At 43.8% G+C, this 144,179-nt stretch overlaps 1 protein-coding gene across 1 annotated transcript; it reads right to left on the bottom strand.

Annotated features, from left to right (window-relative positions):
* Positions 1 to 64,540: 64,540 nt before the first annotated feature.
* On the bottom strand, positions 64,541 to 123,921 carry HECA (hdc homolog, cell cycle regulator). Its single transcript, XM_044290208.1, has 4 exons — positions 123,472 to 123,921; positions 79,516 to 80,553; positions 73,981 to 74,135; positions 64,541 to 68,436 (listed from the first exon to the last, which is right to left on the bottom strand). Exons 1-4 carry the CDS (start codon positions 123,692 to 123,694, stop codon positions 68,272 to 68,274), a joined length of 1,581 nt encoding a protein of 526 aa, XP_044146143.1. The 5' UTR covers positions 123,695 to 123,921; the 3' UTR covers positions 64,541 to 68,271.
* Positions 123,922 to 144,179: the final 20,258 nt, after the last annotated feature.

The following is a 144,179-nucleotide window of genomic DNA, read 5'->3' as shown; positions in this document are numbered from 1 at the left end:
AGACCTGCGGCAACGCTGCAAGAGGAGTATGAGGAGTCAGAGGAGGAATGTGGCTTTGAGGAGGAGGAAGACCAACCACAGCAGGCATCCCAGGGTGCTTGTTGTTGTCACCTATCTGGGACCCGTGGTCTTGTACGTGGCTGGGGGGAAGAACAGACCGTCAATGACATCAGTGAGGAGGAGGAACGGGAAATGAGTAGCTCCAACCTTGTGCAAATGAGGTCTTTCATGCTGTCATGTCTGTTGAGGGACCCTCGTATAAAAAGGATGAAGGAGAACGACCTGTACTGGGTGGCCACGCTACTAGCCCCCAGGTATAAGCAGAAAGTGGCGGAAATGTTACCAAATTACCGGAAGTCAGAAAGGATACAGCAGTTCAAAACCAAACTAAAAAATATGCTTTACACAGCTTATAAGGGGGATGTCACAGCACAACGGGAATCTAACTGGGGAAGAGGTGAAAGTAATCCTTCTCCTACCACGGCGGCAAGGACAGGACGCTTTACAGATGTATTGTTGATGGAGGACATGCAGCCAGCGTTTTTTTAACCATCTCCCCGTTCGAAAAATCAATTTAATAAATGGACCCCAGATTGGGGATGTCACGTAACAGGGATTAAATTGATGAGAATAGTACTACAGAAAATAGCACTCATATTGGGTGTGACAGTAAATTGCACGGCACAGACGCAGTGACCGTTGCGTGGATTCAAACAAAGGGGAGGGAGCCAGCGTTTTTTTAACCACCTTCCCATTCGAAAAATCAATTTAATAAATGGACCCCAGATTGGGGACGTAACAGGGATTAAACTGATGAGAAGAGAGGACTATAGAAAATAGCACTCATATCGGGTGGGATAGTAAATTGCACGGCACAGACGCAGTGACCGTGGATTCCAACAAAGGGGAGGGAGCCAGCGTTTTTTTTAACCATCTCCCCATTCGAAAAATCTATTCAAATCACCTTTCCGGGACCCTTGGTGTTGTACGTGGCTGGGTGGAGGAAGAAACCTTCAATGACATCAACGGGACATGGCTAGCTTGGTATCCAACCTTGTGCAAATGGGAAGTTTGTGGTTGGGCAAATGGACTGTTTGCGGTGCATTAAAAGGGGAGTTTGGTCTGTCAATGCCTGGGAAGCGGGCGTAACCCTTACACTACCTGATCGATACAACATCATACCTGATCGTATACACACACTGGATGTTTTAAACCACGTTGTTCAAAAAAAAATTGGATTGTTAGGTGATTTATGCCCTTTATGGATTAAAATCCAACTCTGCGTCAACTATGTAATTTTACATGGGAGTTTTGCCATGGATCCCCCTCCGGCATGCCACAGTCCAAGTGTTAGTCCCCTTGAAACAATTTTTCCATCACTATTGTGGCCAGAAAGAGTCCCTGTGGGTTTTAAAATTTGCCTGCCTATATTTGCCTGCCTATAGAAGTCAATGGCGGTTTGCACGTTCGCGAACATTTGTAGAAATTCGCGTTCGCCGTTCGTGAACAGAAAATTTTATGTTCGCGACATCTCTATCGACCGGCTCTATAAACATATCACATGACCTGACAGTCACCTCATCCTGCAAAAATGAGCCCCTACCTGAGACAATCGCCCAAAAACTGAAAAAACTATGGCTCTCAGAATATGGAGACACTAAAACATGATTTTTTCTTGTTAAAAAATGATATTATTGTGTAAAACTTACATAAATAAAAAAAATTACATATTAGGTATCGCCCGATCCATAATAACCTGCTCTTTAAAAATATCACATGACCTAACCCCTCAGGTGAGTACCGTAAAAAAAAAAAAAATGTGTAAAAAAAAAGCAATTTTTTGTCACCTTACGTCACAAAAAGTGTAATAGCTAGCGATGAAAAAGTCATACGCACCCCAAAATAGTGCCAATTAAACCATCATCTCATCCCGCAAAAATCATGCCCTACCCAAGATAAACTACCAAAAACTGAAAAAACTATGGCTCTCAGACTATGGAGACACTAAAACATGATTTTTTTTTGTTTCAAAAATGAAATCATTGTATAAAACTTACATAAATAAAAAAATAGTATACATATTAGGTATCGCCGCATCCGTGACAACCTGGTCTATAAAAATACCACATTATCTAACCTGTCAGATGAATGCTGTAAATAACAAAAAATAAAAATGGTGCCAAAACCATTTTCTTGTTCACAAAAAGTGTAATTCTATATGTACCCTAAACTAGTACCAACAAAACTGCCACCCTATCCTGTAGTTTCTAAAATGGGGTCACTTTTTTGGAGTTTCTACTCTAGGGGTTCATCAGGGGGGCTTCAAATGGGACATGGTGTCAAAAAAACAGTCCAGCAAAATCTGCCTTCCAAAAACCGTATGGCATTCCATTCCTTCTGCGCCCTGCCGTGTGCCCGTACAGCGGTTTACGACCACATATGGGGTGTTTCTGTAAACGACAGAATCAGAGCCATAAATATTGAGTTTTGTTTGGCTGTTAACCCTTGCTTTGTAACTGGAAAAAATATATAAAAAAGAAAATCTGCCCAAAAAGTTTAATTTTGAAATTGTATCTCTATTTTCCATTAATTCTTGTGGAACACCTAAAGGGTTAACAAAGTTAGTAAAATCTGTTTTGAATACCTTGAGGGGTGTAGTTTCTAGAATGGGGTCACTTTTTGGGTGTTTCTACTCTAGGGGCCTTAGCCAACTTTCCCGATCCCGATTCTGTCTTCCCATTTAGTCCTATTTCATAGCCGCATCTATCACAGATATTCAACATATCTATCGAACTCAGATATGTAGCATTTATATATTAACAATAGCTAATTGCGGCACCCAACTTTCCTGGGTGCCGATAACACGTATCTCCTGTATCTTCTAATACGTGATCTGTCCATCAATTTGTACGAACACCTACCAAATTTAGAAGTCCACAATGTTTATACATGTGTTATGAGACATAGTCAGCCTAATGTACGAGCAGCTGTGACAATAGCAAAACATACCCGGACACGTCCTAATATCTTATTAATCTCTTATTAAATGATATTAAGGTTCTAGCTTAACTATCTATCTTTCAGCCGTAGTTAATTGGCGGTAAATTGGCGGTATGTAAAAGAGCGCTACACGGTCAACAAAAACACAAACATTTTTATAGCCTGTTTTACATCTGCCTAAGACAGACTCGAATTATACACACTTCTAGACCGATTGCAAGATAGTTGTCTTTATCACGACAAAGACTCTGTCATATTCGTAAGTAGAGACTGCAACTGCAACCCACCATCGGGCGATTTTCTCGGTGAACTAACTAGTGAAATACCCGCTGACACGTACATTACAGAGTTTGTATCTGCGGGTCCAAAGACCTAGGGCTACAAACTCAACAATGGGAAAACGGTATCAAAGGTTAAGGGTATAACTCTCAATGTCGCTAAGGCTACTTTCACATTAGCGTTCGGGGCTCCGCTTGTGAGTTCCGTTTGAAGGCTCTTACAAGCGGCCCCGAACGCATCCGTCCAGCCCTAATGCATTCTGAGTGAATGCGGATCTGCTCAGAATGCATCAGTCTGGCAGCGTTCAGCCTGTGCGATGCAGAAAAGGTGAACAGATGGACTCTACATGCCTGGTTCCCACCGTGAAGCATGGAGGAGGAGGTGTGATGGTGTGGGGGTGCTTTGCTGGGGACACTGTTGGGGATTTATTCAAAATTGAAGGCATACTGAACCAGCGGAGGCAAACGGATCCGTCCAGACTTACAATGTAAGTCAATGGGGACGGATCCGTTTGAGGTTGACACAATATGGCTCAATTTTCAAACGGATCCGTCCCCCATTGACTTTCAATGTAAGTCAAAACGGATCCGTTTTTTTTTTTTCATGGGAATGCAAACGGATCCGTTCTGAACGGATCTAAGCGTTTGCATTATAGGTGCGGATCCATCTGTGCAGATACCAGACGGATCCGCACCTAACGCAGATGTGAAAGTAGCCTTACACTCGACTGGTTGATTGTGACAGTTTAAAAGACCTTGTATTGGATTACTCAAAAGTGCGTCTACACAAAGAGACAACTGACGACGGTACAACGTTACCTTTTTGGCTATAACATGGCCGCGCAATTTCAACACCTGTTTTCTTGTATTTTAGCAGGACCTTCAAATTCAGTTTTTTGTAAAACGGTTGTTAATACAATCGGATACGCTAATGTCGCACAAACCTGACAACGTCATTTGGTTTTACGCATATTGGCAGAAATTGTACAACAAGCTAACCCGTTTGTTTACAAATATCAGGTTTATCGAGGGAATATCACAAAATGTTACAGACACTGACCTATTCCCGCAGGACAAGGTAAATTTGGCAGTTGTTGATGATCTTATGAAGGCGGCTTGCGAAAATCTTGAAATACAAAACGCTTTCACCAAATACGTGCACCACAGAAATTTGAGCATCATGTATCTCGTTCAAAACGTTTTTTGTCAGGGTAAGAAAAGCGGGACCATAAATTTAAACACTAAATACATGGTCCTTTTTAAGAACTCGTGTGATAAATTACAAGTTATTACGTTGGTTCGGCAAATGTACCCCAGCAAAACACGTTTCTTTTTAGAAGCTTTTGAAGATGCTACACACGCGCCTTACGGCTATTTACTCATAGAGTTAAGATCTAATATGCCCAAGGAACTACGGCTAAGAACCGGTTCGTTCCCGCCAGATCTTCTGGTGCCTTATGCATTCAAAAAGCACTACAATGTGATATTTTGCATCTCGGCGTCTCAGCGTCGCCGCTCCTGTAAAGATGTCGAACAGGATCCGACGTAATTGGGATCTTTTAAAACAGACGGTCCAAAAATCAATATTACGCAGTGCCAGTAATGATTTGATATTCACTATTGGCAAGATCGCTCTTAACATCCTTAAAAGGAAAGATAACTCTTATAGAGCAACAAAAATATATGCTGAAAAGATGGCGCAAGGCTATAAAGAAATGAAACGATTAAAGCCACCCCATTAAAGACAAGAAGCGCCTTGTGAACCAGAGCGGCGGTTTTATAGGTTCACTGTTCGACTTTGCAATTACTTTAATCACTAGCTTGATAGTAAATAGAGTTGGCGGCTCATAATGGAGTGTGCAAAAAAATGTTCCTGGTTTCCAAACACGAGCTGGACCGCCTAAAAACATCTGTAGAAACACCAGACATACGCCAAACCGCTATGTGGTGTTTAGACACGGAAATTAGCGAAATACTATACAGAAATTACCTTTCAGATGCTGAAAAAATTAAAAGATACACTAATGTTTTACAGAGATACTTGATGGTCAACAAACAGGCCAGTAAAGAAATGTCAACTGTGGGGATCCGCTCTGGTAGGCAGTGGTAGCGAGTGCAGTATAGAGGCAACACAGACTGGTCTTGGTGTAAAACACGATGCTTTGTTTATTCACACGGTGCATACAAGTGAAAGACGGTGCAGTTCATAGGGAGGGTGGTCACCAACAACAGCATGACGGGGTATTGATTATTCCCCGCTCGCCCCTCTTGATCAGTCACTTATTCACCCTTGACTCCCCTACAACCAGCCCTATCCCTCTAAACTGGCCTTGTCAGAACCCCAATAAGACACAGACACCAAGTTGGATTATATCGGCCACAGCAGCCGTTTATTGAAAACATATACATGAATAAATAACCTTTTCCCACAAAACATAACCATAAGATATAACCAACTTATTCTTATCCCTGAGTAACACGGGGGAGGTCCTGGAAGCCCCAAACCTCAGAATTTTTTGTCAGTATCTTTTGAGCCGACTTGCCCCCAGCCATTATGCACCAGCTCGGAGGCACCACTGACGGCTCGCCCAAATTCTGCCACAACCGACCACCAGCCATAGGAGTCCAGCCCCAACCGTGGAGCCCTCCCATCCTCGTCACCTGAATCTCTCCTAATTCAAGGACCTCCCACCGCCACAAACGCACATGCTTGACACCTTAAGCCTGTGCGTCCCTCCACATCTGCAAAGCTGTCTCAACGCCCTCCTGTATCGCCAGACACCACATGTCAATCCCCACTGCATTCAGGTGAACACCGTCAGACCGCCAAAAAGCCCCGAACCCTTTCTCCAGTTCAGTATGCCTCACAACCACTGCCCCATTCCTTGCCATGAACCGCCTATTGGCCCGGTTAGCTTTTATCCTAGCCTTATTTATCCCTTGCCACCGACCGCACTCCCCTCCACACTTTGCGGGGAACAATGTCCGACTAAACTGAATTTAGACCCGGGAACAGCGCCCACAACTGGAGTAGGTCGAACTTAATATCCTTCACTAGTTCCCGCAACGGCCGCGCCCCCAAATCGTTGCTCCCCACGCGCAACACCAACACATTCGGCGCCCTATCCAACCTAACAAACTTGTGGACCTCAGGTAACACGCCCCCCCCCACACCATTCCCCTACGCCCCAACCATCTTACCACCGCTACCGACCGGTCAATCCCCAACTGTTGTCCATCCGGCCGAACCGCTGCCCGGATGGCTCCCCAGAAAACATACGAGTGACCCATTATCCATATTAGTGCTGGGTCCGAATCTGTAATGAAATAATAAGATCAAAAGCATACCGTACGGGATGAGACAAAATACAATGCAATATCACAAACGATCTAGGCGTATATACGATCTAAAACGAATCGATTCCCACCTCCCTATCCGCATTATCACGTCCTGCCCCAGCCCACGTCTAGCCGCCTCTGTCGCTGCCCCGATTCTAAAAGAGTGGCTAGAGTAACCTTCAAGCGCTATGCCCAGCTGCCCTAGACACCGCCCAAAGACCACTGTGAATTGGAAGCGGGAAAGGAAAGACCCGTCCACATGCACTAAGAGAGGGGAATTCGTCCCCGACACCGCAACCCCGTACTCCATCAAACAATCCACCGGACACATTGCGCAACCTGGGACCGCGAACAGAACAACCTTCCGACCTCTCCCTTCCCCATCAGTTTTTGATCGCCTAATACGAAATTCCACCCTGTCCTGAAAAAGGTCCACGTCATCCCTGAACAAGCCACCCTGTCTCTTAACCAACAGAGAAACCAACTCGCCCAAATGCAATGCCCCGAAAAACGCTAGCGAAAAAGCCAACCGAAACAAACGCAACTCCCACAACGAGGCACAGACGTCAACCAATTGTTCCCCCAACCTCAGCAGCAAAGCAAAAGACATCGGCCTACGGTCATCCTTCCCCGACTGAGAACGCCGCCAACCCTTTAAAGCCCTCACCACCAGAAAAGACTTGGTGACGTCCGGCAGATTCCTAAGACGAAAACCGAAAGCCAGACCCAAAATACAACTATTAATCCTAGAGATAGACCACCCCTCCTCTCTACAATGCCCAATGAACAATAGCAAGGGAATCTCGCAGTCATCTGTCACAACGGCCAACCTGGTCTTCCAGTCCTCCCAGCATCGCCATGCCCTATCGTATGTCTCCCACGTACCAGGTGCAAGCGAAGCCCGTATGAGACCCACTACGGTGTCTCCAGGAGTTCCCACAGACAACTCGGGCAGTCCAGCCCACGTTCCTCTGCCCCCGGGGCCAGCTGGCGGAGACGCTCCCACTGTGAACGAGAGAGAGCATCAGCAATACAGTTATCAACCCCTGGTACGTGCACTGCTACCACCCAAGCATTGAGTGACAAACACTCCAACACTAGCCTCTGCAATAGACGCACCACTAACGGTGAAGAAGCCGACAGCCCGTTAATTGCTTGCACCACCCCCAAGTTGTCACAGTGGAAATGGACCTTCTTGTTCCTAAACTCCTCCCCCCACAACATTACTGCCACTACAATGGGGAACAGCTCCAGTAACGCTAAATTCTTGACCCAGCCTCTCTCCACCCATGCATCCGGCCAACCCCCGCGCACCACTGCCCCCCACAATAGATCCCGAAACCGCCTCCCCCCGCAGCGTCAGAGAAAAGGTCAAAATCAAAGGAGTCAACAGCTTCACCCATAAACAGACCCCTGCCATTATAACACTCCAGAAACGATGCCCAAACTTGCAAATCCGCCCTAAGCTCTCTCCTCAGTCTAATAAAATGGTGTGGCGCCACCACCCTCGCCGTTGCCGCCGCCAAACACCTATTAAACACTCTACCCATGAGGATAATCCTACAAGCAAAATTCAGCTTCCCCAGGAGTGACTGTAGGCTCCGCAATTGAATTTTCTGCAGTCGCCGCGCCCTGTCGACTTCCTTTTTTAAATCCTCAACCTTGTCTAAGGGCAGCCTACATTCCATCTTCACTGAATCAATCACTATGCCCAGGAAGCTCAATTCCGTGGTCGGCCCCACCGTCTTCCCTGCCGCTAAGGGAACCCCGAATGAATTAAACAACGCCTCCATCGTGAGCAACAGTAAAGAGCACACCCTGGATCCCGGGGGCCAATACATAAAAAATCATCCAGATAGTGAATAATTGATTCACAACCGGAGGAATCCACTACCGCCCATTCTAGAAAAGTGTGGTCCCAAGTTTGGGCATCGTTTCTGGAGCGTTATAATGGCAGGGGTCTGTTTATGGGTGAAGCTGTTGACTCCTTTGATTTTGACCTTTTCTCTGACGCTGCGGGGGGAGGCGGTCTATTGTGGGGGGCTTCTCAAAATACGCGCACGACAACGAACACCCCATTGGCAAACAACGATCAACAAAAAACGTACCCTCCCAAAAACATCCCAACAAATGCAGGCTCTCTGGAATCACCGGCAACAGTCTAAATGCTGACTCGATATCCATTTTCGCCATCAATGCCCCCCTCCCGAACTTCCTAACCCACTTCACTGCCGCATCAAACCAGGTATAGACTGTTGTTGACCGACGATCCCTTCGGAAAGGATAGGTGTTGAATCAGGCGAAACAAATTCGCCTCCTTCTTTGGGACCACCCCCAGAGGCGACACCCACAAGTTCTGCAAAGGTGGTTCCAAAACCGGGCCAGCCATCCTTCCTAGTCCAACCTCCTTCTCTAACTTTTTAGTCACCACATCCGGGTGTTCCCTTGCCGACTGCAAATACTTCTTAATCAACACAGGCCCCGATGGAATAAACTGAATTTTAAACCCCCCTAAAAACCTTCCCGCAACAATTGCGCAGCCCCCCTATCCGGATATCTAGCGAGAAACCGGTCCATCTCTTGCAGACGCACCGGTGTCTCCCCCTTTTCCAGAACCCTCGCCCCCCTTCTGTTTGGCCCCTCTAAAACAGTGCTCGGCTCCATGGCACCCGCCACAGGTGCACTTGGCTCCAAATTTACACCCCCCTTCATTAAATAAGAAACACAACCCCTTTGCAGATGCTGCCGCGAACCCGGATTGCCCCCCGCACCTGATTCGCTCCGAAAGGGCTGACCAGACCAAACCGGCGCCGTCACTTTCAGCCACAAAGCGATATCCTTGTGGTCACATTTTATACTAGGGCGTACCTCCTTCCGCTGCCTAAACTGCTCGTCGTAACGCAGCCAGGCCATACCCCCATACACACGGTAAGCTTCTCCAATGGCATCCAGGTAACAAAAAAGCGCGGAGCAGCAACCAGTTAGGGAACATCTGCGGTATCAGTCGGTGCCTACGCTTCTCCTCGTCCTCCCTCTTACCCTCATCCTTTTGCGCCCTATCCAAATTAAACCTATCCAAAGGGAGTAGGGAAAATATATCCACATACTCCCCTTTCCAAATGCTCTCCCTAACCTCCTGCCTCAAATGTGCCCCCAACGGGCCCTCAAAACAAACATAGACTTCACCCTTCGTCCTATCGTCCAACCTCATCACGTCCTCCTGTTCGGACCCGCCTACCTGCGCCTGTACTGACGCCGAAGTACCACATGAAACCACCGTGGGTGTACCCGAAGCTGGCGGCCACCCTCACGCCCCACGCCGGCAATGGCCCTGACGCTACCGACCCGCCGATGGCACCACCCAGGCCCCCCAACAGCAACGCCGAATTCCCAGCCGCCCCCAAATTTGCTAACAACCCCACCAACCCCCCCAAGAACTGGCCCAGCCCCTTACTCAAATCTGACTGAGACCCCCCAGACACTAACTGACATAAAGGTCCCCATGGAGCCTCACCTGGCTGCCTGGGTGCTGTGACCCCATCAGCCGATGGTCCTGAATCCCGACGCTCGGTCCTCTGAGACGGTCCTGGCACAGCAAGCTCCCAAGGATGTCCCCTGGCCGGGCTGGGGCCAGGGACATAAACTCCCGGATCCTCCCTGGATACAACTTCCACGGTGACACCTTCTTTCTCGACTTGCCTGACCGACGAGGGCCTGCTGCCGTGGTCCGCAGCAGCTCCGTGCCCTCTGGAAACCTGCTCAAGCTGAGGGGCCTCATCCACATCCGGATCCTGGTGAGTGCCCGCCGTTCCTGGTCCCGACCACAAGGTGGCGCTGCTGAAGAGGCCTGCTGAGGCCTGCACGAGGGCTCCGCCTACTGGCCGAATTCCTCCCACGCCTGGGCGCCCGGAAAGGAGTGGCACCCGGCGCCTGCAGGCGTGAAGGGTCCTGGGAAGCAGGGCTCCGTCTACGGCACTGATCCCGAGGGGCGGCCATGTCTGGGCTGAGGCGCGCCGGCGGACGGGACCGTCGCGCCCGGGGTGCCGGTGGCTGAGGCGGAGCGGGTGCCTCAGCCGCCCATCTGAGCAGCTGCTGGACCTGTTCTTGGAGCCAGCCGGGTCCCCGAGCAGCTGCCGCCGACCTGAGATCCGCCAAGAGGGAATCCACATCCATAGTAAGTACCAGAGTGCGCCAGTGATTACAGGTTTATGCAGCTCCGATTTTCCATAAAATGGCCTCCTTCTCCCTAGACCCTCGCCCATTTAACCCCTTGCTCCGCGCCACCCAATTACCTGAACTAGGCAATCAGCTACCCAGGGGCTCCCTCAAACCAGCCCCCGTCATGGTCGCCTCCCCCCAAGGCTGCGCCCCCAGTCCGGCTCTATCTAAATAATAATTCAATCGCAGCAAGTCCCTGCTGCAGGCTACTTGAGGCCTGTTTCTGTCACATAAAGCAAAGTCTATTTAAAGCCAGGAGTAATGTCACCTTTTTCTCCTTGGTGAAGTAAGTTCCTTGGTCTGGCTACTAGCCACGGAACACAGATTTCTCCTGGCTTCAGCTGCGGGTTCCCACACACTCCTTTACAGGCCTCAGCACACAGCCCAGCTCACCTCCACTTCTTACTCTCACAGCCAGAGAACAAACAAGCTCCACATTGCGCACCACACCCTTGTTGCTGGTTGGATTTTAACCCTTCCCTGCAAAATCTGGCCTGGACCATGGGGAGACAGGCACCCACCCGCATATCTGCCTGCTCCCAGTAAGAGCCGGCCCGGATCTGCTGTGTTAACAGCATAACCGCTGCAAAATGCACTTTTCCGGCTCTTACTCCACCGGGGCCAAGACCCACGGTGGCACGTACTTCCCGTCTACCACCACCCCAGGTACTCTTCTACACTTTTGTTGAACAAACTGCGACGATCGGGTAACAAGGCATACTGGAATGCTAGGGGTGAATTCATTTACAAAGATCAAGCTATACCAGGATCCAACATCATCGACCTGATTCGCACTGCGAGGCAGAGTCATGGTTTGCTTAAGGCTGAAACACCTCGCGGGTGGGACTTCTTCGTGGAAACCATCGCCAAACTGAATGTGCCATCAACTGTGATCGGTAATACAAGAACGAGAGAACTTTACAATAATTTAAAAAGGGGGTCACGAGGTGAACCTTTTGAAGCGGTTCGTACCCCTTTTAGGCAGCAGCCGTTCATAACAACAACCCCTGTGTTAACGCAATGCTCTTTATTACCTAAAAAGAAAACGCCACCTTTGTTACAGACGTCTTGGTTAACGTTGTAACTTTTACTTTGCATAAAGTGCCTGATAATGTTTTTTTTTCTTTGACATAACTTTGTTACGGTTTGGTTAACGCTGTAAATTTTACTTTGATTGTATATAAAAATGTATTTGTATGTAATATCTAAATGTTTTAAATAAAATTACTTTTGAAATAAAAATGTAGTCCGTTTTTCTTTTTACAATAAATACACTATCTTGATTAGTTAAAATTGCATAAACCGCGTGCCGGTGATAGCAGGTACCTAAAAACATTGCTAAAATGACCGCAAACCCGAAATATTAAGAAAAGGCAAAACTGATTTTACAAACTTTGCTAACCCTTTAGGTGTTCTACAAGAATTAATGGAAAATGGAGATGAAATTTCAGAATTTCACTTTTTTGGCAGATTTTACATTTTAGGGTACTTTCACACTAGCGTTTTTCTTTTCCGGCATAGAGTTCCGTCACAAGGGCTCTATACCAGAAAAGAACTGATCAGGCATATCCCCATGCATTCTGAATGGAGAGTAATCCGTTCAGGCTGCATCAGGATGTCTTCAGTTCAGTCATTTTGACTGAACAGGCAAAAGATAAAAAGGCTATTATGTAAGTAATAACCCGTAAAAAGACGTACATAAGACGTAAAAAGACGTAAAAACCCAAGAGCAGAATATAAAATCAGTGATACAGTCCTAACCTCAGTATCTGAGGAAAGGGATTTAGGGATCATTATTTCAGAAGACTTAAAGGTAGGCAGACAATGTCACAGAGCAGCAGGAAATGCTAGCAGAATGCTTGGGTGTATAGCAAGAGGAATTACCAGTAGAAAGAGGGAGGTGCTCATGCCGCTCTACAGAGCACTAGTGAGACCTCATTTGGAGTATTGTGCTCAGTACTGGAGACCATATCTCCAGAAGGATATTGATACTTTGGAGAGAGTTCAGAGAAGAGCTACTAAACAGGTACATGGATTGCAGGATAAAACTTACCAGGAAAGATTAAAGGACCTTAACATGTATAGCTTGGAAGAAAGACGAGACAGAGGGGATATGATAGAAACTTTTAAATACATAAAGGGAATCAACAAGGTAAAAGAGGAAAGAATATTTAAAAGAAGAAAAACTGCTACAAGAGGACATAGTTTTAAATTAGAGGGGCAAAGGTTTAAAAGTAATATCAGGAAGTATTACTTTACTGAGAGAGTAGTGAATGCATGGAATAGCCTTCCTGCAGAAGTGGTAGCTGCAAATACAGTGGAGGAGTTTAAGCATGCATGGGATAGGCATAAGGCCATCCTTCATATAAGATAGGGCCAGGGGCTATCCATAGTATTTAGTATATTGGGCAGACTAGATGGGCCAAATGGTTCTTATCTGCCGACACATTCTATGTTTCTATGTTTCTAAGTCTCACAAAGTGACTTCAGACCTGAATTGGTCTTTAAAAAGCAAGATTTATATTTTTTGAGAGAATTTCTTATGTAGGGGCATTTTTTTGCCGGATGAGGTGACGGTTTTATTGGTACCATTTTGTGGGACATACGCCTTTTTGATCACTTGGTGTTGCATTTTTTGTAATGTAAGGTGACAAAAATTGCTTGTTTTGACACAGTTATATTTTAGTTTTTTTTACGGTGTTCACCCGAGGGGTTAGGTCATGTGATATTTCTTATGTAGGGGCATTTTTTTTGCCGGATGAGGTGACGATTTTATTGGTACCATTTTGTGGGACATACGCCTTTTTGATCACTTGGTGTTGCATTTTTTGTAATGTAAGGCGACAAAATTGCTTGTTTTGACACAGTTATATTTTAGTTTTTTTTACGGTGTTCACCCGAGGGGTTAGGTCATGTGATATTTTTATAGAGCTGTTTTTTACAGACGCGGCAATACCTAATATGTATACTTAATTTTTTTTATTTCACTTTAAACCAAAAAAATTGTTTTAGTGTCTCCATGTTCTAAGAGCTATCGATTTTTTTTTTTGAGAGAATTATTTATGTAGGGGCGTATTTTTTGCGAGATGAGGTGACGGTTTTATTGTTACTATTTTGTGGGACATACGTCTTTTTGATCACTTGGTGTTGCACTTTTTGTGATGTAAGGTGACAAAAATGGCTTTTTTTGACAGTTTTTTTTAATGGTGTTTATCGGACTGGGTCGATTATGTGATATATTTATAGAGCCGACCGTCACGGACGCGGCAATACCAAATATGTCTATTTTTTATTTTTTTTCTATTAAATTTTTTTTTTTTATTCCTTACTTGGGGAATTTTTTTACATGTGAAACCTTTTTTTTTTTTTTTTTTTTTTTTTTTTTACACTTTTCATCCCCCATAAGGTCATACAAGACCTCTGGGGGACATTTACTTCACTTTTTCTTTTTTTTTCCACTGTTGATTTCTCCTGTAACGGTCTGACATAGTAGCCCCAGTTACAGGAGAAATAGACCCCCCAGAGAGGCTGTACAGCCTCAGTGCAGGGCTGATCGAGGTCTGTGAAAGACCTCACACAGCTCCTGCACTCTCCGGTTCCAGCGGCCACATGACCGCAGGGCCGGAACAGGAAGCGCATAGGAACCTGCAGGAAGCTGTGTATGCAGCGATCCAGAAGGCAGGGACACCTGGGCACTGTCCCTGCCTTCTCTAAGGGTTGCCCTGTTGTCACCGACAGCGGGCATCCCGTCAGCAGCTGCACGATTAGCGTGCAGCTGCAGTTTCTGAACAGACGTTCTAAAACGTCCATTCAGAAATAGAGAACCACCTCCCGGACGTTTAGAGTAAACGTGCGGACGGGAGGTGGTTAAAAAAGATCGTATATAATTAAAGCAAATTTCAGAAATCGCAGGTCCTGCAGGTTCTAACAAAGGGGCTGTGCCAGTTACCTTCCAGGACCTGTGGTGACATCATCAAAGATTCTTTAGCTTTAGGAAGATAGACGGATCAGTTAGCCATTGTTTATATTTATAATGGCTTAGTAAGATGTTAATACAAGCTTAATATTTTATTTTTAAAGATATTAAAACTTAAATGAATTACTGCTGCGTTATCAGCTCTAACAGAATAAAAGGGGCATTGTATGGGTGGTATGACATCATCAAAGGTCCTTGAGCTTTAGGAAGATAGACGGATCAATTAGCCGTTGTCAATATTTATAATGGCTTAGTAAGAGGCTAATACAAGCTTAATATCATTTTATTTTTAAAGATATTAAAACTTAATTAAATTACTGACATAATAAAATATCTAACAGAATAAGGGGCATTGAATGGGCGGTTTTTAGGCATGGTTTGGAACGGTGTGGTTGGGGTTATGGGCAGGGAAGGGGCATGTCGACTAGTCACTTTTAGTTTGACGAAACCTATAGAGGTTATACTACTAACAGACATGTCAGGAGAGGTTACATATCCTCTTTACCTCTACACATGTGTAAAAGATTTGGAAGAGCTCCATCCTCTATAAAGATATATTAGGAAACGAATCAGCAGAGACCTAAAATAACCAGGGCCATGATACATGATTCCCAGTCATGTGTCTCTCATTATTAGGATGCAAATGTCGAGTTGCACAAAGGTTGTAGTCAAGTTGAAAAAGCATTATACTTTTAGTTACAACTTTTATCATAAACCAAATACTTGAAGTAGAAAATATGACAGGGGAACATAGATTAAATCTATACAAGGAACATACTCAAACATTCCTCTGTGGACAGGGTATTCTCATATTCTAAAATATAACTTTTACTAGATATGTCATAAAATAATAGATCAATAAGGTTAAAAACAACACCAAAAACTGTGAGCAGATCAAAAAGACTGAACTGCTATCAACACACCCTACTATTATCTTGTCATACCCTCAGATCGAGTCTAGTTGCCTGAGAACAGATCACAAAATTAGTAAGATACAGTCTTACTGCCTCCAGACGTGTAGATTGCAGATGGGTATCAGGTGTGTGATAAAGGAGTATCCTTAAAACGCAGTGGCCAAGGATATTGAGGACAGGTGCTTTGCTTGCAAGTGTAAAGAGCAGTAATATATAAGATTCCCTCACAGATGATTGCAAGGAGGGGGCTAGTACAGTCGTGGCCAAAAGTTTTGAGAATTACATAAATATTGGAAATTGGAAAAGTTGTTGCTTAAGTTTTTATAATAGCAATTTGCATATACTCCAGAATGTTATGAAGAGTGATCAGATGAATTGCATAGTCCTTCTTTGCCATGAAAATTGACTTAATCCCCAAAAAAAACTTTCCACTGCATTTCATTGCTGTCATTAAAGGACCTGCTGAGATCATTTCAGTAATCGTCTTGTTAACTCAGGTGAGAATGTTGACGAGCACAAGGCTGGAGATCATTATGGCAGGTTGATTGGGTTAAAATGGCAGACTTGACCTATTAAAAGGAGGGTGATGCTTGAAATCATTGTTCTTTCATTGTTAACCATGGTGACCTGCAAAGAAACGCGTGCAGCCATCATTGCGTTGCATAAAAATGGCTTCACAGGCAAGGATATTGTGGCTACTAAGATTGCACCTCAATCAACAATTTATAGGATCATCAAGAACTTCAAGGAAAGAGGTTTAATTCTTGTTAAGAAAGCTTAACGGCGTCCAAGAAAATCCAGCAAGCGCCAGGATCGTTTCCTAAAGAGGATTCAGCTGCGGGATCGGAGTGCCACCAGTGCAGAGCTTGCTCAGGAATGGCAGCAGGCAGGTGTGAGCGCATCTGCACGCACAGTGAGGCAAAGACTTTTGGAAGATGGCCTGGTGTCAAGAAGGCGAGCAAAGAAGCCACTCTCCAAAAAAAACACATCAGGGACAGATTGATCTTCGGCAGAAAATATGGTAAATAGACTGGGGCAAAGTCATATTCTCTGATGAAGCCTCTTTCCGATTGTTTGGGGCATCAGGAAAAAGGCTTGTCCGGAGAAGAAAAGGTAAGCACTACCATCAGTCCCCTGTCATGCCAATAGTAAAGCATCCTGAAACCATTCATGTTTGGGGTTGCTTCTCATCAAAGGGAGTGGGCCCACTCACAATTTTGCCCCAAAACACAGCCATGAATAAAGAATGGCACCAAAACACCCTCCAACAGCAACTTCTTCCAACGATCCAACAACAGTTTGGTGAAGAACAATGCATTTTCCTGCACGATGGAGCACCGTGCCATAAGGCAAAAGTGATAACTAAGTGGCTCGGGGACCAAAACATTGACATTTTGGGTCCATGTCCTGGAAACTCCCCAGATCTTAATCCCGTTGAGAACTTGTGGTCAATCCTCAAGAGGCGGGTGGACAAACAAAAACCCACTAATTCTGAGAAACTCCAAGAAGTGATTATGAAAGAATGGGTTGCTATCAGTCAGGAATTGGCCCAGAAGTTGATTGAGAGCATGCCCAGTCAAATTGCAGAGGTCCTGAAAAAGAAGGGCCAACACTGCAAATACTGACTCTTTGCATAAATGTCATGTAATTGTCCATAAAAGCCTTTGAAACGTATGAAGTGCGTGTAATTATGCAGTACAGACCAAAAGTTTGGACACACCTTCTCATTCGAAGAGTTTTCTTTATTTTCATGACTATGAAAATTGTAGATTCACACTGAAGGCATCAAAACTATGAATTAACACATGTGGAATTATATACATAACAAAAAAGTGTGAAACAACTGAAAATATGTCATATTCTAAGTTCTTCAAAGTAGCCACCTTTTGCTTTGATTACTGCTTTGCACACTCTTGGCATTCTCTTGATGAGCTTCAAGAGGTAGTCACCTGAAATGGTCTTCCAACAGTCTTGCAGGAGTTCCCAGAGATGCTTAGCACTTGTTGGCCCTTTTGCCTTCACTCTGCGGTCCAGCTCACCCCAAACCATCTCGATTGGGTTCAGGTCCGTGACTGTGGAGGCCAGGTCATCTGGCGCAGCACCCCATCACTCTCCTTCATGGTCAAATAGCCCTTACACAGCCTGGAGGTGTGTTTGGGGTCATTGTCCTGTTGAAAAATAAATGATGGTCCAACTAAACGCAAACCGGATGGAATAGCATGCCGCTGCAAGATGCTGTGGTAGCCATGCTGGTTCAGTATGCCTTCAATTTTGAATAAATCCCCAACAGTGTCACCAGCAAAGCACCATCACACCTCCTCCTCCATACTTCACGGTGGGAACCAGGCATGTAGAGTCCATCCATTCACCCTTTTCTGCGTCGCACAAAGACACGGTGGTTGGAACCAAAGATCTCAAATTTGGACTCATCAGACCAAAGCACAGATTTCCACTGGTCTAATGTCCATTCCTTGTGTTCTTTAGCCCAAACAAGTCTCTTCTGCTTGTTGCCTGTCCTTAGCAGTGGTTTCCTAGCAAATATTCTACCATGAAGGCCCGATTCACACAGTCTCCTTAACAGTTGTTCTAGAGATGTGTCTGCTGCTAGAACTCTGTGTGGCATTGACCTGGTCTCTAATCTGAGCTGCTGTTAACCTGCGATTTCTGAGGCTGGTGACTCGGATGAACTCTTGGTCTTCCTTTCCTGGGACGGTCTGCATGTGAGCCAGTTTCTTTCTAGCGCTTGATGGTTTTTGTGACTGCACTTGGGGACACTTTCAAAGTTTTCCCAATTTTTAGGACTGACTGATCTTCATTTCTTAAAGTAATGATGGCCACTCGTTTTTCTTTACTTAGCTGCTTTTTTCTTGCCATAATACAAATTCTAAGTCTATTCAGTAGGACTATCAGCTGTGTATCCACCTGACTTCTCCACAACACAACTGATGGTCCCAACCCCATTTATAAGGCAAGGAATCCCACTTATTAAACCTGACAGGGCACACCTGTGAAGTGAAAACCATTTCAGGTGACTACCTCTTGAAGCTCATCAAGAGAATGCCAAGAGTGTGCAAAGCAGTAATCAAAGCAAAAGGTGGCTACTTTGAAGAACCTAGAATATGACATATTTTCAGTTGTTTCACACTTTTTTGTTATGTATATAATTCCACATGTGTTAATTCATAGTTTTGATGCCTTCAGTGTGAATCTACAATTTTCATAGTCATGAAAATAAAGAAAACTCTTTAAATGAGAAGGTGTGTCCAAACTTTTGGTCTGTACTGTATTTCACTACATCACAGAAACAACGGAAACAAAGATCTAAAAGCAGTTTAGCAGCAAACTTTGTGAATGCCAATATTTGTGTAATTCTCAAAACTTTTGGCCAGTACTGTACATTAGCTGCCTAACAAACACAGAGCACCCGTCCCGATAGGGGCGACCCCATACGGAACCTGTCCCTAGTTAGGGGCCTATTCCCTATGCTTGCCCTCACTAGATCACTACATGCCACGTTTCGTCCTTGCTACCGGAGTCATCAGGGGAATTTATTTAGTGAAGTTCAACTGAAAAACACAAAGGATAGACAAACAAAATAACTACCAGTACTCCATTCTTCACAGGATTCAGTCAAATAAACACCATACAAATAGTGCACATTAAACCACCTCTTACTTACTAGTAGAGTATCACATCAACTCCCAAACAGGGGTGGACACACTCTGACAGTGGTCCCGCTGTGTCTAGATGTCGGGAAGTGTCCCATACATCTTGCCACCTCACCGTTGGTGTAGCCGAGTGGGGAGAGCACAGACCTGCGTCTCATCCCTTTTATTGAATTTGCCTCGCTTTTTTGCCCCTCCCCTACTTCCTGTAATGTGTCTGTGGAACGCTCGGCGTGCATTCCACAGGCCGGAAGTAAGGGATCACATGATGCCGGGGCCGCTCATCACATGCTAAGTGAGCAAAAGGGAGTTGATTCCTGCCTGCCTGCTGCTGCGGATGATGGACAGCAATTCTACTTACACATGGAGTCATAAACAGGACTCCTAAACAGATTTACTTAGGCTAGTTAGTAGCACAGACATAATAAAATAGTAATACATACCCCCCCCCCCCTATTTTTTGGGGGTGGGTTTGTGTTCACAATGGGGTAGTCTAAACCAAATCTGTATCACAGTGGTACTTTAGGGTAATAGTGGTTACATTAGACAATCATATAGAGGTTTAGATCTACTCAGTGTGCAACAAAACCACACTATATGGTTTATATGTATAGTGTGGTTTTGTTGCACACTGATTTATTTGGGAGTGTGACTACATACTTTGGCACGCCTTGCTGTGACAAGTGCAGATGAGCAGCGATGACTGTGTCAGCGAATTAGGCTAGGGCTACACGACGACATATGTTGCGTGACAATAAGTCGTGTGAAACATAGGGCACAACTACACTGCAACATGTGTCGTGCAACATTATGTCGCACCACTGTCGCGCAACAATGTTTATAAAGATAGTCTATGGTGTCGCAGTGCAACATGCGACATGCTGTGACTTAGATAGATTTTTTGCGACTGTCGTGTCGTAGTCCCAGCATGTCGCACTGCGATACCATAGACTATCATTCTAAAATTGTTGCTAGACATTGGTGTGACAAAATGTCACGCGACACATGTCGTCGTGTAGCCCTTGCCTAAAACATCATTATAAACAGTTTTCATTAACAGTCCCTGACCGAGAGGACGGGATGATGTTAACAGAATCAATACTGCTTATAATAACTGTGATAATCAGTACTCCTCAAAGGGGTATTCCAGCTTCAGAAAATAAAGCTTAGTCATTGTACAATCTGATGAAGTGATGCAATTTTCCAATATACTTTTTGAGTCAATTTCTCCTTTTTGAAGATCTCTGTTCTGGGCATGTGACGCAGGTGCAGGACTTGTTACAGTTGTCAGAGCTGTGTCTTAGGCTATTTTCACACTAGCAGCAGGACGGATCCGTCCTACCGCTATTTTGCCGTGCTGACGGACCGCCGCTCCGTCCCCATTGACTATAATTGGGATGTGGATGAGATAAAAACAGATAAACCTCTTCTGCGGGCGTTGCCAAGGATACCAATCAAATGAAGCGTATAGTTTAAATGGCTTTTATTTGTCTACGCATTTCAGGGGCGAATAACCCCCTTCATAAGGACATTAAAAAAGGTTATAATGTCCTGATGAAGGGGGTTATTCACCCGTGAAATGTGTAGACAAATAAAAGCCATTTAAACTATACGCTTTATTTGAATGGTATCCTTGGCAGGGCCCGCAGAAGAAGTTCATCTGTTTTTATCTCATCCACGTTCGACTTCTACTCCGGCACCCGTAAGTTTTTTGGGTGCAGGCAAGAACCCAGGCTGCAGCCAGAACCCCGTTTGCTGGTCGGGATATACACCAGCAGAAACCTATACAGCTGTTGTGACTACCTCACAACAGCATCTGGTAAGCGAATCTTTTAAGCATATATAATAATATTGTCAGCAATACCACACATGAGGCGCTGTCCTCTTGCTCTTCCTTTTTCTCTTTTTCTGCATTGACTATAATTGGGATGGGGGCGGAGCTACGGCGCAGCACAGCAGTGCACGGCGAAAGGCCGCCTGTCACCGCCAGCTCTCTGAGAAGGTCTGGCAGACGTTCCTCTGTACCTCTTGCATGATGTTCTTTGTTTTGGTTTCACTTTGTCATCTCCTTTCCTTCTCCCAGCTGTCACCTATTAACACTAATTGCCTCCCTTTATATTCCCTCCCATACTGCCTCACTTTGCGGTTTATACTACTTCCTGGATTGAAGTGATCACTGCTGGAGACTTCGATTACTGCTTGTTCAGATAAGTCCTTTCTTGTATTGTGTTTCTTTGCTGGCTTGATTCTAGGTGACCCTGACTCCCTCCGTATTAAGTGCAGGGAGCCGGTGGTCATGTCCCCTCACTATTATAGGGTTTTCAGGTGTCACACAGTCTTGGTACGAGGGCATGCAATCGTCTACCTCTGAGACCCTTGTATGTGCTTAGCAGTCAGGGTGAGCTCTTAGGGTTTTACAGGGGTCACCTTTCTGCTCCTTAGTTTGGGATCAAGCCAGTCGGATGTTTATCCATAACTTCCAGCTATCTGCAATATCATCCGTGACATTATAAACCGCCATTACCGTCTTAAGCATGGATCCAGTATCAGCCTTGATTGACCGCATGCAGGGTCTTTCACTGGAGGTAGCAGATGTCCATAAAACTGTGTCTTAGTTTCAGGTGACCGGTTCTGCTTGCGTTCATGGAGTTTTTCAGAGCCTAAGATCTCGCTTCCGGATATGTTCTCCAGGGGTAGTGAGAATTTTGTTCGCTTTAGAGAGGCTTGCAAACTCCATTTTCACCTACTTCCCCATTCCTCTGGTGATAAGGAGCAGAGGGTGGGGATCATCATCTCGCTGCTCAGGGATAACGCTCAGTCTTGGGCCTTTTCGCTGCCGGTGGGGGCACGGCCTCTCTGATCGGTGAATGCATTTTTTGTAGCCCTGGGGCAGATATATGATGACCCGGATCGTATTGCTCTGGCTGAATCTAAACTGCATCTTTTATGCCAGGGTAAACAGTCCACAGAGATATATTGTTCTGAATTTCGGAGATGGGCAGCTGATACTGGTTGGAACGATGCTGCACTCCGAAGTCAATTTTGCCATGGTCTTTTGGAGAGATTGAAAGATGTATTTGCGTTTCATGAGAGACCTGCCTCGTTGGACTCTGCCATGTCTCTAGCTGTCCGTATTGACAGACGTCTTAGAGAAAGAGGAGAGACCACTCCTTCATGTCATATTCAGTCCAAGGACAGTGGAGCAGTCTCATTCAGTGTGCAGGGGTCTCAGTCTCTCTCAGGAGGCCATGCAGCTGGGTTTGCTTGCCTCTGATAGTAGAGGATTCAGCTCTCAGAGGAGAGTTTGTTTCTCTTGTGGGGGAATAAATCATTTGGCTAATGTTTGCCCCTCTAGGAGATTCAGGGAGTTTTCTGAGGGTAATAAAGAAACAAAAAGAAAAAAACCCTCTAAAAACTTTCCATTTGCTACTATTGGCAAGGTTGATGCGGAAATTGAAGGTTTGCCGTTTGCCTGTAGTTCCCGTTTTGTCCTACATGCCAGGGTGGCGCTAGATAGCAAGAACATTGTGAGATTTTTGTAGATAGTGGAGCAGCTGTCAATCTCATTGATAATCAAATTTCTATAACACATGGTTTCCAGGTATGCACTTTGGAAAAGGATATACCTGTTTTTGCTATCGATTCCGCTCCACTTTCTCAAAAATCGTTAAAGGGCATAGTTCACAATATCCGTTTGACTGTGGGTGACGCTCATGTTGAGGATATGTCATGTTTCAGTCTTAAGCGGATTACCTACTCTTCTAGTGTTGGGGCTACCCTAGCTCACTAAACATAACCCCACCATTGTTTGGCAAGCAAGGCAAATAAATGGTTGGAATGACTTTTGCAGAGAGAATTGCCTCACGGCGTCTCTTTCAGAGGTTTCTACCAAGACTGTACCATGTTTTCTCTCTGAATTTTCAGATGTGTTTTCCGAGAGTGGTGTTCAGGAGCTGCCCCCTCACCGGGAGTACGATTGCCCTATTAATCTCATCCCAGGCGCCAAGCTGCTAAAACCTCGTTTATACAATCTCTCCCAACCTAAAAGAGTCTCTTTGCGTACTTATATCTCTGAGAGCCTGAGAAAGGGACACATCCGACCCTCGAAGTCACCTGTTGCCTCAGGTTTTTTTTTTGTTAAGAAAAAAGATGGTTCTTTAAGACCTTGTCTGGATTTCAGGGAGCTGAACTGTATCACAATTCGTGACCCATATCCGCTTCCTCTGATCCCAGACCTGTTTAACCAGATTGTTGGGGCTAAAGTTTTTTCTAAGTTGGATTTAAGAGGGGCATACAACCTAGTCAGGGTCAGGGAAGGGGACGAATGGAAGACGGCCTTCAATACCCCTGAGGGTCATTTCGAGAATTTGGTTATGCCATTTGGTTTGATGAATGCTCCGGCCGTCTTCCAACATTTTGTGAACAGCATTTTTTATCATTTAATAGGGAAATTTGTACTGGTGTATCTAGATGACATTTTGATTTTTTTCTCCTGATTTCAAAACTCATAGGGACCACCTACGTCAGGTCTTGATCATTCTGCGGGAGAATAAATTGTACGCTAAACTGGAAAAATGTTTGGTTTCGGTTCCGGAGATTCAATTTCTTGGTTTTCTTCTCTCCGCTTCTGGTTTTCGCATGGACCCTGAGAAGGTCCACCCTGTGCTTGATTGGGAGCTTCCTGAGAATCAGAAGGCGCTGATGCGGTTTTTGGGTTTTGCCAATTATTACAGAAAGTTCATTTTGAATTATTCCTCTGTTGTTAGGCCACTCACTTATATGACTAAAAAGGGGGTCGATTTTTCCTCCTGGTTGGTAGATGCGCTTAAGGCCTTTTCTAGTATCAAACAGAGTTTTGCTTCCGCTCCCATTTTGGTACAACCTGATGTCTCTCTACCTTTCATTGTTGAGATGGACGCCTCTGAGGTGGGTGTGGGTGCGGTCTTATCTCAGGGTCCCTCTCCTGCCAAATGGCGACCGTGTGCCTTTTTCTCAAGGAAACTCTCCTCCGCAGAGAGAAATTACGATGTGGGAGATAGGGTGTTTTTGGCCATCAAATTAGGTTTTGAGGAATGGCGCCATTGGCTAGAAGGAGCCAGACACCCTATTACCGTGTTTAACGACCATAAGAATCTGGCCTACTTGGAATCAGCCAAGCGTCTGAACCCTAGACAGGCCAGATGGTCTTTATTCTTTTCTAGGTTTAATTTTGTTGTCACGTTCCGCCCTGGGGTTAAAAATGTGAAGGCTGATGCCGTTGTTTTCTGGGAGGGGGGAACTTTGAAGACCCGGGTCCCATTTTGGCTGAAGGGGTGGTCGTCTCTGCTCTTTATCCTGATTTGGAGGCAGAGGTTCAGGCAGCCCAGGCAGAGGCTCCTGATCTTTGTCCTCCTGGGAGGTTGTTTGTGCCTCTCGCTGTACGACACAAAGTTTTTAGGAGCACCACGATACTGTCCTTGCTGGGCACCCGGGGAGTAGAGCCACAGTGGATCTCATTGCTCAGAAATTCTGGTGGCCGGCTCTTCATAAGACGGTTGAGGGTTTTGTGGCAGCCTGCGAAACCTGCGCTCGTGCCAAGGTCCCTCATTCACGGCCATCGGGTTCTCTCCTCCCGTTACCCATTCCTTCCAGTCCTTGGACGCATCTGTTTATGGACGCATCTGTTTATGGACTTCATTATGGACCTGCCTCGTTCCTCGGGGAAGACTGTGATTCTGGTAGTAGTGGACCGCATTTCATTCCCTTTCCTGGGTTACCCAATGCTAAGACGCTGGCGCAAGCATTTGTTGATCACATTGTCAAATTGCATGGCATTTCTTCAGACATCGTTTCTGATAGGGGCACGCAATGTTTTTCCAGATTCTGGAAGGCCTTCTGTTCTCGCTTGGGGTTTCGGTTGTCGTTCTCTTCTGCTTTTCACCCGCAGTCGAATGGTCAGACTGAACACGTCAATCAGAATCTGGAGAATCAGGAGGATTGGTGTTCTTTTTTGTCCCTTGCTGAGTTTGCTTTAAATAACCGTCGCCAGGAGTCCTCTGATAAGTCAGAAGTTACCGCCCGGCAGTGTGTTATTTAAATAAAAGAGCCCTTGCCCTACGCGATCATGCTCTGATGCTAACATTAGGGGGGCTGCCTGGGTGAAATTATGGGTATGTACGGGTTTAGCTCTGAGCCCGGACAACCCCTTTAACTAATGAAGACCACACTGCATAGTCGGTATTCATTGTTAATGGCTACATGGCACCTTCAATACCGTGTGGCCATTAGCAATGAAGACCGACTATACAGTGCAGTCTTTATTAGTTAAATGAAAGGAAGCTGAGGACTATTGGCCATGCGGTTCTTGACCACATTGCGGCTGCAACCCGACCGCAGCACGGCTGCTCCGTGTGGCTATACCCTTATATTGCTAATTTCTAGGTTACCTTCTGTTTAAAGGGGTTGTCTCGCCTCAAACATTGGTGGTATATCGCTAGGACATGCCACCAATGTCAGGTATGAGCGGTTACCTCTGGGACCCACACCTATCTCCAGAACGGAGCACCCAAAGTGAAGAAGAGTGCACTTTGCATGCGCACCGCTCAGCTATTTTTGGCACTCCCACAGAAATTAATTGAGGGTGCTCTTGTTCACTTTGGGAGCTCTCTTCTGGAGATAGGTCCAGGTCCCAGAGGTGACCTAGCTATCCTAGCGATGTGTCACCAATCTTTGAGGTGAGACAATGACTTTGCGCTTATATTAATCACTGCATGTTCCATCATTTCACAAACATGTAGTACATGGCTGAAGTTTTGTACTATACTATATTATTGCCCTAACCTTTAAACATAAAGTTAAAAGGGTTTTCCAGGAGTAAAATACTGATGATGTATCTCAGGATAGCTCTTCAATATCACATGGCTTACTTGCAGCTCAGTACTATTCACATAAATGGGCCTGGACTGCAATACTAAGCACAGCCACCATACAATGTATGGCTCTGTGCTTGGTATGATTTAGCTAGGATATACCCCCATTGTCTGATAGGTGCGGGTCCCAGCGATGGAACCTGCAACTATTTCATAAATCAGCCAGCAAAGTCCCGGAGGGCGCACCGCGCAAGAGCCGCTGCCCTCCATTCATTTCTATGGGGCTGCCGAAAATTCAGGATTACACTTACCGGTAATCGTTTTTTCCATGAGCCCCTGACAGCACCCTTGAGAGACCGCCTCCATCCAGGACAGGAAACAGGAACTTTCGTGGAGAGCTCATAAGGAGGAGCTCTGCCCCTATACCACCAGAATTTGTCCTAAAACATATCTAAACATAACCTTTTTTTTTTCTTTTTTTATTACGTATGTATTATATACAAACTGAAACATAGGGTGGGAACAAATCCCGGGTGCTGTCATGGGCTCATGGAAAAATGATTACCGGTAAGTGTAACCCTAAATTTCCCTTACGCCCACTTGAGAGAAGACTAGAATAATTACTAGCTTAGGGGGGACCACGAATCCAGAAATTTCCTCCCGAAAGATAGATGGTCCTTAGAGTCTAAATTTAACTTGTAGTTTCGAAAAAAAAAAAAAAAAGTACATGGAAACTTCCAGGTAGCAGCCCTACAAATTTGTCCTAAGGATGCGTCAACCCTCTCTGCCCAAGAAGTAGAAATGGATCTGGTTGAGTGAGCACCAAATCCCAAAGGTAAGGTGGAGGTTCACACGCTGAGGAATAGGCTAAAGCGATAGCCCCAACTATCCATCTGGCTAGGGTTCTAGAAGAAACTTTATTACCCTTGCTTCTTCCACCAAACTGTACAAACCACCTAGAGGATTTCCTCCACTGACCAGTGACTTTCAGATATTCAGACAGGCATCTTTTAACGTCTAGACAATAGAGCCTTCTTTCCTTCTCATTCTTTGGGGATTGACACAAGGATGGAAGAACAATATCTTGAGATTTATAAAAAAAGGTGAAACCACCTTGGGAAGGAAGGATCTGGTCTAATTAGAACTCTATCCTTCAGAATATTAGTATAGGGAGGGGATACCGAGAAGGGAGAAATCTCCCCAACTCTCCTTGCCGAAGTAGTAGCAACATCTATGAAACAGGGAGATCACTTTAGGTAGAAAAGATGGATCTGGCCTAATGAGTACTCTATCCTCCAGGATATTAGTATAGGAGGAGAGGCTGAAAAGGCAGAAATCTCACCCACTCTTTTGGTTGAGGTGATGGCCACCAGAAAAGCAGTTTTAAAAGACAACGTTTTAATAGATAAATCCTGCAGAGGTTCAAAAGGAGGCTCCATCATCCTAGATAATACTAGATTAAGATCCCATGGGGGAACAGAAGATCTAATCACAGGCTTAATTCTACTGACTGCTTTAAAGAACCTCCTAATCCAAGGATGATAGGCAATAAGGAAATCAAAGAAAGCACTAAGGCCAGAAACCTGAACTTTAAGGGTGCTAAGACTTAGGTTCTTATCATGACCCTTTTGTAGAAAATCACAGGATCTACACGGACCTTAGAAAAATTTAAAAAGGTATTCCATACTCTGAGGTAAATAGTGGAAGTTACTTCTTTTCTACATGATAAAAGGGTAGCTATAACTTCCTTAGATATACCCCCACACTCTAAGATTTCCCCTTCAAATACCAGGCTATTAGATGAAGGTTTCTCACTTCCGGATGGAAGACAGGACCCTGAAACAACAGATCCTGCCTGTCCGGGAGAATCCAAGGATCTGCAAGTTATAGCTTCCTCAGCCAAGTGAATCAGGTTAGACTGAGCCTCATCTGTTCCTGCCTCAGCTTCTGTAACACCCTCGGAAGACGTTTTAGAGGAGGAAAGGCATACAGAAGCTGATCCGGCCATGGGAGGGAGAAGGCACTCTATCCCTAACGGAAAATCTCTTGGATTCAGATAAAAGAATAGGCTGCATTTCTTGTTCTGTCTGGTTGCAAAAAGGTCTATCTGAGGACGGCCCCACAGCTGGACTATCTGACTGAAGACCTCTTGATTTAAACACCATTCTGAATCCAAATGGTTTCTGCTTAGATAATCTGTCACCTTGTTTTCTGTTCCCCTTAAGTGCACTGCCTTGATAAAAGGAACATAAGGAATGATTAGAGAAAAAAAATTCGGTGGTCGCTTCTTGCCTGTTTAGGTAGGATACCACCGTGGTGTTATCTGAAAAATGTTTTACTTCCCCCGTATTCTGGGTAGAAACTCTCTTAAAGCCAATAGAACTGCTCTCAACTCCCTTATATTATGGGAATCCTGACTCTCTGTTGAACTCCACACCCCCTGCCGAACCCCCACTGACAATACGACCCCCCCCCCCCCCCCACACACACACACACACACACACACCCCCGGTCGGACTGGCATCCGTAGGGATGGTTACTTGCTCCTGTAGAACCCAAGGGAGGCCCCGAGTCAGATTTAAAGGTTCTAGCCACCAGGTTAAGGACTGTATCACCTGGGGAGAGGAAGTGGGCCATCCAACGGTACAATGACCCCTGCCACTCCTTTAGAATCTGCCATTGAAGCATCTTAGAGCGAAACAGGGACCAACTCACAGCAGGTATTGTGGAGGTCATTCTGTCTAATACTGCCAATACTGCCATCCCTTGCCTGATAGATTTTTTGAGGCTACTCTTATCTGAGATGTCTTGTGCTGAGGGAGGATGCAACACAGATTCACGGAATCCAGAATCAGCCCTAGAAACACACATTCTTGGGAAGGGGTCAGGTTTGACTTTTCCCAATTTATTTGGCACCCGAGCTTTACTCGAATTTCTATTACTTCTAGAAGACGAGAGGTTAGATCTACGGATTCTGCCACCAACAGAAGATCATCCAAATAAGGACTAACCAGAATGTCTCTTTCCCTTATGTGGGTTATAACCTCTGCCATCAGTTTCATAAAAAGCATGGGGGCTTGGGATATTCCAAAGGGAAGGGCTCTGTATTGTAAATGATGAACTTGGTCTTCCATAGACACAGTCACTCTGAGATATGTTTTGAAAATCTACATGAATTGGGATGTGATAGTAGGCATCTTTTATGTCTATGGTAGCCATTACACAGTCTTTGAAGAGATGTTTTATTGCAGACTGTACGGATTCCATTATGAACTTTTTGTATTTGAGGTACTAATTTAAGTCTTATAGGTTCATAATAATTCTGAATGATCTGTCATAGCCAGGCTATGAGCTGAGCGCTGCGATTGGCCAGCGCTACAGCATAGGAGAAAGAGACCGCGGCAGGTTCCCCTGGGTGGAGCCTAAGTAGGAACATACCGGAGGCTATAACCGGAGAACGGAGCGGCGCCCGGGGATAACGGTAAGTGCAGGGGGATCCCTGGGCGCCGCTCTACACGTCGGTATAGTCAGTTTACATACTTTTTCCTGGTAAAAGGTCCTCTTTAACGCGTCAGCAGAGGCATCTGAAATAAAGTCCACAGCTTTAGGCCTTATGCACACAACCGTATTTTGTTTCCGTGTCTGATCCGTTTTTTTTGTGGATAGGATGCGGACCCATTAATTTCAATGGGTCCGCAAAAAATGCGGACAGCACACCGTGTGCTGTCCGCATCAGTATGTCCGTTCCGTTGCTCAGCAAAAAAAAATGTGCATGTCCTATTTTTTCTAGTTTGCGGACAAGGATAGGCATTATTACAATGGATCCGCAAAAAAAAGGATCCGCAAAAGAAAACGGATGCCATACGGTACGTCATCCGTTTTTTTTTTTGCGGACCGCAAAACACATACGGTCGTGTGCATGTAGCCTTAAAGATGGTTGGAAACACCCCTAGCAGCTGGTCTCTGGAGGTTTTATTCTGGATATGGGATTCTAACTCTTGTAGCCATAACTTTAAAGACCTGGCAGTAGTGGCAATATTCAATCACTGAGACAATTATATCTTTAGGGTAAGTGTAGTCGAACAAATCACTGAAGAGAAAATACCCTCTAAAACATAACTTTTACTAAATATACATTAAAATACTACCACATTAAAGAAGTTTCACAAAACTATGAAATAAAAAATAAGATGTCTAATATGATTCAGATAGACACCCACTGAAAGGTGAGGTAAGGAGTATGTAGTGTCCCACTACGTAAAGGTGGGCACTACTAAGGGTCAATTGGGTCATGTTGTCTCCCACCTCCTGTGGGAAATTGATATTATATTTTATATTGCATTATAATGTATATTGTCATGTTATCTCCAGTGTACCAGGCCTGTTAGGGGTGTAGTTCCTCCTCCTAAGCTGTAGAGGGAGCTAGGGAACCCCCTAGTATATATAGTTAGGCCCAGACAGGAAAGAGTTAGTCCAGTCTAGTCCAGGAGGCTAAGTAGTTCAGTCTAGCCTACCTGAAGTGCTGAGCAAGTGAAGCTCAGAGGTTATGCCAGGAGAAGAAGTTTCCTCCTGAGGTTATCCTGCAACTTGCAAAGTACAGAGCAGTGCCAATCTTATCCAGCCAAGTAGAAAGCTGAAGGGCAGAAGTTTATTTACAGCAAGAGGATTTATACCAGAGGAAGGTTTCCCTACCCAAGGATAAAACCAGCTATTAGGCATACGGGCCTTGGAGAAAGCCAGACAGGATCTGAAGGAAGTACAGCCTGATCTGTGAGTTTATTCCCTGAGTTATCTTGCTAGGATTCTACCTGCCATTGATGTAAAACCTGCCTGTTATCAAATATTCTTCACATGGAACTGTCTGAAGATTGTACATAGTTGAACTGTTCAGTAAAGAGGAATTCTAGTTCACTACAACCGTGTGTACCTCCATTATTCCTCCTAACAATCGGTGTGTCACCGTTACCGGCACTGGCGTCACTAACTGTAAGGGATCTTGCCACAGGCACGTTAGACCTACAACACCCAGGGCACCTCAACCATCACCCGACCTTGTCCCTATATCCAGAGAGTGTCCCAGAGGATCTACGTGCCAGCCTATCCATCACTGCTGTACGCCTGCCCAGGGTATGCTACAAACTGTGAGTACTAAGAGCAACCCTCGGTCTGTTAACTAACCCCATGTGACCTCACATTCGCTCACCCTAAGGGACTGGCGTACTGCAAGTGCATTCAGGTCAAGCCTCTCAATTGCCACAAATATGGCAACTCACGGTTTCGTAGATCATGGCACAGGAGGATAGTGCTGTCACATCATTCATTGGCTGGATCAAGTTGCTGCAGCATAGATTCACAGATTGTATAGTCTCCCCTGTAGTGGCAATATTCAGTTTAAAAGCCTGAGTAGAGGCCTCCCATACTTTTTTAAGGTATACTTCTGCCCGTCTATCCATTGAATCTTTCAAAGTGCCGAGGTCCTCAAAAGGCAAAGCAGAAATTTTGGCGATTAGGGCATTTCATTTAGGAGGCCTATCCCAGCAGGATGACTCGCCTTCATCAAAAGGATATTTTCTTTTAACGCTTCTAGGATTAAAAAAAAACTTCTTGTCAGGCTTCATCAACTCTTTCTGAACTAAATATTTTATATTTTCGTTTAATGGAAAGGCTCTAGATCTTTTGTGCCCCAGGTCACCAAACATTATATCTTGAATAGATTTCAGTTCCCTAGCGTCATCCACCTTCACAGTGGCTCTAATAGCCTTGAGCAGATAATCCGTATCCTCAGGGGAAAATAAAGGTCTACCCGTGGTCTCTTCGTCTGAAGAAGAGCTTGAATCATCTAGGATTTCTCCTTGCTCATTCTCGTCGGAAGCTGGAAAGGGAGGCACTTTTTAAACATTTTCAATAAATTAGAAACTTCAGAATTGACAATGTCTTTGATACTCTGAAGAAGTGACGGGGATTCCTCCTCTACAACATTGTTCACGCAATGCTGACATAACTTTTTCTTGCATACAGCACACTCTCTTTAGATTTAGCGGTAGCTTTTCTAGGGCCCTCTTTGCTATTCTAAAATAAATAAGAGAATAAGCCCCTATTAGAAATTGAAGGAAGAAATAAAAGGTGGAGATTGACCCCCTTACCCCACCAGGAATACCGGTCTGACATCATGACCCTTCTGGACATCAGCATGCTGACTGCTATCTTCCTCCATGCTTCCAGACAGGGATAGAGAGTTTTTCATAAGTGTATCCACAGATGCTTGCAGGCTGGCTGGGATCCTTCTGACCACACGCTGAAGGGTTTAAATACCCTAGGTCGGGCCCCTTCCGGTTTTCCCATGCGGCCCATGCAGAAAAGGATGTCATTCCCCTTTCGTCCCGCAACATCCGGTTCGCGCACAGAGCACGCTCAGAAGACTCTAAGCCCGCCCCCCGCCAGGAGGATCCAGCGTGCCAGCATCAGGTTATGCTGGGACTGCCCGGGAACACTGGCCCGACAAAACAAAGTCCAGGACCCCAGACTTAGCAAGCGGCTCCTGGTGGAGTCTTGATTCGCACCAGATAACCCCTATAATTGATGCACCTCAGGAGCTCCTGCAGCCTGACCCTAGCTCTCCACATAGAAGTCCTATCCATAGGACAGGAACTGGTGGTATAGGGGCAGAGCCCCTCCTTAAGAGCTCTCCACAAAAGTTCCTGTTTCCTGTCCTAGATAGAGTCAGTCTCTCAAGGGTGATGTCATGGGTGTAAGGGAAATAGCCGAGCGCTAGCCCGGCTATTTCCGTCGGCTTCAAAGAAATGAATGGGAACAGAGGATGCACAAGCGCAGTGCGCTCCCATTCATTTCTATGGGGAAAGCGCTTGGTGGTAGCTGGACCCGGGGTCCTCCAGCCATCACTTTCCCTGCTCTATTCTCGATATAGGTGTGGGACATATTCTAGCAGTATGCCCCCTTTGTCTCAGATTTTTTTTTAGTCACTGAAAATCCATATATATTTTTCCAGTGTAGGCAATCCTTTGACTATACATCCCAATCTACAGCCCAATACATTTTACAGACAGTACAGTGAAATGTTGAGGCAAACATTTGTGCTGCTGATGAACAGACAAACAAAACTTTTCACCATCCAATCATTGCGCTTCAGTGCGGGACAATGAAAAATCCCTTTAAATAGGTCATCCTATCTTAAAGTAGTTGTTCAAGACAATTAACCCCTTAAGGACTCAGCCCTATTTCACCTTAAGGACTTGGCCATTTTTTGCAAATCTGACCAGTGTCACTTTAAGTGCTCATAACTTTAAAACGCTGTGACTTACCCAGGCCGTTCTGAGACTGTTTTTCCGTCACATATTGTACTTCATGACACTACTAAAATTGGGTCAAAAAAGTTAATTTTTTTGCATAAAAAAATACCATATTTACCCAAAAATTTGAAAAATTAGCAAATTTAAAAGTTTCAGTTTCTCTACTTCTGTAATACATAGTAATACCCCCAAAAATTGTGATGACTATACATTCCCCATATGTCTACTTCATGTTTGTAGCATTTTGGGAATGATATTTTATTTTTTGGAGATGTTACAAGGCTTAGAAGTTTAGAAGCAAATTTTGACATTTTTCAGAAATCTTCAAAATCCAGTTCAGGTTTGAAGTCATATTGTGAGGCTTAGATAATAGAAACCTCCCAAAAATGTATTTACCCTCAAGGTATTCAAAACAGTTTTTTTTAAACTTTATTAACCCTTTAGGTCTTCCACAAGAGTTAATGGCAGATTGAGAAACAATTTTGAAGTTTCTATTTTTTGGAAAATTTTCCAATATAATCATTTTTTTTCCAGGAATAAAACAAGGGTTAACTGCCAAACAAAACTCAAAATGGGTTGCCCTGATTCTGTAGTTTGCAGAAACACCCCATATGTGGTCGTAAACTACTGTTTGGCTGAACGGGAGGACATAGAAGGAGGGGAACACCATATAGGTTTTGGAAGGCAGATTTTGCAGGACTGGTTTTGTTTATACCATGTCCCATTTGAAGCCCCCTGTTGCACTCCTAGAATAGAAATTTCAAAAAAGTGACTCCATCTAAGACCGTACACCACTCAAGGTATTCAAAACTGGGTTTACAAACTTTGTTAGCCCTTTAGGTGTTCCACAAGAGTTAATGGCAGATGGAGAAACAATTTCAAAATGTCTATTTTTTGGAAACTTTTCCAATATAATCAATTTTTTCCAGGAGTAAAACAAGGGTTAACTGCCAAACAAAACTCAATATGGGTTGCCCTGATTCTGTAGTTTGCAAAAACACCCCATATGTGGTCGTAAACTACTGTTCGGCCAAACTGGAGCACATAGAAGGAGGGGAACACCATATGGGTTTTGGAAGGCAGATTTTGCAGGACTGGTTTTGTTTATACCATGTCCCATTTGAAGCCCCCTGTTTCACCCCTAGAATTGAAATTTCAAAAAAGTGACTCCATCTAAGAAAGTACACCCCTCAAGGTATTCAAAACTGGGTTTACAAACTTTGTTAACCCTTCAGGTGTTCCACAAGAGTTAATGGCAGATGGAGAAACCATTTCGAAATTTAAATTTTTGGGAAAATTTTCCATTTTAACCCTTACTTTATTACTGGAAAAAAGGGGATAACAGCCAAACAAAATTCAAAATGGGTTGCCCTGATTCTGTAGTTTGCAGAAACACCCCATATGTGGTCGTAAACTACTATTTGGTTAAACGGCAGGACATAGAAGAAGGGGAATGTCATATGGTTTTTGGAAGGCAGATTTTGCTGGACTGGTTTATTTACACCATGTACCCTTTCAAGCCCCCTGATGCACCCCTAGAGTAGAAACTCCATAAATGTGACCCCATCTAGGAAACTACGGGATAAGGTAGTTGTTGTAGCACAAAATTAGGGATGGTAAGATACACCTTATCACCCGCTACAATAACCAGTGGACAGCACTTTACAGAATTTTGGAGAATCATTGGTTCTTGCTCACGTCTGATCGAAAATGTACACCTTATGTGGATAATAAACCGAAGATTATTGCACGCAAGGCACCTTCTCTTAAGGATCAACTTGTACGGAGTCATTTCCAGCGCCCTCTACGGGGGTTGGATAGAGGCGTTAAACTAAAGGGCACACATCCGTGTGGCCAATGTAATGCTTGGCAAGGACAATTTCTCAAATGGTAAGGAGTGTATACGCCTTAAACAATATGTTAACTGCCGTACAAGGAATGTTGTTTATGCACTTATTTGCCCATGCAAGAAATTGTATGTGGGACAGACCTCACAGGAATTACGGAAACGGATCCAACAACATATGTCGAATATTGCTTTGGCTGCTCGGGACAGGGATGAAAAGGAGAAACCACGTACCTCTGTGGCTACACACTTCCTGGACCACCATGGAGGCATGTATAATGGCCTCCAGGTGGTGGGTTGAGAAAAGGTTAACTATAACATTAGGAGTACACATATGACACAATGTTTGCTTAAAGCTGAATCTTGGTGGATTTATAATTTGGAATGTTGGTCTCTGCAGGGTCTTAATGAAGAACTTTTGTTCACTGGTTTTTATACTAGGTAATGTACTGTATGCTTTACAGTTTTTTGTTTATCATATTTTTTGCAGATGATTTTTTCTTGCACGGGAATTGATCGGATAACCTAACTTGGTGTACTTAGAATATTCTTCTCCGTTTCTTCCCTAGAACATCTTCGTATTGACTACCTCCTGGATAGTTTGCTGAACCTCTGCTTGGATACATAGTGAAGGATATTACTTGTTCATCCTACATACATTTCTTGGACTGCACTAATCTGATGAATGATCTGTCTCCTTTATGCCTTATTATGTCAAGCATCCTCCTGTGGTTCTCAGTTGTGAACTCTTACTCTGTGGGCGACAGGACAAAACATTCCCTTCCAATCACTCCTTCCTTTCCCCTCCCCCCCCCTTTTTTCCCCTCCCCCCCCCCCCCCTTTTATTTGTAGGACCTAAAGGATATAGATATAAATATAGATATAATTTAGAACAAATAAAAAAAATAATAAATAAAAACTACAATTAAAAAATATATAAAAAAATATATAAAAAAAACAAAATATATAAAAAATAAGAAATAAATAATAAAAATATGCATAGAAAAAATTAAAAATAAGGAAGTATAATCAATTTAATCAATTTAACACAAAAAATGAAAAGTATAAATTATGTAGATTATTTAATAATGTATAGAATAACCAATATAAATAATATTAAATAATGGGCACAATTCATAGTGAGTTAAAAGTGATGGGTTCAAATAAAAGTTATATTTCTATATATACACTATTCATGGTCATTAATATACACTAATCATGGTCACTGCGTTATATATTATGTGGATTTTGTATGTACTTTGAATGTACAGTCATGGCTAAAAGTTTTGAGAATGACACAAATATTACTTTTAGATCTTTGTTTCAGTTGTTTCTGTGATGTAGTGAAAATATAATTACACGCACTTCATACGTTTCAAAGGCTTTTATCGACAATTACATCACATTTATGCAAAGAGTCAGTATTTGCAGTGTTGGCCCTTCTTTTTCAGGACATCTGCAATTCGACTGGGCATGCTCTCAATCAACTTCTGGGCCAATTCCTGACTGATAGCAACCCATTCTTTCATAATCACTTCTTGGAGTTTGTCAGAATTAGTGGGTTTTTGTTTGTCCACCCGCCTCTTGAGGATTGACCACAAGTTCTCAATGGGATTAAGATCTGGGAAGTTTCCAGGCCATGGACCCAAAATGTCAACATTTTGGTCCCCGAGCCACTTAGTTATCACTTTTGCCTTATAGCACGGTGATCCATCGTGCAGGAAAATGCATTCTTCTTCACCAAACTGTTGTTGGATTGTTGGAAGAAGTTGCTGTTGGAGGGTGTTTTGGTACCATTCTTTATTCATGGCTGTGTTTTTGGGCAAAATTGTGAGTGAGCCCATTCCCTTGGATGAGAAGCAACCCCACACATGAATGGTCTCAGGATGCTTTACTGTTGGCATGACACAGGACTGATGGTAGCGCTCACCTTTTCTTCTCCGGAAAAGGCTTTTTCCTGATGACCCAAACAATCGGAAAGAGGCTTCATCGGAGAATATGACTGTGGCGAAACCAACCTCGCCACTGGGTTTTGGAGAGGCCTGTTTACCAGCCTCTTGCCCCAGGATTACGGCCCTTTGAGATACTTTTGCTAACTTTTAAACCCCTGAACCTATTCGAGTGAATTTTGGATGGGTTTGTCCCCAAGTTATACTGGTTGGCTTAATGTGGGTTATGTGTATGTACAATGTAGGCTCACAAAGTTGTGGCAATTTATGAGAGGTGTAACTTTTCAGCTTAGGAGATAGTTGGGTAGATACAGAGATTGACTCAATTGTCTCCTAGACAGAGGGGAGGAAATGCTGGGTGTGTTTCTATTGTCCAATGTGTGTTTAAATGGTAATTTCTGTCCTGTTGTCTCCACATGTGTATTGGCGATTTCCCTTTGTCCTGAGAAATAATTGAATTGCTCCTCGGGTGTCTCCGGGGCAGAGGGGAGGAAACCATGATGCATTGTGGGGATGTGTTGTGTCTGTATCCTGAATTGCTACATATCTGTCCTGTGTCGCAGTCTCCCTTCTGGTCCCCTAGGGGCGTGAATGATTGGTTGCTGTACTTACATTGTATGTGTTGTAATATATTGATTGGTTGTATTTCAAAACCCTGTGGGCAGTACTATGTTTGTGGTTTGTGAATAAAAGGAGGCTGTACGTGCAAGTACAGCGAGTTCCTGTTTTAACCCTCAAGGTGAAGTGTCGTCTCATTCTTGGGGGAGGATTTATGGTATGCTGTTCCAGTTTGACTGCTAGGAGCGTAAACCTATTCGTATGATTTCCTATTCCACTGTCTACAGCATTCATATGCTTGAGAGGATTTATATGCTTCTTCGGTTCGGTGATGGTGGTGTCTGCCAGAGTGCTTGGAGACCTTAGGAAACGCTAGGAGCAACGCTAGGTACCCGGTCGGGGTGCTAGGCGTTCCGTTACAATGACTTTGCCCCAGTCCTCAGCAGTCCATTCACCATATTTTCTGCAGAAGATCAATCTGTCCCTGATGTGTTTTTTTTGCAGAGAAGTGGCTTTGCTGCCCTTCTTGACACCAGGCCATGTTCCAAAAGTCTTCAGCCTCGCTGTGCGTGCAGATGCGCTCACACCTGCCTGCTGCCATTCCTGAGCAAGCTCTGCACTGGTGGCACTCCGATCCCGCAGAGTAATCCTCTTTAGGAGACGATCCTGGCGCTTGCTGGACTTTCTTGAATGCCGTTAAGCCTTCTTAACAAGAATTGAACCTCTTTCCTTGAAGTTCTTGATGATCCTATAAATTGTTGACTGAGGTGCAATCTTAGTAGCCACAATATCCTTGCCTGTGAAGCCATTTTTATGCAACGCAATAATGGCTGCACGCGTTTCTTTGCAGGTCAACATGGTTAACAATAGAAGAACAATGATTTCAAGCATCACCCTCCTTTTAACAGATAAAGTCTGGCATTTTAACCCAATTAGCCTGACATAATGATCTCAGCAGGTCCTTTAATGACAGCAATGAAATGCAGTGGAAAGTTTTTTGGGGGATTAAGTTAATTTTCATGGCAAAGAAGGACTATGCAATTCATCTGATCACTTTTCATAACATTCTGGAGTATATGCAAATTGCTTTTATAAAAACTTAAGCAGCAACTTTTCCAATATTTATGTAATTCTCAAAACTTTTGGCCACGACTGTATATTATATTCACTGCTTTTTTATTTTTGATGTTTTATGAGCACAGTTCAATATGTGTATATATATATATATATATATATATATATATATAGTACAGACCAAAAGTTTGGACACACCTTCTCATTCAAAGAGTTTTCTTTATTTTCATGACTATGAAAATTGAAGATTCACACTGAAGGCATCAAAAAAGTGTGAAACAACAGAAAATATGTCATAGGTTCTTCAAAGTAGCCACCTTTTGCTTTGATTACTGCTTTGCACACTCTTGGCATTCGCTTGATGTTCCAACGGTCTTGAAGGAGTTCCCAGAGATGCTTGGCACTTGTTGGCCCTTTTGCCTTTACTCTGCGGTCCAGCTCACCCCAAACCATCTCGATTGGGTTCAGGTCCGGTGACTGTGGATGCTAGGTCATCTGGCGCAGCACCCTATCACTCTCCTTCATGGTCAAATAGCCCTTACACAGCCTGGAGGTGTGTTTGGGGTCATTGTCCTGTAGAAAAATAAATGATGGTCCAACTAAACGCAAACCGGATGGAATAGCATGCCGCTGCAAGATGCTGTGGTAGCCATGCTGGTTCAGTATGCCTTCAATTTTGAATAAATCCCCAACAGTGTCACCAGCAAAGCACCATCACACCTCCTCCTCCATGCTTCACGGTGGGAACCAGGCATGTAGAGTCCATCCATTCACCTTTTCTGCGTCGCACAAAGACACGGTGGTTGGAACCAAAGATCTCAAATTTGGACTCATCAGACCAAAGCACAGATTTCCACTGGTCTAATGTCCATTCCTTGTGTTCTTTAGCCCAAACAAGTCTCTTCTGCTTGTTGCCTGTCCCTAGCAGTGGTTTCCTAGCAGATATTCTACCATGAAGGCCTGATTCACACAGTCTCCTCTTAACAGTTGTTCTAGATATGTGTCTGCTGCTCGAACTCTGTGTGGCATTGACCTGGTCTCTAATCTGAGCTGCTGTTAACCTGCGATTTCTGAGGCTGGTGACTCTGATGAACTTATCCTCCGCAGCAGAGGTGACTCTTGGTCTTCTTTTCCTGGGGCGGTCCGCATGTGAGCCAGTTTCTTTGTAGCGTTTGATGGTTTTTGTGACTGCACTTGGGGACACTTTCAAAGTTTTCCCAATTTTTCGGACCGACTGACCTTCATTTCTTAAAGAAATGATGGGCACCCGTTTTTCTTTACTTAGCTGCTTTTTTCTTGCCATAATACAAATTCTAACAGTCTATTCAGTAGGACTATCAGCTGTGTATCCACCTGACTTCTCCACAATGCAACTGATGGTCCCAACCCCATTTATAAGGCAAGAAATCCCACTTATTAAACCTGACAGGGCACACCTGTGAAGTAAAAAACATTTCAGGTGACTACCTCTTGAAGGTCATCAAGAGAATGCCAAGAGTGTGCATAGCAGTAATCAAAGCAAAAGGTGGCTACTTTGAAGAACCTAGAATATGACATATTTTCAGTTGTTTCACACTTTTTTGTTATGTATATAATTCCACATGTGTTAATTCATAGTTTTGATGCCTTCAGTGTGAATCTACAATTTTCAGAGTCATGAAAATAAAGAAAACTCTTTGAATGAGGTGTGTCCAAACTTTTGGTCTGTACTGTATATATATATATATATATATATATATATAAAGCGAAGAAGTAGGACTGCACTCCAAAATGTAGTAAAATAGTAGTGATTTATTCACCCATATATATATATATATATATATATATATATATGGGTCATGCTCATTAGTTGCCCCTTCATAAGATATCGATTTATGTTATTATTCATGTCCTATCCTTTGTTTTTTGTTTCCCTTCCCCTTTTGTCCTCTCTCCCACATGGGTCTTTATGCGTGCAGATCGAGCCTTCATTGCGTGACGCTGCTTCTGGTTTATAGAACGCAGCGCGCACTTTGATCCAGCATGATTCGCTGCTTCCACTATTTGGAACACGGCGCACGCCGGTCCAACTGATCAACGTGCATTCACGCATGCGCAGATGGCAGTTCCGCCCGCCCCTTGCCTCAGCGCGCATTCCTGCCTCTGTGCCGAGCCCACACTCACGACCAGCACCTCCTCCCCCTGTGTGGGGGGGGTCTCCCTAATAGACCACATATACGCCTATATCACAGGTGATGATTATTATTATTTCATTCTTATGCATATATATGAGCCCATATGTGACACAGAAACAGGCACCCCTGAGGAAGCCAGCAGAGCCTGGCAATACGCGTTGGGCTTTTTTCTCCCTGACCACCAAGCATACTCCCACCATGCTACCTCCATGATAAGTATTCCACTTATATCATTCATGTTGATGGATTTTATGCAATTTAATTGAATCTTACTTATTCATGTGGGAGGATGCCTATGGTTTTGTGGTAGAGCCAGGGTGGCGTGCGGTACGTATCTTGTCCACACAGCCATAATTTATTGTATACAATGATTTTAAGTTGTCTCTGTTGTGTCTGTTGTCTTGAATAAATGTTATACTTTTTAGATGTGCGGCTCTTATCTTGGTATTCTTTTTCTCTCTTGGTTTATATTGAACGTACTGTGTAGGTTAGTCTCCTATGGTTGTTGGTTTATGTCTCTCTGCTTTCACAACATTTTGTCTTCAGCTTTCTCCATTGAAGGAGTACATTTGTATACAGCAGATATACAGCAGTGTGCCCACTTTGAACATGAATATAAAGAATGACAGCTTCTCAGTTTTAGGCCTGGGAAAATTTAATAATTCAGTAAGTCAAAATAATGTGTTTATTCCATTCATGCATTTGTACTTGACATTTTAGAAAAAGAATGTGTTAGACATTGTCACTATATCAAACTAAAGTAAAAAGCATTGATGCTGAAAAAAAAAATCAAGCGTCGTACAAGTACAATAGGAGTAAAGGTAAAAATAAAGTCCTGAATTGAGACTGCTATGAGTCACGCTATTCTCTCTACATACCTTCCATTTATTTCTACAATGCAGCATAGTGCAGAAAATTAACTTTTATTAAATACGCAGATGAGGGTTTAAGTGCACTGAAGGGTGGGTGTTAGCACCTCTGTGCACTTTATCGCCTTTGCTCAGGATTATTGTGCTCTCCTCCTACTCTTGATTAACAGGGCCAGGCATCAGCAGTGTCAAGATGCCTTGGTCAGATGCTGTATAGATCAATCCATGTGCAGTAAGTCCGGAGTACTACTGATCATACAATGACTGACCTACACATTACATGCACAGTATTACAGGGCCAGGCATCATGATGCTGCTGGTCTAGTTTTTCTCTCAGGCGCTTGGCCTGCTGAAGGTTTCAGCTTTGGTGTCCGTTAGGCAGTCCACATTATTATTATTATTTGATGGAATCTGCGACGGAGGTCCCAAACAGAGCCTCCAATGCAGATGTGACCAAGATTTAAAAACCGATGTGTAAAAGCTGCCTAATGGAGCTTTTATTCCTAGCAGTAGTATGAATGTGCACTTTTTTTTAATCCCAGATTCTGCATCTGCAGGTGCACTGGAGGTGGAGCTTCTCTGTGAAGTGCTCTCTGCATTCAGATGCTTTACATCTTCTGTTCTGAGTGACAGTTATAGCATCCAATAGGAGACCACTACAACAGTCAGTCAGGGCAGAAAAGAAGGGCTGTGAAGCTTATCAATACAGAGAGCATTTCACAGTGAAGCTCCGCCCCGACGGCACTTAAAGGGTCACCGAGTTCTCAAAAAAAAAATTCTATGTCATAGAAACATATGAAAAGTTTTGATCCATTGGGGGGTAGAGTGCTGAGACCCCAACTGATCGCTAGAACAAGACAAGAGAAGTGTTCACATATCGTGCTCTCCTCACTGCAGAGGAAGCATTGACGTGGGCCTATAAACTTATTTTGAGCCAATCTCCTGCAGCCAGGAGAGAGAGTGACAGGAGAGCGCTTCTCCCATTTCATTCTAGCAACTGGTGGGATCTCAGCACTCGGACTCCCACCAATCTAAACTTGTGATAAGTCAGATCAAAAGTTTTTTGAAAACCCAATGAGCCTTTAAGGAGCAGAATAAAAGCTTATATTCTCAATACTCCAGAAAGGTATGTTTGTACTTCTCTTTCAAACACCTACCAGCTTTGCATGGTAATCACGACGTACAGGTTCCCTTTAAATGTGATGTACACAGACAGAAAAACATGGCTGCTTTCATCTAAAAACAGCACCACACCTGTCAACAGCACTCAGTTGCCTTCACTTCAATGAAGCTGATCTGCAAAACCAAACACAACAGGTGTGGCACTATAGGAAGACAGCATCCTGAAAAGCAGTGGTTGTCCTGCCATTTACACTCACCTAAAGAATTATTAGGAACACCATACTAATACGGTGTTGGACCCCATTTTGCCTTCAGAACTGCCTTAATTCTACGTGGCATTGATTCAACAAGGTGCTGATAGCATTCTTTAGAAATGGTGGCCCATATTGATAGGATAGCATCTTGCAGTTGATGGAGATTTGAGGGATGCACATCCAGGGCACGAAGCTCCCGTTCCGCCACATCCCAAAGATGCTCTATTGGGTTGAGATCTGGTGACTGTGGGGGCCATTTTAGTACAGTGAACTCATTGTCATGTTCAAGAAACTAATTTGAAATGATTCGAGCTTTGTGACATGGTGCATTATCCTGCTGGAAGTAGCCATTAGAGGATGGGTACATGGTGGTCATGAAGGGATGGCCAATTGGCACTAAGGGGCCTAAAGTGTGCCCAGAAAACATCCCCCACACCATTACACCACTACCAGCAGCCTGCACAGTGGTAACAAGGATGATGGATACATGTTCTCATTCTGTTTACGCCAAATTCGGACTCTACCATTTGAATGTCTCAACAGAAATCGAGACTCATCAGACCAGGCAACATTTTTCCAGTCTTCAACAGTCCAATTTTGGTGAGCTCGTGCAAATTGTAGCCTCTTTTTCCTATTTGTAGTGGAGATGAGTGGTACCCGGTGGGGTCTTCTGCTGTTGTAGCCCATCCGCCTCAAGGTTGTGCGTGTTGTGGCTTCACAAATGCTTTGATGCATACCTCTGTTTTAACAAGTGGTTATTTCAGTCAACATTGCTCTTCTATCAGCTTGAATCAGTCGGCCCATTCCCCTCTGACCTCTAGCATCAACCAGGCATTTTCGCCCACAGGACTGCCACATACTGGATGTTTTTCCCTTTTCACACCATTCTTTGTAAACCCTAGAAATGGTTGTGCGTGAAAATCCCAGTAACTGAGCAGATTGTGAAATACTCAGACCGGCCCGTCTGGCACTAACAACCATGCCACGCACAAAATTGCTTAAATCACCTTTCTTTCCCATTCTGACATTCAGTTTGGAGTTCAGGAGATTGTCTTGACCAGGACCACAACCCTACATGCATTGAAGCAACTGCCATGTGATTGGCTGACTAGATAATCGCATTAATGAGAAATAGAACAGGTGTTCCTAATAATTCTTTAGGTGAGTGTATATTGATGTCCTATTCTCAGGACACCCGGCACCCACACCGATTAGCTGTTTGAAGAGGAGGTGGTGCTCCATGTGAGAGCTGCTTTCTGTTCATTACACTGTCCATCATCTCGGAAGTTACAGTGGTGGAGTGTAATGATGAGCACTCTCTCCATTCACTTGAGTGGGGTGAGTACTTGCAATTACACTACACCACTGCTCCTCAGGAGACGATGCGCAGTGTAGTGAATAGGAAGCAGCACTCGCATGGAGTGCCATCGTCCTCCGAAAACAGCTGATCGGCGGGGGTGCTGGGTGTCGCACCCCTGCCAATCAGTTATTGATTACCTATCCTGACGGTAGTTCATCAATTTAAATGGCAGGACAAACCCTTTAAGGCTACCTGCACACATTGCGGATTACTTGCGGTTCTTCAGTGCGGATGTTCATAAGGTAAAACTACATTGTAATACAGTACCAGCAAAGAAAATGAGATCTGACAAATCTCATGTACACTTTGCATATTTTTTCATGTGGAAATTGACCTGCCATGCGGATTTTATAATCCGCAGTATGTCAATTGTTTGCGCGATTCCACACCATAGTCCTTAATCGTATAGACATCAAAGGGCTTGTTAACAGAAACAGAAAGTCAGCAGCGGACCAGCCATATGTAGCCTTATCTTAATTATCTACAGGCTCACGCCCACCGACATACAGTACAGACCAAAAGTTTGGACACACCTTCTCATTCAAAGAGTTTTCTTTACTTTCATGACTATGAAAATTGTAGATTCACACTGAAGGCATCAAAACTATGAATTAACACATGTGGAATTATATACATAACAAAAAAGTGTGAAACAACTAAAAATATGTCATATTCTAGGTTCTTCAAAGTAGCCACCTTTTGCTTTGATTACTGCTTTGCACACTCTTGGCATTCTCTTGATGACCTTCAAGTGGTAGTCACCTGAAATGGTCTTCCAACAGTCTTGAAGGAGTTCCCAGAGATGCTTAGCACTTGTTGGCCCTTTTGCCTTCACTCTGCTCGATTGGGTTCAGGTCCGGTGACTGTGGAGGCCAGGTCATCTGGCGCAGCACCCCATCACTCTCCTTCATGGTCAAATAGCCCTTACACAGCCTGGAGGTGTGTTTGGGGGCATTGTCCTGTTGAAAAATAAATGATGGTCCAACTAAACGCAAACCGGATGGGATAGCATGCCGCTGCAAGATGCTGTGGTAGCCATGCTGGTTCAGTATGCCTTCAATTTTGAATAAATCCCCAACAGTGTCACCAGCAAAGCACCCCCACACCATCACCTCCTCCTCCATGCTTCACGGTGGGAACCAGGCATGTAGAGTCCATCCGTTCACCTTTTCTGCGTCGCACAAAGACACGGTGGTTGGAACCAAAGATCTCAAATTTGGACTCATCAGACCAAAGCACAGATTTCCACTGGTCTAATGTCCATTCCTTGTGTTCTTTAGCCCAAACAAGTCTCTTCTGCTTGTTGCCTGTCCTTAGCAGTGGTTTCCTAGCAGATATTCTACCACGAAGGCCTGATTCACACAGTCTCCTCTTAACAGTTGTTCTAGAGATGTGTCTGCTGCTAGAACTCTGTGTGGCATTGACCTGGTCTCTAATCTGAGCTGCTGTTAACCTGCGATTTCTGAGGCTGGTGATGAACTTATCCTCTGCAGCAGAGGTGACTCTTGGTCTTCCTTTCCTGGGGCGGTCCTCATATGAGCCAGTTTCTTTGTAGCGCTTGCTGGTTTTTGTGACTGCACTTGGGGACACTATCAAAGTTTTATAAATTTTTCGGACTGAATGACCTTCATTTCTTAAAGTAATGATGGCCACTCGTTTTTCTTTACTTTTTTCTTGCCATAATACAAATTCTAACAGTCTATTCAGTAGGACTATCAGCTGTGTATCCACCTGACTTCTCCACAACGCAACTGATGGTCCCAATCCCATTTATAAGGCAAGAAATCCCACTTATTAAACCTTACAGGACACACCTGTGAAGTGAAAACCATTTCAGATGACTACCTCTTGAAGGTCATCAAGAGAATGCCAAGAGTGTGCAAAGCAGTAATCAAAGCAAAAGGTGGCTACTTTGAAGAGCCTCGGATATGACATATTTTCAGTTGTTTCACAATTTTTTGTTATGTATATAATTCCACATGTGTTAATTCATATTTTTGATGCCTTCAGTGTGAATCTACAATTTTCATAGTCATGAAAATAAAGAAAACTCCTTGAATGAGAAGGTGTGTCCAAACTTTTCGTCTGTACTGTATATTTATATGGTTATATTTCTATACTCAAGTCAGTGAATGAAGATGACTACATTTGGCTTCTATGAGTGCTGCATTGGTTTACTGAATGTGCAACGCATTGCAATATGCAAAATTACTCCTTGTTCCTGACAGTGGGTATATTGAAAGCATAAGTAAACCAAACACAGCGAAGCGAAACGCATGTGGAACCAACACGGCAAGCCATATGGAGTTCTGCACATTCATATAGAACCCTGTATTAGGACCATATGTTTCTATGGTCGTCGGTCTGCCTGAAACCTAAAGCCTCTTTCACACTTCCGTGTCCATGATGAAATCTGTGACAAGATGGTCAGGGGTTCATCTGTGAAGATGCCCGTGAAGAATCCATGTTTAGGTCCATGTGTCCAGTTTTGCTCTCTGTGTGTCATCCATATTCCATGTACAATGCTAGGCTGAAAATTCATTTCCAGAGCATCCTAGCAACAACCCAATAAAAACCAGACCAAACATGAATGGCATCCATGTTTTTCACAGACACAGAGTATAATGTGCGTATAATCATGGACAAAAATAGGGCACATTTCTGTGATGTCACCACAGACCCACCGTCCAAGCAAAACCACTGATGTCTGAATAAAGACGTTGAAGTCAATCGATACGTGAGCAGTTTGTGGAGACCACAGACTTGATGTGTGAAAGAGGCCTAACTCACAGAGTTATCACTGTACACAATAAAGACTGTTAAGGGGGCCTTCACACTCTGGCTTCTGTTGCAGAATTTTTTGCGACTGAATATCATATCTATTCATTTGAATGGGGTGGAAAGCACATGGATTGCTGCAAGCCCCATTCAGGAGAATGGAACGGATTTTCAGTAGCGGAAAATTCTGCAACCAAATCTGCAGCGTGTGAAGCCACCCTTAAACGTCAAATTAATCTCCATCACATGTGTGTATTGCCCTATTAAACAGATGATGAAACCATTATAGACTTTTAGTCACAGAGAAAGTCGTGGACATCTGTCAGGCAACCAAGCATCACCGTGCAGCCATAAAAAAAGAATGGGGTAGGAGCAGGACACCCCAGTTGCCAAGACTGCAACCCCAGAATTACAAAAATCCAACTCTGCTCATATTTTTTGTGATTCTGGGGTGTCGGTCTTGACAACTTGCCAGTCACGCTGCTACCCAATTCTATGGCTTCACCGTTACTCTGCAATCCTTGGTCAAGCGTCAGCCAAGCCTTAGGGCTCATGTACACAAAAGCGTGGGGCCCATGTCCGTATTGCCGCCCACAATCCGTATCGCGGAGGTCTGCAATCCACAAAATATGGAGCGGAGGAACAGAGTGGAAGCACTACGGAGTGCTTCAGTGTGGACTGAATCTTGCGGATCACGGGCCGATGCCTGTGCCATTTGCGGTCTGCAGTACAGGCACGGGGAGCACACATTTGTGTGCATGAGCCCTAACTCGCAGCTGGGAACTAGATAATTTCACTACAAATAGTTTCCTCATTAGCAAGCCTGATAGAGATAAGATTTTCATATGTCTTTGCTTACGCCCCGAGTCTCAATGATGATATATATGCCAAATTTCAAGAAGATTGGATAATATTTAGGGGTTGCACACATTGATCACTTTTATTGCTACTCTCACTCCTCTACCTAGGAGGTTGGTCTAAAAACGACTTCAGTTTCAGGATCCCAGGGGCTCTGCATCAGGCAAGGTGGATGGCAAAGGCAATATATGCACTTAAAATTGTCCTCTTCACTAAACAGTTGGATATTCCTCAACAAGGCAATTGCAAGTCGATGGGCTCCAAAGAATGATTTGGATATGCTACAGCTTCTGAGCACTTACCCCGATGCAGACATAAAAAAAGTGCTCTCACAGTCGCTAAGAGACACCTTTGCTATCTGTCAGAAACAAAACGTAGAATTGGCTTTTTTGGACGAACCTATTACTCAGGCTGTTATGGAACATGTGAGTAAAAATATAGAAACCAAACCTGCAAAGAAAAAGGAAATGAAATGATTAGAGGGTAAAAACCTAGTTTTTGAAGGAAGAGACCTGAGCCATTTCGTTACTAATAAAACAAAGACGTTCTTTGAATTGTTTGGGATCAATGACATGACAGAATACTGCAGTGATTCTCTAAGAAGCCATGTGAACGCTCTTAAGATGGTAAATGATACCGCAGAAAGAGGAATAGCTCTGATAAAGTTTAATAAATCGGTCAGGGACGAAGAACAACAAAATCTTGTTGAGGGTAGTCGAACATCACAGAAAAGTCGTCTAAGCTAACAAAAGAAGGGATTGCATTTTTCAAAGTTGGTTAATATAACACGTTTTGCCTATCATACTACCTATTAATCTTCGTGTCTGGTTTTAATATTATTTTAAGTTTGTGATTTCTAGTTTTCCCCAATAAAAGTAATTAACATTGAAAAATCTAATTTTTTGCCTACTTTTACAAAACTGATCAAAGTGTGCAACCTCTAAATATGATCCAACCTTCTTGAAATTTGGCATATAGATCTTTTACATCACTGAGATTTTACATTATATTTTCTTCCACTACAAAATGAAACACCCTAGGGGACCAGGCTCTCACATTAGAGCCGCTGCCCTGCTCTAACAGCCCGGGCCGGCAGGAGTGCTGATCCGAGCTGTTTAACACTTTACATGCCACGGGCATGACAGAGGAAGCGGACTCCCTCTGTCTCCCATCGGCACCCCGCAACTGTCTGTTATAGATATTTTTTTAAAAATATAAAAAAGAGGCTTTTTATTCCATTAAAAAAACGCTTTTTAATAAATAAATAAAAATAAAAAATGCAAAAAAAATAATCTCCCCATATGTTTGGTATTGCCGCGTCTGTAATCACCCAGACTACATCAATATCACATAAAATTATCCCCTATGGTCATAAATTATCCCCTACGCCTTAATAAAAAAAAAAATACAGAATTGCAAATTTATTCTTAGTTGCCACCAAAACATAATAACACGCCATCAAAAAACGCCACTTACTCCAAAATTATACCAATGAAAAATACAAGTCGCCCCACAAAAATCAAACTCTCGCACAACTCCATAGAAGGATAAAAAAAAGTTATTGGTCTTGGGAAGCAGTAATGCAAAAACATTTTTTTCTTAAAAAAAAAAAGGGGGTTTTATTGCAAAAAAGTTGTAAAACCTAAAAGAAAAACATATGTATTTGGTATCACGGTAATCATACTAACCCAGAGAATAAAGATATTATGTTATTTATACCGAAAAATTAACTTTGTAAAATTTATAACGTAAAAACGCAGTGGCAGTTTTGCTATTTTTCCCCATCTCCCTTCCAGAAAGAGTTAATAAAAGTTAATCAGAAAGTTATGTGTACCCTAAAATGGCGAAAAAAGGACAATGCAACAGCACTCTGCAAACTAGATAAAGTACAATAATGCCATAGTCACAAAAAATATACTTTATCTTGTTTGCAGAGTGGTGTTGCATTTTCTTTTTTTCTCTATTTTTCTAGCCATGGCAGCGTGCACCTGCGCACTGGGAGGTGCTGACTAACCCCCCCTTTTTTTTTGCAGATTTACAATGCTGGAGATGTGGCACTCCAGCGAGTCGTGCACTCCTGATTAGCCTGTCTGCCCCATAGGCTGATTTAAATTAGTTTCAGTATAAAGCTGTGGCCAGCTCTGACTACATTCATTTGAAGCCGTATGGCACCCGGAGAGGTATGGAGTGGGCTCGGCATGCATGTTGGTACCTGCATCCCCTGGAAGTAATGAAGGCCTTTATGGCACCAAAAATGGTAAAAGGCAGAGTTGACCCAGCATGCATGTGGAACCAACACTTCCTGAACTTTATGGCGACCATTATGGCGCATAACAGGTAGTATTTAGTGTTAGTTCCCGTCTTACACAGATTGCCTTGATGTACGGCAGACGGGCTCAAATGGTTTTGTACAAAATGCATTTGCCAAGCATCTCACTTTTTAAATTAGCACTTGAATATTTTTTGTGACTATTGCATTATTGTACTTTATCTGGTTTGCAAAGTGCTGTTACATTGTCTTTTTTTCTCTGTTTCTAGCCATGGCAGCGCGCACCTGCGCATTGGGATGTGCTGACTAACCCACTTTTTTTTGCAGATAGCCAAAAATGGCGTCATTAAAAACTACAACTTCACCGATGAATCCATAGAGTCTATTCCCAGATTCAGCAATACAGTTCTGGGGTCATAGTAAGGGTTTTACCTGTGATCATATTCTTTATTGCATACAGAACATTGATAACAAAAAACTGGAAAACAGAAACAATACCAATTACTAAAAATATTATAGAGATGGTGTCAAGAAGCTGTATCAATGAAAAATCGTATGCAATATGTATGGACAGGTATACCATTATGCAACAAAAATGGGAAGCATGGCTAAAGTACTTCCCTAAGTAAGGAGGGAGTCGAATGTGTGAAAGGAGGTGGCTAACCGAAAAGTCAGATAACATAAGAGAAAGCATAAATATAATAGAGATTGTAATGAATAAAACCAATTTAGTATTGCCAGGAAAGATTAGTGATACATGTAATTAAAGATATGTAATAAAGATTCACTTTTCTTTAATTTAATTTTAATTTATTTACGTGTATATGTTTAATTTATTTTACTGCAATTTATTCTGATACATGCATCATTAATTATATTTGAAACGTAGATTATGTGTTCTCACCTCATGTGATATGAAGTAATATTACGTATGAAACATTCAATTTTCTGTATGTTATATTGAAATTTCTTTGAAAATTCAAATAAAAATTATTTTGTTCTAAAAACTACAACTTATCCCGCAAAATATAAGCCCTCATAAAGCTATATAGACAGGGAAAAGTTATAGCTCTTGGAACGCGACGATGAAAAAAGGAAGAAAAACGCTTGGTCAGTAATGCCCAAAACAGGCTGGTCACTAAGAGGTTAAATTATGGCCCCCTTTATTAACACTGTTTATTAAATACACTAGCCTGGTTGCCAATAGCAACCAATTAGCTTTTAGTTTTGCTCACACTGTATACAGTCGTGGCCAAAAGTTTTGAGAATTACACAAATATTAGTTTTCACAAAGTTTGCTGCTAAACTGCTTTTAGATCTTTGCTTTTATGGACAATTACATCACATTTATGCAAAGAGTCAGTATTTGCAGTGTTGGCCCTTCTTTTTCCGGACCTCTGCAATTCGACTGGGCATGCTCTCAATCAACTTCTGGGCCAATTCCTGACTGATAGCAACCCATTCTTGGAGTTTCTCAGAATTAGTGGGTTTTTGTTTGTCCACCCGCCTCTTGAGGATTGACCACAAGTTCTCAATGGGATTAAGATCTGGGGAGTTTCCAGGCCATGGACCCAAAATGTCAGCGTTTTGGTCCCCGAGCCACTTAGTTATCACTTTTGCCTTCTGGCACGGTGCTCCATCGTGCTGGAAAATGCATTGTTCTTCACCAAACTGTTGTTGGATTGTTGGAAGAAGTTGCTGTTGGAGGGTGTTTTAGTACCATTCTTTATTCATGGCTGTGTTTTTGGGCAAAATTGTGAGTGAGCCCACTCCCTTGGATTAGAAGCAACCCCACACATGAATGGTCTCAGCATGCTTTACTGTTGGCATGACACAGGACTGATGGTAGCGCTCACCTTTTCTTCTCCGGACAAGCCTTTTTCCTGATGCCCCAAACAATTGGAAAGAGGCTTCATCGGAGAATATGACTTTGCCCCAGTCCTCAGCAGTCCATTCACCATATTTTCTGCAGAAAGATCAATCTGTCCCTGATGTTTTTTTTGGAGAGAAGTGGCTTCTTTGCTGCCCTTCTTGACACCAGGCCATCTTCCAAAAGTCTTTGCCTCACTGTGCGTGCAGATGTGCTCACACATGCCTGCTGCCATTCCTGAGCAAGCTCTGCACTGGTGGCACTCCGATCCCGCAGATGAATCCTCTTTAGGAGACGATCCTAGTGCTTGCTGGACTTTCTTGGACGCCCTGAAGCCTTCTTAACAAGAATTTAACCTCTTTCCTTGAAGTTCTTGATGATCCTATAAATTGTTGATTGAGGTGCAATCTTAGTAGCCACAATATCCTTGCCTGTGAAGCCATTTTTATGCAACGCAATGATGGCTGCACGCGTTTCTTTGCAGGTCACCATGGTTAACAATGGAAGAACAATGATTTCAAGCATCACCCTCCTTTTAACAAGTCAAGTATGCCATTTTAACCCAATCAGCCTTACATAATGATCTCCAGCCTTGTGCTCGTCAACATTCTCACCTGGATTAACAAGACGATTACTGAAATGATCTGAGCAGGTCCTATAATGACAGCAATGAAATGCATTGGAAAGGTTTTTTGGGGATTAAGTAAATTTTTATGGCAAAGAAGTACTATGCAAATTCATCTGATCACTCTTCATAACATTCTGGAGTATACGCAAATTGCTATTCTAAAAACTTAAGCAGCAACTTTTCCAATTTCCAATATTTATGTAATTCTCAAAACTTTTGGCCACGACTGTACATGGTGCTCTCCTCCTGAAGGAAGGCTCACTAAAGGAAGGAGATAATATATATATATTGGTTTCCATTTTTAGATATTAGTGCCAGTGACAGGTCTGGACTGGCACATATTGGGCATATTATATATTTATCGTGTTTCATGCTGCCCATGAGTGTAGAAAGAAGTATCGTAATCTAAATCAGCCCAAAGACTTGTATTCATGCAATAAAAGCATGCTATACACTTTTTCTACAGTGCTGCTCCGGATGTGCAGAACGCTTATGGAGAAAATCGCAAATATCAGCAGACTTCCTCCATTATAAATTTATGCTCAAAACATAGTTCGGCTCTCAACATTGCCAAACAAAAGTACTTCACCTCTCTCATCTCCTCACTCTCAAATAACCCAAAACGACTCTTTGACACTTTTCACTCCCTTCTAAGCTCTAAAGTTTCAGAACCTGTCACTGACTGCTGCGCTGATGGCATGGCCACTTACTTCAGACACAAGATTGGCAGTATCCGGCAGGAAATAATCTCCCAATCCCCAAATCATTTCAATCCTCCTCCCTCCACATGCTCTCTCTTTTTTTGACCCTATAACAGAGGAATAAGTTTCCAGGCTTCTCTTTTCTTCTTGACCCATGACCTGTAGCAGTGATCCTATTCCAGGCATGTCCAAACTGCGGCCCTCCAGCTGTTGCAAAACTACAACTCCCAGCATGCCCTAATAGCTGTAAGCTATCCAGGCATGCTGGGAGTTGTAGTTTTGCAACAGCTGGAGGGCCGCACTTTGGACATGCCTGTCCTATTCCATCACACTTCCTCCAGTCCCTCTCCCCGGCTGTCATCACTCACCTAACTACAATTTTTAACCTCTCTCTCGCTCTTCTGGTATCCGTCGCTCCTCTTTCAAACACTCTATTATAACCCAACTACTAAAGAAACCATCTCTTGACCTGACCTGTGCTTCTAACTACAGACCTGTTTCTAACCTCCCCTTTATCTCAAATCCTTGAACGTCTTGTCTACTCTCGCTTAATAAGCTATCTCTCTGCAAACTCTCTTCTTGACCCCTTACAATCTGTCTTCCGCCCTCTTCACTCTACAGAAATTTCCCTTAATAAAGTGTCTAACGATCTCCTAACAGAAAAAAGAAATGGTGACTATTCGCTACTGATTCTGTTGGATCTCTCTGCAGCGTTCGATACCGTAGACCATAAACTCCTCACCATGCTCCACTCAATTGGCCTTAAGGACACTGTTCTCTCTTGGTTCCCTTCCTATCTCTCTGGCTGCTCCTTTAGTGTATCATTCGCTGGCTCTTCTTCTTCTTCTCCTCCTCTTGATGTTGGAGTTCCTCAGGGCTCAGTACTAGGTCGTCTACTCTTCTCCCTCTATACAACCCCACTTAAAGACAGACTATCAGTAGATTTGGCTTTCGATACCATCTCTATGCTGACGACACCCAACTATACACTTCATCCCCTGACTTTGCCTCTGCTTTACTCCAAAACACCAGTAATTGTCTGGCAGCTGTCTCTAACATCATGTCCTCTCTATATCTAAAACTGAACCTCTCAAAAACTGAACTTCTTGTCCCCCCCCCCCCCCCCATCTACTAACTCGCTGTCTTGGGGCCACATTTGAATCCAATCTCTCCTTTGTTCCTCATATTCAATCACTTACACACTCTTGTCGTCAGCACCTCAAGAATATCGCCAGAATCCGCCCTTTTCTTACGGTGGAAATGGCAAAAACTCTTGTTGTTGCCTTGATTCATTCTCGTCTTGACTACTACAACGCATTACTAATTGGTCTCCCTCTCACTAAACTCTCCCTCCTTCAGTCTGTTCTAAATGCTGCAGCCAGGCTCATTTATCCATCCAACCGCTACACTGATGCTACTAGCCTGTGCCAGTCACTTCACTGGTTGCTCATCCACCACAGAATACAGTTCAAACTTCTCACCCTCACCCACAAAGCTCTCCACAGTGCTGCACCTACATACATCTCCTCCCTCATCTTCATCTACCACCCTACTCGTGCTCTCCCTTCAGTTAGCGACCTAAGATTAATAACCTCCATAATTCATACCTCTCACTCCCGTCTTCAAGACCTTTCTCGAGCTGCACCTACTCTCTGGAATACTCTGCCCCGGAATACTAGGTCAATGCACAACTTCTCCACCTTCAAACGTGCCTTAAAAACACATCTTTTCAGGCAGGCTTATCAAGCTACCTAAACTGACTATTCCCCAACTAAACCTCCCCCCACCAACTCCTCTGGCCTAAACTTGATCCTCTAGTAGTCCCAAACCCGAAGCGGATGGGCCGGCGCCACTCCTGTCAGTTCAATAATGGCTCAAATCCTACTCATCACAATCAACTACCTTATGTGTCACCCCCAATTTCTTCATAGATTGTAAGCTCTTGCAAGCAGGGCCCTGACTCCTAGTGTTTCAGTTGCATAGTATCCAGTTATTTAGTTATTATTGTTTTGTATATGAACCCTATGAACTTGTAAAGCGCTGCAGAATATTGTGGCGCTATATAAATTTTATTATTATTATTATGCCTATAATAAAATTCTGAAGTTTAATATGTATAGTGCCATTTCATGAGTAACCCTACAATATGGGAGTATTGTATTCTAGAATGAACAGAACTATGTAGTCTGCAGACTGCTAGTCCTAGGCAGCAAAGTGCCATAGGTAAGGGGCAGATGAGCTAAGCACCAACTAAGGTGCAATTTTTATAAAATATTTAGGACTTTTTCAGCTCATGCACACGGTCATAAGTATTTTTGCCATTTTTTTTTTTATTATGCAGAAATGTCCTATTCTTGTCTACCTTTTTTTATAGGTATATAAGATTTATGTCTAAATATCATAATTATAGTGGATTTGATTATATATAAGAGGCCATATTGTGATATATTCACCATTTTGTATGTATTTTAAAGTCGGCTGAGAGAGGTTCATGGAAAGGACACTGTTCATAAGGTTTCTTCTCTATAGATGTACCAGTCTGAGAAGAGTCATTCTTGTCTCCTTATAGATTTATGACTGAGAAGGATATTCTCTAGACATATCTGGTACTAATTACCCCTACAGTTGATGTCTATTGGTGAAGCAGAAAATCTGTGGTGTCTGTATACACATATAATGAACCTTAGCTTTTTTTCAGTATAAGATAATCAATAGGACATATATATTGTTTTATGTTGTTAAATATTATGAAGGACGTCAATGCATCTATTTATATATTTCTCACTAGGAATGCATGTACTCCTGAAATATGATGAGAAGAATTTTAAGTACTGACTTTGTTAATGAGTCTCCGTTCAGGGAAGGCAGTGTTATTTTAACTAGCAATCAATCACCCGTTGAAGTGACAGGGGAGACACACATGTCTGTGAAAGTACAAGGCCTATTATATTTTTATCAATACCATAAATTTGGGAAATACCATAGTTTTGGAAATGTCAAAATTGTATTTTGAGTTATTGTATAATAAATAATTTATATTTTTGCATAGACGCTTGTATGATTGCACAATATAATTCAATTAACAATAAACTCTTTTTGGAGGTGTTCTATAGCTCCACCTCTAAGATCAATTCCCTTTGAAATTTTTCCTTTGATCCTTTCTTTTATATAAAGCGTTTTCTTTATAGTTCTGACACCCTGAAGCAGGGACTCATGCGTCTGCTTGGTTATACTATACAGATTTTACAAGCGTTTTTTTGGTGGCTTTTTTTTTTCCTCACTAATTTATGACATGCATTTTTTTCTTCCCTACATAGACCCAAAAAACGCAACCAAAATGAAGAGAAACTATACAAAATAAAACACTTTTTTTGTAGTGCATTTAATAATTTCCTACAGTTACATTGAACAGCGATTTCTGTATTTTTTTTGCAAAAAAGACCCTGGGGGAAATGACCAAGATTCCCCTGGCAGTGGTGCCAAAAAGTTGCACATTTTTGCCAAAGATATGTTTTTAAGCAAATATTAATGACTTTTTGCTCATCTGCACCATGTTAGACTTTTTTCTAAAACGTGTGTGAGGCATGGATGTGGCCTATGCGGCTCGACAAATTTAACACCATTTAAGCCAGAAAACTAGTGTAAACTACACCAGAAATCTATGCCAGCTCCTAACAGGTGTAGATTTCAGTTTCTGGTGCACAGACATCCTAAAATGCACCTAAATTATTGAGTTGTGTTTTCTTAATCTATTTGACACCTGTTACCTCCATGCATCATCTGCCTAAAATTGGCGTAATACACGCCATTCGTAATAAATCTGCCCCACTGTGTGAAACCACTCTAAAGATGTATTCACATATACATTTCAGATATGCTATAGATGTTGAAGATGAGTGAGAATCTAGTAGATCTTCCAATAAGTCATAGCTATTACTGAGCAGATCACAGAAAAGGACTGTAGAATACTAAGCACTGCTTAAAAGGGTTGTACAGTGGATTATTGATGACCTATCCTCAGGGTAGGTCATCAATATCAGACCAGTATCCGGGGTCTGACTCCCGCCACTCCTGCCGGTCAGCTGTCTGGTGTGAGCGCTCTTTCCTCTTCAAAATTACCTGCACGCTGTCTTCTTTGTAGAGACAGTGCAGTGTAATTATATTCATTGAAATTAATATGGAAAAGGAAGCAGCACTCTCACGAGTGCTGCTACCCCATCAAAGTTGATAGGCAGGGCTTCTGGAAGTCAGACTCCCGCTCACTGCAAAACCCATTTAATTATTCAGTTACTGGAAAGCTGACATACCATGTTATGCAAAGTCTGAGGCCCTAGTCACATGTCCATGCTATTTTTTAGTCGATCCATGACAGTGTCTCGTTGCATCCCTTTTTTTTCTGTGGAACTATATTTTGCCCTTTGTGTCATCTGTTTTTCATTGGGTGAAAAAAATAGAAGGCAGCCCATTTGCACTTAACTTTATCGTGCTGGGCCAAAAAAGGGATTTTCGGAGCATCTGGTAGCAACAGTCAGTGTGAAATCTGGACCGAACACAGATGGTTTTCATGAGGCCGTAGACTTGAAAAGGGCATGTGGGGTCTGGAAAACGGAGGAAAGTAGTGGATGTTCCCTAAATGTACACCTGGATTTCAGAACACTGCACAGACTGTCTCTGATTCACACAGCTAGGCCTCGTTCACATTTCCATGTCAATATCACGTTCGTTAAAAAAAGCGTAAGTGTTTTATCCGTGAAAGATCCATGGTTGGTCCATGTGTCAGTTTTTACTATGCGTGTGTCATCCATAATTCACGGACGTTGCTCAGCTGAAAATGAATTTCTAAAGAATCTCCAAGTCTTTAGTGAAAAACGGATGCAACATGGATGTGCGTCAGTGATTTTTACTGACCCATAGCCTTCAATTGGCGTGCTTGGTCCACATCACGGTTCAAAGTAGAGCACGTCCCCATGATTTTTTTTTATTGAAATGTGAACAGTCACATTTAAATCAATGGGTACGTGTGCTGTCTGCAGAAAATGTGCGGACAGCACATGTCAGTGAAAAACGGAAATGTGAGTGAGGCCTTAGTATTTGGTCAGTGATTTCTATCAGTGATTCTCAACCAAACCCAGCAGCAGAGCCTACAGTCGTAGCCAAAAGTTTTGAGAATGACACGAATATTAGTTTTCACAAAGTTTGCTGCTAAACTGCTTTTAGATCTTTGTTTCAGTTGTTTCTGTGATGTAGTGAAATATAATTACATGCACTTCATACGTTTCAAAGGCTTTTATGGACAATTACATCACATTTATGCAAAGAGTCAGTATTTGCAGTGTTGGCCCTTCTTTTTCAGGACCTCTGCAATTCGACTGGGCATGCTCTCAATCAACTTCTGGGCCAATTTCTGACTGATAGCAACCCGTTCTTTCATTATCTCTTCTTGGAGTTTGTCAGAATTAGTGGGTTTTTGTTTGTCCACCCGCCTCTTGAGGATTGACCACAAGTTCTCAATGGGATTAAGACCTGGGGAGTTTCCAGGCCATGGACCCAAAATGTCAACGTTTTGGTCCCCGAGCCACTTAGTTATCAGTTTTGCCTTATGGCACGGTGCTCCATCGTGCTGGAAAATGCATTGTTCTTCACCAAACTGTTGTTGGATTGTTGGAAGAAGTTGCTGTTGGAGGGTGCTTTGGTACCATTCATTATTCATGGCTGTGTTTTTGGGCAAAATTGTGAGTGAGCCCACTCCCTTGGATGAGAAGCAACCCCACACATGAATGGTCTCAGGATGCTTTACTGTTGGCATGACACAGGACTGATGGTAGCGCTCACCTTTTCTTCTCCGGACAAGCCTTTCCTGATGCCCCAAACAATTGGAAAGAGGCTTCATCGGAGAATAGGACGTTGTCCCAGTCCTCAGCAGTCCATTCACCATATTTTCTGCAGAAGATCAATCTGTTCCTGATGCTTTTTTTGGAGAGAAGTGGCTTCTTTGCTGCCCTTCTTGACACCAGGCCATCTTCCAAAAGTCTTCAACTCACTGTATGTGCAGATGCGCTCACACCTGCCTGCTGCCATTCCTGAGCAAGCTCTGCACTGGTGGCACTCCGATCGCGCAGATGAATCCTCTTTAGGAGACGATCCTGGCGCTTGCTGGACTTTCTTGGACGCCCTGAAGCCTTCTTAACAAGAATTTAACCTCTTTCCTTGAAGTTCTTGATGATCCTATAAATGGTTGATTGAGGTGCAATCTTAGTAGCCACAATATCCTTGCCTGTGAAGCCATTTTTATGCAACGCAATGATGGCTGCACGCGTTTCTTTGCAGGTCACCATGGTTAACAATGGAAGAACAATGATTTCAAGCATCACCCTCCTTTTAACAGGTCAAATCTGCCATTTTAACCCAATCAGCCTGACATAATGATCTCCAGCCTTGTGGTCGTCAACATTCTCACCTGAGTTAACAAGATGATTACTGAAATGATCTCAGCAAGTCCTTTAATGACAATAATGAAATGCAGTGGAAAGGTTTTTTGGGGGGATTAAGTTAATTTTCATGGCAAAGAAGGACTATGCAATTCATCTGATCGCTCTTCATAACATTCTGGAGTATATGCAAATTGCTATTATAAAAACTTAAGCAGCAACTTTTCCAATTTCCAATATTTATGCAATTCTCAAAACTTTTGGCCACGACCGTACACTGAGAGAAGGTATGATGGACAGATTTGCATCTCTGTGTTTTTGACTTGCACATGGTTTGGAAATCACTGATAAAACACTGACTGCGTGAATAAGATCTAAAACTCAGCAAAATCAATGACAGTGGAGCAGATTTATTAAGCCAGAGGCAATATATGAATACTAGTTTGACTGTAGGGACAAAGTAATTACAGGTGAAACTCGAAAATTTAGACTATTGTGCAGAGTTCATTAAGTTCAGTAATGCAACTTAAAAAGGTGAAACTAACATATGAGATAGACTCATTACATGCAAAGCGAGATATTTCAAGCCTTTATTTGTTATAATTTGGATAATTATGGCTTACAGCTTATGAGACCCCAAAGTCACAATTTTGAGGTTCCCTTTGCTCAGGGGATATGGATTAATTAGCTGACTAGAGTGCGACACTTTGAGCCTAGAATATTGAACCTTTTCACAATATTCAAAATTTTAAGCGGAATGGAGATGCTTGGAGGAGGCAAGTCTTCTTTACTGAAAGCCAGTTCTGGAAGACAACCTCTTTAAGGGTCCATTCACACGTCAGTGTGTGTTTTGCAGATCCACAAAACATGGACACCAGCAACATGCGTTTCGCATTTTGCGGACCGCACATCGCTGACACTTGATAGAAAATGCTTAATCTTTTCCGCAATTGCGGACAAGAATAGGACATGTTCTATTTTTTTCGGGAACGGAATTGCGGACCCAGAAGTGCGGATCCACAATTCCGGATCCAGGCAGCACATCGTGCGGCCCCATAGAAATCAATAGGTCCGCAATTGCGTTTCGCAAAATGCCGAACGGAATTGCGGACGTGTGAATGGAGTTTAACAGTCATTTTGCTCTTCATAGCTCCGTACAGTATGTACGTACGTTATAACATGTTTTACGGATAAACTGAAGTGATCAATGTTTTTACTAAATTCATTTTTGTCGTTCCGTATTGGATGGTAAGCTTTATGCTTAGTTTATCCTCCTTGAACACCATTCTACAGTTTACACATGGAATCAGTCTATGTAGAAAGCGGAGCAACAAAAAAAATACAGTATATACAATTATAAATCTCCAACTGACCCACGTGATTACATTCACTTCACTATTCTGCATGCTTCACAGCTGAAATCTCCCTGCAGGCACAATGGGCGGAATTTACAGTACATCTTGTTTATTAAAGGGGTTGTCTCACCTCACTATTTGCAGGCTGCTTCGCTGCTCCCAAGGCCCCAATTCTCTGCTTACTTGGGACAGAGCTGGAATATGAATTTCAAGGCACAGCCAGCAGGACAGGTATTCAACCTCGCCTCTTGACTGAGTGGACGCTCCCGAGGCTGCTAGTGTAGTAGAATTATTAGCAGCCTCATGGATAGCAGAGGTAACATTCAATGGTAAGTTGTTTGTCACAATCTGTTCTGTCATGTGAATCAAGTTTCCCCCTCTATGTTTTGCGCATTCATCTTCCAAGTTTCACCTTTCCAGTAAATCATGTCATTTATTGTCCCAATCAATGATGGTCAGTTCGCAGTGTTTGCCAGCGAACACATGCGGGCTGCCATCTTTAGTAAGGTAGACTCACCCATCCGGCGATGCACAGGTAAGCCCTTACCCGTGCCTGTGCTGGGAGCCGGTCTGAAATCAAATGCAGTCACCGGGAGCAGGCAGTTCAGAGAACAGCCCGATGAAGGCCCCCAGTGGCTGTTCTCAGAACTGCCTGCTCCAGGTGACTGCATTTGATTTCAGACCGGGGAGGGGGATCTGTTAGGGGAGGGGGATGTGTGGATGGCACTGTTTAGGGGAGGGGGATGTGTGGATGGCACTGTTTAGGGGAGGGGGATGTGTGGATGGCACTGTTTAGGGGAGGGGGATCTATGGATGGCACTGTTTAGGGGAGGGGGATCTATGGATGGCACTGTTTAGGGGAGGGGGATCTATGGATGGCACTGTTTAGGGGAGGGGGATTTATGGATGGCACTGTTTAGGGGAGGGGGATTTATGGATGGCACTGTTTAGGGGAGGGGGATTTGTGGATGGCACTGTTTAGGGGAGGGGGATCTGTTGATGGCACTGTTTAGGGGAGGGGGATCTGTTGATGGCACTGTTTAGGGGAGGGGGATGTGTGGATGGCACTGTTTAGGGGAGGGGGATGTGTGGATGGCACTGTTTAGAGGAGGGGGATCTATGGATGGCACTGTTTAGGGGAGGGGGATCTATGGATGGCACTGTTTAGGGGAGGGGGATCTATGGATGGCACTGTTTAGGGGAGGGGGATCTATGGATGGCACTGTTTAGGGGAGGGGGATTTATGGATGGCACTGTTTAGGGGAGGGGGATTTGTGGATGGCACTGTTTAGGGGAGGGGGATCTGTTGATGGCACTGTTTAGGGGAGGGGGATCTGTTGATGGCACTGTTTAGGGGAGGGGGATCTGTTGATGGCACTGTTTAGGGGAGGGGGATCTGTGGATGCCACTGTATGGGGGCTCTTTTTTCGCGGCGCAATCTGATCTTTTCATCAATACCATTCAGGGGTGTGTATGACTTTTTGATCACCCGTTATTAAATTTTTTATGAAGAAATGAAGTGTCAAAAAATGGCGAATGTCATTTTTATGTTTATCGTATGGGGAATATTTTTTTATATTTTTATAGTACGGGTGTTTTCGCACATTGCGACACCCATGATTTTTATTTTTTTCATTTTTGCTAAATGGGGGGGTGATTTGAACTGTATATTTTTTTTTTCCCAACCAATAGCTTTGGAATATATAAGAAAATCACATATTTCCTATGGAGCCTATTACAGGCTATGGCTCCATAGGAAATACTATGCAGCAGCCTGGGTTTCATTCATAGAGACCATTACCATTAGTTTTCTGTGTCCAAGCTAAATTGAGGTTCCACAATCAAGCCATTTCCTAAAGTGTATGTGATAGAAGGAGGAGGAGGGCGTGTTTAAGTGTGGAGAGCAACCATTGGTTGAGGTGCAGAAGCTAGTACACGAGGAGCTCAAATGCATTGTGGGTAGTGAGGGCAGGCGGGATTAGCCTCAGGGTGAGGGCAGTGGCGGCCAACTTAACAGAATAGTGAAATTGCAGTTTTATACAGACTGGTTGGTAAGAGTTGAATCTTCTGAAATATGGGATAAGTCAGTCTAATAGTTAGTGATTCTGGAATATCATGGTAATAGTAACTACATACATTAAAATTAAAATTAGGGTTCAAATGTGACAGTTATCCTTTAAAGTAATCACATATCGGACAAATATAACTACCACTGTATTGCAAGAGTTCAGCTATGGTGTTCTATGGGTCTGACAAGAAGTTTGTGGACTCTTTCCAATGGCAACCAGAAGCACTGTGTATGCAGCTCCTAAACGTAACACAGGCTGTAACCAATTCAATGTCATTTATAAAGTCTCAAGACCTTGTACATGGAAAATATTTTTAATAAACTGTAAAACAGGGCTTGCAAGTGGAAATGCCTTTGAAGTGCTCCATAATACTAATTTGTGAGCAATAAAATTACACAGATTGTGGCATGTAAAATAGTCTATGGGCATGTTCACACTGCTTAAATTTCATGCCCATTTCTGTACATATCCTGTACTAAAATTTATGTAAAAACTCCATGTCTTATTATTTACAATGAAAATCTGCGCTGCCTTTCAAAATTTGAAATCCATATCAATGAGGGCCATGTCCCTTGTTGGTGCATCTTTCAGGCGTTAAATGGGGCTGATCTACAGTCCAATCCGTGGTACCACAGGCTACAAATCCACAGCAGAATTAACATTGGTGGAAAATGTCCATGGCAACTACACATTGGATTTTATCTGACGTGTATTCTGGCTGTAGAAACATACTCCGATTGTGATGATGGATAACTACCCAGAGTTTGTATATGAAGGATGACTTATGACAGGTTTCGAGAAATGTTTACAGCATACATGTACTATTAATCGTATTAGATTATAACAGAACTTTTATTATATTCACGAGATTGTCATGGCTTCATCTGTGCAATCTATTCAACCATTTTTATCTGCTTGTTCTTTTATTCAAACCCAAGATCTGTAAGGTAATGCTGTTAAATCAAACAAACACTTTTCAAATTTCTGTGGCACAATAAACAAGTAGAGCACCTTAATAAAAAAAATAAATCAGTGCTTTCCAGAATTACAATAATTAAAAAACTGATTGGTTTAAAACAAAGAAGTGTCAAGTCCTCCCACTGGTAAATTAGTGATCATACAAACAAATAGTAAAGCCTAGTTGGTTTCTGGGGGATTTACACAGACTAAACAGGTTAGGCTTTCTAAGGGAAATCTTAGGGAGCGTCCACATGTAATGGAGTTGCCGTGGAAAATCTGCAGGATATTATAGTACCAGTTTTGCACAAATCTCACCCACACATTGTATAAAAGGACACAGCCTAGTTTGGTACATTTAAGTTTTCTCATCTCCACATTTCGGAAGCCATATGAGGGATTAGTTGTATTCTTCAATGCCACCATTTTGGGGTTGTATTGAAAAAGCAACAAAATTCCACAATAGCGTTTAACATTCAGTTTTTACGGTATTCACTGCATGATAGAAATGACATGTTAACTTTATCCTTCGAGTCAAGTGAGTGCGAACATGGAGATACCAAATTTAGACGGTTTTTGTGAGGGTTTACTATTTTGTAAAATTCAAAATTCGTATTTGGATACCTATAACTTGCTTATTTTTCTGCCGAATGAGCTGTTCGAGGAATTTTGATAATATTTTTTAATAATTATTTTTTTTTTTTAAGAGGAGTTGCCCAAAATTCCGTTTTTTTTATTTTTGGATAAATGAGGGTTACCGTGCATGTAAAATAATGGGATAATTTAATAGACTGGATCTTTGCAGATGCAGTGAATCCAATTATGCATCCCTTTTAAAAAAAAATTATACATGTGAAACTGAAAAAGGTTGGACTTTTTTTTCTAATTTTTAAAGTCTCCTTCGCGGACTTGAACCCTCCATAGTTTTATCGCTTGTACCATACACTGCAATACTTCTGTATTACAGTGTATTGGTATTCTAATAAGCATTCTATTACATCGTGCCAGAGGCAGGGTGTAGGAGTGGATGGAACATGACAGGCCCCTGGTTTACAAGCCAACTACTTGGCACTCAGTGACTGTGTTCACAGGTGTTGATCGGAGGACACAGGGGGCTCCCTCCCCTCAGTGTCACTGCTCACATGCTGCTGTACTGCTAAGCGTGGCATCTGAGTGGTTAAACTGCTGGATTGGGGTTATCTCTGATCCCAGTAGTGTGAGCAGGGAGCCAGCTATATAATACAACTGGCACCTACAAATGAAGGTGCATGCCCAGATCCTAAAGTGGTTTAACCCACTGTATGTAAATTTATGGTCCAAGTTTGTTGCAGATTTAGACACCCCAACTGTTACATATTTTGCTATGGATCCGCATGCCCTAAATAAAAAACACTATACTCGCCTCCATTGCCATGCTGGTCTCTATACAACTGGCTTCCTGTAATGACACCCACTTCCATGTGACCATTGCAGTCAATCACAGGCTGCATTGTCAGTCACATGGGACCAGGCTGTACAGAGACCAGGAGAGGACCAGGAAACCAGGCAAAGAAGGCACCGAAGTGAAAGGGGAGATTGAAAGAATGCTTTTTTTTTCCTTTACTTTTGACGCTCAGCTTTTTTCCACAGGTGAAATCCATGAGCAAATCTGCACCAAAACCTGCACAATTTGATTTAGCTTTACCCAAACCACAATTTTCCTGCGGATTCTTGCAGAAAAGCTGCAAAAACTTTCAACAGCTATTTCGCTACATGTGGATGTACCCTAACACATAGGATAATTAAAGGGAATTTGTCGCATTGAAAGTTCAATAGGATCTGCAGGTTGCAACTCATAAAGCTTAAAAGAGCTGGGCAGACCGATACACAGTTTTTGGGAAAAGACTTGTTACTTGTCATTTACTGGTCATTCTGGGCGCACAAGTCCAGTAAGCGGTCTGTTCTCTATGTACACCAACACAGGAAAGGCTGTCAGTCGTTGAATAGTACCACCCACTGGACTCATACGCTCAGAGTTTTAGATGAATAAATGACAAGTCATAATAAACTGTTTCCAACAAAACCACATATAAATCTCCTCAGCTTCTCCTACTCTACAAGATGTTCCCCACAGCTCAAACTGCATTTTCAATGTCCAGCACACTCACTCTGGTGCTCCTACACATTGACGGTTAGGTCCTTGCCATACAGTATATTCATGAACTTCAGAAAAATGTGCATAATGCATGTGCATCGGTTCTAATTCAGTCTAATATGTCACATCCTAGGATGTGATGCCTCTGCACTTCAGGACCACATCCACAGTTTGCTAATGGAGTGGACTGGTATCATCTATTGGATAGGCAAGTGCAGAGCAGCAAATAGTCAAAGTGGGTTATCCATCCACTTAGCAGCAATGCACGCACCATTTTTTACATTGCTTCAAATGCATCTACAATAATAAAAAGGGACTAGAAAAAAACACTCCTAGGCAGTACTATTTGTTGGGTATTACTCCCTCTACCCCTTCTCATACTGTCATCATGTTAGCAAGAAGAAGGGAAGATGGAGGAGCAACTCCTGACTGCAGAATCAGGCCGCACTGTTTATTTGTAGTCTGTAACCAAGAGCTTAATACGCAAAGCTGTAGGACATCTTTATTCAAACCTATACACAAAGTTGCTTCACTTTTATACTGCAAATTCTTTAGGGCAATAATAAAGATGGTTGCAAAAGAGCCTCTAAACTCAATAAGGTCTTGTGTACATGAATGGATCTGCATCCGAATTGCAAAAACTTTCACTTCAATGGGGTCACAAAAGATGTAGACAGCACACCGTGTGCGGTCTACATCCGTATAGCTGTTCCGTGGCCCCGCAAAAAAACTGAACAAGTCCTATTCTTGTCCGTTTTATGGACAATGATAGGGCTGTTCTATAGATGGTAGGACGTTCCATTCAGCAAAATGCAGAACGCACATGGCCGGTATCTGTGTTTTGAGGAACCGCAAAAACAGTTACGGCTCTGTGCATGAGCCCTACGTGAAAATATATAGTCTACCATAACAGTAATTAGGATGTTGGTATTAAAACTAGTGACTTTTTGCATCCCTCTAATCATAAGGATTCATAAGGGTAGTTTTAATGTATAACATTTTAAAAAATATTTAAAAAAATAAAAAAAAGTTGCAAGAATTTTGTCCAACTAGAAAAAAATCCTACCGAAAAAAAGCAAATGGCTTCAAATATCAATTTTATTTTTTTAAAAATATCTAAATTTGCTTTGGTGGAAAGTTTTTTTTTTGTTTTCATTTAAGTGCCAAGTCGCTGGGGCAAAAAATTAAATAGAAATTACAGTGCTATCCCCAAATACTTAAACAAGAATACACGTTGCTGGCGTAGACTTACATTCACCCGTCACATTTTCATGTTACGTTTCCCACTTAAAAATGGGAACTTGTAAATACCAGTACTATGTACAGGATTTAGTAACAACTGAAAGGAAAAATGCTGCAATAGTTTTAGAATTAGAAAACAAAAAGTTATTTTCTCACAGAATATTTCCTATAAAAGATATGTAACAAAGTAGTAATACCTATAAAATGGCTATTAATAAAACAAAGCTTTCGTCAATAGGCCTCTAGTACTTTGAATGAGGAAAATGGCTTCACAAAGTGGTAGTCTAAATTCCCACAGTGAGGGCACTGTTGAACGTTGCTGTATTCCGAAAAATACTGCATTCCAATGCGTACATCGATGACGGGCTTCCCACAGTGCTTGCAGTTCAGACGGGCCTAAAATAACCAGAGAAAATTATGAACTAGCAAGCAGTTTTACAACACATATGCATTATGGATTCTTCCAGTGGTAGTAACAGTGTCAGCAACAGGCTGTGGAGTCGGTATGGCAAACCTCCGACTCTGACCTCAACCATCCAAAACTGACTCTATCCCCTGCTAGTTATCATTGTTTTTAATAAATAGGGCTCTTATGCTGATAGACCATAACATCAATTTAAAAAGCCTCTAGTCAGCATGATAAACCCTATTAAACCAGACTGCTTAGTGGAGTTGATCCTGCTGATTAAAACAATACCTTTCTTTTGTCTGTATGTTAAACAGGTGCAAAGATATCTGTGTTTTATACATATACATGTACACCAAGGCTCGGGGCTGAATCCGAGGAGCACTACTTTTGTCACATCCCTGTGCTCTGCACACTCCCTCCTCCTCTTGACTGACAGGGCTAGACATCAGCATGCTGAGGGCAGAGTTGTGTCCTAGCATGCACATATTTTATACAATACTTACTATAGACTTACCATGTTGAAAATAGAGGTTTTCTATACTTAGAAAGTTAATAGATATTACTGGTTTATTCACAGGCACAAAATATGATGATAAAGACACTAGTAATACGTATTAGCTTTCTAAGTATAGAAAACCACTCTTCTCAATATGATAAGGCTGTAGCCTGGAATTAAGTGGTTAGCCTTGCATTTAGATGTCCCAGGTTGAAATCCCAGGAGAGACTTCTAGATTTTTTTCTTCCAGTTATTTTTTTCTCCCTAATTTAACCCATAATAAAAGGCTATAGCCTTTCGATATTAAACAAATGAGGTTTTCTGTACTTTGATATCACTGATATTTTTATAATCCTATATTGTGCCTGTGAATAACCACCATTGATCCAGAGAATGAAGGGAAAGCATCATTTATTCAGCACTATGGCTCCTTCACAGACTTTCTTTGCACAAAGTACACTGGACACACGCTGTGTGTGGATACTACAGCCCAGCTCCTCAAGTAAAAGAGCCAGGCTGCAGTTCTCTACACAGCTGAGTGGCTGCGAGTACTGCTGTGCAGGGAAAGGGTTCTCAGAACAAGTGGTGGTTCCCAGAGGTCTGACCCCCATAATAATAGAGTACTGTTGGCCTGGTGTGTCAGGAATGATCTAATTTTGAATATTTTACACCTGCTATGAGAAGCTGTACTGTGAAGATCCAGGGGTTCACTTAGACAACACCCTTAGAGGAGGTAGGACACGTGGGACAGTGGGTTCACACCCACTAGTTCGTGACAAGTATAAGGATATTCATTTTAAAATCCTTGTTTATTATTAAATTAAAAGTCCACTTCTTGTATACCAATATAATGGTCATGTGCGCATGGCGGGTCTCGCAGCCATGGCGCTTTCATCAGTCTCCAAGGAGATAAGACGCCGGCAACGTCAACCTACCTCACTTTGGTGCGGGAGGGTGCTCTTCCTGGCGTCGGCCTCAGGGGAAGGGCGGAAGTAGCAGACAAGTGGCAGGCAAGGATTGGCCATGCGCCGATAATATGACCATAATGTTTGATGAGTCACATGTAGCAGTCCCTAGCACCTGATAGGCTAGCATCTCTTTAAAAATCTATCCCGGCATTTCCTTAAGCCTCTCCTTTTAAAGTAGCAGTGACGCGAAACGTGCGTTGAGGGGAAGTCGCCATTTTATATTCAGCCTAAGGTATGTTACAGATAGTAAGGTTAATTTGTAGTCTGTCGAGACTATATTAGATTACCATTGTAATTTGCATAGGAAGGCTGATCATTATTTAGGGGCTAGTTCAGAAGGTTATATTTAACAGCCTGGGACATGTCACGCCAGCCTTTATACACCTGGAATTAAACGTTTAATAAAGAGGCAGTCGACTACACTAACTTTAACTACAGGGTGGGCCATTTATATGGATACACCTTAATAAAATGGGAATGGTTGGCGATATTAACTTCCTGTTTGTGGCATATTAGTATATGTGAGAGGGGAAACTTTTCAAGATGGGTGGTGACCATGGCGGCCATTTTGAAGTCGGCCATTTCGAATCCAACTTTAGTTTTTTCAATAGGAAGAGGGTAATGTGACACATCAAACTTATTGGGAATTTCACAAGAAAAACAATGGTGTGCTTGGTTTTAAAGGGATTCTGTCACATCTCATAACACAAATTCAGATTTTAAACCAGTCATGCTCCACAGATTACCTTGAATCGGCTTTGCTGTTCTATACTGTAATCCATCCAGTAGTTTTGCTGAAAAACTACTTTTATAATTATGCTAATTAATCCTGAAGGTGCCCAGAGTGGCGTTATGTTCCACTTTGTGTGCCCAGTAACGCCCCCCTGCAGTGCCCAAAACGCCTTCCTCCTGAATCCCTAACCGCCCACAGCGTCTCATCCCTCTCCTCCCCCTCCCTGACGGCCGAGCGAAGTCTCGCGCAGACGCAGTACCCACTGAGGGCTGCGCCAGTGCTATTTGCTGGAGACTGAGGGCAGGAGCTTCATCGTCGTCACTGGGCATGCGCTGAGCCCAGTGAAGTCCGATGCTCGCTCTTCCCTCAGTCTCCAGCAAATCGCACTGGCGCAGCCCTCAGTGGGTACTGCGTCTGCGTGAGACTTCGCTCGGCCGTCAGGGAGGGGGAGGAAAGGGATGAGACGCTGTGGGCGGCTAGGGATTCAGGAGGAAGGCTAATGAAAAAACATCAGTGGCTGTCCTAGCTTCATTCAGCAAGAGCCCACAGCGTAGCACTCGCCTCATGTCACTGGAGAGTGGAATTAGTCGAACATCCCTTAGGCGGATACTAGCTACTCACAAATGGCACCCTTACAAACTCCAGCTAGTGCAGCATCTCAACGAGGATGACCCAGATCGGCGCACTGAATTTGCAGAATGGACAAAACAAAAATTGGAACAGGACCCTCAGTTTACGTAGAAGATTTTGTTCAGTGATGAGGCAAACTTTTATGTGATTGGTGAAGTTAACAAACAAAACCACCGCTATTGGTCTGACACTAACCCACTTTGGATAGATCCCTCCAAGACTGTTGGAACCAAAAAATTGATGGTATGGTGTGGTATATGGGGTACAAAGATAGTGGGGCCATTCTTCATCAATGGAAACCTCAAGGCCACTGGATATGCAAAATTGCTACATGATGATGTGTTTCCCTCTTTATGCACTGAAGCTGGCACGTTCCCTGAGTTTTTCCAGCAAGATGGTGCACCACCACATTATGGGTGTCAGGTCTGAGCATTCCTAGATGAACAGTTTCCTGGAAAGTGGATTGGTCGTCGTGGGCCAGTTGAATGGCCCCCAAGTTCTCCCGATCTGACCCCCTTAGACTTTTATCTTTGGGGTCATCTGAAGGCAATTGTCTATGCTGTGAAGATACGAGATGTGCAGCACCTGAAACTACGGATACTGGAAGCCTGTGCTAGCATTTCTCCTGCGGTGTTGCTATCAGTGTGTGAAGAGTGGGAGAAGAGGGTTGCATTGACAATCCAACACAATGGGTAGCACATTGAACACATTTTATAAGTGGTCAGAAACTTGTAAATAACTAATGAAAGAATAAAGTTACGTTAAAACCAAGCACACCATTGTTTTTCTTGTGAAATTCCCAATACGTTTGATGTGAAAAAACAAAAGTTGGATTCAAAATGTCTGACTTCAAAATGGCCGCCATGGTCACCACCCATCTTGAAAAGTTTCCCCCCTCACATATACTAATGTGCCACAAACAGGAAGTTAATATCACCAACCATTCCCATTTTATTAAAGGTGTATCCATATAAATGGCTCACCCTGTAGTTAGACTTAGTACCGAAATTACTAAACATGTATACTACACTGCCTGTCCCCCCCCCTCCCCCCCAAAAAAAAGTCACCACAAAAAAAAAAAAGGCACATTCTAATATTTCGTTGGACCACCTTTAGCTTCGATTACGGCACACATTCGCTGTGGCATTTTTTCGATAAGCTTCTGCAATGTCACATTTATTACCATCCAGTGTTGCATTAATTTTTCACCAAGATCTTGCATTGATGATGGTAGAGTCTGACTGCTGCGCAAAGCCTTCTCCAGCACATTCCAAAGATTCTCAATGGGGTTAAGGTCTGGACTCTGTGGTGGCCAATCCATGTGTGAAAATGATGTCTCATGCTCCCCGAACCACTCTTTCACAATTTGAGCCCGATGAATCCTGGCATTGTCATCTTGGAATATGCCCCTGCCATCAGGGAAGAACAAATCCATTGATGGAATAACCTGGTCATTCAGTATGTTCAGGTAGTCAGCTGACCTCATTCTTGGAGCACATACTGTTGCTGAACCTAGACCTGACCAACTGCACCAACCCCAGATCATAGCACTGCCACCACAGGCTTGTACAGTAGGCACTAGACATGATGGGTGCATCACTTCATCTGCCTCTCTTCTTACCCTGATGCGCCCATCACTCTGGAACAGGGAAAATCTAGACTCATCAGACCACATGACCTTCTTCCATTGCTCCAGAGTCCAATCTTTATGCTCCCTAGCAAATTAAAGCCTTTTTTCTGGTTTGCCTCCCTGATTAGTGGTTTTCTTACGGCTACACAGCTGTTCAGTCCCAATCCCTTGAGTTCCCTTCACATTGTGCATGTGGAAATGCTCTTACTTTCACTATTAAACATAGCTCTGAGTTCTACTGTTGTTTTTCTTCGATTTGATTTCACCAAACGTTTAGGGGTGATTGCCGATCACGATCATTCAGGATTTTTTTCCCGACACATTTCTTCCCCCAATACGATGGGTCCCCACTATCCTTCCAGTTAATAATGCGTTGGACAGTTCTTAACCCAATTTTAGTAGTTTCTGCAATCTCCTTAGAGGTTTTCTCTGCTTGATGCATGCCAATGATGTGACTAACATCTTTTCCACGACCACGAGAAGTCTCTTTCAACATGGTTGAAATTAGAAGCAGCTCATTGCACCAGTTGGGGTTAAATAACTTATTGCCAGCTGAAAGGTAATCGCCCATGCAGTAATTATCCAATAGGAGGCTCATAAATATTTGCTTAGTTAAATCCAGGTGACAATTTTTTTTTTTGGACAGGCAGTGTATAGTAGACTTTTGTTTGTGTTAGGAATATGTATTATGGCGCTATATATTTGAATCCCTACCAAAATCATGAAATGATAATTATTTTTAATCATGTTTAATAAAAAGTGAATTTTAAAGGAACATAGTAGGACTCATTTGTTGGTATATTAATTTGAGTATTCCTGTTAGGTTAAGCAGTGGTTACTTTGTGGGTTTAATATAGTAATAATTGTGGGCCAATGTTGCAATCCCCTATATATTGAGGCACTTCTACAGAATATGGGTTCTGCCGCTGTTACATATTGGATCAAAGAAACTTCTACAACAAATCAGTTGTGTGTGTACATACCCTTACATGTCTCTTTTACATGTGGCACTTTTGCAATTAAATATCATCTAAACCAGAACATACAAAAAAATATAATTAGCATTTTACAAACCTGGCAACATGGAGAAGCTGCCAATATATCATAAGTATACATTGTTCCCAGTTGATGCCAGCTTCCATCCCATCGAGACTTGCATTTGATGCAGATGATTTTATGAACACCTTCTAAGCAGTCCACACAGACAGCATACAAGTGCATAAGTCGTCCTGTCATGGAAAACACAGCTATGGTTAGAAGACAGAGCAAAATCCGATCTCAGAACTAGAAAATGCATATAGAGCAGGGAAGCTAAACCTGCGGCCTTCTAGCTGTTGCAAAACTACAGATCCCAGCATGCCCTAGTAGCTGTAGGCTGTCCATGCATGCTGGGAGTTGTAGAGCATAGAAATCTGTTTTGTGTCTCCACCTTGTGGACACCTTGTGTACTGCAAGACAATACTATTCCTACCTATATGAATACTGTCTGTATAAGGCCTTATTCACATGTCGGTGATTTCCATCAGCGATTGTGAGCCAAAACCAGAATTGGAGCTTCACAGACATAAGGTTATAAGGGAAAGATCTGCTCCTGTTTTTTTGACTTGGACCTGGTTTTGGCTCAAAATCAGCAGTTAGGCTACCTGCACACATTACAGATTTTGCTAATTTTTTCATGCGAATTCTTGTGCAGAAAAAAAGTGAATGAGATTAAACAAATATTATCTCCACTTTGCTTTGTTTGCTCCGTGCGGAAATTGACCTGATGTTTGGACTCTGAAATCCACAGCGTGTCAATTCTTTGTGCCACTTTTTGTGCGGATTTCACACTTTTCAATGCAAGGTTGAGATCTGCGGCAAAACTGTGTTAAAGCCGCACAAAAACCCACAAGTAACACACCCAGATTCTGGTGCAGAAATCCACACATATTTTCGGTTTTAAAACCTGAACTTGAGATTTGAAATCTGCGGCATGTCAATTTGTGCTGTGGATTCTGCCACGGATTTCATCCTTCGCCATGCAGAAGGTAAAACCAGAGGCAAATCAGCAGCAAAATGCACACTGTTTGGTGAGGTTTTGCCACTGTGGATTTTGGTGTGATCGCTTCTCCCCACAAAGAATTATTCTTTCTGTATCGCAGATCGCTGTTTACACAGCACCATCTTCTGCCTGGAAATGATGATTTTGGTGTCCACGTCAATAATGGTTTCACCCGTTTGCTCATTCATCAGATCAGTGGCACCTTTAGGGTCCATTCACACGTCCGTTTTTTCTTTCCTGATCCGTTCCGTTTTTTGCGGAACAGATCAGGACCAGTTCTGGACCCATTCATTTTCAATGGGTCCTGGAAAAAAATCGGACAACACAATGTGTGCTGTCCGTTTCCGTTGTTCTGTTCCGCATGTCCGATTAAATATAAAACTTGTCCTATTCTTTTCTGCAAAAATCGGATCCTGGTACAATACAAAGTCAATGGTTCCGCAAAAAACGGATGACATTCGTATGTCATTACGTATGTCATCTGTTTTATGCGTAATCTGTTCCTGGAAATTAAATCCTGCCCACAGAAATCACTTATTCACTTTTTTTCTCAATTTTTTTTTCAAAGAAATCCAAACAACTTTATTTGCTTTGTGAAATTTATACATGTTTCCGTTTTTTTTTTGCGGATCCGCAAAAAACGGATGACATACAAAACATTTTCAGGAACAACGGATCCGCAAAAAACTGACCGAAATTCGGGATATAGAAAAATACTGACGTGTGAATGTAGCCTTACACGGGACGATTATCTGGAATGAGCGTTCATTCCAGATAAATGTCCATTGTAAAGGAGTTTTGGAGGGGCTGTGCAAGAATTGAAGGAAAGGGGGTGTTTTGGCAAAGCCCCACAGAAGGCCAGACCTGTAAAAGGAAGGTTACTTAGCTGGTTCCGGCACTGGTTCCCCACCCCTTCTCCTACGGACCTGAAATGCTCTGCTGGGTTCCCTTGCTGAAAATATCCGGTTGACAGTGCCACAGCCAATTACTTGCATTATGGCAAATGATCAAATGATGCAAGAGGATCCGGTCACCACCGCAACCTGTGATTGGCTGCAGCCATGTCAAAATGGATGTTTTCAGTGAGGGAGCCCAGCAGAGCATTGAAGGCCTAGAGGAAAAGGAGAAGGTGCCAGTTCCGGAAAGCAAGTAAGTAATCTTCCCTTTACAGGTATGGCCAAGTGGGTGGTGGGATTTGCCAAGCCCTTTAACTCGTATTCATTAAGGTTGTTTATTGGCAGGATAAAAATAATTACCAATGCCCCACTGCTGCCGTTTAAAATCTTACCAGGTCCTTGCTGGTCCCCTCTACCTGGTTCCGTGCCCCACTGCTGCCGTTTAAAATCTTACCAGGTCCTTGCTGGTCCCCTCTACCTGGTTCCGGCTGGGCTCCCTGGAAATGCTTACTCATCCACTCACTGGCTGACCAGGCATCTCCTACTATATTCTATGCGTTGAGCTAGGACCAGGAAGCGGAGGCCAGCAAGGACCCAGTCACTCACTGATCTCAGCAGTCTCCTGCCATATACCACCGACAGAAAAGAAAAAAGAGGGGGTTAATCACCTGACTCTCTGAGAGAGGATCAGGATACTTAACTCGCAGGGCGCCAATAGGTATGGATACAACAAAAAAGGATTTTATATTTTTAAAAACTATAAGATAAAAATTAATATGAATAAATGTATATGAGGTTGCAATTTACGGCGACCACCAAAATCTATGCAATTTAAAAGAAGGCTGCCAATGGGATAAAGCTAGCTAGGAGAGTGTACCTAGGCAAGAATATGCAGTTTGAGGAAAAAGATTTTTATCCCATAGGGAGGCGCCACTCTTAAAATAGTTGTCTGCAAAGTTGCTTAAAGAATTAGTAAAAATATACTAGAATATTTTTGTATAAAAATAATTTTCATAAAATATTACAAGAGTCACTATCTTTGGCAAACTGGAAATAGATTATTCAGTGGATTTTTTGCCAGTAGTATATAAACCAAATCTATAAAGTAAAACTTGGTTCATACTCACTTCACCCAGGAGGAGAGATGGGGGATAAACTCAATACACCCCCAAACCCTTCCTCCTGCGCCTGGCTCGCTTCTAGAATGTCAGGAAATAAACGGCAGTCCTTCAACTGGAACTTCTTGTCAATTCCTTTTATTGAACAGTCAGGATGGGGTGAGGAGGAGGCCCAACGCGTTTCGGGGATATACAAGTCCTCCTGATGAAGGGGACTTATATATCCCCGAAACGCGTTGGGCTTCCTCCTCACCCCATCCTGACTATTCAATAAAAGGAATTGACAAGAAGTTCCAAAGCAACTTTGCAGACAACTATTTTAAGAGTGGCGCCTCCCTATGGGATAAAAATCTTTTTCCTCAAACTGCATATACCACCAACGCCAGTGATTGCTGGAGAGGCTATACGGCATGTCATTGCTGCAGCCAGGAACATGATGTCGGGGCATCAGACCTGGAGGGGATTTTAGCTGGTGACTATAATTTCTTTTAACCAGATTTATTAACTCGGACAACCCCTTTAACTCCCTGGTAGGTTATATCCCTCTACTAGTTCCATTTAACTAATTCTGAAAATGTGCCCGGAGTTTCACTTTAAGTATTGCCCCAGCAGGTGTAGAGTTCTATTTTATGTGCACGGCTAACATTATACACGTAGAATGTAATGCTTTTTGTTGGTCTCTTTGAACACGCCATTTTCACCTGGGATTCTGCAGCTTACTGATCTATGCCTACAAAAGGCCTAAGAAGATTTAGAAGCTTAGTCTGATTCACTTGCCCTATAATCAGCTGTACAGTAATTTCATGGTTACTTACCACTGAAGCTGGGTAACCGCTGTCCCTTACAAAGACCATTTGCTCTTTATGCAGCCATGTGACAGAAACCATTATGCCATCTGACGTGCTGCTCAGAGACTAAACTGTCCAATCTGCAGCATGGCAAATCAAATCTCTGCAAGCCATCTAGATTAAACTGACATAAAATCAACACAAACCTGCGGACAGTAAAAACCCTATGACATAGCCAGCATCACAGCTTTAACAGGTAAAGCAACTTGCATTTTAGTCCCTCTTCAGGATGTAGCTAATCTTGAGAACTCCATCTCCTTTCAGTCCAGTGGTAATAATTTATTTTTGAGCTCATGTTGAATTTTTTAGGCATAATTGTGGGACACAGTCACCTTTAATTTACATTGTAGTTAAAAGATTATTTTAATTTTTCTATTAACCGAACTTAAAGGAGTTGTCTCACCTCAGCAAATGGCATTTATCATGTAGAGAAAGTTAATTTAAGGCACTTACTAATGTATTGTGATTGTCCATATTGCTTCCTTTGCTGGCTGGATTCATTTTCCATGTTAACGGCCACCCTGCAATCCATCAGTGGTGGGCGCGCTTGCACATTATAGGAAAAAGCGCCAGCACCGTGGAAGCTCACATAGGCTGGTACTTTTTCCTAGAATGTGCAAGCCCGACCACTGCTAATGGATTGCATGGTGGCAGTTAACATGGAAACGAGCAGTGTATAATGTAATGGAAAAATGAATCCAGCCAGCAAAGGAAGCAATATAGACAATCACAATACATTAGTAAGTGCCTTGTATTAACTTTCTCTACATGAGAAATGCAACTTTCTAAAGTGGCACAACCCCTTTAAACTGATTTGACCACAGTGTTTAAAAAAGGTTGGGTCATCAACATCAGATTGGTCTGACTCCTAGCATCTATGCCAATCAGCTGAAGAGGCCACGGCGCTTCGGTGAATGCCACTGTCTCCTCACAGACTTCCATTTGATAGCAGCTGTGGTCGGTATTGCAGCTCGGCACCATTCACTTGAATAGAACGGAGCTGTACTGAGGGCATAAGATCGATGAAAATGACATCATTGGCCTAGCTGATTGGTGGCGGTGTAAGAAGTCGGACCCCCACCTATCTGATATTGGATGACCAATTCTAAGGACAGATCATCAATATTAAACACCCTAAACAACCCCTTTGAGAGGGGTAAATGGCAGATATCAGAGGTTTTGCAGCTGCTCTATTTGTACAGTGCAGTTTAAATTGTCCACACGGGGTTTATCCAAAATAAGTACATTGCAACATTTAGGGCATTTCTGCAGACCTCCCAAGGACCTGTCACCTCTCCTAACATGTCTGCTTTAGTAACTACTTGCATTCCCCGTGCAATGACACTTCTGGAGCATCTTTTCTTGGAACTGTATGTTGTGCCATTTCTCTACTATTCCTACTATAAATTTCTGAGTAAATTGTCAACTGGGCATTATCATTCCCCTTGTCAGAAGGGCATGTGTCTACACAGTGAGAGAAGGCTACGCTAAAAAATATATGGCTGCTGGGCTCCGTAACCGAATAAAGAAGGATTGAGGACTGCATATGAAGTTACATGGGGAAATCCATTAGATGACATTTCATCCAGAAGTGAGGAATCCACCTCGTCACCTTACACAACCATAATATTTTATATTACAACCGTATAATGTATTTAAAAGGTGGGACCAGCAATCATAAACACATCATTGTACAAACATTTTACCTTGAAGATGGCAAGGTACGTCGTAGTCAATCTCATCGTGCCTTGAGGGGCTGAGAAATAATGTTCCATCCACAAGTGGGAACTGCTCAAATACAGGGAGGACCCGATGGCATAAAGCACAGTTGACTACGTTTCTGTGACTGGCACTGAGGGCCGATAGGATGAATTTTCGTAGGTCCTCCCCTTGCCCAACCTGCGCATCATCTTCCATGCGTACATGAAAAGTATTCAGTTTATGGCGTGGTATATGAGCTAATAATTCTGAAAGGTCAAGTCTCCGGAGAAACTGTACTGGGGCATCTAGACGCCCGGCCCTATGAGCCTGCAATCCAGAAATACTGTAGTCAAAGTGAGTATTCCTGAGCATTCCGCCAGTGGCAAGATTCTTCTTGTGAGGTTCCAAATGAATGGCGTTCTTTAAAAATTCACCTAAGTATCTAGAACTGCGGGGGACATTAAAGTGAGAAGGGGAGAGGATAGGATAGCCAGCTGGAGGGGACTGACCCGGAGAAACACATGGAGAACGGAGCCCATGTGAACCGCCACTGCCCTTTTCTTGGGAGTTCTGTCTGTCCACAGAATGTCTACGTGGAGGGTCAAAGTTCATCCCTTTTTGAGGTTTTGATGACCCACGACATTTCTTTACATCATCTGAAGACTCAGACATAGATCTACCTGTGGTCTTATCAGGAACAGATTTTTTCTTCTTTTCATCCTGCATTCGTTTTACCTGATACCAGTCCGTATCTTTCTTCAAGTGGCCCTGGCCACAGCGACAGGAGCAAAACCGAAAAGCCAGGTCATATCCCTTCTTAGTCCACATGTTCTGGCGACACTGTTTCTCATTCCAGCTGCGTGCTCGGCCAATGCAATTGAACTGGACCAGAATGCTGCTCTCCCATTCATAAAAGCACTGCAGATGCATCCATGTGCTGAAAGGGCAGTGCTCATTATTACAGATGACCTTCTGGTAGTCGTCCTTTTCTAGGTCAACGGGTCTACCTAGACTGCAAATAAGTGGAGTAGCACAAACAGCTTCTGTGAAAGGAGAAAAAAGGAAGCGTTAAGAGACTGCATTATAATATACAAAGAAATTACTATACTAATGCACAGAAAACATGAAACAGATGGCAGCACACACCTCAATGGATCAGAACGTCTTGCAAGTGTCCACTAAAATATCAATATTAAAAGCCTGGAAAATCCCTTTATGTTAGGCCCCATGCACACGACAGTATTTTTTTGCGGTCCGTTGTTCCGTGATCCGTGTCAGTTTTTTTTTCCCCGTGTGCCTTCCTTTATTTTTGGAGGATCTCCAAACATGAAGGAAAGTAAAAAAAAAAAAAAAGTTTAGTTTGCCATGCAAATGATAGGAAAAAACAGACGCGCATGACAATCTTGTGTGCATCCGTGTTTTTTCACGGACCCATTGACTTGAATGGGTCCGCAAACAGTTGTCCTGTGAAAAAAATAGGACAGGCCATATTTTTTTCACGGACTGGAAACACGGATCACAGACGCGGATGACAAACGGTGCATTAGCAGAGTTTTCCACTGACCCATTGAAAGTCAATAGGTCCGCAGAAAATCACGGAAAACGGAACAACGAACACGGGACACAACAACGGTCGTGTGCATGAGGCCTTACACAGAATTGGGAATAACTATTAGATTGGTGGAGGTCCTACCGCTGGGACCCCCACCAATCACAAGAATGGGGGAATCGTACCCCCTGCAATGAATGGAGTGTCTGGTCGGGCATGCATGTTGCTGCGCCATTCATTTCTATGGGAATTCTGTAGATAGCCACGTACAGCGCTCTGCTATCTCCGGAACTCCCATAGAAATGATTGGAGCAACCATGCGTATGTATGACAGGACCCTGATCGGTGAGTGTCCCAGTGGTAGGGCCCCACTGATCTAATAGTTATCCCCTAGCTGCAACTGAGCCCCGTCTCCTAGTCATCTGTATGTGCTCTATTTGTGTTGCTGGAGTTCAGAAAAGAGGAGGACTCTACTAATCAACTACAACTACTGCAAAGTTAAGGCTAAGTTTACACGTTCTGGATTTCTTACAGATTGCAATGCCAATTCCGCACCACAAATCCACAGCAAAATACAGTACAATATGTGTCTATGGGATTTTTCAATCTCCATCAGCATACTGCAGATTTTTTACCTGCCGATTTGCTCATGTAGATTGGACTTTCAAATCTGCAGCATGCCTCTTATCTTGCAGATTGTTTGCACTATGACCAATACAATTTTTAAATCTGAAACTGAGACGTGTGCTGCAAATTTACTTGCGGATATGATCCACTAGATATGCACAACCTGTGAACGTACTCTTACAGTGGAGACAAGTTATAACTTTAAATGGGGTGTTCAGTATTTTTTTTTTTAAATATGTAATTCTGTGCATGTTATCAGTCCCCCTTCCCCATCAATTATATAGCATATTTACTCTCAGACCATCCGATATGGGAGGGGGGGTCATTTTCCAGAAAAGGAGTGAGAAGATGAGCACTTGCTCATTTAATTATCCCTCTGCGCCTAATTAGGCCATTTACTCAGTGACCCAGATGTTTACCAGCGTCTAGAGATCACCGAATAAGTCATACTAAACACAGGAACATCAATAAAGTTTACATTTTACACTTTCCCTATCCTGTCCATACCCAATCTTTAGAGTAAAATACGGCATACAGACTGTTTCTCAAGTGATGCCCATTACATGCTGCAGGGATTGTGATGCTTATCAGTAAAAATAACCTCTGACAGTTCATCAGAACCAGTCATGGTGCTTGAAGGGTGCTGCCACACTTTTTTATGCAGTTTTTGAATCCTAAACCCAGGACTTGATTGGAAAAAGTGACATATCTGCCTTCAACAACTTCTCTTCTTTTATGATCCACACCCGATTCTGGCGTAAAAAAAAAAAACGAAATCCTAACTAATTTTCTGATGGTGTTGTGCCCATAATACATAAAGCCCCCATATTTTGCCCGTCTAAAAGAAACCTTAAAGAGGACCTTTCACGTTTTTTTGTTTTATTCAAGATAAATACCTTTACTTGCGGGGGCTGCAGTAAACGAATATTTGAGAAATCGAGTATTCTATTTTTACAATTAATCGAGTACGGACTCTTTTCCTTTATAAAAACTCATCAGTCTCAAACACCCTTCGTTCCCCACTGTGCGATCAGCCCAACTGCTCCACTCCCCCAGTGCCTTCAGCTCTCCCCCACCCTAGTGCATCAGTTCCACCATCAGCCCCTCCATGTCAATCCATTGCCATGTCTCCCACTCCCCCAGTGCCATCAGATCAGCCCCTCCATGCCATGTCCCCCACTGCCATCTGCCCCTCCATGCCATGTTGCCATCCATTGTGTCCCCCTCCCCCAGTGCCTCCATACCATCCACCATGTACATGCCATCCATTGACAGCCCAACTGCCATTTTCCCACTCCCCCAGTGCATTCAGATCAGCCCCTCCATGCCATGTCCCCCACTCCCCCAGTGCCATCTGCCCCTCCATGCCATGTTGCCATCCACCATGTCCCCCACTCCCCCAGTGCCATCAGATCAGCCACTCCATGCAATGTGTCCCACCCAGTGCCATCAGCCCTTCTATGCCATGCAAGTCCCGTGCCGTCCCCCACTCCCCCAACGCCCTGAGCTCCTCCATGCCATTGCCATGATCATCCATGTCCCCCAGCGCCATCAGCCACCGCAAATCATAGGTGCCCCCTTCAAATCCCCCCCCCCACCCCACCCCACTACTTTATACTTACCTTTCTTGGCACCGGCAGTGCGAGGACATGGAGTGCGCAGGAGACTGACCGCGTCTTCTTCCCAGAATGCAGAATGGGTGGGACCTGACGTCACACACAGAGTCAGCCAGCGCGCTGATGATGTGTGCACACAAGGCCCTGGCCAGTGTATCGCAGTGCCGAGTTGGGAGGCCACGGAGCTGTGAGCGAGAGGCTTCACTTCACTCACGCTCCGTGGTCATGTGATTTAAATGAATCCTCAATGCAGGGAAACTCCCCCAGTGCTGCAACCCTGCCATTTTTTAAAATATTGCTTCTACACTCCGCTGTGCCCCTCTGTAGTTTTCCCGCTCAGTATGTTAACACTGAGTATCGGAACAGGGAGGAGGAGATGCCAGGGTTTCTCAATGGGCGTCTACTGGGAAGGCGAGTTTTTTTTTTTTTTTTTTATTGCATGGCCTCTGTGGTTTAAGAGCACAAGCTCTTGTTATTGTGTGCACTTGGGGTATATATTTGCAGCTTTGCACACCTCAATACATTATTTTTACCTTGTTGTTATGTGCATATTTTTTTTTATATTTCTTGTTTGTTACAAAGTAACATGACAGCGGATATGGTTGCCAACAATCTGTCAACACATCTGTAATCATCGGTTTCGCTGCTTTCAGAAAATATATAGATTTTGGGGGAGCACTTACTTTTCAAGGACTGTAATCCCTGCATTTTTCAGGTTGTTACTTTTAAGTTTCCAGATTAAAACCACATTTTTGGTCTTTCCAAATCTGGTGATTTTACGAAGATGCATGTAACTTTTGGCCTAAGTTGTACATATGAATTCTGCACATGTTGAAATTTTGGGGGTCATTTACTAAGATAAATTAGGCAGATTTTAGAGGCAGATGGCAGCACAACGGTTAGTTGCGCCGGTATCTGCTACTAAGCCCCGCTCACGCCAGATCTAAAATTGTGGGCGTGGTGGGGGCGGGGAAGGGGACAGGCCAGCAGGCACACCTCGTTCATCATTTTCTATGCCTTCTTTAGGTGTGGAAAATGGTCTAAATGTAAGCCAGCTCGGATCCACCGCTAGCACAGGGCCTTTATTAAGAGCGTTGTCTAAAACGCTGGTCACACTTTTACCCACTAATAATCAAATTTTATGCAATAATTACACTTTGATGCAAAACTGCATGACAGTATCTCTGTGTATAAAGTGCTCAGTGGCATTTTGACCATGTGTCAGGTGTTTAGGTTCAAAAAATATATGGGAATAGAGGGTTAGTAGGATGTTTTTTATTTCATAATTTTGGTTTTATTTGTACATGTCAAAACTGTGAAAAATTGTCCTGGCTTCCACGGTACATAAATGTCCAAATACCCCTGGCAGCAAAAGGGTTACTGTAAGTCATTTAAAAATTTTCTACTAAAACTTCCATTCTACAAAATATGAGCTTGTTCCAAATTAAACATATAGCTTGGTACATATAGAAGCCCAAAGTCTGCCATTTTAACCCCTTAAGTACCGGGCCCATTTTTTGTTTTGCATTGTAATTTTTTCCTCCCCACACTCCAATAGCCATAACTTTTTTTTAAAAAATTCCGTTCATATTGCCATATGAAGGCTAATTTCTCGAGAATTAAGTTGCATTTTTTTTTTTAAGGGCAACATTTAATTTATCATGTTTGTTATTTGAAAATGGGGAAAAAATTCCTTGTGGGGTTAAAATGAACCACAACCACAATTCCGCCGATGTTTTGACATCATGGTGTTCACCGTCCGCTAAAAAGGACATGACGTACGGCACCCTATCTAAACCCTTTTCCATCACCAATGGCACCAGACAAGGTTGCCCCTTGTCACCTACCCTGTTCATAATGGTGATGGAGACACTGCTCCAAGCATTTCGGGACAACTCGAATATCCACGGTCTGACACTCCATAAAAGCGTACACAAATGTGCAGCTTTCGCGGATGACTTAATGTTGCTAATAATGAACCCCAAACAAGCATTCCCCCATATCTTGGAACTCTTCTCCGCTTTTGGCACGTTATCTAATTTTAAAATTAATTACTCGAAATCAGTGGCGATGGGCGTAGCTTTGCCTTCACAGACAGCACACTATCTTAAGACTTAATTTCCCTTTAAATGGAACGACGACTCCCTCAATTACCTAGGTATAGAGCTTGCACAAGATCCCTCTAATCTATTCAAGTTGAATTATTTGCCTCTACTGAAAAAGATACAAAATCAACTCCTGTCACTAACACTACCTTGGGTTTCCTGGATTGGTCGCAAGAACCTCCTCCTAACTTATATAGTTCCTAAATTAATGTACCTCCTTCAAATGGTTCCTATTCACATCCCTAACTCGTATTTTAAGAGAGTCAGACAGGTATTTGCTTCATTCCTGTGGAAGGATAAAAAACCTAGGATAGCATACGACAAACTAATTAGAACACGTATAAATGGTGGTATGCGCTTACCGGACATGCATTATTATTACAAAGCGATTCAGTTGAAACAATGGCTACAAGTATGTGTCCCCAAATACCGAACACTAGGAGTTGACATTGAACTAGACCTTTTGTCCAATAAACAACATGCAGGGTTATGGGGAATCACTACCCCCACTCAAGCCCCTAACTGGCTTATCTAAGGGCATATACCTGATCATGCGAAACCTTCAAACTGAGATACGCCTCCTTTCGGATCCCCCTGTTAGGTTGCCAGCAAAATTCATCCCCTACTTACTTAAACCTGAAGTACCCGATATTCCACAATTCTGGGACAATCTAGGGGAGGAGGAGTTAATCGACTTGTCATCAATTTTGAAACAAAGGGAAAATATCCCTACCTTATGTTCCAAATACATTAAAGAAGGAAATTTCCTGGCGAAGCTAGATTTTAATAAGGTATGTCAAACTCTTTGCACCAAATATGTTACCACACCTACCCCAACATGGTTTGAACAGCTATCTTCTCACAATAACCTCCAGTGGCGTCGCCAGGGGGGGGGCCAGAGGGGGCCACGGCCCCCCCTACATCATGCTCGGCCCCCCCATGTGCCCCCCCAACTAAAATGCGCCGCCCCCCCAAAGTGAGCCGCCGGGCACAGGGAGATGAGCGCTTCCATTGCACTCATCTCCTTACTACTGCCTGTGCCAGCGGCGGTGCAGGGGAGGGAGAGGCGTGTCCCTTCCCCTTGCTCTGATAGGCTGCCGGCACTAGGCCGGCAGCCTATCAGAGGCCGGCGCAGGTGGCGCGATGACGTCATCGCGCTGCCTGAGCCATACAGCGTGGGACACAGGCCTGTAGAGGCCTGCATCGCATCGCTGACACTGAGGTAAGTACAGTCATGTGAAAAAATTAGGACACCCTTTGAAAGCATGTGGTTTTTTGTAACATTTTTAATAAAAGGTTATTTCATCTCCGTTTCAACAATACAGAGAGATTAAAGTAATCCAACTAAACAAAGAAAACTGAAGAAAAGTCTTTTCAAGATCTTCTGTAAATGTCATTCTACAAAAATGCCTATTCTAACTGAGGAAAAAGATAGGACACCCTTGCCCCTAATAGCGAGTGTTACCTCCTTTGGCTGAAATAACTGCAGTGAGACGGTTCTTGTAGCCATCTACCAGTCTTCGACATCGGTCTGAGGAAATTTTACCCCACTCCTCAATGCAGAACTTTTTCAGCTGTGAGATGTTTGAGGGGTTTCTTGCACGTACAGCCCTTTTCAAGTCACCCCACAGCATCTCAATGGGATTCAAATCTGGACTTTGACTTGGCCATTCCAGGACTCTCCATTTCTTCTTTTTCAGCCAATCTTTGGTTGATTTACTAGTATGTTTTGGGTCATTGTCATGTTGCATGGTCCAGTTCCGCTTCAGCTTTAATTTTCTAACTGATGGTCTCACATGTTCTTCAAGCACCTTCTGATACACAGAATTCATCGTGGATTCTATGATGGTGAGCTGACCAGGTCCTGCTGCAGCAAAGCAGCCCCAAACCATGACACTTCCACCTCCATGCTTCACAGTTGGTATGAGGTTCTTTTCTTGGAATGCTGTGTTTGGTTTACGCCAAACATGTCCTCTGCTGTTGTGTCCAAATAATTCAATTTTGGACTCATCTGTCCAAAGAACATTATTCCAGAAGTCCTGGTCTTTGTCAACTTTATCTCTGGCAAATGTCAGTCTGGCCTCGATGTTTCTCTTGGAAAGCAAAGGTTTCCTCCTTGCACACCTCCCATGCAAGTTAAACTTGTACAGTCTCTTTCTGATTGTAGAGGCATGTACTTCTACATCAACAGTAGCCAGAGCCTGCTGTAGTTCTCGAGATGACACTTTAGGGTTTTTGGAGACCTCTTTTAGCATCTTGCGGTCTGCTCTTGGGGTGAACTTGCTGGGGCGACCAGTCCTGGGCATGTTGGCAGTTGTTTTGAAAGCCCTCCACTTGTAGACTATCTTCCGGACAGTGGAATGGCTGATTTCAAAATCTTTTGAGATTTTTTTAAATCCCTTCCCAGACTCATAGGCTGCTACAATCTTTTTTCTGAAGTCCTCTGACAGCTCTTTTGCTCTCACCATGGTGCTCACTCTCACTTCAACAGTCAGGAGCACACCAAACTAAATGTCTGAGGTTTAAATAGGGCAAGCCTCATTCAACATGCAGAGTAACGATCTACTAATTATGTGCACCTGGTGTGATATACCTGTGTGAGATCTGAGCCAATTTAAGAGGGAATACATGTGAGGGTGTCCTATCTTTTTCCTCAGTTAGAATAGGCATTTTTGTAGAATGACATTTACAGAAGATCTTGAAAAGACTTTTCTTCAGTTTTCTTTGTTTAGTTGGATTACTTTAATCTCTCTGTATTGTTGAAACGGAGATGAAATAACCTTTTATTAAAAATGTTACAAAAAACCACATGCTTTCAAAGGGTGTCCTAATTTTTTCACATGACTGTATGTGTTTTTTTTTTTTTTTTTTTTTTTTTTTACAATAGTGATACTGAATACTGAATACTGAAGGGGGGGGGGGACCTTAATAATGGCACATGATGGGGGGGACCTTAATAATGGCACATGATGGGGGGGGGACCTTAATAATGGCACATGATGGGGGGGGACCTTAATAATGGCACATGATGGGGGGGGACCTTAATAATGGCACATGATGGGGGGGGGACCTTAATAATGGCACATGATGGGGGGGGACCTTAATAATGGCACATGATGGGGGGGGGGACCTTAATAATGGCACATGATGGGGGGGGGCCTTAATAATGGCACATGATGGGGGGGGGACCTTAATAATGGCACATGATGGGGGGGGACCTTAATAATGGCACATGATGGGGGGGGACCTTAATAATGGCACATGATGGGGGGGACTTAAAGGGACTCTGTCACCACTTTCTAACCCCCACTTTTAAAACTATAGTTCTGTCCATGGAGCCCCTGTGATTTCAATGGTGTTGTTATATGCGAAATCCGCAGGCTCGTTTTGATAAAAAAAAACTTTTATCTAACCTGTCACTCATGAGGATAAGGTGCCCAGGGCGTTTCTCCCGGTCTGAACATGCCGCCGCCGCCGTTGGTGCCCAGCTCCTCCTCTGATCCTTTCAGCGCCGCCTGAATGTGAAGAAATACGCCTCCGGCTCTCCCTCAGTCCCCCCTCCTTTTCTAAAATTTCGCGCGTGCGCACAGGCCTGTGCCTGATGCGCCCGTGCGGACTTTTCGATTCAGCCTCATTGAGCGAAGTGCGCATGCGCACTTCGCTCAACCTCCCGATAACGCGAACACTGCTGCACGCGCGGGATCTTAGAAAAGAAGGAGGGGGGACTGAGGGAGAGCCGGAGGCGTATTTCTTCACATTCAGGGGGCGCTAATTCAAGGCAGAGGAGGAGCTGGGCACCAACGGCGGCATGTTCAGACCAGGAGAAACGCCCTGGGCACCTTATCCTCATGACTGACAGGTTAGATAAAAGGTTTTTTTATCAAAACGAGCCTGCGGATTTCGCATATAACAACACCATTGAAATCACAGGGGCTCCATGGACAGAACTATAGTTTTAAAAGTGGGGGTTAGAAAGTGGTGACAGAGTCCCTTTAATAATGGCACCTGATTACTGGCACGTAATGGGGGGCTTATTACTGGCACGTAATGGGGGGCTTATTACTGGCACATGATGGGGGGGCTTATTACTGGCACATGATGGGGGGGCTTATTACTGGCACATGATGGGGGGGCTTATTACTGGCACGTAATGGGGGGGCTTATTACTGGCACGTAATGGGGGGCTTATTACTGGCACGTAATGGGGGGCTTATTACTGGCACGTAATGGGGGGCTTATTACTGGCACATTATTGGTGGGCACTATAGGGGCATCTACTGAGGCAACACAAAGAAGGGGTGTTTTATATGGGGGGCTCTGTACAGTAGCATTTTATACTGGGACACATTATGGTGGGTACTATGGGGAAAGGGGGAGAGGAGTACTATGGAGTCATCTACGGGGGCACTAAGAAGGGGTAATTTATACTTGCAAAATTATGGGGGACACTGAGGGCATCTACTGGGGCATTTTATACTGGTACATTATGGGGGGCACTAGGAGGAAGGGGGAGAGGAGCACTATGGGGGCATTTACTGGGGGCACTATATAGGGGTATTTTATACTGGAACATTTTGGGGGACATTAGCTCAACTGGGGGCATAAGGGGGTATTTTTTGGATTGTCACATTATAAGGAGAATTATTTCTACTGGGAGGCATTATGGTGGGCTTTATTACTCCACCATGGTATGACCCCCTAGTAGCAGCACCGGCCTCTCCCTGCTCTGCTATCCCTCTGCCCCTTCTCCAAATCCTTATTATGAAATCTTTCTCATTAGGATAAAACACAACATCAGCTCCGCCGAGCCCCCGGCCAAAGTGTGGAAGTGGCGACCGAGACCCCCAAGGGCCAAGCCAAGTAACTGTAAGTGTTCATGTGAAATATGTTTATGTTATAGACATATAGCCTACACTGTGCCCCACAATATACAGTATACCTCTACACCGTGCCACACAATATACAGTATACCTCTACACCGTGCCACACAGTATACCTCTACACTGTGCCACACAGTATACCTCTACACTGTGCCACACAGTATACCTCTACACTGTGCCACACAGTATACCTCTACACTGTGCCACACAGTATACCTCTACACTGTGCCACACAGTATACCTCTACACTGTGCCACACAGTATACCTCTACACTGTGCCACACAGTATACCTCTACACTGTGCCACACAGTATACCTCTACACTGTGCCACACAGTATACCTCTACACTGTGCCACACAGTATACCTCTACACTGTGCCACACAGTATACCTCTACACTGTGCCACACAGTATACCTCTACACTGTGCCACACAGTATACCTCTACACTGTGCCACACAGTATACCTCTACACTGTGCCACACAGTATACCTCTACACTGTGCCACACAGTATACCTCTACACTGTGCCACACAGTATACCTCTACACTGTGCCACACAGTATACCTCTACACTGTGCCACACAGTATACCTCTACACTGTGCCACACAGTATACCTCTACACTGTGCCACACAGTATACCTCTACACTGTGCCACACAGTATACCTCTACACTGTGCCACACAGTATACCTCTACACTGTGCCACACAGTATACCTCTACACTGTGCCACACAGTATACCTCTACACTGTGCCACACAGTATACCGTATACCTCTACACTGTGCCCCACGATATACAGTATACCGCTACACTGTGCCCCACGATATACAGTATACCGCTACACTGTGCCACACAGTATACAGTATACCGCTACACTGTGCCACAGAGTATACAGTATACCGCTACACTGTGGAGTCTGTTCTATAAGCACCCTTGTTCTGTGGCGGCGGACAGAAAATAATCTGGAAGTGCCCCTCCCGAGACCAGGCTCTGGATCCGCCACTGGTCTGGACCGCTCACAGGAGTGTACATTTCTTCTAAACTGTAATCCGTATCCTCTGACCTGCAGAAATCAGCGCTTGCTCGATAACAACTAACAGGCAGTGATATATCAGATCACCTGCCCTTGTAATTTATTTTATATTGGTATGACCAAAAGAGCACTTAAGGTTCGTGTCTTGGAACACATTCGCAGTATTCGGGCAGCGGCAGGCACACTTGAAAAGGACTGGGACTCGCTACAAGCAGTCCCAAGACATTTTCACAAATTCCATAGATCCGACCCAGGGGGACTAACAGTTAGGGGCATTGACAGAATCCACTTGGGATCCAGAGGCGGCAATATTAAAGTGGCATTGCTGCGTAGGGAAACCAAGTGGATTGTCACCCTAGATACCGTCACACCCCATGGCCTCAATGAGTTTAGCAGCTTTTCTTCTTTCCTATGAATAGCGCGCGAATTTTAATCACAGGGTATATATATTTGGATGTCAATATATGTCTTCATGACTATAACATTATATGTCTCTTTTCCTTCTTTTTGAGATTCCATATACCCAGTTCTTTGTGGGTTCTGGTGGTAAGGGAGGTTGCCATCAACCATGGGAGAATACGATCGTCATGCGGGATAATGCCAGATATTGTATCATTGGACACATGCAGGACATTATTTCTCAGCACAGCTATCCTATTGCTCTAACATCCAGGGTTTCAACATGGTTTTCATCTTGTTAGCAGGTCTTATATTGTCTTCTGATTATGTGGATATCTCTGAGTCCCAGCTTGGCCTGGATCGTCCCCCTTTTTTTCATAGCTGGGTCGATTCTGACTCCCTTCTCCTTTTTTTCACTGCAGAAGTCTGGGCTCCTGTTGGATGGGTGACTTTTTCGGTCGACCCCGCCGGCGGCCTTTTTGCCGCCCGCGGTGCCGACCTTTCTGTCCCCCACCCAAACCTCGACTCTCACTAACCGCAGGGGCGGGTGATTTGACATATCACTGCCTCAGCATATGTAATTTATTTATTCACCAGATAATCACATTCATTTTTTCACTGGTGTTCACTGTTTGTTGTCCATGAAATATTATATTCAAGTTGTATATATATTTTTTGATTCTTTTAATTTTCATTATATGCATCATGACTATTTAATTACAATTATGATTTTTGAATCATGTTTTTTCGAATCATGCTGCTTGGATTATAGATGTTGACTGTGTGTTCGATATTGAATCAGGTAATATATATAGATTTTCTATTTATTAAGGCATGGACCTATTTATGCGCCGGTGACTTTTTAATTCTAAATATAATTATCATGAGTATTCATTTACGGGTAGGCGTATTCAATTACGTCGTCCGGACCATTGATTCCGAACACATAGTCGACACTTGATTACAATCATAAGAAATATATATGAAATTTTATGGCTAAATCATTGTCTATATTGTTCATATTCTTTACACTTTTCAAATATATACAGACGTGGACAAAATTGTTGGTACCCTTTGGTCAATGAAAGAAAAAGTCACAATGGTCACAGAAATAACTTTAATCTGACAAAAGTAATAATAAATTAAAATTCTATAAATGTTAACCAATGAAAGTCAGACATTGTTTTTCAACCATGCTTCAACAGAATTATGTAAAAAAATAAACTCATGAAACAGGCATGGACAAAAATGATGGTACCCCTAACTTAATATTTTGTTGCGCAACCTTTTGAGGCAATCACTGCAATCAAACGCTTCCTGTAACTGTCAATGAGACATCTGCACCTCTCAGCAGGTATTTTGGCCCACTCCTCATGAGCAAACTGCTCCAGTTGTGTCCGGTTTGAAGGGTGCCTTTTCCAGACTGCATGTTTCAGCTCCTTCCAAAGATGCTCAATAGGATTGAGGTCAGGGCTCATAGAAGGCCACTTTAGAATAGTCCAATTTTTTCCTCTTAGCCATTCTTGGGTGTTTTTAGCGGTGTGTTTTGGGTCATTGTCCTGTTGCAAGACCCATGACCTGCGACTGAGACCAAGCTTTCTGACACTGGCTAGTACATTTCTCTCTAGAATTCCTTGATAGTCTTGAGATTTCATTGTACCCTGCACAGATTCAAGACACCCTGTGCCAGACGCAGCAAAGCAGCCCCAGAACATAACAGAGCCTCCTCCATGTTTCACAGTAGGGACAGTGTTCTTTTCTTGATATGCTTCATTTTTTCGTCTGTGAACATACAGCTGATGTGCCTTGGCAAAAACTTCGATTTTTGTCTCATCTGTCCACAGGACATTCTCCCAGAAGCTTTGTGGCTTGTCAACATGTAGTTTGGCATATTCCAGTCTTGCTTTTTTATGATTCGTTTTCAACAATGGTGTCCTCCTTGGTCGTCTCCCATGTAGTCCACTTTGGCTCAAACAACGACGGATGGTGCGATCTGACACTGATGTTCCTTGAGCATGAAGTTCACCTTGAATCTCTTTAGAAGTCTTTCTAGGCTCTTTTGTTACCATTCGGATTATCCGTCTCTTAGATTTGTCATCAATTTTCCTCCTGCGGCCACGTCCAGGGAGGTTGGCTACAGTCCCATGGATCTTAAACTTATGAATAATATGTGCAACTGTACTCACAGGAACATCTAGTTGCTTGGAGATGGTCTTATAGCCTTTACCTTTAACATGCTTGTCTATAATTTTCTTTCTGATCTCTTGAGACAGCTCTTTCCTTTGCTTCCTCTGGTCCATGTCGAGTGTGGTACACACCATATCACCAAACAACACAGTGATTACCTGGAGCCATATATATAGGCCCAATGGCTGATTACAAGGTTGTAGACACCTGTGATGCTAATTAGTGGACACACCTTGAATTAACATGTCCCTTTGGTCACATTATGTTCTGTGTTTTCTAGGGGTACCATCATTTTTGTCCATGCCTGTTTCATGAGTTTATTTTTTTACATAATTCTGTTGAAGCATGGTTGAAAAACAATGTCTGACTTTCATTGGTTAACATTTATAGAATTTTAATTTATTATTACTTTTGTCAGATTAAAGTTATTTCTGTGACCATTGTGACTTTTTCTTTCATTGACCAAAGGGTACCAACAATTTTGTCCACGTCTGTATGTGTGTATTTTTATATAATGTACAACACATCATGTTATTTATTCCGTTTTGTTTCACAGTCACTTGATGGTAGATATTTGGTCCATAATTATATGGTCCGTTGTGCACTCTTTCCGTTTCGGCTGTGGTCAGTGGGGACGGGCTAGAGCAACCATTTGTTTATGGATGTGCTCTGCCCCGCCCCCACTCACACACAGCTGACTCTATGCATTATATTGTTTGATTATTTAGCACGTGCATATGATGCGAATTGTCGTTTTCAGGCTTAGTTGTAATTGTGCGAGACTCAGTATGGATACGTCCAGTGTCCTTTCTGGCATCCTGTTACAGTCAGTGACATGACTGACATTTCCTGTCTCCTCACCTATATACTATCGGTTGCGGGTCACCTGCGTTCCACAGGGCCGCAGACTGCGCATGCGCTGCTCGGCGCCATCTGGACGCGCTCCATTACGTCACACTTTCGCGCTTGCGCGGTGACGTGGAGGCGCCGAGAGATGGCGTCGAGCATCATGAAGCATCCCGCGCCCAGACATGTGGACCACAGGTGCACCATATGGAGGTAATTTCTCCTTACCCACCCACTTCTCCCTATATATACCCTGTCTACACATCATTCCATACCTCCTGACAAAGCCGTAGGGCGAAACGCGCGTCGAGGTTGTGCGCTCAGGGCCCTCACGCTCATTCACCACCATGTCTTCAGGTACGTTCTAAACTGGTATCTCCCTGTCTCAACTTCTGCTAGGGACCTCTGCACGTATCCATAGTGAGTCTCTCCATGCATCCATGGTAATTACTGTTTACATTGTGATCTCTATCAGAGAATTCCACTCCCATGGTCTGCTGTTCCATGGTTTCAATACCATGTGCAGATTCACTGTGTCTTTCCCCTGCTATCAACAGGGTTAATTGTATTACTTGTTTACAGGTATTGTGTAGAGCTTCCATATTGGGCCATTTTGGTCATCTTTGAACGTATATTAGCACTTGATTTTGGTACCTGTTAACGTGTCATCATTCATAGACACCTAGGTGAACTGTGGCGTCTGTGACCCTGTGCTTCTCCGTATTCTTGTAACTCTGTAGTAGCTCCATCTTTTGTATTTTATCAATAAATTCACATTTTTATACCATTCCCCACTTGTTAGTTTTGGTTTACCTTGGATGTTATACAAGTGGTATTTGCAACTGTCTAGTCGACAGGTGGCCTTTTGTAGGTTAATATAACTAACAGGCAGTACCTGAAGGCTGTAGCCTGGCCCTGTTACCGAAGCTAGCCGAGTGGTGTAAGGTTTAGGTAGTAGTAGAGATGAGCGGCTGCTGAATCCTGATTTAAAGTTACTGCAGGATATGGATTACGGTTTAGAAATGTCAAATGTACACTCCTGTGAGAGGCGGGGAGGGGGATCTGTGGATGACACATATAGCATAAGATGCTATACACTGTATGTGTCATCCACAGATCCCCCCCATAGCAGTGTCATCCACAGATCCCCCTCTCTATAAAAGTGTCATCCACAGACAGCTGGACTTTTCTTCCCTGATGTGGTTTTAGGTATTGGGTAAAGTATCGCAGCATTTCGAAGCGTACTTGTGTAAATGTATCGTTGTTATAGCTGCCCCCCCTACTTTTGTCCTGGCCCCCAGTGTGCCCCCCCAAATTTTGAAAGCTAGAGACGCCACTGATAACCTCCCAAGACACAGTGTTTCACTCCTATACAAGCGGTTAATCCCAGATAAGGGAAGTAGTATTCCAGCCTTCATCAGAGCTTGGGAAGGAGATCTCCACTGTTCTTTCTCTCCTCAGGAGATTGATCTGATTTTCTTGAGATCCAATGGATTCTCCAGATGTATAAAGGTTCAAGAACACTCCTTTAAAACTCTAACCAGATGGTACAATGACCCTCATAAGCTTTTTAGAATGGGTTGTTCTGAGAATGACACATGTTGGAGGTGTAGGTCCCAGAAAGGTACGCTAGGCCATATCATGTGGCATTGCTCTTTGATTCGTACGTTTTGGGAGCAGATTGAACAAAAAATAAATGAAATCTGTGGAACGGCATTAGAATTAACACCTCAATCAGTTCTTCTGTGGTTACCCTCTAAGAAATGGAGGCCCTCGATGTTTGACCTACCTACCCTGTTGATCCAGTCAGCACGATTGCTAATACCAGCGAACTGGCTTAATACTTCTCCTCCTACACTAAATAACTGGTATGAAAAGATAGACCAAATTTTTCTGATGGAGGAACTTGCTAGTTGGGCAACCAGATCACACTCTAAGTTTCAAAGACTGTGGAACCCATGGAAAATGTTCAGAGATTCATTGAACCAGTAAGTGATCTCTGACATTTGACTTGCCTAGCTCACTACTTTAGTTAATGATCTGTTATTGAATTCTTAACTACTATATACAACAGGTCTCTCCTCCTAAGCTGTGTGGCATGCATAGAAATAAGGTGAATTATATATCAAGTATGACGTTTTCATATGTACATAAGCTTCCTATGATGTCTTTTTGATATCACTTTAGTTGGTACCAGGACTTTCCATACCCTCCTTAATCCATTAAAGGGTTTCTACCACTTGGATTTGACATAATTAGGTGTTAGACACTAGCGCTCCGCTAGTGTCTGCTCTGCCAAACTATCCTGCTATAATAGATTTTGGGGCAGCCGTTTACCTAAAAAAAGAACTTTTATTAATATGCTAATGACCCTCTAGGTCATCGGCGCAGGCGCAGTGGAGATGTCTGAGCAGGGAAGCGGTCGGACATTCACTGCGCATGCGCCGAATACAGCCGCGCACGGCGCATGCGCGTGAAGTCGTCCGTTTGATGCATTCCGAAGCAGATGGGCGGGCTGGAGGGAGGCGCTGAGCGGCGGCATCTTGAGAAGGTAGACCGATCCTCTAGGTGCTAATGACGCCCCCATAGCACCTAGAGGGTCATTAGCATATTAATAAAAGTTCTTTTTTTAGGTAAACGGCTGCCCCAAAATCTATTATAGCAGGATAGTTTGGCAGAGCAGACACTAGCGGAGCGCTAGTGTCTAACACCTAATTATGTCAAATCCAAGTGGTAGAAACCCTTTAATAATATTTCCAGCTGATTGTAGTACATTCATATGTAAATCTTCATGAATATATGTTGTTAAAATAACGTGTATTCTCTCCCCTTTCCCCCCCTATTTCCCACCCCCCTCTATAAGGGGTTAAACAGATCATTTAGATGTTAGTGCAGTGTAATGCTTATTTAGGCCTTATGCACACCCTGCACGAATGGATATACCAAATCCATTTTGAGGTCCGCAAATTGCGGATTGGCAAAATACAGATGCCGTCTATGTGCAGTCCACATTTTGAAGACATACTGGGGGAACATATTTCAATAATTGCGTTAATAATTTGTGCCAAAAAAATACTAACATTACAAATCAAATTAAAGTGGTGATTTGTTTCACCTCTTATATCAAAAGGTGCACGCCAACTTTTAAAATGTGACTTTAAAATATAAACATGATAATCCACCTATTTCTCTCAATTTGCAACATTTTAACGCCAATAGCACTAAAATGCAAATTGTTTTAAAAACAAAAATGCGCCATTTCAGCCAACCCTGCCAGAGCACACTTGCAACTTTTGAAACAAATTTGCAACTTTTGAAGCATATTTGGGACATTTCCAATAATAAATTGCGACTTTTGTCTTGGACTCGGGACATTTTTGTTATCGTTTTGTTTTTGTTGAATGTCAATTTACTGACAAAACTTTTGGTTAGCTCATTTATATAATTTTTTTTCTAAGTGCATCCTGTTTTAATACAAACCGGTTTCCAAAAAAGTTAGGACACTATACAAATCGTACAAAAGAAAGGGCTGGGCACTCACTATATCTGGTAGCCGTGGTACTTTATTGGTTAATATAAAATATTATTAAAAACAAATGTTCAAATCAATACACAAACACATCAATTATAAAAGGATATTATGCTATAGTGCCTTTACTGAAGATGGTAACAGTGTTTGATTTGAAGAGATCCCAACACTGAGATCCACCACAGATTTTGAGGAGAACCTGATCCATCTCAGAATTTGAGGAACACTTGGTCTATTCACAAGTTCTACTGATTACTGAAGTCCTCTATAAAAGGAGAGACATTAGTGAGGGGTGGTCAACCACTGAGGAAGGGGCCACTAAGAGCCCCGAAACGCGTCTGGTACTGGACCCCCCGATTTGACCTAAGGACCACTAATTCTTGCAGTTCCGACCCTTCTTGGAGAAAATATATCGAAGGTTGATCGTGTATCTACAAAGTTGTGGACCATAAAGAAACTGCTGGCGCCAGTAAGTGAGGAACTTGGATTGTTCAATTAAAGAACAGCTTGTCGAAAACCCTTTGAAAAATCTACTGGGGGATATCGTATACCATTCTATGGTGAAGTCGAGGCTCACACGTGCAAGCGGAGATCATTTTCTGACTAATACGCGGGACGCCGCGGAATGCTGATCTGAGCCGCCTAAGTACATCTATCATGTGAGTAGACTGAACAAAAATATAAATCGACAAATAATTAATTTGGAAGTTAAGGGTGTGACTTTGAACTGTGCAAATATAAATCGGATCCATGATTACAACTGAACAGGCTACTAGTCTTTGAAATAGAGCCTAGGACATTGGATTGACCATTTCTACTGAATTTTCGGATATTATCAGTTTTTCTTGCGATATTTGCATATGCTACACCTCTGATATTGGACTGAACACTTGGATATTTTCGGATACTTTTCTTCCGATTTTTTTGCTGTATTGATTATCCTCTATTGTATGTGAATTATTGGCCATATCCGACACTTTATACATATATAACAGGTCCTTGATACCATTGTGGTGCAGTGATTATAGTTTATAGATTTTAGGTACTTTTATAATTTATGTGTTTGTGTATTGATTTGAACATTTGTTTTTAATAATATTTTATATTAACCAATAAAGTACCACGGCTACCAGATATAGTGAGTGCCCAGCCCTTTCTTTTGTATAATAATTTTTGCTTGTTAGATTGGGTGAATCTGCGGGCTGAGAGCACCCATCCAGGTTCCCCCATACAGTAGTGCGACCTATCACTTGTGAACTATACAAATCGTGAATAAAAACTGAATGCAATCATGTGGAGATGTCAAAATTCAATATTTTATTTGTAATAGAACGTAGATGACAGATCAAACGTTTAATCCGAGGAAATGTATCATTTTAAAGGAAAAATACGAAGCCAAGATGGGTAGAGGATCACCAATTCCCACAATGTTGCGCAGAAAGATAGTGGAGCAATATCAGAAAGGTGTTACCCAGCGAAAAATTGCAAAGACTTTGCATCTATCATCATCAACTGTGCATAAAATCATCCGAAGATTCAGAGAATCTGGAACAATCTCTGTGCGTAAGGGTCAAGGCCGTAAAACCATACTGGATGCCCGTGATCTCCGGACCCTTAAACGACAATGCACCACAAACAGGAATGCTACTGTAAAGGAAATCACAGAATGGGCTCAGGAATACTTCCAGAAACCATTGTCAGTGAACACAATCCACCGTGCCATCCGCCGTTGCCAGCTGAAACTCTACAGTGCAAAGAAGAAGCCATTTCTAAGCAAGATCCACAAGCTCAGGCGTTTTCACTGGGCCAGGGATCATTTAAAATGGAGTGTGGCAAAATGGAAGACTGTTCTGTGGTCAGACGAGTCACGATTCAAAGTTCTTTTTGGAAATCTGGGACGCCATGTCATCCGGACCAAAGAGGACAAAGACAACCCAAGTTGTTATCAACGCTCAGTTCAGAAGCCTGCATCTCTGATGGTATGGGGTTGTATGAGTGCGTGTGGCATGGGCAGCTTGCATGTCTGGAAAGGCACCATCAATGCAGAAAAATATATTCAGGTTCTAGAACAACATATGCTCCCATCCAGACGTCATCTCTTTCAGGGAAGACCCTGCATTTTTCAACAAGATAATGCCAGACCACATTCTGCATCAACCATGAATTAACAGAAAAGATTCTTAATTGGTAGTTGTGTAAGAAAACTGGGTCACAGAAGCCAACTACCTAAAACCTAACTTTTATTTTTATATATTTTAAGATCAACAAAGTCCCACTCCAGGGGACTATTACGACATAGACAGACAACAAAACAACCAGAAACAGCCAATGTGGAGCAGACAGGGATGTTCTAATGTTAGCAGCGGGAACTGGGCAACCATATGGGGTCCCTGGTATAACCCTAGGGTGTCCCTGGTCTCTTTCTCTGCCCAGAGATGCCCCCAGATGGTAGAGGCACTCTGTCCCCCTGTCCTTACAACGGCCCTCGTCACACAGATTGGCCCATATGGATGCCCGGGTCATTCAATGCGTGAATAGTTACCTAGATAATATTGGTCTCCCTTCTAGTCTCGACGCGTTTCACCTATAATAAATAGGCTCCTCAGGAGACAATGAGGGTACTCGGGTGGCCCACCCACAATATTTGGTGGCCACACGCCATTAGTTTAACACATATAAACCAAAAAATTAATCAAGGAGAAAACAATAAATAACTGGAGCAACCCCAAGGTCGCAAACCAACAGTCAAGGATCTCACAACACTAATAGGTTATCAACACGTCCAGACAGTTCAGATAAAGCCGGTTATTTAGATTGATACTTATTGTTACTTATATTGAGTCCTAGGTGACGACCTGTAACATCTGGACTGCATCAACCACAACATCATGGCTGCGTAGGAGAAGGATACGGTTACTGAAATGGCCAGTCTGCAGTCCAGATCTTTCACCTATAGAGAACATTTGGCGCATCATAAAGAGGAAGGTGCAACAAAGAAGGCCCAAGACGATTGAACATTTAGAGGCCTGTATTAGACAAGAATGGGAGAGCATTCCTATTTCTAAACTTGAGAAACTGGTCTCCTCGGTCCCCAGACGTCTGTTGAGTGTTGTAAGAAGAAGGGGAGATGCCACACAGTGGTGAAAATGGCCTCGTCCCAACTTTTTGGGGATTTGTTGACACCATGAAATTCTGATTCAACATATTTTTCCCTTAAAATGGTACATTTTCTCAGTTTAAACTTTTGTTCCATGATTTATGTTCTATTCTGAATAGAATATTAGAAGTTGGCACCTCCACATCATTGCATTTAGTTTTTATTCACGATTTGTATAGTGTCCCAACTTTTTTGGAATCCAGTTTGTACTTACCTATCACTTGTTCCCATGAGTTAGTTATTCGTTTCCTAAGTGGGTTTTGACAAAAAGTCGCATCTTTCTGCCATAAATGCGACTTTTTACATAAAACACCACATAACCTGGCTTAGTTGTCTGCAACAATTTGAGCCGTTTCTGCCAATAAGATTTCATAGCCCCACCCACTTTGACATCTAGAAGGCCCCTTTCACACGGGCGAGTATTCCATGCGGGTGCAATGCATGAGTTAAACGCATTGTACTCGGACTGAATCAGGACCCATTCACTTCTATGGGGCTGTTCACATGAGCAGTGATTTTCACGCATCACTTGTGCGTTGCGTGAAAAACTCAGCAAGCTCTATTTTGTGCATTTTCCACACAACACAGGCCCCATAAAAGTGAATGGGGCTGTGTGAAAATCGCAAGCATCCGCAAGCAAGTGCGGATGCGGTGCGATTTTCACGCACGGTTGCTAGGAGACCCGATTATTATTATTTTCCCTTATAACATGGTTATAAGGGAAAATAAAAGCATTCTGAATACAGAATGTATAGTACAATAGGGCTGGAGGGGTTAAAAAAAATAAAAAAATCATTTAACTCACCTTAATTCACTTGATCGCACAGCCCGGCTTCTCTTCTGTCTTCTTCTTTGCTGTGTGCAGGAAAAGGACCTGTGGTGACGTCACTCCGGTCATCACATGATCCATCACCATGGTAAAAGATCATGTGACGGACCATGTGATGACCGGAGTGACGTCACCACAGGTCCTTTTCTTCGAAACACAGCAAAGAAGAAGACGGGCTGCGCGATCAAGTGGATTAAGGAGAGTTAAAAAAATGTTTTATTTTTTTTTAACTCCTCCAGCGCTATTGTACTATGCATTCTGTATTCAGAATGCTATTATTTTCTCTTATAACCATGTTATAAGGGAAAATAATGCAATCTACAGAACACTGATCCCAAGCCCGAACTTCTGTGAAGAAGTTTGGGTTTGGGTACCAAACATGCCGATTTTTCTCACGCGCGTGCAAAACGCATTACAATGTTTTCCACTTGCGCGGAAAAATTGTGCATGTTCCCGCAACACACCCGCACCTTTTCCCGCAACGCCCGTGTGAAAGAAGCCTAAGTCATTTCTGGCGTGATGCATTCTTTATGGTATAAATTCTGTAGAAAACTGTTGATATATATTCGGCACAAATCAAAACGCCATTCTTTTTGGCGCATTTTATGCCATAATTCTGGCGCAACATGCTTAGTCCCCCCATTGTATCTTTCTTAAGAATAGACATAAGGATGCAGAAAAAAAAAGTCCACAAAAAATGCGGATGCAACATAGACCGCAAAATACATACAATCATGTCCAGGCCAATAAGAAGTACATGATAATCAGGGTTGGGTAGACAGGCTGCAGTGTTTTATCAAGTACATCTGCACATATTTTACCAGTTGGGACAACCCCTCCATTTATTTATTTTTCACATGAAAGTATTTTTTACATCCATATTTCAACATGTTCTATGGCTGTCTGCATCGGCCTCATTCACACAGCCACATCCATATTTTGGACCACAAAAACTGATACCTTCCATATTGTTCTCACTCAAATCAATAGATGGGGGTTTTCGCGTCTGCAATATGGACAAGAGTAGGAAATGTTCTATAATTTGCAGAACGGAAAAACAAATAAAAAAAAAAAAAACACTAGTGTGTGCATGGTCCCATAGAAAGTAATGCGTCAGTCAAAAAATGCAGATAGCACACTGCCAAAAAATATTGTCATGTGCAGGGCTGCAGCTATCGATTATTTTTGTAATCAAGTATTCTACCGAGTACTCTAATAAGAAAAAGCTAAGAACGTTTTCTATAAAAACTCATCAGCTCCCCCTCCAGTACGATTAGTTCCTCCAGCAGTGCCACCAGCTCCCCTCTGTGCCACCAGTTCCCCCAGTGCTATCAGTTCCCCCTCCAATGCAATTAGTTCCTCCAGCTCCCCCCAGTGCCATCAGTTCCCCCGCTCCACCTCCTAGCCATCAGTGCCCAGCCACAGTGCCAGTGAACTAAAATACTTACCTTACCTGTAGGGGCACTGACGACCCTCCAGAGATCTTCCATCCTCTTCTTCACGCACTGAGGGTGACCGCGGAGCGTGAGTAATAGCAAGCTCTTCACTCACACTCCATGGTCACATGGCACAAACGAATCATCTTTGCATCGAGAATTTTTTTGTGTCGAGTTAATCTATTCATTTGAGTAATCGTTTCAGCCATAGGCTACATGCACATGACCGTTGTGTGTTTTGCGGTCCGCAAATTGCGGATCCGCAAAACACGTATGGCGTCCGTGTGCGTTACACAATTTGCGGAACGGCATGGACAGCCATTAATATGACTGCCTATTCTTGTCCGCAAACGGACAAGAAGACAGGTTATATTTTTCTTGCGGTCCACGAAACGGAGCAACGGATGCGGACAGCACGCGGAGTGCTGTCCGCATCCAAGCCGCAAAAACGGAGGCTCGGATGCGGACCAAAACAACGTTCGTGTGCATGAGGCCTTAGTCATGTGCATGAAGCCTTGTTCGGTTTCAGGTTTTCCTGCATAGACCTCTGTATTTTATATTAAGGAGAAGTCATAAAAAATTCACCATCACCGATCATACAAACCCGCATTAGGCATCCATATTTCTGTACATACTTCAGCAGTATTGAAATAGTCTTATAACAGATCTGAGTGCTCATGTTATTTCTTCAGCCCATTGTTATTTTTATAGGATATGCTAGACAACCACACTATATCCAATAAAAGCTGCATTTACTAACAAAGCAGTGAGAGAGTGGCCCATATTCATCCCCCTGGTTGTTTCCATAGCAACCAATGGTAGAGAATGGATAGTGTCTAAAACACAAAAAAATAAAAAAATGTATACAACCCTCCCCATCTTTTGAAACATAAGGACCACGAATACAGATTAGACAATGGAGATTCAAGTGCTACGATTTATATTCTGGTAAGCAAAAAAATGTTCACTGCATAATGCCTTCAAGCGGTAAAAGTGTCCGTCAGACCACAGGATTTGAATGGAGCAGTGCCTCATATGCTCAACCTCTGCACATTGGCGGGGCCCCCAGTGTGCAGACACGGATCAAGTGGATAGGCGAGAAATGTAACTCCTTTAAACATTTGGCTGCGTCCTGCACTTTCTGGAACAATCATTTTTTTCAGCATTAAACCTATAATGCCACAAAATCTAGTTACCGTCAAGCACTGAAAATGGACAGCACAGGTATGATGCAGCCAGTGATAGAAGAAAACTTTTATCCTGGCCCTTTAACCCTTCAGATACCAGGGCATATATAATATGGTCAATCTATTTTCAAACTACTGTGACTGCGCCTTCAACTGGGCTCTCTCCGGCCCAACAAATCTGTCTGTACAACAATAACACATCAAAACCGCAACATTTCTATTTGGCGATGTTCTTTTAATCTTCTCATACAACATGTATCACATACAGTATAATGACTGACATTTCATCTCCAAAAGGTAGATCAATAAGGTGAAGTCCATAAAGTGCCTTGAAAGTCCCAAATAGTAGCACTTAAAGACACCGTATATTTGTTACTGTTTGGGCATAGCCACCGAGTTATTCAATAAAATGTATCCGTATAGCGGCACCAGCTGTTTGTTCTTTTTCTTTGTCCTGCTGACTAAGATGGCCGCACATGCTCAGTCTCATCCTTCTACTGCCTCCTAAGCAGTTGATAGGGGGAGTATGGACACGCCCCCTGAGCTGCAGCAGGAAAGACACTCCCCTTGAGCTGTGATAGGGAGAGTATGGACACGCCCCCTGAGCTCCAGAAGGAAAGACACTCCCCTTGAGCTGTCAGCTTGATATAAATCTAGCAGAGCAATGTTCATTGTGAATGGATCCATGTGAGGTACAGGGCTGGTTCTAGGTTTGCTAGAAAGAGATTGTCATGACTTATTTTCATTTTTTACATTAGTCATGGGATAACTCCTTTAAGGTGCTGTAAGTTTCAGTATGCCACGAGTCCACTGTACTCGCATAATGCTGTAAGTACTGAACAGTAGATAGGCCGAAACTCACACCATAATAAATCACTCTAAGGCTGTGAATTCTGGTCAGAGAAGTAGTGTTCAGTACGGGAAACGTAGCCGTAACACAGAGCACAGTATGAAATTAGCCTACTAGGACATTAAGACCAGTAGTGCCCCTTCATTAGTGACAAGTGTGCCAAAGGTCTGCCTTGATCTGGGTGATATACTGTATCAACATATCATAATATGTAATTTTCATACCATGAGCTGCAAGGCTTTCTGACTCTGCAAGGAGTAAAATGGCCCACCTACTAGCACTAAAGGGGTTAATTGGATACTATCAGGCAGCTGAGGAGTTAATTAACACCAGGCAGAGAGACCCCTACACAAGCACCTCACATAGCCATGCCTAACAAAAGATACAGGGGGAGATTTATCAAAGCTGGTGCAAAGGAAGACTGGCTTAGGGGGTCCTTTACACAGGCTGAGAATCGGCCAGATAATCGCTAACAAGCGTTCATAGCAACACTCGTTAACGATTATCTGGAGATGTAAAGGTGCCACAGATTACCCATTTGTTCATCAGGTGATCGCATCTTTCATGCAGACACACCTAAATCGTTGCTTCCCGGCAGCAGATTGTGCAGTGTTAACAGCCTCTGCTGCCGGCAAACAATGATCCTGTATGGCATAGCGATCACTCCTCCCCATACTGCAGAGGAGATCGCTGCATGCAAATACAACAGTCTCCTCCACTGATGAGCAGGCGATTGCTGGGAAGGAACGCTTCCTTCTCAACAACTGCCTGCTGAATTGTTCCGCGTAAACCTTCAGATGTCCATGACTACCAATCAGATTCCACCATTTATTTTTCAGACTTTCTTTAGAAAATGAAATGTGGAATCAGTTTTAAAAAATCTTCCCCAGGATGTGTAGTAATATGATCCATTTAAGGTATGTACATCTTCCTCCAGTCCCAGGCATAAGAGGGTCATAGTTCTTAAAACGAGACTGATGAGACATAAAAGTGACCAGTTTCTTTATAAATTTCAAATGAGACTTTGGGGTCTCTTTGTTGTGTGCATCTTCACAAGAACCCATCAGGGTTCCTCTACTAACACTGCTACGCTGGTTTTTGTCGTAAAAAATAAATAAAAAAAAGCTGAAAGACCCCTTTTTGCGACTTTTTAAATGCCTGTGCTACAATGTTTTGTCACATAGGAATTTTTATGCCATCCTCACCATCAATATGAAAATCACAGAAAACTCCTCTAGGTCATTCATGGCATATCGCCATGATATGCCATCAATGTCAGATAGGAGCAGGTCCCAGAAGTGGAACCACACCTATCTAAAACAAGGGACCCCCGGAGTGAAGAAGAGTACGCTGCATATGCCCGGCCTCCACTCATCACTATAAGACTTCCAAAATTAGCCAGGAACATTTTTACATAGAGAGTACTATGCAAGAGCAGCCACCTTCCAATCATCACTGTAGGCTCAGGGTAGTTTCACACTGGCGTCGGCGGAACTGCCTGCCGTATGCAAACGGATACCATTTGTAGACAATTCCGGATGCGGATCAGTCTCACAAATGCATTGCAATACCGGCTCCGTCTCTCCGATTGTCATCCGAAAAAATTGATCCGATATTTATCTCTTTCACATTTCTAAAGGTCTGCGCATGCGCAGACCACAAAATTTTACGGAACACTTGGGGCCTGATCGGCATTACAGCAAGTGTTTCCGGAATCTTGGACGGAGAAAATACAGCAGCATGCTGCGGTATATTTTCTCCGTCCAAAAAACGTACAGTGACTGAACTGAAGACATCCTGATGCGTACTGAACGGATTTCTCTCCATTCAGAATGCGTTAGGATAAAACTGATCAGTTTTTTCCGGTATTGAGCTCCTAGGACGGAACTCAATACCGGAAAAGTTTAACCCAAGTGTGAAAGTACCCTCAGCTATTTGCTGAACTCTCATAGAAATTGAATAGAGGGTGGCTGCGCATGCCTGGCTGATCTCTGTTCACTTCGAGGGTCCCAGACATACCCCTTTATTTCTAGCTCATGAGGTTGCTTCTCATGTGCAATTTAATTCGTTTTATGTGGTTTTCTTCCCACATACCAAAGACATACTGATAAGGAATTGAGATTGTGAGCCCCACTGAGGACAGTGGGGGTCATTTACAAAGATAGGCTTTTTATGCCAGTCTTTGCCCACCGCGCTGCCGATAATAAGGATATACAAATAAAACTACTAAGGCCTCTCATGATCGGATAGCATCTGGACTAAATCCTGAGCCATTCATTCAATGGGTCTGTGTACATGAGCATAGTTTACCACTGAAAATCTCTGCGTTTCACGAAAAATAGCAGCATGTTTTATATTGTATGTTTTTGGCACAGCTCTGGCTCCATAGAAGTGACTGGGGCTTCCCCCAAAAAAAATAGAAGACACCGGATGCAATGTGTTTTTCACTAATAGGGTGTTATTCTTGAGGTCTTCTCAATGCGCCTGAAAAATGCATGCAATTCAGAGACGGGGGGGGGAGCACATACTGAACGTAATCGAAGAAAAAAACTAGCATTTTTTCCTGAACAGATCCTGACACGATCTGTATCGCTCACGTGAAAGAGGCCAAACATGGGGTACCATTCAGCCACTGGAAGTGGCAACAACCACCAACCCACGTAATAACATAAAGCAGTATAAATAAGTCGGGTAGAATCTAAGTCATACCAGATATTTTAGGGTATATATTCACATGGCGCAGTTAAGAACCACAGGTTAACACTACATGTGGTTTTATCATGAATTGTCGGGGTTTCCAGCCACATGGTTCTTCAGCCACCTGTAAAAATGATACAGCTTAAGGGCTCATGCACGCAACCAGATGTTGCACAAATTTTTTTTCCGGAAGAGTAAAAATACTCGTTATACCAATTTTGAGGAGTATGTTTAGCCGAGGAGGAGTATGAAATTTGCTGTGATTCATATATATATAATACGTAGGCCTAAATAATGTTAAGATGTTGCTATTTCTGCAAGGAAACCATTACCAGTCTTCCATGCAGGAATTGTAAATGTTGACTGAATCCCTACCTTTCTTGAAGCACCAAATCTGTCACGCAGGGATCGAAGCGGTAGACTGTGCAAAACTCAATGCAATAGGAATTTAACATGGATGTCTGGTGGTTGTGGAAGGGAGCAGTGGTGGTCTGGTGGCAGGGGGTGGGGTCTGGGGCGAATGCACAGGAGCTAGTTATAGGACAGCTTGAGGCTACTTTCACACTGGTGTTTTGGTTTCCGCTTCTGAGATCCGTTCAGGGCTCTCACAAGCGGTCCAAAACGAATCAGTTTTGCCCTAATGCATTCTGAATGGAAAAGGATCCACTCAGAATGCATCAGTTTGCCTCCGATCACTCTCAATTCCGCTCCGGAGGCGGATACCAAAACTCTGCTTGCAGCGTTTTTCTGTCCGCGATGTGATGCGGAGCAAGATGGATCCGTCCTGACATACAATGCAAGTCAATAAGGACGGATCGTTTTCTCTGACAATAGAAAACGGATTCGTCCCCATCAACTTTCAATGGTGTTCAAGACTGATCCGTCATGGCTATAGAAGACATAATACGACCGTATCCGTTCATGACGGATGCACGCAGTTGTATTATTGTAATTGAAGCGTTTTTGCAGATCCATGACGGATCCGCAAAATACGCTAATGTGAAAGTAGCCTTATACACAGTATATTGGACTATTGCACAGTATAGTGTATTTGACGTCTCTGAGCACTGTGGCTTTCACTATAAGGTCTCAAGCACACGACTGTTTCCGTTTTGCTATACGCAAATCACGGATACGGTTCATGTGCAATCCGCATTTTCTTGCGGACCCATTGACTTCAGTGGGTCCGCCAGAACAGGACATGCTCTATCTTTTGCAGCATGGAGATGTGGATAGCACATGGATGTGTACACGAGACCTAATGGGGCAAAATGGCTGTCCCTATATCTGGGACAATTTAACGCCTATTTGCCAACCCTCCTTGGTTTTTCTGGAGTCTCCCTAAAAATTTAAGCCCCCTTAGATCCCAGCAAGACATATATAACATTGTACCAATCACAAATTGAGCTGTCTAATTACGATAAATTAATTTAATGTGCTCACCAATCATAAAAGTCTTCCAATAGTCACATTCACTTCATGTTCTGGACAGTAGGGATGCGGGTCACTTTCTCCATGTGCTCACAGCGTCCTCTCCATTTAAGAACGTGCGCCCAAATTCATAGCCCACCCCAACTCATCACCATCAGCCCCCCCCCCTTCCCCCCACTTCAATCTCCCTGTCAACATGCACTGCGCCCGACTGGCCTGGCACAGACCCGATCATTTTATTCATCCGACTAGGGCAAGCATGCTCAGGTATATAGTGCCCTAGGGCGAGTCTGTTGGTATCTGATTACTATGGAGTTTGGGTGCACATTCTTCACTGGAGAGGACACCGTAAGCACATGGAGGAAGTGACCCACAGCCCAAGACCGCCAGGCGCCACCCGGTGAGAATCTCGCACCGCTGCAGGACTCTTCCTCCTCACTTCAGAGCGGTGTGCCCAATGGTCCGGCTGCCCGCTCAAACCGACCAATAACAAAGTTCCTTGATGTAAGGAGCTTTGTTATTGGTCATTTCAGGCACAGACAGCATCGCTGCGCTGCCCACGCCGTTCACAGCGCTGATAAAAGGCAGAGAAAAGTCTAAGGTGTATTGGTATGCCTTCAATTTTTTTAAAGGAGTAAAATCGCCTGTACACATGTCTATGACGCTTGTACAGGCGTTATCGCAACCTCTGCACATGACCATATGTATTTTGCAGTCCACAAACCATAGATTCACAAAAAACGGATGCCATTCGTGTGACATCCATGTTACATCAGTTTTTTTTTTTTTGCGTGCACGAGTCCTAAAACTGCATTACCAAGCCACAGCAATTTGTGGTAAACCCATGTGCAGATCTCAAATGCGGCACTCAACCTCACAAAATCAATATATTCTCATCTAGTTTTTAGGCCTCTTTCACATTTCCATTTTTGACTGACGTGTGCTGTCCGCATTTTCCACAGACAGCACATGTACCTATTGATTTAATATGTGTCTGTTCACATTTCTGTATTTTTTTAAAGGCAGTGGGTCAGTAAAAAAAATAAAAAATCACGGTGACGTGCACTATTTTGATCTAAAATGCGGACCAAGCACGCCCATTGAGGTCTATGGGTCTGTGAAAATCACTGATGCTCTCCGTGTTGCATCCGTTTTCAGGGATGACTGATAGATTCTTTGGAAATTAATTTCCAGCTGAGCAACTTCCGTGAATTACGGGTGACACACGGATGATAAAAACGGACACACAGACCAACCACGGATCCTTCACCGACAAAACACGTACGCTTTTTTCATGGAAATCTGAACGAGGCTTTACTCAGTCATTTAAAGGGGTTGCATGGATTAGGAAGAACATCTGGAAAGAAAGGTCTCGGAGGCAGTGGAGATCCTCTAAAAGCTCTTCTTTATTATTCATATATGAATAGCGGACACAGCCACTTCGTACACAGCATAAAGGTTGACGCGTTTCGGGTTGGTACCCTTAGTCATAACACTTTGCAGTGTGTGACCCCACTATTTAAAGGAGTTAGAGTGCTCCTCCCTAAAACATTCAAGGGGGAGAGCTTCCAACACCATAGGTGTTTGTGTTGGAAGCTCCCCCCCCCCCCTTGAATGTTGGAGGAAGGAGCACTCTAACTCCTTTAAATAGTGGGGTCACACACTGCAAAGTGTTATGACTAAGGGTATCAACCCAAAACGCGTCAACGTTTATGCTGTGTACGAAGTGGCTGTGTCCGCTATTCATATATGAATAATAAAGAAGAGCTTTTAGAGGATCTCCACTGCCTCCGAGACCTTTCTTTCCAGAGTTACTTGCAGCCTGCCACGGGGACACACCCCTAGGGCCTCTGGAGCCGGGATCACATATTCCACCAGGAAGGTGAGCTGGATTAAGTTTTCCTATTAGGAAGAACATGGCTGCTTTCTTCCAAAAAGAGTGCCATACCAGTCCACGGGTTGGACTGCAGCTAAGCTCCACTGAAGTGGGGTTGAGCTGAAATTTAAAAAAATAAAAAAAAAAAGGTCACAAAATAAACACATAAAAACCCATGAAATTCATGTTTGTTTGTTTTTTACAAGCCAAAAACACAAACCTAAAAGAAATATTATAATAATAATGTAAACACATCTCGTTGCAGGAACAACCGTTCCAAAAGTAGAACTAGCAACAGCCGGATCACTAAAAAGAGTAACACTAAAAATAAAGATCTAAAGTTTAAATAATTTTTATTTATTTTTTAAAAACACTATCATATTACCACAGCTGTTGTCTGGCTTGTATTTCCTACCTTGATCGTTCTCCATCAAAATACATCATCGAATGTTTTAATAAATCCAGTTCCTCGACCAAAAGACAAAACTGGGATGTCTTTATTCAAAGCGCCATAGTCAGTATAGTGAATGATAATCCTAAAACGTGGCTATTATCTGCTGTCTGGACAAATATCTACTGGCCTTTCTGTGGGAAGCTTTACAGAGACCACCAACCACATCATATGGACCCTTCCGCTAGTGTAACAATAAAAGCTGCCGATTATATGTTGAAAGAACATCCTCTCTACTTCTATGGGAAGGACAGGACTTTTCAGTCTTATTCACATAACAGGATGACTGGGGAGCACAGATCCTTCTTGATGAAATGGCGCATACACATCAGATAAGACACCTCAAAACAATGGGGCCTATTTTGGAAACTGTTAAAGACAGTGGTCTGTGAGTTTTTAGAAGATACGAAACGGAAAATGGAGCAAACACAAGTCCTATATTTAGAAGGCATTAAAGGGGTTATCCCATGATTAATGCAAAAAATGAAAAATCTGACATCATATAGTATATTACAACCTTTTCTAACAAAGCTAGAACCAGCCCTGTACCTCACATGGATCCAGAGATCTCCCCATGCATTGCTCTGCTAGATTTATATCAAGCTGACAGCTCAAGGGGAGTGTCTTTCCTGCTGCTGCTAAGGGGGCGTGTCCATACTCTCCCTATCACAGCTCAAGGGGAGTGTCTTTCCTGCTGGAGCTCAGGGGGGCGTGCCCATGCTCTCCCTATCAGAGCTCAGGAGGCAGTGGAAGGATGAAACAGAGCATGTGCGGCCTTGTCAGTGAGCAGGACAAGAAATGTAAAAAAATAACGAACAGCAGGTGGCTGTTTTTTTTTTTTAATAACTCAGTGGCTATACAAAAAATTTTATTACATGCAATTACAAAAGTATTCAGATCCAGGTTCTGGTTTAAATACTGTAGAATATTTTTCATAGGGCAACCCCTTTAAGTCGCCGCTGTTTCCATGTTTCCTAGGGTGACCTTTTTGGTTTGAGGATGTGTTCTGATTTGTTATCCCATTTTCTCTAAATTTCTAAAGTAACATTTTCCACACCAACAACCTGCAGATCAGGTCAGTTGTACATGGTTTTCTACGGGACAGTACAGCGTCAGATCATATATGTCCAATAAGAATCTGTTAGCAATTTATCAGGTAATGGTACCTTGTTTTCCCAGAACGTCAATCTTGGATATTATTATTGCTAGTCAACCATTGGGGCAGCCTCTACAGACATGATGTATGAGACCCATCCATTTTGTAAAGTCTTTTTTTTAATTCAGGAGTCGCGCGTGACATTTTTTGTAATTATAGTCAATGGTGTTGCAATGTGACATGCTACAACTGTGATGCGACAGTCACACAAAAATCCAACTCGTTGCACTGCAACACCACTATCACTACAAAAAACACTGTGCATCTTTTCAGCGACACGTCGGCAAGTAGCCCTAGCCTTACTCGTGTAACAGTAATTGCTGCTTACAGACTTGCTGAGGTAGACTACTTCATTTGCTCAATAATGTAGCAGGTTTTCAACAAACAGAGGGAAGTCCAGGTGATAATCTGTGACATATCCATGACACAGACATTCAGGTTTGGTAGGTTGCATCACGGACAACCTATTCTTAAAAGGGTGTTCCCATCTGAGACATTGATGGCATATGGTTATGATATGCCACTCTGATCTCCAAAATGTGGCCTCCAAAGCAAAGAGACAGCAGCCATGCATGCGGGGCCACGCTCCATCCATCATTATGGGAGTTTCCGGCAGTCCCATAGAGGTGAATTGAGAGATGGCCATGATGGCATGGCTGCTGTCCCTTCACTTCGGAACCCAGTTCGGAAAATGGGACCTGCACCTAGCAATATTCCATCAATGTCCCAGAAAAACCATTTAGACACTGATAACAGTCTGTCCCCTGGAGCTAAGAAGCTTTTATCAGAAAATAAATCTGCAGGTATACTTTCTCACCAGTTTTTTTACTGACCAGCAATGCCCAACTCAAAATCACCTATTCTCTCTTGAGTCACGCCCTACAGAGCTCTAAGTGACATCAGCAAAAGAACAAACAGATAAATGTGAACCATGTGCTGTTGTGGCACAACATGGAAGGCTGTTTTGACCAAGATGATTATGAGCTACACCAATCACACTGGTTCAACAACATAGTTCAGGCATGGTCAATCTGCGGCTCTCCAGCTGTTGCAAAACTACAACTCCCACCATGCCCTGCTGTGGGCTGATAGCTGTAGGCAGTCTGGGCATGATGGGAGTGGTTTTGCAAAAGCTGGAGAGCCTCAGGTTGGCCATCCTTGACATTGTTGATTTTTTTTTTTGTGCTTAGATCAATGCTATACTGGGTCCTGGACACATTTTAACCGCCTCCGGACCGCCTAACGCAGATGTGCGGACCGGAGGCGGCAGCGCTGCGCACAGTCACGCATATACGCGTCATCTCGCGAGACGTGAGATGATGCGCTATGCCGGCCCGCGCATGCGCAGTTCGGGCCGGCATTTCGTCAAGGAGTAAATCGTCATCAGCTTGCCAGCCAATGATCGCGGCTGGCAAGCTGATGATTTTTAAAAAATCTATGAACTTGCCAGGCCCCTCATTGGATACCTTGGGGTGTCTTCTTTCCAAAGTGGGGTCATATGTGGGGTATTTATACTGCCCTGGCTTTTTAGGGGGCCTAAAGCGTGAGAAGAAGTCTGGGATCCAAATGTCTAAAAATGCCCTCCTAAAAGGAATTTGGGCACCTTTGCGCATCTAGGCTGCAAAAAAGTGTCACACATCTGGTATCGCCATACTTCGGAGAAGCTGGGGAATGTGTTTTGGGGTGTCATTTTACATATACCCATGCTGGTTGAGAAACATCTTGGTCAAATGCCAACTTTGTATAAAAAAAAATTGGAAAAGTTGTCTTTTGCCAGGATATTTCTCTCACCCAGCATGGGTATATGTAAAATGACACGCCAAAACACATTCCCCAACTTCTCCTGAGTACGGCGATACCAGATGTGTGACACTTTTTTGCAGCCAAGGTGGGCAAAGGGGCACATATTCCAAAGTGCACCTTTCGGATTTCGCTGGTCATTTTTTACACATTTTGATTGCAAAGTACTTCTCACACATTTGGGCCCCTAAATTGCCAGGGCAGTATAACTGCGCCACAAGTGACCCCATTTTGGAAAGACGACACCCCAAGGTATTCCGTGAGGGGCATGGCGAGTTCCTAGAATTTTTTATTTTTTGTCGCAAGTTAGTGGAATATGAGACTTTGTAAGGAAAAAAAGAGAAAAAAAAAATAAAAAATCATCATTTTCCGCTAACTTGTGACAAAAAATAAAAAGTTCTATGAACTCACTATGCCCATCAGCGAATACCTTAGGGTGTCTACTTTCCGAAATGGGGTCATTTGTGGGGTTTTTCTACTGTTTGGGCATTGTAGAACCTCAGGAATCATGACAGGTGCTCAGAAAGTCAGAGCTGTTTCAAAAAGCGGAAATTCACTTTTTTGTACCATAGTGTGTAAACGCTATAACTTTTACCCAAACCATATTTTTTTTGCCCAAACATTTTTTTTTATCAAAGACATGTAGAACAATAAATTTGGCGAAAAATTTATATATGGATGTCGTTTTTTTTGCAAAATTTTACAGCTGAAAGTGAAAAATGTCATTTTTTTGCAAAAAAAGTTACATTTTGATTAATAACAAAAAAAGTAAAAATGTCAGCAGCAATAAAATACCACCAAATGAAAGCTCTATTAGTGAGAAGAAAAGGAGGTAAAATTCATTTGGGTGGCAAGTTGCATGACCGAGCGATAAACGGTGAAAGTAGTGTAGTGCCGAAGTGTAAAAAGTGCTCTGGTCATGAAGGGGGTTTCAGCTAGCGGGGTTGAAGTGGTTAATATGCTTATTTTGGTATGGGTTATGATAAATGATGCGGCACAAGGATAATTATGTTCTAAATAGAAATTCATCAGGCACCAGGAGCAATTAAAACTTGCCAACCTTTATTCCCTATTTCTTAAAAGTTATCCACGGATACATTACATTACACGTTTCAATCCCATCCACAATCCTGATTATAGCATCTCACTAACTCTGGATGGTAAAGTCCCAGTATAAAACTGAAAAGCCCTGGTCTGCACTACTGGATGGATGAGGACAAAGTCAATATATGTTCTATGGTTCCATATGCGTAGTTCAGTATCTAAAGTACTTTGTGTTGAACTGTAGAGAACTTCCCTAGAGCTACATCACTCAATATGCTATCTTTGATTACTTTATATGTGCAATTTTAACTTGGTAGTTGGCAGGATATACATCACCGACCTAAAGACAACACCTTTCATATTAGAAGGTAGACCTCCTTTATGAGGTTCGCATGCCCTACTAGATCATATGGACAGTGGATATCTTCATAAGACAAAACACTGTCCCCATGTGCACATCATTAAAGTACTGTCTAAAGGAGAACGGTCCTGCTCCTGGCATAGAGGTACATAATGTGCCTTATATGTTCCTCCAGCTCTGACAGCCATCTCCTTAGCTTGACTGATGTCATTGCCGGTACCTCGTAAATCTCATGCATACGTGGTTGCTCCTATTTCCCCTTGCTTGCCACCCTGGTATAAGCATGAATGACGGTGCTACACTGACAATGGTTGACGGGTCTGCTGAAACCACTCTGGTCTTTGTCACATGCGTGGCAAGACTTCCAGATGGTTCTGGTGTAAGCGCAATGAGTTTCTGAGGATGAGGTGTCCTGAGAGAGGCGAGGAGGCGCTGATGAAGACGTGGACGAGCTAAGGCATGGTCGATTGGAGCTGGAGGGTCAGGCTTTTTGTGGTTTAGGTGAACCTTTTTTTTCTAAATGTGATCTCTGCAAAAAGGCTCTGAGGACAAAAAAAAAAAAAAAAAAGCAATGTAAAATGTATGAGGTGAGCAGTGGGAGCATGGAAGGTAATTAGTTAGAGCCAAAATCTGATGACAGGTTCCCTTAAAAGACAAGTATTAAATGCTCCAAGCCAACATTTTTCTTGTAAGTAGTTTGACTTTGTCAGGCCAAATTGTTATAATTTCTTAATATTACTGGATCTAAATCCTGGAGGCAATTCAACTTCTTTGTGCTATATTAAGTGGCTGAAAGCTGAAATTCCAAACCACAACCGGTTAGGCCCGATTTTCTGTCCACAAAAAAAAAAAAATGGATGTTTTAAAAACTGCTTCCATGTGCATTCCGTTTTTCCTCACCTCCATCAATAGAAAGGGCTAGATAAAAAAAATCTATTACTTCACAAAAAAGAAAATGTATCAATGTGTCACAGCTGTAAATGTGAAGTCGGGGCAGCCACAGACAGAAGAACTGCAAACCTAGTAAAAACGCAACACCCAGAGTCCATCTGGTTCTGCTAAACTGAACTTCGATCACCATAGGGTTTTATAGTGGTTTTTTTTACGTTCTGTAAGGTAGAACCATGTGGGATCAGGGAGCTGTAGACATGCAGCCATATCATGACGGTCTGAAAGTGACCCAAGTAAAAGTTGTGGTTGGGTTTCCCGATCAGACTGAGCTGTTTTGCAGGAAAAAAAAATTTAAGCCTCATTCAGACGGCTATTCCGATTTAGGTCAGCAAAAAGAAAAAAAGCATCTCAACTCAGATCAACGTCCATTTCTTTTGCAATACCCATATATGAATGAGTCTCGGACAGAAAAATGACAAGAACAGCACATGCTGCGACTTTATCCACATGGGCCAACAGTCCATCTTCCTGTTAAAAAGGGGTTGGGCCAAAGAGAAAGGGTGTGTAGAACAAGATTTCTATATATTGTCATAAGTCTCAATGTTATTTTGAATTAAAAGTCATCTAAACCTTTTTTGAAGCCATCTACTGTATTCGCTGTCCATTGATTAAAATACTGGGGGTGCGCACAGCGCCACCAATGAAGATAAGTAACCTTTTAATATAAATACAGGAGGTAGGTGCCAGGTATGCGATTCTGCCGCCTATCTTTGTATTAATTGGTTAGTTATCATCATTGGTGGCACCATGGCCACAGTCCCTCCCCTCCTCCTCCCGTCTCTTCTTATTGGCAGCAGCAGCACAGAGGGGAGAGATTGCTTCCTTCTCCCCTGCGCTGCTGAGGAGAACATGGAGCGCGCTGAGAGCAGCGTGCGCCATGTTCTCCAATACTAGGCTGTGCAGTAACACAGCCTAGTATTGGTAAATGGCAAATCCCGGTATCGAATCGATACCAGTACATAATTTGATACCCGATGCAACCCTACTTGCACATGGTCAGTATTTTGGGGAGAGTGTTAAAATAGAGGTGCAATCGCCAATATTCGCAAATTAGAGTCTAGCTCCCACTTTCCAGAAGCTCTTTAAGCAATAAAACAAGCAACCTTATGGTTGGTAGCTCCAACTGCACCACTTTACCCTTGCAGGGGTTGCTAATATAAATATTTTTGGAGTCTAGGAGCAGCACTGTTTAGACCAATGCTTCTCAAATTGTAAGGCACCGCTCACTTCCTAAAGAGCCGCAACATGTCTACCAAGTGTCCTGGATGTAGTAAGAAAGTCTGGAGGGGACAGCCAGATGGTATGGCTGGCGCATACTACCAGGTCACATCCTCCCGTGGAAGCTAATGGCTGTGCAAATGTGCAATCATTGGCTTTCGCACAGGGTTTTTTTTTTTGGGTTGCACCCTCACTGTCCTGGCAGAAGGAATCCATCACATATTTCTTCCAGGAAAACAGTGAACAGGAAGTTTCAAATTATCTTCCTCTTTGCAGCAGAAAAGGTTGGACTGAGGAGAAGGAAAGTTTGTCTGACGGGGGCTCTGTTGCGGACACCTGGGGAACTGTGGCTAGTACTAGTGGCCCACTCCATATCCTACTTTTGGAAGCTGACCACTGGTGAGGCCCACACATCACACTGGTTTAGCTAGTGAGGCCCCAGAACCAGTGGTGCATTGGCCATAGGTGCCCTCCTGAACTCAACTGTATTAATGTCCTCGTGATGGCGATACAGTTGAACACTGTGGTGAGGGCGGCAGTATTTTTTGCTGTTTTGTGGTATTTTGTTCTGCTGGGGCGGTAAACTGTGCTGTACTACAGTACTTCAGGCCCCATCTACTTTGTTATTTTGGCCTGTTCTCTGTCAGTTTGAACCCACCTACAACACTGCGCCACTTTTAGTTTTTTTCCAGGGCCACTTTAAGTTCCCAATCAGCCCCTGCCCAGAACCAAATGTTTGAGAAGTCCTGATCTAGAATGTCAATAGAAATATTTCAAATGGAACTGTAGTTCAAGGGTTGTCTCACCTCAGCAAATGGCATTTATCACGCAGATAAAGTTAATACAAGGCACTTACTAATGTATAGTTATTATCCATATTGCCTCCTTTATTGACTGGTTTCATTTTTCCTTCAAATTATACACTGCTCGTTTCCAGGGGTTATGGCCACCTTTGCAGTGCAGATACGAGTTGGCTCAGACAGGAACTGCTGTGCATGTGTGCCTATGCGAGCTCCCATGATCTTGGCCACCAGAGAGGGCAGCGCTTTTTCCTATAGTGTGCAAGCATGGCCACTGGTGCTGGAATGCAGGGTGGTCGTAACCCCTGGATACAAGCAGTGTATAATGTGATGGAAAAATGAATAAAGTAAGTACCTTGTATTAAAGGGGTTGTCTCACTTCAGCAAATGGCATTTAACATGTAGAGAAAGTTAATACAAGGCACTCCACTGTACGAAAAAGTGCCGCCCTCTCAGGTTGCCAGAACCGTTTTACTATAATGTGCAAGCACGACCACTGCTGATGGATTGCAGGGTGGCCATAACCATGGAAACGAGCAGTGTATAATGTAATAGAAAAACAAATCCAGCCAGCAAAAGAAGGAATATTGACAATCACAATACATTACTAAGTGGATTGTATTAACCTTCCCTACATGATAAATGCCACTTGCTGAAGTGAGACAACGCCTTTAAAGGGGTATTCCGGTAGGTAAAAGTTCAGATAGGGGATAACTATCAGATTGGTGGGGGTCCTACCGCTGGGACCCCCCAATCACAAGAACGGGGGCCCCATACCTCCTGCAGGCCCCCTGATGCTCCCCTGAAATGACTGGAGTTCCGAGATAGCCGAGTACAGAGCCTGACTATCTCAGGAACTCCTAGAGAAATGGATGGAGCGGCACATAGTGAACCATCGATCACTTTTCACTGACAGAATCAAACAGGACAATGTCTGTCCCTCCCAGATCGGTATTGCTGTAGTAACTGTACACGTACACCTTGGCTTACGGCTCCTCACTCTAATACTGAAGCTAAGAAGGATCAGCAGTGACCAGCACTTCTGTATTAAGTCTCAAGGAGAAACGCTAGGAACTGTGTAAGAACCAGAGCAGCCTCCAAGGGAATAGCGTTACAAGGGTATTCTGGTTTCGTGATACTGATGACCTATCAGGTCATCAATATCAGATCAGTGGCGGTCTGACTCCCGACACCCCCATGTTCAGCTGTTTGAAGGGCCACCATGTGAGCTCTTACCTGTCGGACCCCCGCCAATCTGATACATAAGCGGAATACCCCATTAACTACTTACAGGACTGCACTGGGGTGTGAATGTAGCCTTGTAATAAAGCAGGACAGCAGAGGGAATTACAACTCTCATCAGCAGGGTGATAGCAGGATAGGGCGGCTGTTTTAAAATGGCGAACCTTGTGCATGAAAGAAGTTTGGGCCTTTCCTGTAGTTCTGCGGTGGATAACTAAGATGTGTCTGTCAGTGTGAGGCCTAGGTATAAACGTAAGGCAATCAATCGTTGTTCTAGGCTCTGCTGACAGATTTTAAGGTCAATGGTGGAAGGAAGAGGCTTCCAGTAAAACATTTCTAACCTTCTAATAGCTATATGAAGGCCTGAACCACATCACAGTAATATCCGGCCATGTGACCAACAAAGGACACATGGACAATCCAGGGACCTATTAGGGTATGGCCACGCCGAGCGCACATGCTGCAGTCGGGATGTGGCTGGATATTGCACGGCCGTGGTTAATAGAAGCACAGTTTTGCGGGTTACCGTGATGTGATGGAAAAACAAATCCAGCCAGCAAAGGAGGCAATATGGACAGTCACAATACATTAGTAAGTGCCTTGTATTAACTTTCTCTACATGATAAATGCCACTTACTGAAGTGAGACAACCCCCTAACAATGAAGACTGAATAAACAATGAGGTTACAACTAGTTAACGTGATGCTGCTCTGGCTCGTACGGCCGGAAGGTACGTGGCCACAAGGCAGTCGCTCCCTTTAACCATACCTTTAAAGGGGTTATGCAAGAATGAGGGGGGGGGGGTTAGGAGGAGGTTTTGGTAAACTCCCGCCCCCTCCCCTGACTACGTTACCGTACCAGTAAAGGGACGATTACTTACCTGCTTCCTGGTTCCCCCCTCCTTCTCCTCTAGGCCTGCAATGCCCGACTGGGCTCCCTCAATGCCAACATCTGGCTTGACATTGCCACTCCCCCCCCCCAATTGTTCAAGACATATGCCCGTTTTTCTGTCGAAGACTCTTATATTTATGTACATAGGTACAGAAAAAAGGGACATGCATGGACATTCAAATGGAATGACGTGTTTGGCGTATAAGGTTCGGGTTCTCTAAGAATCCCGTTATGGATTCCGCTACCATGTACCACCATAACGTATGGTCCGTGGTAGCGGGATCAATAACAGAATTCTTAGATAACCCAGATCTTGTCCGCCAAACTTGAAACAAACACTACATATGTCTGCTTTTTGTTGAGGTAGAAATCGGAACAGCCATCAGAATCAGACCTAAATGTGAACCTGTCTTTAAGGCCTTGTTCACACAGTGCAGTTTCTGATGTATTTTATCACCCAAAACAGGGACTGGCTACTTTTCGAATGTTTCTTGTGTAAGGTTTGTCCAGAAAAAGCTAATGTGTTGCGGACTATTTCTGCAGTGATAAAGGAAAGACACTCGCGCCTAATTTTTGATGCAGAATTTAATTTCAGTCACATATTAAATCATAGTGACACGTTTCAGCACTCAAATGTGTGTTTCATCAGACTATACCTGGACGATTTCTGCAGTGAATCCGGAGAAAGCCACAGGGAAATATGCACAAAAAACTGTGCAGATTTTTTCTTTTTTTGAAGATTTCTCTCCCGAAAAAAAAAAAAAAAAAACCTATACTCACCTCCGCTGGCACCCCTGTGGCAAGACTGATCTCTGTGCCTGACCCCTTTCATATGTGAGCCCGTGCTGCAGAGACATTTCCCATCTACACAATTGTCTGGAACAAATCTGATGTTTCTAACCATAAAGATTCATTCCTGGCTATGGTGGAACACTGCATGAAAAGTTATGGTGGGGGTCCGGCCGCTATGACCCCTGCCAAGTGCTAGAATAGAGGCAGCAGGCCCAGGAAGGCACTTCTCCTGCTGGATCAGCTTTTTCTGGAGGCAAAGTGGCATACACAATGACGGACAATACTGACGCCCCCGAAAAAAAGCCAAGCAGAGCTGATGGGATACGTTCTTAGCACAGTGGTCGGAGCCCACCAATCTGACAATAAATCCTATGTCACCATTTCTAACTTTCCAGGTTGTCACCAGGCTTTCCCATGCCCCTGAATGACAGCGCTGCTGCATGTCCAGGCACATATGCCATTCAGGTGTCTAGGAAAGCAGGGTGAAGCTGTGATTAGGTCTCCTTCACGCATCATGTATGTGCTGTCCGTGGTCTCCAAGTATCACAGAAACATGCCCTATTTTGTCTGTGGCTACGGATCAAGCACATTACACGGACGTTATCCATGTTTGGTCTGCGGTTATCGTTGATAGGACATGCCCTGGAAATTACTTTTCAGCCTAGTGGAACACAGATGACATGAAGGACAAAAAACGGACACACGAACCAAACACGGATCCTTTACGGATGACCCAGTGACCATCTTATCAAGGATGTGTGAAAGAGGCCTTACCGCCACAAAGGAGGACTTACAATTCTGCAAAGTACTATAGTTCCACTTTCATTTTGGGGGATGCACTGGGTACATTAAGGGGTGCCCAGAAAGAGAGGTCTATGCTGGGGTGGCTGGAAATAAGGAAGTCAGGTTAGTGGCCAGGGAGCTGTGCAGGTACTTTCCTGGCCATCCTGCCAGAATGGATGCCAAGGGTCCCCGCTTTCATGGCCCAGATGAGCAGTGACAGGTGAGCCGGGCACTTACCATTCCTGCTGTCACTGGGAGGTGCTGCCGATGCCAGTGGCGTTACCGCCGATGCTGCAGCGGGCGCTGAGGAGGGTGCAGCTGCGGCTCCCGCTGGGGCTGCTGCCATGCCTCCCACTGCAGCCGCCGCCGCCGCCGCCGCCGTGGCTCCATTATCCTGCTCGTCCCCGCTGCTGTTCGCCCGCTTGCTCTTCTTGCCCTTGCTGTTCTTCACGTTAGGCATTGCGGAGCCCGCAGTCAGCTCAGCGCATAGAGCCTTCAGCTGCTCGCCCCGCCGGCCTCCATGGTGGCCGGATGGCTGGAAACAAGCGCTACGTGCTGTCCTTCAGGCAGGGAGGCATGCAGGGTGCCCAGAGCCCGGGGACATGGGTGGCTGTGTTTGCAGCCAGGGATAGAAGGCGTGTCTCGTTGTTTTGATTCTGCTTTCCGTGCATTCGGCCCCTCCCCTCTGTCAGTTTTCCCTGTCTCTTGTGACGTCACGGGCCAGCGGCCCATCCCTTGGTGACGTCACCGCACGTTCCCTCAGGGCCGCCCTCCATCCAGTCCATGTCCGCACCCTCCGCTCCTTCCAATCCGTGGCGGGAGTCGTGTTGTGGGGCGTGTGTACTGCAGCATTTCTCTCGTGACACAATGGAATGGAGGGAAACTCTGCGTCGTGGTGTTCTCTGGGAATCTGCCTGGCCACCTCAGTACAGGGCCATTCATAAATGCGTATGCATCCTGAGGAAAGGCCTCCTGCACACCTAGCGCCAATAACAGCAGACATGTACATTTGTTGTTGGTTTTAGTTTTCTTCAGGGGAAAAAATGCTTCAAAATGGCACCAAAGACATACCTCAAATTGTGGACGGCCCAACAAAATGATGCACCTAGAGCATGGGGGAGGGGTGAGATGCCAAAAATACCACAAAAGAAGAAAAAAAAAGCACTGGGCTCCCGCAACGCTTTTTCCTGACGTATAAAGGCTCATCCACATGGCCGTTGCCGTTTTTGCAGTCCGCCTGCTGTGTGTGTTCTGCATTTTGCGGAATGTCCCGCTCTCTTTAGAACACGTCCGTAAAACAGACAAGAATAGGACATGTTCTATTTTTTAGCAGGTCGTTGGAACGGACATACGGATACAGACAGCAGAGTTTCTGCACCAAGAGTAAATATTCATGTCGCCTCTTTTTTCCACATCACAGTTTTTAAATCCGTCAGTGGGAAAAAACACAAAGTGTAAATTACCGTGCAGCTTTCCCATTGAAATCAATGGGAGGTGGATGGCATGCATTTTCTGTGGATTTTAGGAACGGAATCTCCTAAACGCTGTATGTAGTTTATGTGGATTTTCTGCACAGATTTTTGCGCAGCTTTCCATGTGTTTATGCACAACAATCCACATGTGGTACTTTCGAATCTGTGCGTAACGCGCACTGTGTGCATGTACAGGGGCGTAGCTAAAGGCCCATGGGCCCTGGTGCAAGAATTCATCTTGGGCCCCCCTTCCCTCAGTGCTTTGGGGCCAGGGGCAGGGAAGCACATAGCCTTCGTTGTGCCTGAGGCAAAAATTGAAACGGAACCCCCCCTCATGCCAAATTCTTAACCTAACCCCTTCCCTCCAGCCAGAGTTGAGACCTGCATGAACTTTCTATAATACCAGTGTCTTCTTATGCACCACAAGGGTCTTTGGGCCCCCTCAGACTCCTGGGCCCGGTAGCGACTGCTACCTCTGCACCCCCTATAGCTACACCCCTGTGCATGTACCCCAAAGACATAGTTGCCAACAGTTCACAGTTTGATGGGAGTGTCGTTTTTTTATCCACTTCCCGACCAGCACCATACATACGTACAGCATTGGCCTGGTCTTTATAGATAGCGCCCGCTTGCAAGCGCAGCAGACTCCTAGGGCTAATGTCTGCGACCAGCGTTACATTTAACCCCTCAGATGCCGTCGTGAAACATGACCATGGCATGAGAGCTAAAAACTGTGCCTGCAATGGTTCCCCCAATGTTGATCGGAGGAGACATTCATTTCCTGTGGCAGCCCTGGTCCTAGTGAATGATCCGAGGCTGCCGCAGCCTGTAGCGGGGATCCACAGGAACATAGCGAAATTCTCATAGACTTCAATGCTAATGCACTGGAATCTATGACAAAAGCGATCTGGTCATTGCATGTTCAAGTTCCCTTGGGGAACTTTTAAAAAGTCTTAAAAAAATGTATAAAGAGAAGTTCAAAATTAAAATCACCTCCCTTTCCCCAAAGTAAAAATAAAAAATACACATCATGGGCATCGCCACGTCTGAAAACAGCCATACTACTAAAATATAAAATTATTTATCCCATACGGCAAACTGCGTAACAGAAAAATAAATCAAAATGACCGATTCAATGTTTTTTGGTTGCTTTACCTCCCCCAAAATTGAATAAATAGAGATCCAAAAGTAATACACCGCCCAAAATGGTATCAATGAAAAGCACATATTGCCCCGCAAAAAATGAGACTCCACAAAAAAATAAAGTTATGGGGGTCAGCATTTTACAATACAGAGGCAAATAATTGTTTTTTTTTTTTAAATATTTGACAAAGTATTAAAACACAAGAACTATATAAATGTGATATCGCCATAATTGTACTGACCCGGAGAATAAAGGTTAACATGTCAGTTTTACTGAATATGAATTGTTTTTTTTTGCATTTTTTCCCAATTCCACCTCATTTGGATTTTTTTTTCCACTACATTGTATGCAAATAGTAAATGGTGTCATTAGTACAACTTGTCCCACAGAAAACAAGCCCTCATATGGTTAAGTGAATAAAAATAATAAAGTTATGGCTCTGGGAAGGCCGGTTGGAAAAAAAGGAAACAAAAACGGAAAATCGAAAAAAGGTTAAAGGGGTTCTGCACTTTGTTTTAACTGATGATCTATCCTCTGGATAGATCATCAGCTTCTGATCGGCGGGGGTCCGACACATGGGACCCCCGCTGATTAGCTGTTTGAGAAGGCAACGCTCCAGTAGCGCCGCGGCCTTCTCACTGTTTACCACCGGCCCACTGACGTCACGACTAGTATCAACTAGCGTGAGCGCGGCTAAGCTCCATTCAAGTGAACAGAGCTTAGCCCCGTCCACGCTAGTTGATACTAGTCGTGACGTCAGTGGGCTGGCGGTAAACAGTGAGAAGGCCGCGGACCCCTGCCGATCAGAAGCTGATGATCTATCCAGAGGATAGATCATCAGTTAGTCAAATCTGTTATTATTGAAAAGAGAATGTTCACACTTTACATAAAGTCAAAGCAGACCATATATAAGGTACATCAAAGCAGATATCAGATTGCATTATTCACAATGACATGGATAAGCATAAATTAGGCTTCCAGGGCACTAGCCCGACAACACAGGTAAGTGAAGAAACACAATCTCTTTAAATCAGGTCTGTTTAACTCTGAAGGTATGCAGATAGCAAAAAACATGTGACGATACAAAAACATAAAAAAGAAAAACACATAAATAATAGAAACATAGTATTCCTGTCTTCCATGACTAATGTTCTCTAAGATTTGCCGTCTACTCGACCAAAAGGGTAGGCTAGAAAGACTAATCTGTAAGGGTATGCCTAAACCAGACCTGATGGATAAGCGTACTCCCCTTGACAGTATCTCAATCTCCTCGGGACATGTGTGCTGATTCTATAAGGCAAGTCTACCCACTGGACAGCAATTACTCCTACTAATCTCTGTTGTTTCTACCCTCTTTAACATATGTTATCCATGGTTCTCATACCTGCAGATATCTATCTCTAGTGTTATGAGTGCATCCCACTAACTCCTCCATTCTGCGCATATCGTTCATTTTTTAATGCCACATCTTTAAGGACGGTGGATCTCTATCCTTCCATTTTATAGGGACTAATAGCTTAGCAGCCGCGAGCCATATGTGTAGGTAGGTTCATTCTGCTCGGTCTGAAGTCAGTCAGGGGTAGCCACAATAGGACTAATTCCGGTGAAAGCTTCATATTTGTAGAGCAAATCTGGTTAATCATCTTTTCAATGTCCTCCCAGAACTTCTTCAGAATTGGGCAGAACCACCATATATGTGACAAAGATCCCTTATCCTTCCCACATCTCCAACAAAGGTCACCCGATACCAATCCCATTCTAAATAACAATTCAGGTGTTCTATACCATCTAGTGAGTATTTTCAGGGAGTTTTCTTGGGTCAAAATGCATTTGGAGAATCCATGGGAATGGGTCAGTACAAAGCTTCTATCTCTATCATCAAGTACGCAGTTCAACTCCCTCTCCCAGGCACCTACGTAAGAGGGTATACTGTTATTTCTATCCCTCAGCAACTGCGTGTAGATGAGCGAAATGCATTTAGGGGGGATTTTGGGAAGCAAGGAGTATGTTTCTAGCCAAGTAGGATCCGTAAGAGGAACAAATTTGGACTTTTTGAACTTGGCACACGTGATCTCAAAATCTCTTTCTTGCAGGAAATCCCACTTTTTAATATTTTCTCCAGTGAAGATGGCATAATAATCTTTCTGAATGGGCATTTTCGCTAGATCACCCAGTGCAACTCCCAGTAAGGATGTCCAGATGGGGCTTGACTCTATATATGACTTACTTAAGATCTGTGCAGGGGCGGACTGAGAACCCTCAGGGCCCCCGGGCAAAATAAATCAAGGACCCCCTTACAGGCCCCACCCATGTTCTGCTGCAAGCCCCACCCTTGTCCTGCCACCATGCCCCGCCTCCAGCCACACCCTACACAATCTTTAACCGCTTGCCGCCACGCTAACGCCGAAAGGCGTCATCGCGGCGGCTCTCCCAGGTCACACTAACGCCAATAGGCGTCATCTCGCGAGACGCGAGATTTCCTGTGAACGCGCGCACACAGGCGCGCGCGCTCACAGGAACGGAAGGTAAGCGAGTGGATCTCCAGCATGCCAGCGGCGATCGTTCGCTGGCAGGCTGGAGATCCGAATTTTTTAACCCCTAACAGGTATATTAGACGCTGTTTTCATAACAGCGTCTAATATACCTCCTACCTGGTCCTCTGGTGGTCCCTTTTGTTAGGATCGACCACCAGAGGACTCAGGTAGGTCATTACAGTCGCACCAAACACCACACTACACTACACCCCCCCCCCCGTCACTTATTAACCCCTTATAAACCCCTGATCACCCATGATCACCCCATATAAACTCCCTGATCACCCCCCTGTCATTGATCACCGCCCTGTCATTGATCACCCCCCTGTCAGGCTCCGTTCAGACGTCCGTATGATTTTTACGGATCCACGGATACATGGATCGGATCCGCAAAAAGCATACGGACGTCTGAATGGAGCCTTACAGGGGGGTGATCAATGACAGGCGGGTGATCACCCATATACACTCCCTGATCACCCCCTGTCATTGATCACCCCCCCTGTCATTGATCACTCCCCTGTAAGGCTCCATTCAGACGTCCGCATGATTTTTACGGATCCATGGATACATGGATCGGATCCGCAAAACACATGCGGACGTCTGAATGGAGCCTTACAAGGGGTGATCAATGACAGGCGGGTGATCACCCATATACACTCCCTGATCACCCCCCTGTCATTGATCACCCCCCTGTAAGGCTCCATTCAGACGTCAGCATGCGTTTTGTGGATCCGATCCATGTATCCATGGATCCGTAAAAAATCATGCGGATGTCTGAATGGAGCCTTACAGGGGGGGTGATCAGTGACAGGGGGGTGATTACCCTGATCACCCCCTGTCATTGATAACCCCCCTGTAAGGCTCCATTCAGACGTCCGCATGCGTTTTGTGGATCCGATCCATGTATCCATGGATCCGTAAAAAATCATGCGGATGTCTGAATGGAGCCTTACAGGGGGAGTGATCAGTGACAGGGGGGTGATCACCCTGATTACCCTGATCACTCCCTGTCATTGATAACCCCCCTGTAAGGCTCCATTCAGACGTCCGCATGCGTTCTGTGGATCCGATCCATGTATCCATGGATCCGTAAAAAATCATGCGGATGTCTGAATGGAGCCTTACAGGGGGGGTGATCAGTGACAGGGGGGTGATCACCCTGATCACCCCCTGTCATTGATAACCCCCCTGTAAGGCTCCATTCAGACATCCGCATGCGTTCTGTGGATCCGATACATGTATCCATGGATCCGTAAAAAATCATGCGGATGTCTGAATGGAGCCTTACAGGGGGGGTGATCAGTGACAGGGGGGTGATCACCCTGATTACCCTGATCACCCCCTGTCATTGATAACCCCCCTGTAAGGCTCCATTCAGACGTCCGCATGCGTTTTGTGGATCCGATCCATGTATCCATGGATCCGTAAAAAATCATGCGGATGTCTGAATGGAGCCTTACAGGGGGGGTGATCAGTGACAGGGGGGTGATCACCCTGATTACCCTGATCACCCCCTGTCATTGATAACCCCCCTGTAAGGCTCCATTCAGACGTCCGCATGCGTTTTGTGGATCCGATCCATGTATCCATGGATCCGTAAAAAATCATGCGGATGTCTGAATGGAGCCTTACAGGGGGGGTGACCAGTGACAGGGGGGTGATTACCCTGATCACCCCCTGTCATTGATAACCCCCCTGTAAGGCTCCATTCAGACGTCCGCATGCGTTCTGTGGATCCGATACATGTATCCATGGATCCGTAAAAAATCATGCGGATGTCTGAATGGAGCCTTACAGGGGGGGTGATCAGTGACAGGGGGGTGATCACCCTGATTACCCTGATCACCCCGTCATTGATACCCCCCCTGTAAGGCTCCATTCAGACGTCCGCATGCGTTTTGTGGATCCGATACATGTATCCATGGATCCGTAAAAAATCATGCGGATGTCTGAATGGAGCCTTACAGGGGGGGTGATCAGTGACAGGGGGGTGATCACCCTGATTACCCTGATCACCCCCTGTCATTGATAACCCCCCTGTAAGGCTCCATTCAGACGTCCGCATGCGTTCTGTGGATCCGATACATGTATCCATGGATCCGTAAAAAATCATGCGGATGTCTGAATGGAGCCTTACAGGGGGGGTGATCAGTGACAGGGGGGTGATCACCCTGATTACCCTGATCACCCCCTGTCATTGATAACCCCCCTGTAAGGCTCCATTCAGACATCCGCATGCGTTCTGTGGATCCGATACATGTATCCATGGATCCGTAAAAAATCATGCGGATGTCTGAATGGAGCCTTACAGGGGGGGTGATCAATGACAGGGGGGTGATCAGGGAGTCTATATGGGTGATCACCCCCCTGTCATTGATCACCCCCCTGTCATTGATCACCCCCCCCCCCCCCCTGGTAAGGCTCCATTCAGACATTTTTTTGGGCACAAGTTAGCGGAAATTTTTAGTTTGTTTTTGTTTTTGTTTTTTCTTACTAAGTCTCATATTCTACTAACTTGTGTCAAAAAATAAAATCTCACATGGACTCACCATACCCCTCACGGAATCCAAATGCGTAAACATTTTTAGACATTTATATTCCAGACTTCTTCTCACGCTTTAGGGCCCCTAAAAAGCCAGGGCAGTATAAATACCCCACATATGACCCCATTTCGGAAAGAAGACACCCCAAGGTATTCCGTGAGGGGCATATTGAGTCCATGAAAGATTGAAATTTTTGTCCTAAGTTAGCGGAAAGTGAGACTTTGTGAGAAAAAAACAAAAAAAAATCAATATCCGCTAACTTATGCAAAAAAAAAAAAAATTCTAGGAACTCGCCATGCCCCTCATTGAATACCTTGGGGTGTCTTCTTTCCAAAGTGGGGTCACATGTGGGGTATTTATACTGTCCTGGCTTTTTAGGGGCCCGAAAGTGTAAGAAGAAGTCTGGGATCCAAATGTCTAAAAATGCCCTCCTAAAAGGAATTTGGGCCCCTTTGCGCATCTAGGCTGCAAAAATGTGTCACACATCTGGTATCGCCGTACTCAGGAGAAGTTGGGGAATGTGTTTTGGGGTGTCATTTTACATATACCCATGCTGGGTGAGAGAAATATCTTGGTCAAATGCCAACTGTGTATAAAAAAATGGGAAAAGTTGTCTTTTGCCAAGATATTTCTCTCACCCAGCATGGGTATATGTAAAATGACACCCCAAAACACATTGCCCAACTTCTCCTGAGTACGGCGATACCAGATGTGTGACACTTTTTTGCAGCCAAGGTGGGCAAAGGGGCACATATTCCAAAGTGCACCTTTCGGATTTCGCAGGCCATTTTTTACACATTTTGATTGCAAGGTACTTCTTACACATTTGGGCCCCTAAATTGCCAGGGCAGTATAACTATGCCACAAGTGACCCCATTTTGGAAAGAAGACACCCCAAGGTATTCCGTGAGGGGCATGGCGAGTTCCTAGAATTTTTTATTTTTTGTCACAAGTTAGCGGAAAATGATGATTTTTCTTTTTTTTTCTTTTTTCCTTACAAAGTCTCATATTCCACTAACTTGCGACAAAAAATAAAAAATTCTAGGAACTCGCCATGCCCCTCACGGAATACCTTGGGGTGTCTTCTTTCCAAAATGGGGTCACTTGTGGCGTAGTTATACTGCCCTGGCAATTTAGGGGCCCAAATGTGTGAGAAGAACTTTGCAATCAAAATGTGTAAAAAATGCCCTGCAAAATCCGAAAGGTGCACTTTGGAATATGTGCCCCTTTGCCCACCTTGGCAGCAAAAAAGTGTGACACATCTGGTATCGCCGTACTCAGGAGAAGTTGGGGAATGTGTTTTGGGGTGTCATTTTACATATACCCATGCTGGGTGAGAAAAATATCTTGGTCAAATGCCAACTTTGTATAAAAAAATGGGAAAAGTTGTCTTTTGCCAAGATATTTCTCTCACCCAGCATGGGTATATGTAAAATGACACCCCAAAACACATTCCCCAACTTCTCCTGAGTACGGCGATACCAGATGTGTGACACTTTTTTGATGCCAAGGTGGGCAAAGGGGCACATATTCCAAAGTGCACCTTTCGGATTTCACCGGTCATTTTTTTACAGATTTTGATTGCAAAGTACTTCTCACACATTTGGGCCCCTAAATTGCCAGGGCAGTATAACTACGCCACAAGTGACGCCATTTTGGAAAGAAGACACCCCAAGGTATTCCGTGAGGGGCACGGCGAGTTCCTAGAATTTTTTATTTTTTGTCGCAAGTTAGTGGAATATGAGACTTTGTAAGGAAAAAAGAGAGAAAAAAAAAATCATCATTTTCCGCTAACTTGTGACAAAAAATAAAAAATTCTAGGAACTCGCCATGCCCCTCACGGAATACCTTGGGGTGTCTTCTTTCCAAAATGGGGTCACTTGTGGCGTAGTTATACTGCCCTGGCAATTTAGGGGCCCAAATGTGTGAGAAGTACCTTGCAATCAAAATGTGTAAAAAATGGCCTGCAAAATCTGAAAGGTGCACTTTGGAATATGTGCCCCTTTGCCCACCTTGGCAGCAAAAAAGTGTGACACATCTGGTATCGCCGTACTCAGGAGAAGTTGGGGAATGTGTTTTGGGGTGTCATTTTACATATACCCATGCTGGGTGAGAGAAATATCTTGGCAAAAGACAACTTTTCCAATTTTTTTATACAAAGTTGGCATTTGACCAAGATATTTTTCTCACCCAGCATGGGTATATGTAAAATGACACCCCAAAACACATTCCCCAACTTCTCCTGAGTACGGCGATACCAGATGTGTCACACTTTTTTGCTGCCAAGGTGGGCAAAGGGGCACATATTCCAAAGTGCACCTTTTGGATTTCACCGGTCATTTTTTACACATTTTGATTGCAAAGTTCTTCTCACACATATGGGCCCCTAAATTGCCAGGGCAGTATAACTACCCCACAAGTGACCCCATTTTGGAAAGAAGACACCCCAAGGTATTCCGTGAGGGGCATGGCAAGTTTTTAGAATTTTTTATTTTTTGTCGCAAGTTAGTGGAATATGAGACTTTGTAAGAAAAAATAAAAAAAATAAAATCATCATCATTTTCCGCTAACTTGTGACAAAAAATAAAAAGTTCTATGAACTCACTATGCCCATCAGCGAATACCTTAGGGTGTCTACTTTCCGAAATGGGGTCATTTGTGGGGGTTTTCTACTGTTTGGGCATTGTAGAACCTCAGGAAACATGACAGGTGCTCAGAAAATCAGAGCTGTTTCAAAAAGCGGAAATTCACATTTTTGTACCATAGTTTGTAAATGCTATAACTTTTACCCAAACCATTTTTTTTTTGCCCAAACATTTTTTTTTTATCAAAGACATGTAGAACAATAAATTTGGCGAAAAATGTATATATGGATGTCGTTTTTTTTGCAAAATTTTACAGCTGAAAGTGAAAAATGTCATTTTTTTGCAAAAAAATCGTTAAATTTCGATTAATAACAAAAAAAGTAAAAATGTCAGCGGCAATGAAATACCACCAAATGAAAGCTCTATTAGTGAGAAGAAAAGGAGGTAAAATTCATTTGGGTGGTAAGTTGCATGACCGAGCAATAAACCGCTAAAGTTGTGGAGTGCCGATTTGTAAAAAAGGGCCTGGTCACTAGGGGGGTATAAACCTGTGGTCCTTAAGTGGTTAATAAGATTTCAAAGTTAAAGTGACACAAAAGGCACCCAGACCACTTCAGCTCATTGACGTGGTCTGGGTACAGTGTCCCTTTTCCCCCAGTATAATAAACATTGAGTGCGCCCCCCCCCCCCCCAGTATAATAAACATTGACTGCGCCCCCCCCCAGTATAATAAACATTAGTGGCGCAGTGGGCAGTGCCAATGAGGGTTAAAAAAATAAATAAAAATTAACTCACCTCCTCCAATTGATCGCGTAGATGCCGGTTTCCTGTTCTTTCTTTAGGACCTGTCAAAGGACCTGTGGTGACATACCTGTGGTCATAACATGGTATATCATATGATCCATCACCATGGTAATGGACCATGTGATTATGTTATGGTCGTGACTCCTTGGGAGCCGCATACAGTTGCCCGCGGTTTTGGTTGTTGTGTCAACCGCAGGTGAGGCATGATGTAGTTGGCCTCAGTGCGGTTGCCGCGGACAACAGCCTTGTGTGCGGTTCCCGGGGAGTTGTGTGTGTATGCACTTTGTTTGTATGTCTGTTGTGCACTGTAGTTTGGTGCGCACGGACATCGTCCTTTCACTGTGGCTGCCCGTGGCAACGTTTGGTGGTTGTGTACATGTGGTGGCACTGTCCCGGCCCTCGGGCTGACTCCCTGGACGGCTGCCACCCATGTCGTGGCCAGCGGCAACAGCCACAGTGTGATCTGTTGGACACTTTCCCTTGTTTGTGAGTTTCCCTTATGTGGTGTGTGTAGGGTTAACTCCCTTCCCAGTGTGTGTGTGTGATGTCACTGGGTGTGTCCTTCCGTTGGGTGTGGCCACTTGGGCCTATATAACCTCTCTCTGTGGCAGGGCTCAGTAGGTTGCCGCAGCCTTGCTAGCTGGAGCAGCCGCCTGTGTTTTTCCATCTGCCTGTGAGAGCCACCACTGTGGTCATAAGGTTTAATGTATGCCTATGTCTTTATGTGTGTGTTGTTGGTGGATGTTGTCTGTTGGGACTTTCACATGTGTTTGTGCAGCACACGGTTCTGGATCCTTGTCTGTTTAGGGATCCAGTCAGCAGGGCTGTGGCAGGTTGGTGAACTTGTTGTTCGCCTGCCATTTCCGTGTTGCTGTTTCTGTCCCCCTTTTCCCAACAGCTTGGCCATTGAGGCTCCTGCTCCTCCGTGTCAAGGAGGAGTAGGTTGCCTTACCCAGCTCCTAGCTCAGGGATCTGCGGAGGGTAAGATAGGGCTCCGAGGTTCCTGCGCATGGGCCCTCCTACCTTAAAGGTCGGCCCATGCAGGTTAGGAGTTAGGGTCAGGGTAGGGATGCTGTAGGAGGTGACCTGCTCCCTATCCTGTGGCCTCATGGCCGAGTAGCCACTTCAACACCTGGCATCTCACGGCTGAGGGTTTTCCCCATCCTCAGCCGTGACAGTATGACCACAGCGGCATCTCATGTGGCGGCTCCCTCGAAAGAGGGTAGTGCATGCACCGCTGTCTACTGATGGGGTGCATGCGCGCTCTTCGGAGGTAGAGTGTTATGGGGGTTTCGCCGTTTACGGCGCGGTGAGTGGCTTTTCTCCGCCATTTCCTCACCGTGTTCGTTTGGCGTCCCCTGTTGTTTTTATCCCCTCACCCTGGTGTTTTTTGGTGTGTGGGTATTGTTTGGTATGCGTGTGCATACCTTCGGAAGAGGGTGCAGCATGCAGTGCCATACCCTTGTGGCCTGCATGCGCGTTCTCCGGAGGGAGAACGTCCCGGGGGGATCACCGTTTACGGCGCGGTTGGTGGCTATTCCCCGCCACCTTACCTTCCGCGTCCGTGTTGGTGGTCCCTCGTCCCTCTCCATGTTCCCATCTCTGGTCGTCTGCTGGCAGCACTCCATAAGTGGTCCGGCTGTGTGCTGGTTAGGAGTGTCTGCTGGCAGCGACTGGAGTGGGGACGTGAGTGGAGAGCCCCCTCGTCCATCTCTCAGTGGTTCTTTCCCCTTTGTCGCTGGTGCGGGCTGCAGTCCTCGTCGGACTGGCTAGTGTGAGCCGGGAGAGGATGCAGCTGACAGCGACCCTTTTTTGGAACCGGCACTGAGAGTGGACGTCCCCTTCTCCTATCCCCTTGTCTGAGTCCCTCACGTATTTTTTTTTTGGTGGGGGGGCTTTGAGGGGTGGGAGTGTCACGGCCACGGTTATGGTCGTGACTCCTTGGGAGCCGCATACAGTTGCCCGCGGTTTTGGTTGTTGTGTCAACCGCAGGTGAGCCATGATGTAGTTGGCCTCAGTGTGGTTGCCGCGGACAACAGCCTTGTGTGCGGTTCCCGGGGAGTTGTGTGTGTGTGTATGCACTTTGTTTGTATGTCTGTTGTGCACTGTAGTTTGGTGAGGGTAGGGATGCTGTAGGAGGTGACCTGCTCCCTATTCTGTGGCCTCATGGCCGAGTAGCCACTTCAACACCTGGCATCTCACGGCTGAGGGTTTCCCCCATCCTCGGCCGTGACAGATTAGCTCAGTGACGTCACCACAGGTCCTGAAGAAAGAACAGGAGACCGGCAGCTGCGCGATCAATTGGAGGAGGTGAGTTAATTTAATTTTTTTTAACCCTCATTGGCACTTCCCACTGTGCCACCAATGTTTATTATACTGGGGGGGGCCGCGCTCAATGTTTATTATACTGAGTGGGGGGGCCGCACTCAATGTTTATTATACTGGGGGGGGCCGCACTCAATGTTTATTATACTGAGTGGGGGGGCGCACTCAATGTTTATTATACTGGGGGGGGCCGCACTCAATGTTTATTATACTGGGGTGTTGGGGGGGGGGGGGGGGGCGCATTGCGCCACCAATGTTAATGCAAATGCAGGAGGCGGGTGCCGGAATCAAATAGCCGGCACCCGACCTCTATGACAGGGGGCTGCGATTAACGTCAGTTAACCCCTCAGGTGCCGCTCCCTGTCATAGAGGTCAGGTGCCGGCTATTTGATTCCGGCACCCGCCTCCTGCATTTGTATTAACACGTCAGTTATCTTCATTGGTGGCGCAGTGGCCACAGCCCCTCCCCTCCTCCTCCCATCTCTCTTCTTATTGGTGGAGGCGGCGGCAGCACAGGGGGGAGGGAGAGGATCACAGAGGATTTCAAGTTGTTCACATATGAATGAGTAAATACAGTGAGCGGGGCCCGGTGTTATGTTATTCTGCAGCGGGCCCCCATCCCGGCCGGGCCCTCGGACCATGTCCGAAGTGCCCGACCGGTCAGTCCGCCCCTGGATCTGTGGCAACATTCTGAGTGGTGTTAGAGGTGACAATTTCCCCAATCCCAAGTTAAGAGCTCTCATTTTATTACATGTAATGACAGTACTTCTCGTGATGTCACTGATCAGGGAGTCTTTGTCTGGCTTTTTGAAAGGGAACCACAGCATATAATCTGCTGAGTTTCCCATTAGAGCAAGCTCCATCTCTACATATATAGGCGCGGGTGTAGGCCTCGTCAAGGTAATCCATCTCTCCCGTCTGGGAGTGATATGCCGCCTTGTTTCCTTCTCCTAGTAAGTAGAGCAAAGGGGAGTCTAGCTTTTTTGTGCGCCCAGATATACCTCCCTATTATCAGTCTGATCTTGGTTAAGTAATTAGTTGGCAAATACAATGGAAGAGATCTTAGGGTATATAACAGCTGAGGTAGGATGTAGGCCGTTATCACATTTTTCCTCCCTAGCCAGGATAGGAACGGCAAAGAGCTTTTGGTTAGGAAGGTTTCAATCTTATTCAGCAGAGGAGGGAAGTTTAGTCTGAACAGATTCATCATGAATCATACAGATTCTCCATAGTAATGGATAAGTTAAGAATCTTCCCTTTAACCAGGAGATATCTGCCCTCTGGACCTGCGATTTTCGCTGATATTTGGAACGGAATATTCTTCCCAATACCTATAGATACACCCCTCGAGGCTGATGAATGGGACGCATGATACCATAACGGGAATTGTTTGCTGACCACATTAGGTATATGCATATGTCTGAAGTAGGTCTCCTGTATAAAGGCGATGTCAACATGCTCTTTCTTTAAGGTGTGGTATAACTGGCTTCTCTTTTGAGGAATATTAGCGCCATTAACATTGAGGGAGTAAACCTTCATTTCAGCCATATCCACATATATATCTGCCTAGGTAACTAGCATTACTGTAGATGGCAAGTAAGACAGGGCATAAACAATAACAGTCAAGAATTTCTATAAACAAAACAAGTGGGCTATAGGGCCCAATGGCGTCTCTCGACGCTATAAAGCACACGCTGGCCAAGTAATCAAGGCCAGTGGGGGGGAACATGTGTGGAGAAGCCACAGGGACTCATCTCCATCCACCCGGCCTATCAAGCTGGAAAAAGAATACCCGTAATTACATTGTATAACATTATGTAAAAACGTGTTAAATAACAGTAAGCCCCTAGCTGAGAAAAGTAGCCTCAGTGGTAACCGCAAACATTTGTAAGGAGACCAACTATGAATACACATAATAGAAATTTTTAGAGCAATTAACTTCTCTTGTAGGGTCAAAGTCCTGCTACTCAGGTGGTCCTCTTCCTTGGCGAGCGGCCTTTGCCAGCTGACTGCCATCGCAGGTTCTGCGGGAGCTGGGTAGGTCTGGCGGGAAGGACGTCGGCAGCCATGATGGGATCTCCAGTGGATCCATCTGCAGCGCATCCCACATCTTGGGTAAATCTTCTGGTGCTCGCACAGTGAGTTGTCGAGCCTCAATAGTGGTTGTTAAACCAAAAGGGAAGAGCCATTTCACAGGGAGCTTCCTCTCCCTTAAAGCATTGGTCAGCGGACGGAAGGCTCTCCTTTTAGCCAGCGTACTAGCCGCCAAGTCTTGGAACAATAGAATCTTATGCTCTTCCAGTAAGAGGTCTCCTGCCTCTCTCGCTGCTCTAAGTAAAGCCGCAGTGTCTAGATAGTTCAGGAGAGCGCATACCACATCTCTGGGTGGTTCTGTGGCTGGCGGTTTCAGTCGCAGGGCTCTGTGGGCTCTTTCAATAACAATGGCGTCCGCCGTTCTTTGCCTATAGGCCTCTTGGTCTTCTAGGTATAATAATGCATTATTCACCTGTTTACAGACCGAGGCAAGCTGAGGCTAGTTTCACACTAGCGAATAGAAGCAGGGGCCGCGCACGCGCGCTCCCTTTCACTTCTATGGGAACAGTGCTTGGTGGTGGACAGAGGCAGAGGTCCCTTCACGGATCTCAAGAACAAGAGTAGCAAAATGCCACCGGTAGGAGACATCTCTTGTATCGATGTCTTCCTTAAACAGACTACGTCTGAAATTGCCAAGATAACTCCCACCTCAACCAGGCCTAACTGTAATAGAAGGGAGAGACAGGAGATAAGGGAACTATCCGCAGATGCCAACATTATGATCAAGCCCTCCGACAAGGGGGGTAATGTGGTCATCATGCATACTTCTGCGTATCGCGTCATGTGTCTCACATTACTAGGCGACAAACAAAGTTATGAGACACTACCATCTGACCCTACACCTAGGCTCCAGCAAGAACTGATAGATATCTTGACTAAAGCCAAGACGGATGGCCTCATTAGCAGTAACGAGTTTGAGTTCCTTCTTCCAACACACCCGGTTATGGCAACCTTCTACTGCCTACCCAAGGTCCATAAGGGCACCATGCCCCTTAGGGGCCGGCCAATTGTATCAGGGGTAGGCAGCTTGCCACAGAACAGCGGGGTATATGTTGACCGTATACTAGGTCCATTTGTACAATCTCTCCCATCTTATGGGAAAGATACAGGGGACCTCCTCTCTAAATTAGAAAATATTAATCTTGAACCTAACTGGCTTCTGGCATCGATTGATGTCGAGGCACTGTACTCCTCAATCCCCCATGATAAAGGTCTCGCAGCCACAGCACATTTTTTTAAAGCAAGGGGACTTTAGTTTGCCGCTCATAACGAACTAGTTCTTCAACTCTTGAATTTCGTTTCCTCTTTGACGGCCGTATATACCACCAGCTCAGGGGCACCGCGATGGGCAGTTCTTGCGCACCATTTTACGCTAATCTGCTCCTGGGCTGGTGGGAGGAGACCTTGGTATTCGGTGACATACCCAATTGGTACACGGAGTACATCGTCCTCTGGGCCCGCTAAGTAGATGATATTTTCATTCTGTGGAGCGGGCCAGAGGACAAGTTCAAGAGGTTGGTGGATGAACTTAACATCAATACCATTAATCTCAGATTCATGTCAGAGATCGTATATAATAATTTGCCCTTCCTAGACATCTGCATCTCGAGAGATACCAAGGGGGGCCTTCAGACCACTATTTTTCGCAAGGAGACATCCACCAACTCACTCCTTCGGTGGGACAGTTGTCATCCTGTCCCATTAAAGCGTGGGATTCCGGTTGGCCAATATCTGAGACTCAGGCGCAACTGCTCGGAACCACGTGAATTCACACGACAGGCAAATGAGCTAAGACAGCGTTTCCGTGCATGAGGTTATCCGGACAATACGCTGAGAAAGGCCTATCAAAGGGCCCGACAGGAGACACGTACTACACTCCTACATCCCACGGGGGGTCCCAAAACCGATCCACAACCAAAAAAGTTACGCATCATTGGCACATTTGATTCGGCGGCTAGACAGATTAAGGAGAACCTAGCACGCAACTGGGATACTCTCCTGATGGATCCGGATCTGACAGATGTTGTAAGCCCCTATCCATCAGTGACCTTTAGGAGAGGGACCAACCTGAGCGATCAATTTGTGCACAGCCACTATACTCCTCCCAAAAGGAGGACGTGGCTGGATAAACCAATAAATGGATGCTTTAAATGTGACCAGTTTTTGCAAGTATGTCACCCAGGGCAAATCGGTTGCGGTTGGCCCCACGGATCCCGACCACCGCATACGGGATTTCACCAATTGCCGCACCACAGGAGTGGTTTACCTCCTTACCTGTGAGTGCGGCATTAGGTATGTCGGTAAGACCTGTAGGGAGCTACGGGTGCGTATAGGTGATGTCACCACCAGACATCTGAGAAGCTCTGACAGATGCCTTTCAGAACCTCCTCCTTGAGCTTCCTTTGTTTTGCTTCCAGTTACTCATCTCGTTAGCCTCTCTCAGCTGTCATGTAGTTGGACTGATTGCATCCCTTTAAATTCCTCCCCATAGTGCATCAGTGTGCGGTTTATATTTCTTCCTGGAGTGTGTGCATGCTGATCCTACTTCCCAGTCTTCTACAAGATAAGTGTTGTGCATTCTTTTGTGTTTTTCTGTTTGATGGATCCCAGGTGACCCTGACTCCCTCCGTATCTAGTGTAGGGAGCCGGTGGTCGTGTCCCCTCACTATTATAGGGCGTTCAGGTGTTATACAGTCGAGGTACGAGGATATGCGATCATCTACCATTGGGATTATCGCATAGGCTGAGCAGTAAGGGAGAGAGCCAGGTCTGATGCAGGGGTCTCCCTTTTGTTCCTTAGTTTTGGATCCAGTGAGTCGTATATTTATTTTGTGTTGTCTTGTTTCCTGTACACCTTCTGTGACAGGTGAGCACTTGGGTGACATCCGCAATAATAGGGATACTCCAGTAGCGAGACACATAAGAGGATTCTCCAGAGGGAGTGTTGGTGGATATTCAGGCTGAAAACCACCAACCCCCATGGTTTGAATGACCAGTTACAATTTGGTTGCTTCCTGTGACCGAGTCTAGTCTCCAACACATATGTATGTATATATATGTATGTGTGTGTGTGTGTGTGTGTGTGTGTGTGTGTGTGTGTATGTATATATATATATATATATATATATATATATATATATATATATATATAAAGGAGAAAAATTCACAGCACATCCAAGTTGTAAAAAGTAAAGACGGCTTTATTCACCAGACACGCGACGTTTCGATCCGCTCAATGGGATCTTTTTCAAGCAGTGACAAAAGTGGGCAGTGCATAGTGCATATTTATGCAGTTTAAACATCATTAAGTAATTGATCAATCAAATACATTTGGTACATATAATATAATAAAAGCAACAACACAAATAATATTTTCACAGTCAAAATCTGTACCTCATTTAGATATATCACAATTGCATTCTTCAATCTTATACAATACAGTATATACATCGGAAATATGATATAATGTATTAATTGTGATCATAGTGAGAACAGGTGCAAATCTTTCCTAATATCCTAATAATCCAAAGTGCACAGGTGTACCTTTAGTTGGAGATGACATGAATCGTGGGAGTATGGAGTCAAGACACATGGATCCCGGCGTATTCGACAATGCAGTGCGCATGTCCAAGGACCTTTCCACACAACTCTGTCACGTGATCGCACGTAAGCCGGTCTCGTAGTGCGCATGTCCAAGGACCTTGGAACATGTGATCGCACCACGTGATCACGTACCCGATCACGTGACTAAGTACATCACGTCACAGAAAAAGGGAATTCCGAGTACATTATACCCTACGTGACTTAGGAACAACTGACTATAGGTCTGTTCTTGTGTTCCAATGTAAAGTCATCCATTCTTGGAGAGCGTACACATATAGATTATTTAATTAAATAACATAGTTTTTATAGTGTCCGCAACTAGGCACATGTACAGAACCATTGTCCGCATCAACATATCACGATCGTCGGCCATGTCGCAGTGTTGGCCGCAAGTTACCGGCTCTGATGGACAAAAGGCAAATGCATATGGGTCCGTGGTTCATCAAGGAGATTAGCAGGCAACTGTTAGACGGTAATACCGTTATTGTAAAAGAAGTAACAAGGTGTACAGTATGCGGTAGTACCGCCAGATACCAAATCGAGTTGTTAACTCAAAAATGGTCATTTCAGTGCCTCCCAGTCATGTCGAGGAACACAACCACTATGGTCCGGTTGTCACCGCATAACCTCAGGTTGGAATAATCCCCTGTTCACAGGATCCCATTTATGGGAATCCAATGTGTCCGCCCGGGATCATCCTCTAGGCTGGGGGGCACAATCATACAAAACACCCATTGGAGAAATCCTGTGTCGCCTATCCCTCTGATACCACTGACTCCAAATGCACCACCGTATGGTCGGTCGGAAGATGCAGGTCATCCACTGGACACCGCCGGTCTATCACGACAGTGTCGCGCGTGGGTCTGTCAATGTGTCAGGTGCAGAACAAAATAATCATATAATATGAAGATAATACTGTGTACGAAAAAAATGAAAGAAGGGGGGGAAAAAGGAGGGTGGAAATTCTTAATAAAACTGATCCAGGTCCCATGTTGATCCAATTGGTTGACTTTACACCATTCTCCCCTGGCAAAGCCAGATCCATTGTCACCAACTCCTAAAGATGATAAAAACAATACATAGAGTTACCCTGTTATTTCAACAAGGAGCACTACCACAAATAATTCATAATTCAAGACAGGAGCAGGCGAGCAAAAACCCAACATGATCACTCAGGACAATAACCAGGGCCTATAATCCACATTTAACCCTTGGGGTCTCAAAGTATTTAATCTAGCAATCCATCGGATCTCGCACTTCTTGAGTAAAATATGTCTATTGCCACCTCTGCGGGGAGTAGGGATGTGGTCTATTAACATAAATTTGAGGTCCCTTTCTTTATGGCCCATGTCAGTGAAATGTTTTGGAACTGGAAGATCCATCCGTTTTTTGCGGATAGTGTACCGATGTTGATTGATTCGACTTTTAAAGTCCAGTGAGGTTTCTCCCACGTATAATAACTGACATGGGCACCAAAGAATGTATACAACGAATGAAGATTCGCATGTTAAGTAATGTTTGATTTGGTATTTTTTCTGTGTCGATGGATGCAGAAAGAAACTACCTTTCTGCATATAGCGACAGTTGATACAGTTTAAACACGGGAAACTACCCAATTTCGGGCAACGTAAAAAGGTCTGACCAGAATCTTTTTGTGGACCTATGTCAGTATGTATTATCTTATCTTTGAGGTTTTTGGCTCTCTTGTATGACATGAGGGGAGGAAGAAGAAATTCTTCAATTCCCCCATGTCCACTCCTCAGTATCGACCAGTGTTTTGATATGATTTGTCTAACCTGTGTACTATCCTCAGTATAAGTAGTGACTAAAGGAATTCTCCT

Source organism: Bufo gargarizans, chromosome 4 (assembly GCF_014858855.1).
Source record: "Bufo gargarizans isolate SCDJY-AF-19 chromosome 4, ASM1485885v1, whole genome shotgun sequence".
NCBI lineage: Eukaryota > Metazoa > Chordata > Amphibia > Anura > Bufonidae > Bufo > Bufo gargarizans.
This window is presented reverse-complemented; position numbering and strand designations above follow the sequence as displayed.

Bases quoted from the DNA above. Each gene is read 5' to 3' on its own strand.
- HECA (XM_044290208.1), bottom strand. From the start codon at position 123,694: ATGCCTAACGTGAAGAACAGCAAGGGCAAGAAGAGCAAGCGGGCGAAC. The intron at 74,136-79,515 runs GTAAAATGTTTG...TTTCCATGACAG, and splicing joins CGTACCTTGCCATCTTCAAG to GACGACTTATGCACTTGTAT. The intron at 68,437-73,980 runs GTTTGTAAAATG...TGGTTATTTTAG, and splicing joins CAGCTTCTCCATGTTGCCAG to GCCCGTCTGAACTGCAAGCA.